The sequence below is a fragment of the Melozone crissalis genome, unplaced genomic scaffold (genome assembly GCF_028551555.1).
Source record: "Melozone crissalis strain CALT ecotype California unplaced genomic scaffold, PUWL_Pcris_2 ptg000046l_1, whole genome shotgun sequence".
NCBI classification, from domain to species: Eukaryota; Metazoa; Chordata; class Aves; order Passeriformes; family Passerellidae; genus Melozone; species Melozone crissalis.
In genome coordinates, this window is record NW_026535824.1 from 11,952,570 (window position 1) to 12,095,362 (window position 142,793).

A 142,793-nucleotide genomic window follows, 5' to 3' on the forward strand; every position below is an offset into this window, starting at 1 on the left:
CCTCAGCTGCTCTGAGTGCCAGGGGTTGGGTGAGGAAAATGGTGGGGAGGGGGTAGTGACAAAGTGTGATTGATTGTCAGCCATGAAGGGTCTTGATTTTCATATCTGTTCAAACTGCATTAGGAGGTGCTGGGGATCAATATCCACTGGGGATTGCTGATATCAATCTATAAAGAAGAAAATAAACCAGGACAAAACAGTTCTCTCTGCATTGTTTTCAATATGGTATATTCACTTTGAATAGACTTATGAAATCTGTCTAAATAACCACAGAAGAATTGAAAACTTAGATTATTCCCATGGGCTTTTCTTGCTTTGGGTCTTTTGAACAAATATTTATGATCTTTTCTCAATTCCTGAAGTGAAGAGCTCAAGGAAGAAGAGGCCCTGGAGTAGGAAAATTCATCATCAGCCTCCAAGCGGCTGAGGATCCATCAGAGCAGCAATGAACAGAAATGGGCACAGCTTTGTGGCTGCCCCAGCTTTGGCATGGGCCCTGGGCCTGGAGCAGGAGCAGCTCTTGAGGGCCCCAAGGCCGGGGCTCTTGTGCTGCCCTGGGTAGATGGGATGGCACCAGGGGCTGCAGAGCTCTCAGCACCTCAGCCCGAGGGGAGCAGGGCAGCCAGGGAGCCTCCTTTGGCCTTGGCCAAGCACCTTCCCCCATGGTGGGGCTGAGTCCTGTGGCAGCTGCAGCTGCTGCTGTGCCCTTGCCAGGGGCTGAGGCCGTGGGGCAGTGCCCAGAGCAGCCTGGCCTGAGCAGAGCTGTGGGGCCAGAGCCGGCTGGGCTGGGCTGGGGAGAGGCCCCTGGTGCTGCCCAGAGCTCAGGGCAGCTGGCAGAGCTCGCAGGGAGCTGGGCTGGGCTCAGAGAGCCTGGCCCAGAAACCATCAGTGTCCATCTCAGCCTGGATGAGCGTGCAACCTGCAGGTCCCTGACAGCCCCACAGGGCTCCTGGCCCATCAACATCTGCTCTGCTCCAGTCTGAAACAGGGCCCAGCATGGTGCTGGGATCATCAGAGAGCTGAGGTGTGTGCTGGAATTCAATGCCCTCCCCATCCCGCAGCAGCCCTGCATTTCCCTCCTGCAGCCTTGGTCTCCAGCACAGCCATGGAGGCTCTTTGGACTCTGGACTGTTCCTGCAGCCCCAAGGGCAGCTGAGCTCTGCCTTTGGCACAGGCAGGCCTGGCCAGCGCAGGCCATGTTCAGCAATTGCTTGTGTGTGCCTGGCCTTGCTGTCAGCCCCGGCAGCGGCTGCGTGGCCCCTTTGTGGCCCTGTACCGGCCCAGCCATGGTGGCCCAGCCCCTGTGCAGGCCCAGCCCAGGTCAGGAGCATTGCGGCTGGGAACAGCCCCTGTGCCGTGGTGCCCACAGCAGCCTTGGGGCTCTGTGCCCCATGGCCTCCCTGCTGGGCAGCCTCTGCCAGCTCCTGCAGAGCCCCTGGCACCTGTGGGGCTGCACAGACAGCCCTGCCCTGGGCTCTGCCAGCCTCTGGGCCAGCAGAGAGGCAGCCAGGGCTGGCCATGGCTGCGAATAGGCCCTGAGCCCCGCAGGAGGATGGAGCTGGGCCACAGCCAAACCCAGCCCAGGCCAAAGCTGTGCTCAGCAGCCAGGGCTGCCAAGGGCTGGGCACAGAGGCTGGTGCTGACAAATGTCCTGGGCCCCCTCCCTGCTCTGTCCATGCCCCCAAGGGCACAGAGCAGCCTCCTCTCTGGGCCACTTGCCTGTTTGCAATGCCTTGCACAGGCGCTGGCCCTGTCCCACAAGGCCTGGCCTGAGTTCTGCCCCTGCACACTCATCCTTTCTCTCAGGTGCTCTCGGAGAGATCCAGTTCCAGCTGGGCACCTCAGGGCACAAGTGGCACTGCCTGTTCATGGGCACACAGCTGATGTCTGCCGGGAAAGGGGCACAGGTTTAAATACTTGTTAGTTTCTAATATACAAACAAATCTTTATTATCTGGGTAATCTGAGTACTTTGAAGTTATAGCAAAGTTTTCCCATCAAAAACAGGGATTTCCTGGAAGCATATTGATGGCAGAAGGAGAAAAAATACTGATCTTCCCCTCTGCTTGTGTCCGCAATATTCATTCTATGACTTAATCTTTCTTTTCCATCAGGTGTTTCCAGCCCTCCTGGTTAAATGGCCATGTCTAAGGACATCTCTTCTTTTAAAGCAGGTGGATCTATGTACTTCCTGCTGCCCCCAGATTTACTCCTCTAGGTCCTCTCTGGTCATTGAAGTACCTCTCAACTGACTGATTTCATACTTTGAGCTGCAAGAATTTGCCCAATACTTCTGAAGTTCAAATAAATATATAATTAAACATCATCTCATTTCTGTTTATATTTATCACAGTATTGTGTTTTCTTATGTCCTTTTTTTAGAACTCTTCCTGTACAGAAATTCCTTGGGGATCGGGGGTATGTCAGATGCTTCTGGGACATCCCAGAGAGCTGAGGGAAGAGCTGTGATGGTTCTTAAACTGTTCAAATGTTCAGCTTGTGTTTGTTGGCAAGAAACCTTTCTGTGCCTCTGGATGCCACCAGTCCCTGACCACAGAGGACACAAACCTGATGAGTTGTGGTTCCCACTGCAGGGGCTGCACTTGGACCTTGGCTCTGCACAGGAGAGCTCTTCATCCCCTTTCTCTCTTTTCCTCCCTCTGGCCATGGAGGGAGCTCCTGACTTCAGTGTGTGACTCGTGTGTGCAAAGAGCAAATCTGGGCAGAACCAGGGCAGGAAGGGTATGGGGGGACCTTGGGATCTGTGGTGGGCACAGAAGGTGTTTTCCATTGATCTGAGACTGTCTGCTGTGGAAAGTGGATTCAATATCCAGCAGAGGAATGACTTTTGCATTTGATGGAGCTGTGCCTTCCCTTGGCTTTGTTGGCTGACAAGAAATGAACATCCCTCTGTGTCTTGGGCAGCTCCTTCTCCAAGGAAAGTAGGTGGGAGTTGGAGCCAAGGAGCTGAAAGCTGCAGGTGCAGCCTGGGCTGGAGGGAGCTCAGATTTGCACAAGGCTGCTCTGAGTGCCAGGGCTTGGATGGGGGAAATGGTGGGGTGGGGGTAGGGACAGAGTCTGATTGATTGTCAGCCATGAGGGGTCTTGATTTTCATATCTATTCAAACTGAATGAGGAGCTACTTGGATTCAGTGTCAATAGGAGACTGCACAGACTGATTTATGAACAGGAAAAAGTCCCAAACAGGACCTAAAAAATGTTTTCTCACTGTCTTTTTAAATATAAGGCATTCACTTAGAACACACTACTGAAATCTATCAAATTAACCACAAATATTTGAACACTTAAATCAAATCAACACTTAAATCAAACTCCAGAGGCTTGGGTTCTTAAGGTGTTCTGAATGTTAATGAGCCCTGGGACACTGAATTCCTGCACTGAAGAGCTGAAGGCTGAACAAGCCTCTGGAGCCGGAAAATTCAGCAGCAGCCTCCAAGGTGCTGAGGATATCAGCAGCCCCCACTGAGGCTATCCCTGCCCAGAGACCGTGGGGGAATGGGCAGACAAGGAGAGCGTCCCTGGGGCTGGGGCAGCACAACTCAGAGGCACCAGGGGCTCCAGCTGGGCAATGGAGTGTGGAATGTGGCTGGGAAAGCCCTGCCTGGGCTGTGCCAAGCAGGACACACAAGCCCTGCTCCCATCCACTAAAAAACAACTCTCTCAATGAGATATTTAAAAGAAATTACAATTGTTTGTGTACTCTGAGATGGACTCTCTAGAGAAATAGAACAAGAGATTCTCAGGAGCTCAAAACAACAAATCAGCCTTTACTGGCAACTTTAGAAAATCAGACAAACTTTGCCAAAATATTTATTATGACACTCTAGTGGGTTTTCATTTGTTAATTTAAGATTTTTCTAATCTTGAGATTTCTTAATTGATGTATTGATGAGTGTGGTGGGTTTTAGTTTCAGTTAATTATTTATGGATTTACTTTTATTACTTTTTAAAACTCCTCTATGTCAAACTATGCCAGGTATTTGATCAACAAAAAACACTTCTAAAAACATTGACTTGGCCCATTCAACTTCACAGTCTAAGCCTGGTTAACTTAATGTTAATCAAAATTTGCAGGAGCACAGAAACAGAAGAAGAAGACATAGAAAGAGAAAGACAAAAAAGATACAGAGAAGCACACAGACAGCTACCACCTCCTGGATTCCAGCAGTGTTCAGATGGAAATTCCAAGAGGAGGTAGGATCAAGATGTGTGCTTGCCTTGTGGTCAGCCTTAAATACCCCTTGGTCTTGCTGGACCTTTCCCCCAGGTGGGCCTTGGGCTCATTTGGTCCCTCAGGAGCTGGGCTGGGGACTGCGGAGGTGGCTGTGGAGCATTGCCTGTGCTGTGCCAGGGACTGGCAGCCACTGCTAGGCTGGGATAGAGGCTCTGGGGGGATTGGGGTTCCAGGGCAGGGCAGGGCTGGGGCTCCAGGGCAGGGCAAGGCTGGACCTGCCCCTTCCTCCCCCACACATGAAATGTTTTGAGCCAACAATCTCCTCTATTCTGTCACAACAGGGAATGTTGGAGGTGAAATCCCAATTCTGGCCATAGGCACCTGGCCGAGAAGGACAGCTCTTTTCCATAGGAAGGAAAGCACAGAATCTTGCCAAGTGTTTTGGGAACAGATGAGAGATGACCCTCATGAAACCACTGCCAGCCAGACTTGTCCTGGCAATATTCCTATGGGAACAATCCCTGGATATAAGGAAATTTGGAGGTGCGACTCCAATTCTGGCCATACCTGGAGCAGAATGTCAGATCTTTTCCATAGGAAGGAAGGCACAGAGCACCACTGTTTCAATAGTGGATGAGACCCTCAACATGCCAAGGTCAGCCTGACCTCTTGGGAGGTCAAACCAGCCAGACCTGTACTGTATTCCTTTGTTTTTATGGAGCCCTGAAGTGTCACAATGGTGCCTTGGTTCTGTGGGGCTCCACACTGCCACAATGGCTCCTTGATTACAAGAAGACCTGAAATGTCACAATGGACCCCTTGTTCGATGGGATCCCACAGTGTCACAGTGGCTCCCAGGTTTCACAATAGTCCCACTGATTCCAAGAGGCCTTGCAGTGTCACAATGGTCTCCATGGTTCCCCAGGCCCCACAATGTCACAGGACTCCTCTGTTCCATGAGCCCTGCAATGTCACAATGGACCTTTAGACCCTGGAGGTTTGCAGTGTCACAATGGTCTCATTTTGGCTCCACAGTCTCACAATGGTCCATTGATGACAGAAGGCCCTGCAATGTCACAATAGACCTTTGGCTCCTTGCAGCCCTGCAGTGTCACAAAGGCCTCTTGGTTTCACCAGGTCCCATAGTATCAAAATAGTCCTCTTGATTCTGTGGTGACCCCCAGGGTCACAATGGTCTCACTGGTTCCATGAGGCCTCACAGTGTCACAATGCTTTGCTTATTCCATGGATCCTCATAGTGTCACAATGATCTCCATGATTCCATGAGTCCCCTCAGTGTAACAATGATCTTCTTGGCTTCATGGTGCCCCACAGTATCACAATGGCCTCTGGGTTCCATGAGGCTGTGAAGTGTCAAAATGGCCTCTCCATGATTACATAAGGACTTGCAATGTCACAATGGACCTTTGGCTCCATGGGGTCTTGCTGTATCAGAATGATCCCTACATTCCATGGAGCCACACAGAGTCAGCATGATCCCCTTGGTTTCATGAGGCCCAGCAATGTCACAGTGCTCTCCATGATTCCATGAGGCCCCACAGTGTCACAATGCTCCCTTGGTCTCACAAGGCCCCACAGTGTCACAGTTGTCCCTTGGTTCCATGGGCCCTGTGCTGCTGCATTCCCCCTTCCCTTTCTCAGGCCGCCCTGCCAGCTGAGAAATGCTCCTTGGGCCTCGACGTTGGCCAACAGCCCCTGGGCTCAGCTCCTCTGAGCAGCTCATCACAAACACTGTCTGCTCCAGCCACTGCTGCTGCCCAGCCAGCTCCTGGTTTCTGTAGGAGCAGCCCTGGGAACTGTTTTTGTTCCTTCAGTGGCACAACATCCCTGTTCTCACACTGCCAAAGAAAGCTGTTGATGCCAAGTGCAGCCAGGATGAACCATTGCTGGGACTGCAGCCCCTCTCTTGGGGCCCTGCAAACAGCCCTCTAAAAGGAGCCCTTGGAGCTCTCCTGGGCCAGCGACTCCCTCTGAGTGGGGCCTCTCCCATCCGGGAACTCTCCCGTTTGCTGCACTCGGGGATCCCCAACAACGACGGAGCCTGGGCCGATCCCCCCCACTCCTCCAGGCTCAGCCCTTCACCCACAGGGGAGATGCCAAAGGATCCACAGGGAGCATTTCCTGCCCTCAGGGGAATTTCTCACAGGTGCCTTGCCCTGACTCTTTGTGTCTGTGTGCACACAGGAGTGCCTGTGCTGGGGAAATGTGGCAGAAATGCTGCTCTCTGAGGGGTTGGAGTGCCTTGGATGGCTGAGTCAGTCAGGCCTGTAGGTAAAGCTAAATCACAAGGTCTAAGCTATGTTAAATGCTGCTAAGAGTTATTCTTTTGCTAAGTCGTTATGTTTAATATAAGTTATAAGTTAAGTTGAATATTGTTAAGTGGTATTCCTCTGTTAAATTGTTAAGTCATAGTTTTTAAGTTACAATAAATACTGTTAAGTGCTGTTCTTTTGTTAAATTGTGAAGCTGAAGCTTAAGGTGTAAGTTAAGTCCTCTTAAGTTTGAACTCTGTAAGCTTTTGGGCCATATTCCTTTTTTCCTTGCCCTTGCTGTCCTTGTGTCACACACACACACACACACACACACACACAGGGACAGTTCTCAGTTCATTTCTGGTTTGATTGCCTGGATTCTGTTTGGTTTTGCTGTTGCTTTGTTTCCTTGCTGTGCCTGAAATATTCCAGTCAGGAGCAAAGTGACTCTTGCCAAGGAATTTCGTGGTGCTGTCGCCTAATATTAAATCTGGTTTTCGCTGCTCCCTTGCTGGGGATTTTTTCAGCGCTCTCAAGGCCTCGTTCGTAACAGGGTGAAGGAGCCCTGGCCCAGGCACTGGCCCTGGGGGACACTGGGACTCTGCCGGGGGGTCCCTGTCCCCCTGTCCCACCCCCAGGGCCCTGTCCCCCCGTCCCCAGGTTGCTCTCATGGAACTTCCTCTGGGGGAGGCTGCGGGGCCAGGGGTGGGGGGACCCAGGGGCACAGGGGACCCCGCGGTGCACGAGCAGGGTTGGACTGCTCTGGGGGGAGCTGTGAGGGGGGCCAGGGCAGAGTGACCTCCCCAGTGACCTCACACAACCCCTGTGATGTCACCCAGGCATTGTGATGTCACACAGCCATCTCTGTGACCTCGTACAGCCCCTGTGATGACACATCACCATCTCTGATGTCACAGCCCCTGTGATGCCACACAGCTCTTTTGCGATGTCACATATTCATCTGTGATGTAACAGTCCACTCCGGACGTTACAAGGCCCCTTGTGATGTCACAGAGTCAACTCTGGGATGTCACCCTGGAATTTCAGTCACACAGCTGCACTGTGATGACACAGAAAACACTGTGATATCAGAAAGCCAGTCTGTGATGACAGTGTCTGTTCTGTGATGTCATAGCCTGCTCTGTGATGTTACCAGCCGCCCAGTGATGTCACAACCCTCTCTCTGATGTCACAAAACCCTCTCCGTAATGTCATACTCCCACTCTGTAATGTCACAGCACACCTTTTGAACACAAAGCCCACTCCATGATGTCACACAGTCATGCCATGATGTCACATCCTGCTCTGTGATGTCACAGAATCCCTTCTGTGATGCTGTAGCTGCTCAATGACCTCGCACAACAAAATCTGTGATGTCATAGCCCAATCTGTGACCTCACACAGCCCACTCTGTGCTGTCATACAGACCCTTGCTGACATCCCAGCTGCACTGTGCCTCTGTGAGACAGCCCCAGAGGTGCTGCTGTGACACAGCCTCCTCTGGGACATGCCACAGCCCCTGCCAGTGCTGAGCCCTTGTGAGCTCTGTCTGTGCCCTGCTGGTGTCCCTGAGGGGCTCTGGCAGTGCCCCAGCCCTGCTGGGCTGTGCACAGGAGCTGCTCCTGGCCAGAGCTGTCTCTCTGCAGCGCTGCCCTTGCCAGGAGCTGCCTCTGGGCCAGGAGCCCGGCCCAGCTCAGCAGCACAGACACAGCACAGGGACTTTAATGATCCTCTGGGACTTTGATGCTCTTTGCATCAGACTCAGTCCCTCAGAGAGAGCTCAAAGAACTTCTCAGGGACTCAAAATCAGATTCAAAGTCCAAATTTTCTTTTGCTTTTAATGGGTCCTATTGAGGGACACAACTCATGTGAAAGTGTCCCCAGGTTCCAGGTAGAGCAGAACACTGGAAGCAGTGATGACAGGTGGAGACAAACAAGGCAAAGGTGTCTCCGGTGCTCAGCAAACCTGGATGTGTTTCAGGAATGCAAAGGGCCAAGGCCTGAGCCCCAGCCCCTGGCCAGGCAGATCCTGTCCCTCCCTCCTTGCTCAGGGCTCTTCCCAGGATGGGCACTGGCATGTGGGCATGTGCAATGGCAAGGGCAGGAGCATGGGGCGGCCCCTGCCAGGCTGCTGAGCAGGGACAAGGAGGCAGGGATTACCCCACTGTTTCAGGTTGCAGTGTAAGATGTAACCAAATGCATGTTTTCAATTACCATCTTCATAAACTGTTATAAACAGGTGGGGCAGTGTTCCTTATCTCTTGCATGACTCAGCCCTGATAACGCCTTCCAGGGGAGATATCTTCTGTAAATGGGTCATTGAGTGTCACTGCAGGACTGATAAAATTCCATCATCCCATTGTGGGATGCTCCACCCAGGGGGAGGAGCCAAGCATTCCTACCTGGATATAAGCTGAGGCTTAAAATACCAGGAGCAGCTTGCCTACTGAATTCCCAGAGGACAAGAGCTCCATAACCACCCCTGGACCTTCAGAGGAAGACCAGACCCTTCTACAGGATCACTGCTTCGACAGAATCATGTTCATCACTCCAACAGGGCTGCAGCCACCATTTAATGGGACTGCTGCCATCACCCTGACCAACAGGGTGTCAGGTTATATCCTGACTCTGTCAGTTTAGGCAGTGCTTCTGTATCATTGCCTTGATCTAAATTTTTCTTATTAAATTGTAATTCTGGTTTAGACCATCTCCAGGTTTGCCTTTAAACCAGTACAAAAAAAAAATGTGCTCATCCCTTGTTTTCCTCCCAAAACAGGATTTCCCACCCCCAAATCTTTGCCAGATGGAGGAGGAGGCTGCGAGGAAGAGGAAGATGCCCTGGGACACCCAGGCAGGTGAGGAGGAAGCCAGTGCCCCTTTCCCCCTCTCTCCTGCTCCATCTCCCAGCCCAGCATGGCCCCTGGCTGCAGGACAACCCTGCTGCCAACGCCATCCTGCTGGAGGGATCTCCTTCCCCTTCCCTGGGGCATTGGGGCAAATTCCATCCTCTCCTTGTCCTTCCTCCCCCAGACAAGGAACTGAGGTTGGAGACTAGGCAGGACAAATCCCCATGGCAGAACCTCAAGGAAGAGGCCATTTTGAGTGACTCCAGGGAACTGGAATCCAACAGGGAAGAAAACTCAAAGAGACCCTGCATGAAGATGGGCTCCAAACGCAGCACAGGATGCTCTTAGGAGGAAAGACCCACCCTGAGCCAGGAAGGTGGACAGAGCTTGAGCCAGAGCTCGGAGCTGGTGGTCCATGCGCAGCTTCATGATGGGGAGAAGCCCTACAAGTACTTGGAGTGTTGGAAGAGCTTCAGGCAGAGCAGCACCCTGATCTGTCACCAGATGATTAAACCAGAGAATGGACCTGTGAGCGTGGGGAATGTGGGAAGGGCTTCAGCTGCAGATCCACCCTCGTCACCCATCAACGCATCTATACTGGGTAGAGGCCCTTCAAGTGTCTCCAGTGTCGGAAGAGGTTTCAGACCAGCTCCGATCTCTACAAGCACCAGCAGATTCACTCAGAGGAGAGGCTGTTCTGCTGCCCTGACTGTGGGAAGGGCTTCAAGCACAACTCCCTCCTCATCAGGCACCAGCAGATCCACACTGGGGAGAGGCCCTACTAGTGCCCCACTTGTGGGAAGAGGTTTCAGACCAGCTCAAATCTCTGCCTGCATGAGTGCATTCACACCGAGGAGAGGCCCTTCCACTGCCCTGAGTGTGGGAAGGGCTTCAAGAAAAAATTCACCCTCATCAGGCACCGGTGCATCCATACTGGGGAGAGGCCCTATGAGTTCTCCACATCATGGGAAGAGCTCCTCCATGAGCTTGGACTTGATCAAACACCAATGGAGTCACCAGTAACAGAAGTTCTGTAAGTGCCCCAACTGCAGGAAGAGCTTCATGCCCAGCTCCAGCTTCTTTCCCCATTGGAAGTCACATGTTGGGAAGAGTTCTGGGGACCCATTTTCCCTCTGGTCCATGCTAGGAAGACACCTGTCCCTTTTCCTGCTCCTGCCAATGACATGATGTGGGGTGGAAGAACATGAGGGTCTGGCCATGGCCCTGACATTACATTCACTCTCACCTCAGGTCATCGCCAAGGGCTGGAAAGGGACTCTCTCCTGAGGAGAAGGGTGTCCTCTCCAGGAAAGGGAAATTGTGGCCAGGAAGACCCAGTGAGTTGTGTTGTAGTTTTCCCTTATCACTTCTGTTATCAGTATGGTTTCAGTTCTTGTTTGTTCCTTATCTCATTGCTGTTCCTAATAAATTGTTTATATCCCAGCCCAGGATCTTTGCCTTTTTTTGCTTTCCATGGGAGGTGGGAGGGCAGTGAGGGCAGCGCGGTTTTATACCAAGCAGGAAATTGGGGAATCCCATTCCCGAACCCTGGCCTATGGAAACCGAGCATCTCAGCTGGTCCCAGCCCTGGTGGCCATGGCAACAACCTTGGGAGCAGGTCCCTGGCTTGAGCTGTAGGGACTTCTTCCCTCGGGTGCCCAGGGACAGGAGTGGAGGGAACGGCTGCAGCTGAGTCAGGGCAGGCTCAGGTTGGATGTCAGGAAAAGGTTTTTGCCCAGAGGCTGCTGGGGCCCTGCCCAGGCTCCCCAGGGAAGGGTCCCAGCTCCAGGGCTCTCTGAGCTCCAGCAGCGTTTGGACAGCGCTGCCAGGCCCAGGCTGGCATTGTTGGGGTGTCCTGTGCAGGGCCAGCAGTTGGACTGGAGGATCCTGATGGGTCTCTCCCAGCTCAGCCAATTCTGTGGTTCTGGGATCCCATGAGCCTGGGGATGGGGCTGCCAATGGTTGCCATGGCAAAAGGATCTGGCTGCAGGCCTGAGCTTGTGTCCATGGCAACCACCCCTGGCATGGGGTCTCCATGGAGCTGCCGAGGGACTGACCATAGCAACAGGGGCTGGGGATGGTTGCCATGGAAACTGACCATAGCAACAGGAGGCTGGTGATGGTTACCTGCTAAGGATCAGATTGGATACAGGCCCTAAGAGAGGTTCCATGGGGACTTTCCAAGAGTCTCCAGGCTGTTCCAGAGCTGGAATGTCACAGGCACAGACAGGGGCTCCATGGAGACCTCCCAGGGCTTTTTGGAGATGGTAAAGAGCCCTGTGGGCAGAGGCAGTCACAGCCATTCCATGGTGACATCCCAGGGGACCTTGGGCCACAAAGGCACCGATCTGTCACAGGCACTCACGGGGGCTCCACAGTGACATCCCAGGAGTCCCCAGGGTGCCAAAGGGCCGGAATGTCCCAGACACTCACAGGGGTTCCTGTCATGGGCACAGTGGGAGCTTCAGGAAAAATCTTTATTTCTTTATTGGAAAAATTCCTGTTAATCATGAGGTGGAGAAATGACACCCAACAGCCACCATGGATCCTCAAACCCCTGCAGGGCCCCTAGACTTCTAAAATTCTTTCAAAGAGAGGAGACTGGGAGTGGCTGGATCCAATCCCAGCCCCAGAATTTGTCAAAGGCATAAAAGATTGAACAGGTGGAATTGAACCTTTAACCCAATTTGTCCCACAGAATTAATGATGGAATACCCAATAGATTTTTATAAATATTTCTCTGATTGATTCTAATCATGATTAGAAGAAAGAACTTAAGCACATTCATTTACTCCACAGTTCAGGAGCTATAACAATTATTAGAATATAGTGCTTTAGGAAGCAGTTTTGAAGTCAGCAGGGCCTTGCTGGAGTTGCTGGAGCCCATTGCAGGCAGAGCCTCCTGCTCCAGCAGGAACTGCCTTTCCTGTGCCATGAGCAGGGCAGGTCCCACTGCAGGAAAAGCCCCAGGCCAGCCCCAGCACAGGGAAGGCCTCGGGCACAAGGGCAGAGCGCTGTGCTGGGAGCTGTGCCAGGGAGAGCTTGAGGCACCAAAGGCACCTTGGCAGCAGCAGCTGCTTGCAGGCCATGGCCAGAAGCCTCCCTTGGCAGCCTGGCCTGGTGGCCACCACTGCAGAGCTGCTGCCTCAGGGCTCATTCCTGGCTGGGCTCTGAAAAGCCACTTCTGCTCCAGGAGCCTGACTGGGAAGCCATTGGCCCCAGCACCTTGGGGACAAGATATTAATGACAAAACTCTTCATGCCAGCAGAGCCAAGGCAGGGGCAGAGGAAAGGGCAGAGCCAGGCCCAGGGGACAGGGCTGCCATTGTTATGGCTGTGAGGTCACTGCCCCTGCAGCAGCCTGGCTGCCCTCAGCAGACATTCTGGCCAGAAGCACTGTGAGGGCACCCAGCACATCAGAAAACCCACACTACAGGAATTCTGTCCCTGAGGATGAGAGGGTTTCACTGGGTCAGGTTGCACAATGTTCATGCTCTTGGACAATTTCTGGGATGGAGAATGCACTTCTCTGGAAAATCAGCTGCAGTTTCGAGCCACCCTCTTACTTGTAAAATATTTCCTCCTTCTAAGATATATAAATCCACCCTCATTCAGTTTAAAGATATTGGCCCTTGTTCTGTCATTGCAAGATTTGGGAGAAAATAATTTTGATCACTATTTTTCCATTTTCTCAGACCTTGGAGAAGACACAAAAATCTCCCAGGATGGGGTTTGGAGGCCTCATCACAAAACTAGCTGGTAGAGTGTGATGGCTCTGGGCTCAGTGGTGTGGAGACTGAGGGTAGAATAGGAGTAGCCTGGGAGGGATGGAAGGGTGGTTTCAGAGAGGCTGGAGCTTTTTCTTCATAGTGGGAATGAGCCTGAAGAAGACATATTAGCACCAAGGGCAGCTGGGGAGGCCCAGACTGGCACCAGGAGAAAGGAATTTCCCTGCCAGGGCAGGGCTGTGGTGCAGCACATCCCCCTGGAGCCTGGAGCAGCCCAAGGCTTTGTGTGGGCAGGCAGAGGCAGGCAGGAGGCAGAGCTGTCAGCAGAGGAAGGGGCCAGCCAGGTGGGGCAGCCGGGGGATGCCGACAGCCTGCAGGGACAGAGGCGCAAGTTTGCTCAGTTTCAGAGACACCTTTCCCTTGCTTGTCCCCACCTGTCATCACTGCCACCTGTGTTCTCCTCTACCTGGAACCTGGGGACACTTTCTCAGTCCTGTCCCTCAGAAGGATCTATTTAAAGTATGAGAAACTTCTGTGTTTCAATTTCTTTTTGAGTCCCTGAGAAGTTCTTTGAGCACACTTTGAGGGACTGGGTCTGATGCAAATAGCAGCAAAGCCCCAGAGGGTCATTAAAGTCCCTGTGCTGTGTCTGTGCTGCTGAGCTGGGCCGGGCTCCTGGCCCAGAGGCAGCTCCTGGCAAGGGCAGCGCTGCAGAGAGACAGCTCTGGCCAGGAGCAGCTCCTGTGCACAGCCCAGCAGGGCTGGGGCACTGCCAGGGCCCCTCAGGGACACCAGCAGGGCACAGACAGAGCTCACAAGGGCTCAGCACTGGCAGGGGCTGTGGGATGGCCCAGGGGGCTGTGTCACAGCAGCACCTCTGGGGCTGTGTCATAGAGGCACAGGGCAGGTGGGATGTCGGCAAGGGGCTGTGTGACAGCAGAGAGTGGGCTGTGTGAGGTCACAGGTTGGGCTATGACATCACAGAGTTTGTTGTGTGAGGTCATTGAGCAGCTACAGCATCACAGAGGGGATTCTGTGACATCACAGAGCAGGCTGTGACATCATGGCATGACTGTGTGACATCATGGAGTGGGCTTTGTGTTCAAAAGGTGTGCTGTGACATTACAGAGTGGGAGTATGACATTACGGAGAGGGTTTTGTGACATCACTGAGGGAGTTGTGACATCACAGAGTGGGCTGTGACATCATAGAGTAGGGTGTGAGCCCATAGAGCAGACTCTGCCATCATAGAGCGTGGCTCTGTGACATCAGAGTGTGGGTTGTGACATCATCAGGTGGTTGTGTAACATAATAGAGCAGGCTGCAGCATCACAGAACAGATTCTGGCATAACAGAATGACTTTGCGACTTCACAATCTTCAGTGACATTGCAGCACTGCTGTATGGCATCACCGGGTGACATTATAGAGTTGGCACTGTGACATCTCAGATATGGCTGTTTGACATCCCAGACATGGCTGTGTGACATCCCAGGGGCTGTGTGACATCAGAGGGGCTGTGTGACATCACAGGGGCTGTGTGAGGTCACTGGGGAGGTCACTCTGGCCCGGCCCGCCTCACAGTTGCCCCCAGAGCAGTCCAACCCTGCTCGTGCACAGCAGGGTCCCCTGTCCCCCCAGGTCCCCCCGGCCCCGGCCCCGCAGCCTCCCGCAGAGGATGTTCCATGAGACCGACCTGGGGACCGGGGGGCGGAGCCCTGGGGGTGGCACAGGGGGACAGGGACCCCCTGGCAGAGTCCCAGTGTCCCCCCAGGGCCAGTGCCTGGGCCAGGGCTCCTTCACCCTGTTACGAACGAGGCCTTGAGAGCGCTGAAAAAATCCCCAGCAAGGGAGCAGCGAAAACCAGATTTAATATTAGGCGACAGCACCACGAAATTCCTTGGCAAGAGTCACTTTGCTCCTGACTGGAATATTTCAGGCACAGCAAGGAAATAAAGAAACAGCAAAACCAAACAGAATCCAGGCAATCAAACCAGAAATTAACTGAGAACTGTCCCTGTGTGTGTGTGACACAAGGACAGTGAGGGCAAGGATAAAAGAAATATGGCCGAAAAGGTTAACAGAGCTCAAACTTAACAGGACTTAACTGATACCTTAACCTTAACTGACACCTTAAACTTCACAATTTAGCAAAGAACAGAGCTTAACAATATTTAACCTAACTTATAACCTATGACTTAGCAATTTAACAGAGGAATAACACTTAACAATGTTCAACTTAACTTTTATTAAACATAACAACTTAGCACAAGAAGAATTCTTAGCAGCATTTAACTTAGCTCAAACCTTGTGACTTAACCTAACTTACAGCTATCCAAGGCACTCCAACCCCTCAGAGAGCAGCATTTCTGCCACATTTCCCCAGCACAGGCACTCCTGTGTGCACACAGACACCAAGAGTCAGGGCAAGGCACCTGTGAGAAATTCCCCTGAGGGCAGGAAATGCTCCCTGTGGATCCTTTGGCATCTCCCCTATGGGTGAAGGGTTGAGCCTGGAGGAGTGTGGGGATCGGCCCAGGCTCTGTAGTTGTTGGGGATCCCCGAGTGCAGCAAACGGGAGAGTTCCCGGATGGGAGAGGCCCCACTCAGAGGGAGTTGCTGGCCCAGGAGAGCTCCAAGGGCTCCTTTTGGAGTGCTGTTTCTAGGGCCCCAAGAGAGGGGCTTCAGTCCCAGCAATGGTTCATCATGGCCACACTTGGCACCGACAGCTTTCTTTGGAAGTGTGAGAACAGGGATGTTGTGCCACTGAGGGAACAAAAACAGTTCCCAGCGCTGCTCCTACAGAAACCAGGAGCTGGTTGGGCAGCAGCAGTGCCTGGAGCAGACAGTGTTTGTGATGAGCTGCAGAGGGGCTGAGCCCAGGGGCTGTTGGCCAAGGCCGAGGCCCAAGGAGCATTTCTCAGCTGGCAGGGCGGCCTGAGAAGGGAAGGGGGGAATGCAGCAGCACAGGGCCATGGAACCAAGGGAGCATTGTGACACTGTGGGGCTCTGTGACACCAAGGGACCATTGTGACACTGTGAAGTCTTGTGAGACCAAGGGACTGTTGTGACACTGTGGGGCCTCATGGAATTGTGGAGAGCACTGTGACATTGCTGGGCCTCATGGAACCAAGGGGACTGTACTGACACTGTGGGGCTCCATGGAGTGTAGGGATCATCATGACACTGAGAGGCCCCATCAAACCAAGGTCCATTGTGACACTGCAGTGCCTTATGGAACCATTATGACTCTCTGTGGTGTCATGGAACCAAGGAGCTATTGTAACCCTGTGACACCCCATGGAGCTAAAGGTCCATTGTGACATTGCAGGGCCTCATGGACCCATGGAAAGACCATTAAGAGACTTCACAGCCTCATGGAACCACTGAGACCATTGTGACCCTGGGGGTGCCCACAGAACTAAGAGGACCATTCTGAATACTCTGGGACCTCATGATACCAAGAGGCCTTTGTGACACTGAAGGCTGCATAGGGGTCATGGTGACATTGTGGGGCCTGCTGTCATCAGGGGTCCATTTTGACACTGTGGAGCCAAAGGAGACCATTGTGACACTGCAAACCCCCAGCGTCCAAAGGTCCATTGTGACATTGCAGGGCTCATGGAATAGGAGCCACATGACATTGTGTGTCTTGTGGAACCACAGAGATCATCGTGGCACTGCAAGGCCTCATGGAATCATTGGGACAATTATGACACTGCAGGGCCTTCTGGAACCTTGGGGCCATTGCAACACTGTGGAATCCAATTGAAAGCAGGGTCTCTTTTGACACTGCTGGACCCCATGGAATCAAAGCACCATTATGACACTGTGGGGCCCCATGGATACAAGGTACCATTGTGTCACTGTGGGGTGCCATAAAAACAAAAGAACACGGAACAGGGCTGGCTTTTTTGTCTTTCTCTGTTTCTGTGCTCCTGCAGATTTTGATTAACATTAATTTGAACAGGCTTAGAGTTTGTGAAGTTGAATGGACCAAGTCAATGCTTTGAGAAGTGTTCTCTGTTGATTGAATATTTACGTAGTTTGACATAAGAAGAATTTTAAAAAGTATTACAAAACTTTTTTGTGTAACTGACAATCTGTTGAACCACTAAGATGCTGAACATGCCTCTGTGAAACACATATGTTAAAGATGAAAAAACCCAGGAACCTCCTCTTTCTTTTCCAGTCAGCAAAGAAACAGTGGCCCCAGCCCTTGCCCCCAAAACTCTTTTTCTTTATAACACATAAAACTACAGAAAAAATTCAAATTAATGTCAAACAAAAACCTCCATACTTAAATAAACAAATGTTAAAATAACTGTAATTTCATAAAAAGTTTAAAGAGGGTAAAAAAAATAGTCCAGTATCCTCAAAAAAAGATCTCTATTCCCAGAGATAAAAATAATTTTGAACTTAATAATAAAAACTTTTACCTTTAAATGACTCATACTTAAAGCAATACCCCATAAGTCGACATGGCTCATCAACAAGCTGTAAAAAAGCTTGTAGCAATAAAAGTAACTTCACAATAACAAAGTTCTATAGACAACTGTTATCCATGAGAGAATTAAGAGCATCAAAAAAATCCATTTTTTTCTCTTGTAAAAAAATATCCATAATCTTAATAAGAAAAACTTCTCTCCCAAAGTAAACTAAAAAAGACTATTCTAGAAATAGTACCCTAACTAGAAATTTTAAGTTTAGTTTCTTTTCATTGTCAGTAAAAAAAAAAGTTGTAAAGAAAAAAGTGTTCTAAAGAGTTTAATTCTTACTACTTTTTTCTTTTTAATTTTACTTTTAAATAAAAATTTCTTTATATACTCTTAAAATTTTAGGCCTACTGTACCTTTCTCACAATCCTATCTCACAACAAAATTAATACATAAATAATTAATGGACACTAAAACCAACCACACTCATCAATGCATTACTTAAAAAATCCCAGGATTTGAAAAATCTTAAATTAACAAACCAAAACCATTACAAAGCTATAATAAACCTTTTGCCAAAGTTTCTCTGATTTTCTAAAGTACCCAGTAAAGGCTGTTTTGTTCTTCTGTGCTCCTCAGAATCTCTTGTATTGGTATTTCTCCAGTGCTCCTAACTCAGAGCACACAAACAATTGTAATTCCTTTTAAATGTCTCCTTGAGAGAGTTGTTTGGGGAATAGGAGTCAGGTCTTGTCTGTCCTGCTTGGCCCAGCCCAGGCAGGGCTTTCCCAGCCACATTCCACACTCCATTTCCCAGCTGGAGCCCCTGGTGCCTCTGAGTTGTGCTGCCCCAGCCCCAGGGACGCTCTCCTTGTCTGCCCATTCCCCCACGGTCTCTGGGCAGGGATGGCCTCAGTGGGGGCTGCTGACATCCTCAGCACCTTGGAGGCTGCTGCTGAATTTTCCTGCTCCAGAGGCTTGTTCAGCCTTGAGCTCTTCAGTGCGGGAATTCAGTGTCCCAGGTCTCATTAACATTCAGAACACCTGAACAAGCCAAGCCTCTGGGAATAATTTGATTTTAATTTCCAAATCACTTGTGGTTAAGTAGATCTCAGTAATGTATTCAAAGTCAATATATTCTATTTAAAAATACAGTGAGAAAAGATTGTTTAGATCCTGTTTAGTTTTGTTTTCCTGTTAATTTATTGTTATGTGCAATCTCCAATTGACAGTAAATCCATGGACCTCATCATGCAGTTTGAATGGATATTAAAATTAAGACCCTTCATGGCTGACAATCCATCATACTCTGTCCCTACCCCCACCCCACCATTTCCCCCATCCAAGCCCTGGCCCTCAGAGCAGCCTTGTGCAAATCTGAGTTCCCTCCAGCCCAGGCTGCACCTGCAGCTTTCAGCTCCTTGGCTCCAACTCCCACCTACTTTCCTTGGAGAAGGAGCTGCCCAAGACACAGAGGGATGTTCATTTCTTGTTAGCCAACAAGGCCAAGGGAAGGCATAGCTCTGTAAAATGCAAAAGTCATTCTTCTCCCTACCTCTGCCCTGCACCTGATCCCCACAGCCTATCCTGTTCCCTTCAGGAAAAAGTTTCCAGTCCTGGGGCAGCATCAAAGGCATGGGCATGCTGGGCTGCAGGGCACCTTATCTTCTATGACTTTTTTTTTTTTTTTAGATCGTGGAGGGGCCCTCCCCTGTCTTTGCTGGGTGTTCCTAAAACAATGATAGGGGAGTTCCAAGGGCTGTTGGTTTTGGTGATGCGGCCCTTGGCAAGCTGCTCCTCCACGAGGGCCTCCAGTGCACGTAACTTTGTGTTAGAAAGAAAGGGGCCACTGGTCATTCCACACTGGATGTTGTTGTTTCCAGGTCAAAAAGGTGATCAGTGCCCTCACCACGAATGGCTGGATGGTTGCCATCTTGCCCTCGGGACCTTCTACTATAATATTTCTCTTACTCCTTATGGAAACCACTGCCCTTCCAATCCCTGAAATCATCCCCGCCACGGGCTGTAGTTCCCAATTTGCTGCCTATTCAGAGCGGGCTATGATGGTAACATCCACCCTGGTGTCCAGCATGCTCAGGCAGTAAATCTTCTCCCCTTTGCAGAACAGGCCACACTCCACGACAGGTTTGTTGGAGGCCACAACCTACACCCACATGATGGTGGGGTTGAGGGCAACCTGTCCTGGATTGTCTTTAGGTAACGGGAATGCTTGTGCAATAGGAGTCCCTTGTGATAGATAAAAAGGAGGTTCTGTGCAACAGAGCTGTATGAAAATTTCTTCCCCTGGGCCAATGATCTGGACTTTGGAAGTGACATAAATTTGTCCAGGTCCATGAAAAGTGCCTCCCAGAATGAATATATTGGAAGGACCATCGGATGGCCCACATCTTCCCGTTGGCACGCGGTGAAGCATTCCCTGTTAGAGAAGTCTATGGACAGCTGAGTTACCAGCTGGTGCCGGGTTCCCACCTGTCCCGCTCCATGAGTTGGATCCCGCTGATGTCCCTTGGGATCCCTGCAGTGATGATGCTGCTCATGGTCGGCCTGCAGCTCCTGATGGGTGTCAGTTGTCACCATCTGTTCATATGAATGGGGGTTGTGATGGTTTGCTTACTGCTCTTGGAGTGCAAAACCAACACGGAAAGGGGATTGCAGTATCAATCAGAACAAATGCACCTTTATTGAATGACCACAGCAAATGTCTTAATGGAATTAGAGAAAGGAAAAGAATAGAAAAGAGGTGGAGAGAGAGAGAGGGAGCTACCAAACGTAGAGAGAAAAAGTCCTTGTAGTCCAACTGATGGAGTTCGCCTAGTCACATTGGGGAGATCTCAAAAGTCCTGGTAAACTCAAGGTTCTATTATAGTCCATTGCTGAGGAGGGGAACAAATCTTGAAATTGTTGAGGGGGAACAGATGCAATAAAGAATAAGTCTATTGAAATTGCTGAGGGGGAAAGAAGGTATTGAAGACAGGTACAGACAGTCTGTGTTCTCAGCAGTAGGTGAGAACCATTGTCTTCTTGGTCCAATGGCCATACCTGCAGGCAAATATCTGGCTTTGGTCAGGTCAGCTCCCCCACACACCTCCCCCATGTTGAGGGTTTCAGTCTCAGTCCTTGGGAAGGGGGAGCTTCTCCATATAGGGTTCTCATATCTCAGTCCTTGAGGGAGAGTCTTCTCCCATCTCAGTCCGTCCATCAGGGTGGTTGAAAAGCAGATGATGGCTCTTCTGTGGGAGGGGGACCACCAAAGGTTACCCCAGAAAAGTCCAACCAGGCCAAGAGGTGGGGAAATCCACAAGCTATTGTCACAGAGCAGGTGCAAGCACATGGGGTGTGTTACCCCCTGGCAGGCCCTGCTAGAAGCAGTCACTGTAGACACAGCTGCAAACAATCCCTTGGCAGGCCAGAATTCTGCTCAGGAGCCTCAGGATTATTTGGCGTTCATCCACCACCGGCAGGCCAGAATTCCAATCCAGGTCCTCAGGGTCCCAATGTCTGTCCTGGGGACGGTCGTGAGGCAAATGAGGGGAACTGCAGACCATCTCTCACACCTTCATGTGCATGCTCTGGGAAGCCAGGAGCAAGCTGCTCCAGGTGCAGTGCCCCCCCTGCCTCCCCGGCAGGGCAGGGGTCAATGAGCCAGTGGTGGCTGTCCCTAAACAGATCCACAGCTGGCTGTAGCAGAGGGGCTGGTGGCTGCCCATGCCGGGGGACGCGCTCCTCCAAGTCTGACTGGGATGTGCCTATCAAGGTGGATTCGCTTTCCCATGGGGTCTGGCCCCTTAGAGTTCTGGAAAGCATTGACCAGATTGATAGTAGTCAAGGTACATTCACATCTCACCTCAGTTCCCCCAGACACAGAGACCCAGTGAGTCCCAGGCCTGCAGATCCAGTGAGATTTCCACATCCACGGGGAAACCATGAATTTTGGCCTAACAGAAAAGCCTGCAGAGAACATCTTGCAACATAGGAAGTCTCATGACAAGTCATAAGTTCCCACACTGCAAGGGTTTCATCTTCTGACATAGAAATTTGGATGCCCATTTCTGCAGGCACCTTTTCCCAACCGCAAGCTCCCCCAGGTCACATCGGGGTTCACCCCTTGCCGTAACCAGGCGTCCCCAAAGGGGTAATAATTAGCATTGACTCCACAATTCTCAGAAGGCTGATCAATCACTTTATTATACTATGCCTTTTAAGACACCCATCGCCCTTAGAGACAGTCACCATACAGGTGGACCTAATTGGTCCTTGAATCCAAACACCATCACCAGTGGCCAATTAAGAAATCACCCTTTGGTAAACAAATCTTCATAACACATTCTACATGTTCACAACAGCAGGCGCAGCAAGTGAAGATAAGAATTATTTCTCATTAATTTCTCTGGTCTTCTCACAGCCTTCCCTAAGACAATACCTGGCTAGTTGTGCCTTGCTCCCTGTGGCCAGAGAGCTGCTGCCACATGTTTGCAGACTGCTTCCATGTCTGCCCTTCCCAGGTGCCCAGGATCCTCTGGGATGGCTCTGGCCTTTCCAAGAGCTTTGAGAGAAGTCTCACAGTGACACTGCCCAGCCTTCTCAACATCCCTGACACCAAAAGCCTTTTCCACATCCCTCAGTGCCAGCTTAGTGCCCAGGACACAGCAGAGCCCTGTCCAGGTCCTCAGGGTGGTTCAGAAGGGAGGCAGCTGTGATTTCTTCCCACAGAGTCACCACTCCAATGTCTCTCTGTGCAGTCTATGGCGGTCCTGAGCATTTTCCCTGGAGCCTCCCTGCCCTGGATGTTTCTTTCAATGCAGTCCTCAGCACAGCCAAGCAAAGAATTTAGGTGGTTTCCGAGAGGACATTCCTCTTGAGTGAAGTGGCCGGGTGCTGCTGATGGTGTTTGTACTCACTGGGGTTCATGTCCCCACACACACATGATGCACTGCTGAGATCTCCTCAGTACAGAGCAAACATGGCCTGCTGGCCTGGTTACTTGGTGTCCCTCTGTGCAGTGACAAACAACCTCCTGTAGGTAGGGAGAGGCCAGTGCTGGCAGTGGTGGTTGCAGGGGCTGGTGTGGGACAATTGCCCTGGGCCACCTTCCCAGGCTGTCCTGGAACAAGGACAAAGCCCAGGCCCTGCTCTGCTTCTGCCTCAGGTCCATGCCAGGAGCTCTGGCTGTGCCAGGACTCTGCTGTGAGCCCCCCATGCACACTCTCCCCCTGCCCCAGGCACTGGGCTTTGCTGTGCCAGGACATTCCTGGGGCACATTCCTGACAGCAGGAAATGGAGAGAGGGCAAAGCCTTCCTGCTCTGCCCTCAGGGGATGCCCTTTCCTGATGGAGCTGCTGTGCTTGAGCCCAGCTGTGTCCTAGTAGTGCCCATGGCCTGGCCCTGCCTGTGGTCACAGCAGGGACATGCAGCAGGACAGTGACCAAGCTGCCAGAGCACTCTGGCCTTGCACCCACAGCAGGGCTGGGAAAGAGAGTGTGGACTTGGGAAGAGCAGCTCTGAAAGGACCAAGTGCTGCTGCTCCCTGGCAGTGCTGCTGTGTTGGGACCCTTCCCTTTCACCCCTATAACTTCATGCAGGTCCCAGAGTTGAGATCCCAAAAAAACAAGGCACTGCAAGGTCGTTTATTTTGTTCAAACAAAGCAATAGTACAGCTCCTGGATTACAGAGCTTCTGGATCAAATTCAAGAGGCAGACAGGGAATTAGGTGAGGGATGAATAGAAACATTTAATTGAGCACATTATGGCAAGAAGAATCCATCAGCATGACCAAATACCTGAGAAGGCAGAGACTGGGCCAGTCATGAGTTCCATTCTGAAAACTAAGCAGCAGAAAACAATCACTTCTTTGCTTCTGAAAAGTACCCAGTCATCTTTGTCCTCAGGGCATCCTTGAGCTCCTGGTTCCTCAGGCTGTAGATGAGGGGGTTCAGGGCAGGAGGCACCACCGAGTACAAAACTGACAGGGCCAGATCCAGGGATGGGGAGGACATGGAGGGGGGCTTCAGGTAGGCAAATACTGCAGTGCTGATAAACAGGAAGAGCACGGCCAGGTGAGGGAGGCAGGTGGAAAAGGCTTTGTGCCGTCCCTGCTCAGAGGGGATCCTCAGTACAGCCCTGAAGATCTGCACATAGGAGAAAACAATGAACACAAAACAACCAACTAACAAAAAAGTACAAACTATGAGAAGCCCAAGTTCCCTGAGGTAGGAATTGGAGCAGGAGAGCTTGAGGATCTGAGGAATTTCACAGAAGAACTGGCCTAAGGCATTGCCATGGCACAGGGGCAGGGAAAATGTATTGACTGTGTGCATGACAGCGTAGAGAAAGCCACTGGCCCAGGCAGCTGCTGCCATGTGGGCACAAGCTCTGCTGCCCAGGAGGGTCCCGTAGTGCAGGGGTTTGCAGATGGACACGTAGCGATCATACGACATGACTGTGAGAAGGGCAAGCTCTGATCCAGAGAAGAAGAAAATCAGAAAAACCTGTGCAGCACATCCAGTGTAGGAGATGGTCCTGGTGTCCCAGAGGGAATTGTGCATGGCCTTGGGGACAGTGGTGCTTAGGAAGGCCATGTCAAGAACAGAGAGGTTGAGCAAGAAGAAGAACATGGGCGTGTGCAGGTGGTGGCCGCAGGCTATGGCGCTGATGATGAGGCCATTGCCCAGGAGGGCAGCCAGGGAGATGCCCAGCAAGAGGCAGAAGTGCAGGAGCTGCAGCTGCCGCGTGTCTGCCAATGCCAGCAGGAGGAAGTGGCTGATGGAGCTGCTGTTGGACATTTGCAGTGTCTTGGCATGGGGATCTGTAAAAAAAGTAATCATGGTATAGTTGTGTTTGAAGAGGACTTTAAAAATCCCAGCACAGACTGGGGGCACTTTCCCCCCACTCCCTGCCCAGGGCTCTGCTGCCTGGAACTGTCCCTGCCAGCAGCTGCTTCCCTGTGCCCAGGACTGGGCCCTGCCAGTACTGCCAGAGCCCAGCCCAGCCCTGGGGGCTCAGCTCTGCCCTGCAGACCCCTCCCAGCTCTGGCACTGCCCAGGGGCAGCTCTGGCTCTGCAGGCTCTGATCGCAACGTCAGAGCAACCCTGAGGAGGCTGGAAAAGCAACAAAGATGCCGCCGTCTGAGGGGCCCTGTGATGATTTCTGTCACTGCCTGGTTTATTCAGGTCTATTGGGTTTTTTTTATTTATTCTCCACCTGAACTGAGAGATGAATATCTATATGCAATTTCCCATTCAGACAAAACAGAGCAGTAGAATAAAAACCCAGGCTTTTCCCATTTATGAAACCCCTGCCAAGCTCTGCTCCCTGTATGATCTACTTGGAAGTGTTCTGCAGTTAAATGCCATGATGGGAGCAGTCCTGAACAATGCAGCATCCTCACCACACAAGGAGAACACTTCCAAGCCTTACCAGCTGCCTCCTCCCACCCAGATCTTGTCCCCCAGTGCTGGGAGCAGCTGCCAGGGCTGGCTGAGAGCTGTCCCTGGCAGGCAGCAGAGTCCCTGCCCCAGCACAGCGCCCTGGGCTGCAGGACCCTGCTCTGCAGGACAGCCCTGGGCACCCCTGCCTGCTCTGCACAAGAGACAATCACAGAATGTACTCACAGGGTCTGTAGGCACTGGGATGTTCCAGCTTCAGGAGATGGCTCCAGGTGCTGCAGCTGCATTGTCCTGCAGCCAGAGGTTCCTGTGCCAAGGGCTGGCAGTGATTCTGCCCCAGGCATTTCTCAGCACCTTCCCAGCCCTGACTGATTGAAGCTCTCTGTGCCTCTGTGCTGTGCCTGGGCTGGCTGCAGGCAGTGCCCCAGCCCTGCTGGGCTGGCAGAAGAGCTGCTCATCAAGAGAAATGTGCTTTTGAAGCTCTTCTTGGTTACCAGGAGCTGCCTCTGTGCCAGGAGCCCAACCCAGCTCAGCAGCACAGATACAGCACAGATACAGCTCATTACAGGACTGTAATGAGCCTCTGGGGATTTGTGCTCAGGCCCTGAACATCAGTCCCTGAGAGGGAGTTGAAGAAACCTCTCCAGAACTCCAAGTCAGAATCCAACTCCAAAGTTTCTTGGAGTTTTAATGGGGCCCACTGAGGGACACAACTGAGAAAGTGTCCCCAGGCCCCAAGCAGAGCAGAGAACTGGAGGCAGTGATGACAAGTGGGGACAAAGAGAAGCCAAGTCTTGGTGCCCTGGGGCACAGCAGCAGGGTCTGTGTCACCAAGGGCCAGGAGGAGACACCTTGTCCTGAGGTACTGGGGTCTCCTGGCACAGCCCCAGCCAGGCTGGGCACTGTCATCCCCTTGTCCTGCCCTCCACATCCCCCCCCTAGTCCACATCCCAGTGGCCTCAGGGATCTGCTGGAAGGAGTCCCTGGGGAGCCTTGCTCAGCAGCCCCCTGGGGGCTCCTGAATGCTCCCTGCAGGGACTGCAGGTTTTTCAAAGGACTTTGGGTTTGGCTTTTTCATTGGAGTCTCTGAGAGGTTTGTGTAATCATGGCCCCTAATTATCTGCTTTAATTAGTCCCTGGAGAGTCTTTGTCAATAACAATACTTAGTGGGGCTCATTAATGCTTCAAGGTACTTCAGTTATTTTTGGTACTTGGTGTTTCCATTTTGATAAAGACTCTATTAGATTTTTGTGCAACCATGGTCCCAATTATCTTCTTTAATGAGTCCCTGGAGAGCTTTGTACTGACACTCAGTGGGGCTCATTAGTTCCTTGAGATACGCAAGGATTTTAAGGTATTTTATGGATTTAAGAATACTTTTAGGTACTTTTAAGGATTTTCCTTTCCGCACTGAGTCTCTGAGAGGTTTTTGTGCCATCCTGGCCTCCAGTTCTCTCCTCTAAGGACTCCATGAGGATCCTGTGTTGGGTATCTTCCCCCTTTCTGTTTTGCAACAAAGATGGAACTGAAAGAATTTTGTAAGACTTTCTAAAACCATCCAAACAAATATGGGACAATTAACAATACAACAACCACCACTAAGAGAATAATAATCTGGTTTTAGTTTGACCTCATCCAAACCTTAAGTCCTTGGGATTGGAAGAGTTTATTGACCCAGTCTTTGTGTTCCACTTGAAGTTTCTTGAACCCTTCCTTCAGAACCTGAATGCTCATGTGGATTGACTCACTGTGACTGGAGAGGTTCATGCAACACATGCCCTCAGAGTCTACACACCCATGCTCATGTGCCCAGAGTAAAAACTCTATCGCTGTTCTGCAAGGTGGCATGTCTGATGGTCTCTATGTCTGAGAGCAGGCCACTCAATGTGAGGGACATAGCATTGGTTTGCTTACTTAACAGGCACCCAAGATGGTCCAATTGTCCTAAAGCTTTAGCTGCAGCCACCCAAGGTAATCCAAACTGGGGGTGCTACCATCCGATACCTGGATTAAAGCTTTCAAAGCCATCTCTTTGATATCATCCAACACTTCTGTGAGGATACCTGCTGCTTGATCATCTGATAGGCTGTGTTGTCCTTCTCCAGCTAGATGGTTGATTGTCAATTCCACCCTTGCCTCATTATTAGCACAGTCTGCTATTAGTTGATTTAGTAAACACTTCCATCCCCCTTCCCACAGGGTGTATTTTGTAGGTGACAGCAACATGGTCATAATATATTTTAAATCATAGGAAGTTAACATATGTGCTGTAAACATGGCCCTCATTAGACCATTAAAACAAGGTAAGTCCCTCCTATGGTCTTTAGCTGCCCTACACAGATCCTTGATTTCCTTGCAAGCCAATGGCTGATACCTGGGATTCTGCCCCCTTCTTTCATAACATACGGGGGCAACGAGGAGTTGTTGAGACTGTTTGCCAGTCTCCTTCCTTAACTGCTTCTTTCCGGATCCTTTCCTGGGGATCTTCTGGGGCTGAGGGGTGAGGTGGCTCTGGGGAATCCAAACTGTCTTCTGGGGATGAAGAGCAACTTGGAGCAGAAACATTTGGATTAGAAACACTGTGACTGTTGGGTTTAGTATCTTTGATCATGGGGTTATATTGTCGCCAGAGGGGGAGGCAAAGGGCACTGCCATTTTGTCAGGTGTTGGGAGGAAGGGCCTTGATTCAGGATGGCGGACTTCTGGGGTGGAGTTCTGGAGGCATGGCCCAGGGTGAAGGTGGAATGACTGACAGTGAGGCATGACCCACAGTTGTGGGGGTGGAGTCTGGAGGTTCATTCAGGGCGGAAGAGAAAGTTTTGGTAGCAGGAAGTGGAGGAGCCAAGATGGAGGGAGGATGGTGAGGCTCAGGGGCATCTGGAGAATTTTTAATGATCCGCCTCAGGATTGATTTTAACTTGTTCTTTGAAGATATTTGGTCATGATCTGTGAAAATTAACTGAAAGCATCGATATACACACCTTTCTACTTTGGACATCTGGCTGCCCATTTTTCTCTTTCTCTGCCTTACGTAGAACAGCCACTGGAACACCCTAAATCAGTTATGGGACGTCGGTGTGTATTGTAAAAAGACAGTGACAAAATGGGCAATAATTGTCCTGCGTGTCCCCAAACCCACCTGCAATCCTATGCAGGTGAAACTGTCATTTTCCCTTGTGGATCCTGGCCAAGGTCCCTCAAAGAAATGATGAATCTGCCAGCCTGGCACAATCCACAATCCTGGGGAGCACTGGCCTGTCCATCAGCTAACCCCAGCTGACATGACTGAATGTCAGGGTCCCTGTTCGGGTGCCAAATGTCGCAATGAAGGTGGCTGTGACAAACCTTTCTGGTTCCCCAACTTCAGGGCAAGTGTGGTGAAAATGAAAAGGAGCAGATGCAAGGGAAGATGAAACAGAAAAGCCTTATAAATATGATTGCCTGGCAAAAGATTTTGAAAATATGGAAACTGTCAGATTGAAATGAAAGCAAGCTTTGAGATACCAAGCCTTAGTTACTGAACAACTGGAAAACAATGGTATGGCCGGCTGAAGGTAATCCCCTTCTGATGAAACAACTCCCTCTGCTTGCAGACAGGTCCAAGGGTCAGAGCAGACCCTACTAGCTTGGCAGAAGGGGTCCAAAGAGTAGTTTTTAGGGTTTAAAATGTAACACAGTATGGTAATGTAATGATTCTTATAGGCTGTATGTAAATGCTGTAAGATTTGTATCTTGTACTAGATTAGTTACTGAAAATTAGAATATGCAGCACAGAAGATTTATTGTATTGTAACGGGAACTCCCCTCCTCTTTTGGCCATCCATTTTGGGCGCCTCTTTCAAGCTCCTCTTTTGGGCCTGCTCCGAGCTGTGGCTGGCAGCTCCAAACAAGGCCCCTGCACCCACACCCTTTGCAATAAACCACAAGTTGAAAGACCTGGCCTCAGAGATCTCTCACCTCCGTCCGTCCCAACCATCCTACCCACCAATGCTACAACAAGCAGGATCAATGGAGTTGCCCAAAAAGAACTTTAGTAACAGGGTGAAAAACAACAAACATGGAGAAGTCAAGCACAGGACGAGGGATGGGATTCAAAGACCTGAGAAAAAGGCAAAGCAACAATATATACACTTGAGGGTAGAACACTCTAGAACAATAATCCTGTAGGGGAAACAAGTAACCACTGGAGGAGAAGAACTTGGACTACTTAGCATAACAACACTAAAGGCTTATGGGGGAACTCTCAAACTTACCCTAAGTTAAATGAATGATTCCCAGGGCTTGAAACTCACGCCCGGTTCTTTGGGATAAAATCCATCTGACTCTGAGTTACAGCTGGGCTAACTTCCACACCGCTGCTTTGCTCTGGTCCCTTGGGCCCAACAGAGCCACAATGATCTGCAATGGTTCCACAAGGCTCCACAGTGTCACAATAGTCCCTTGGATCCATGGTGCTCTGTAGTGTCACAATGGCCAAATGAAGGTTTCACAAGGCTCCCAAATGTCACATTGGTCTCCATAGGAAGGAAACCACTTAGCCCCATGTTTCAGAAGCTGATGAATGGCAACCACCAGAGGCCAAGGCAAGCCTGACCTGTCTGTCCTGGCAGGTTTGCTTGGAGCAACTCATGGATATTTGAAATTATGAATGCGGAGTCCCAGTTTCAGACATTTGTGCCTGGAGAAGAGGGATGGGAGTTTTTTCCATAAAAAGAAAAGTGCAGAGCCCTTTCCAGTGTTTGGAGTATAAGTGAATGCTGTCCCTCAGGAGTCAAAGACCAGCCCGACTTGTCTGTCCTGGTAAATTTTGTCTGGGAGCAATCCTTTACTACACAAAAATTTGGAGGTGGAATCCTAATTTTGGCCATGGATGCCTGGAAAAAATGGACAGTTCTTTTCCATAAAAAGAAAAGCCCAGAGCCCCAGTGTTTCAGGGGCAGATGGGAGCAGCCTTCCACATTCCCAGGTCAGCCAGACCTGTCAGGTGACGCCTGGGAGGCCAAGGCAGCCACACCTATTTCATGTTCCCTTGGTTCCCCAGGGCCCTGCAGTGTCACAATGGTTCTCTTGCTTCCATGAGGGTTTGCAGTGCCACAGTGGTTCTCTGCTTCCATGATGCCCTCAGGTGTCATAATGGCCCCTTGGTTAGACAAGTCCTTAAGGATCTTAATGGTCTCCATGGTTCCACAAAGCTCCACAGTGTCACAATGGTCTATTGGTTCCATGAAGCCTTGCTGTGTTCAATGGCCCCCCGCAAAGTTTCCAAAACTTCCCATAGTGTCACAAAGGCCCCTTCCCTCCATGAGGCCCCACAGTGTCACAAGGGTCTCCATGATTCCATGAGGCCTTGCAATGGCACAATGCTCCCCATGGATCCACAGTGCCTCGCAGGATCACAATGGACCTTTAGCTCCACAAGGCCCTGAAATGCAGCAATGGCCTCTTGGTTCCACAAAGCCCTGCTGCTTCACACTGGCCCCTTGGGACCGTGCGGCTCAACAGAGCCACAAAGATATCCTTGATTCCACAAGGCCCCACAGTGTCACAGTGGCCCCTTGGATCCATGGTACCCTGCAGGGTCAACATGTTCCCCTTGGTCCCACAAGTTCCTACAGTGTAACAAATTCCACAAGGGCCTGCAGTGTCACCATGGCCCATTGGTTCCACAATGCTCCGCAGTGTCACAATGGTCTCCATAGGAAGGAAACAAGTGAGCCCCAGTGGTGCAGGGGCAGATGAGAGGCAGTCACCAGAGGCCAAGTCTAGCCAGACTTGACTGTACGGGCAGATTTTGTCTGGGAGTAACCCTTGCATATAGAGAATTTTAGATGCAGAATGTCAATTTTGGCCATGGGTGCCTAGACAAGAAAGACAGTTCTTTCCCATAGGAATAAAACCACAGAGCCCCAGTGCTTCATGGTCAGATGGGAAGTGGCCCTTGACATGTCAAATTCAGTGGGACCTGTCAGACAGCACCCATGAGTCCAAACCAGGCAGACATGTTCCATGTTCCCTTGACTTCATGGATCCTAACACTGTCACAATGGTGTCCTTGATTCCATGAGGTCTGGCAATGTCACAATGGCTTCTTGGTTTCATGAGCCCCAACAGAGTCACAAGGGTCCATTGGCCCCATGCAGCCCTGCTGTGAAACAATGGCTCCTTGTTTCTATTTTAAATCAATCACAATCAAACCACAGTTCAATCACTGATCCTTGCTTCCATAGGCCCCCTGAGCTGCACAATGGTCTCCTTGATTCCCTGATGCCTGGATTCCACAGTCTCACCATCATTTCCTTGGACCTCCATTGTCACAACTAACCCATGGTTCCATGAGGTTCCGTAGTGTCATCGTGGTCACTGTCAGAGGCTGGATGAGATCAATGTCCCGAGACACCTTGGGATGCTTGGAATGCGTGTGTGGGGCCAGGGCTGGGTCAGCCTTGGTTTGTGGTGGGACAGAGCCCTGCCCCCAGCCCTGGCCTGGCAGAGCTGTCAATCACACAGCAGGGGGTGATGTCAACCCAGCTCTGATTGGCCCAGCTGTCAATCAATCACACACTAGCAGCAGGTGCTACCCTGGCTCTGATTGGACAACCAACTGGCAGTCCCACCCCAGGGGTGGGCCCATGAAGGCCCAGGGGGTTAAAAGCCAGAGCACGAGGCCCAGGGTCTGGATCCTGCTTTCTCCTTGGGTTCCTCTGTTAGTGATGCTGGAACCTGAGCTGTTGGTACCTATGTGTGTGTCTTTTTACGGATCTTCTGTCTTTCTGTTCTTCTCTAGTTCTTCTCCGTCAAATCCTACTTACCTGGAAAATTTTTGGGTAACTTCACATGTTAAGGGTTAATAGATTTTAGAATAAATGTGTGGGAATCCAAGGCACAGGGAATATTTCTGTCTGCTCTGAGGGGTCCTGACCCCCAGAGAAACACTGCCTTTCACCTTCGCCCACGGAGAGGACTTCCAGGAATTTGAGAACTATTAGAATTTTCCGAAGTGTGACATAGTTTAGAGGGTAGTATGCTATGTTCCTTGGGTGAGAAATTTAGGTTTTGGGGTTTTTAGTATGGTGTAGAAAGGCAGCAAGATGGAGGAATTGGGGTGTAGTCCCTGTCATCTTCATCTACTCCATTTTCTGCAGTGTTGGTGGCACAGGGTGATTGGTCAAGGAAAGCCCAGTGCAGACGTTATGTGGACAGTCAAGGGATGAGTTATGTGTAGATAAGTAGAAATAATACACATTTTAGGAGTTGATTGGATGAGACAACTTTAAAAGACCTTGAAACCGTACATTTTAGAGCCATTTTGAGGTGTTTGTTTCAGCATTCTGAGCCTCCTGTGGACAGTAATGCAAAACTTTAGGTAAGATAACAATAAACAAGAAGCTGAAGACTGTAAAAGTCCCATGCACTTCCTTTTAGCTGGCACAGAACTGCTACAGGAGGGTTTCCCACATCGAGAGAGCCCCCAGAAAGACTCAACATAAAAAAACCATCAATACCTGGTGCCCTGACAATGTTTGAAATAAGTAGGCTTTTTTCCATAAAGTTGTTTACTGAAGGGTGTTGTCTTAATTAGCCACTCAGGTGAAATGTGTTGATTAAATGACCAATGAGGTCCACCTGAAGCAAACCAAGATGTAAAAGTCGATGTTTGAATAAATGGGTAGGTTTTAGCCCTTAGCCTTCTGATGTGAGTCTGTGTCATCTCTGACTAAGTGGTGATATTTGGGGATCAGTGGGGGCTGCTGGGGATCCTTTCTGCACTTCATGACCCAACAGGAGCTTCTCTAATATTAAACTTTGCCTGAAGCTCCCACTGTGCCCATGACAGGAACCCCTGTGAGTGTCTGGGACATCCCGGCTCTTTGGCAGCCTGGGGACTCCTGGGATGTCACTGTGGAGCCCCCGTGAGTGCCTGTGACAGATCGGTGCCTTTGCGGCCCAAGGTCCCCTGGGATGTCACCATGGAATGGCTGTGACTGCCTCTGACCACAGGGCTCTTTACCATCCCCAGAAAGCCGTGGGAGGTCTCCATGGAGCCCCTGTCTGTGCCTGTGACATTCCAGCTCTGGAACAGCCTGGAGACTCTTGGAAAGTCCCCATGGAACACCTCGGAAGGCCTGTGACAAATCTGATCCTTAGCAGGCAAATATCAGCAGGACCCTGTTGCTATGGTCCGTTTCCATGGTAACCATCACCAGCCTCCTGTTGCTATGGTCAGTTTCCATGGCAACCATCCCCAGCCCCCTGTTGCTATGGTCAGTCCCTTGGCAGCTCCATGGAGACCCCATGCCAGGGATGGTTGCCATGGACACCAGCTCAGGCCTGCAGCCACAGCCCGTTGCCATGGCAACCATTGGCAGCCCCATCCCCAGGCTCACGGGATCCCAGAACCACAGAATTGGCTGAGCTGGGAGGGACCCATCAGGATCCTCCAGTCCAACTGCTGGCCCTGCACAGGACACCCCAACAATGCCAGCCTGGGCCTGGCAGTGCTGTCAAAACACTGCTGGAGCTCAGAGAGCCCTGGAGCTGGGACCCTTCCCTGGGGAGCCTGGGCAGGGCCCCAGCAACCTCTGGGCAAAAACCTTTTCCTGACATCCAACCTGAGCCTGCCCTGACTCAGCTGCAGCCGTTCCCTCCACTCCTGTCCTTGGGCACCAGAGGGAAGAGGTTCCCACAGCCCCAGCCAGGGACCCACTCCCAAGGCTGTAGCCATGGCTCCCAGGGCTGGGACCAGCTGGGATGCTCGGTTTCCATGGGCTGGGGTTCAGGAATGGGATACCCCAATTTCCTGCTCGTGCTAAAACCACGCTGCCCTCGCTGCCCTCCCGCCTCCCATGGAAAGCACAAAAGGCAAAGACCCTAAGCTGGGATAAAAACCATTTATTGGGAACAGCAATGAGATAAGGAACAAACAGGAAAAAAAACAATATTGATAACAGAAGGGATAAGTAAAACTATTGGCAGAGAATACTAAAACATCAACAATTGGCTCTTCACGGCAATGTATTTCCTCCTGTCTGCAAAGGACACCCTTCTCCCTGGGGTGAGAAAGAGTCCCTTTCCTGCCCCTGGCAATGACCTGAGGTAGGAGTGAATGTAATGACAGGGCCATGGCCACACCCTCATGTTCTTCCATCCCACATCATGTCATTGGCAGGGGCAGGAAAAGGGACAGGTGTCTTCCTAGCATGGATCACAGGGAACATGGATCACCAGGGCTCTTTCCAATATGGGTCCTCCAATGAGGGATGAAGCTGGAGCTGGGCATGAAGCTCTTCTGCTGTTGGGGCACTGATAGAACATCCCTTACTGGTGCTTCCATTGGTGGCTGGTCAAGTCAGAGCTCTGGGTGAAACTCATCCCACACTGGGGACACTCAAAGGGCCTCTTCCCTGTGTGGATGCGCTGGTGCCTGATGAGGGTGAACTTATGCTTGAATCCCTTCCCACAGTCTGGGCAGCGGAAGGGCCTCCCCTCTGTGTGAATCCGCTCATGCAGACGGAGATTTGAGCTGGTCTGAAACCTCTTGCCACACGTGGGGCACTCGCAGGGCCTCTCCCCAGTGTGGATGTGCTGGTGGATGATTGCTCCCGTCCAGACCTCTGTAACCATGGAATAAACTTCTGGACATTAAACCTTCCAGCGGAATCCTCTCCTTTTTCTCTTCACCATCGCCAGAAGCTCTCTCTCCTGAGGTAAACGGAGTTCCTGACAAGCCTGGACTTGCTCAGTGCCCAGCTGAAACCTCCAGCAGCCAAGGTATCTCTGGGGTGATTTACACCACAGTTGCTGCCTTTGGCCCAGCAGCGAGGGTCAGACTGGCCCAGGCACCATCTAACTGATAATATTGGGATTCATATTCCAATATTTTGGCGTCCCTGGGTGGGCAAGCGACTCTGCAGCCCGAGAACGGACTCCCAACACCTCGGAGAAGCTTCTGGCAGCCGTGCATCCAGCTGGAAGGGCTTTGGTTGCATAGCCCTCAGCTAGAGACTTTGGGAATATTCCCAGAAGAAGTTTCGTGGACTGTTCGGTGCCTCTCGAAAGCCCAGCTCTTTTGTGGTGAGCAGATTTTCCAGAGGGAGGATAGGGGAGCCTCTCTCGTGCCCAGAGAGAAGTCCTGTCCGGTGAGGAGACCTTCCTGTACCCAGCCAGCTTCAGCTTCCATTTCAGGTGAGTATTTCTGCTTTCAGTGGAGCAGAAGCTCAAAAACAGACTCTGCCGTGAGTTCTGTTCCTTTTTTTGCCTTTGCATTTTTGGCTGCGCAGCCCCACAGAAGAATTCTTTGCGTTCTAGCTGTTGCTTTCTGCCGTGTGTTTCACTGTCTTTTGGAATTCGCGCCGGAGCGGCGGGAGTGCTCTGCCCTTCCCCCCCGCTCGGCAGCACAGCGTGCTCGGCTCTTTCCACGTGGCCGGGGGATCCCTTTCTCGGTGCGGGGGAGGGGGGGGCTCTCTTTCCACGTGGCCGGGGGATTCGTTTCTCGGCGCGGCGGAGGGGTGTTCTCGGTACACGCGGCGCGGGGGGGGGGCCCCGGTTTCGGCTTGCCACGTGGCGTGGGGGAGGCTGCTCTCTCAGCTCCGCGGGGGGGCTGCATTCCACGGCGGGGGAGGCTTTGTTTCTGCCTCGGCTCGGCAGGGCGTGCCCTGCTGCTGCTGCCCGGGAATTTCAAAAGCAGTACATACAGCTGCATTGTGAAGCTTTTATCTGTTCGTTATCGCTTTCTATCTGTGGTTTTTTTTCGAAATCGGTAGCTGATTTTAGCTTTGTTTTTGGTCAGGCAGGATTAAGTACTTTGCTTTTTACATCTAACATGGGTTCCAAACTCAGCATTGTACAAAAAGGAGTGTATTATAATATTGTTAGCATTTTAGACAGTGGTAATGTGAAGTTCTCTAAAGGAAAATTAAAACAGTTTATAAGATGGCTTTTCCTCCACTTCCCAAAAATTTCCCCTGAAGAAATCTACAATATTCAATTCTGGGATAAAGTTGGGAATGCATTGATAACCTTAGGACAATCTGGCAATGTACCCTCAGCTAAATTTGTGTTCTGGAGTTTACAAATTCAAACTGCATTGCTCAAACAAAGGGAAATGGAGAAAAAGCCAAATGCCAAGCCATGTACCTCTGCTCTCCCTGTTTCTCCCTCTCCTAGCTCTAAAACCCCTAAACCTCTTACCCCAAAACTTGGTATTTTAAAGAGAGCAAACTCATTGGGAAGTCGTCTCCCAGAGTCTGCTGAATTGCCTGAGTTGCCCTGTCCACAAGGCCCTGGCCAGGCTGCGTGGAACCTTTCCCAATCCCTTGTGTCCCCTCCTCTGAAACCCAAAGTTAGCTTTCCGGAGAGCAGTGATGCCCAAAATGGCCCCCAATCCCTAGGGGGTCCGCAAAATGGTGGATGCCACGTGGCACCTTCCCAAACCTGGTCTTCTTCTTCCCAAAATCCTCTTAAACATCCCAAAATTCCAGCCCCATCCCCCTCTCCTCCTGTTCCTCATGACCCCTTCCCCCCTTCCCCCCCCTTTCCTGCAGTACCCTCAGCTCCGCCCCTCTACTCCTCCCAGGGGGCGTCTGCTGACGTGATGTCACCAGGTGTCCCCGCCCCCTGCCTGCCCCCTGTCCCCGCCCCCTCCCCGAGTTCCCACAGTGGGGACACACCCACTGCCGGTCCCCAAACCTGTATCTGTGATCCCAATGCTTCTGTTTCAAGGGATACAGAGCAGGGAACAGCAGATTAAATGCATAGTCCCATGTTGTCACTGGCTCCTGTTACCTTTCAGCCTGCAGCACAAGGGGGGGCAGCCCCGACTGCTATTTGGAATTCTTTTGGACGACAATTGATTAAAGAGATCTGTAAATCTCATAAAGAATATGGTCCACACAGTCCATATTTCCGTGGCCTTTTAAATTCTGAATTGAGTAGGACTGTAGTGATTCCACATGATTTAAAACAGCTTTTTTCTTGTCTCATGACTTCCACGGAATTCAAATTATGGGAAACTGCATGGAAACAGCTGCTAAAAGATGCTCTCCCAGGCTTGCATGCTGATCCAAACACAGCCAAAGACAACAGTGGTAACCCTATCACCATTGAGCACCTCTGTGGTGAGGGCCAATGGTCTTCCCCCTCAATCCAAGCTACTGCAATTCCTGCAGAAACACTCGAGAAAGTAAAAGAAGCAGCTGAAAAAGCATTCTTTTCCCTCCAACTTGAGGGGCCTTTTGAGCCTTATAGTAAAATTAAACAGCTACCATCAGAGCCTTTTGTGAAATTTGTAGAAAGGTTAACTAGAGCCATTGAAATACAAGTTAAAAAAGAAAATGCTAGAGAAGCAATTTTAGAGGAAATGGTATTTACAAATGCAAATGCACAGTGTCAAGCGGCAATCCTGAGCTTTCCTATCGAACCTTCTCCCACCCTAAAAGATATGCTTCTAGTCTGTAACAGGAAAGTGCCTCTGATGAGTGTGGCTGAAGACTCCAGACCAAGGCTGCTGCCAAGACCACCTCAGCGTGTCGCCGTTGCTAGCCCTGCACCTTTCCCCTCAGCACAGCAGTACCCTGGGCAGCAGCGGAGACCAGCAATGGTTGAGCCCACAAAACCATGCCTGCTTTGTAATAACCTAGGGCACTGGAGTAACCAGTGCCCCCTGAAAAGGGAATTTGATGAATTTAGAAATGGCAGGGGAGGAGAACTACAAGCCCTCCCTGCGGGTCAACAACAAAAAAACTGAAAAGGGAGCGCCCGCCTGCCAGGCGCGCAGACATAAAAAAAGCAGGCCAAGGGAATAAGGGTAGCAAATCAAATCAAGCGCACGATATTAATGTTTGTGTAAGTGAAGCAGGTGCTTCAAAGACCAAGTCTGCTAGTACGCTGTTGAAAGTGAAACAAAATAACCTTTGTTATGATTTAGGTGATCCTGTGTTAACCACGTCTTCTGTCAATGAGCCTTACAGGTTGCAGCTGACAGAGTCACTTCTCCTGAAGGACAGTAACTGGCATTTTGTCTCTGTAAATCCTGAACAGAAGAGTACTTGGAACCGAATTCGTTGTAAGTACATCGTCATTGGGGACACCAAACACACACCACAAGAGATCAGAATTGCTCCAGGAATGACAACATCAGATCCTGAGCAATTTGTTCTCGGCCTGCACTGTTTCCACCCACCCCTGTTTCTTCCCAAGGGACAAATTGTTGCACAAGCTATCCCTGTGCCATCTTTACCTGAAAATATCGAAAAAAAAGGGCCCACAGTTGCCCGGGTCCAAGTTATTGGGAAAGATAAACCCAAATTATGGTGCAATGTCAGTGGGGGTGGGGAGTCTAAACGCATTGAGATGCTTGTAGATACAGGTGCAGATTGCACAGTGATTCCAGTACAAGACTGGCCAGCACATTGGCCTTTGCAAAATGTTGCCGGTCACCTTCAAGGGGTGGGAGGTCTGCAATTAGCAAGACAATCCAAAAGTATTATTCAATTTGAGGGACCAAACGGGCAATTGGCAAATATCCGTCCATTTGTGTTAGATTATTCGGAACCTTTGTTAGGGAGAGATTTAATGGCCCAGTGGGGTGTCACAATTGATATTCCAGACTCTCCACAGCATTTTTGTGCAGCAGTCATTGAACAACAGCACCCCACCCAAAAACTGAAGTGGAAAACAGACGAACCAGTTCAGGTGAAACAGTGGCCACTCAGTAAACAAAAAATAAGGGCGCTTGAGGAACTAGTGCAAGAGCAACTAAAAAAGGGCCACATTGTGGAGACCATGTCCCCATGGAACTCTCCAGTGTTTGTCATCCAAAAAGCTGACAAAAAGAGATGGCGGCTCCTCTGTGACCTCCGACAAATTAATAATGTAATTGAAGATATGGGTTCTCCCCAACCTGGTATGCCATCCCCAACAATGCTTCCCCAAGATTGGAAATTAGCTGTTATTGATATTAAAGATTGTTTTTTCCAAATCCCCTTGCACCCTGACGATGCACCGCGTTTTGCATTCTCGGTCCCTTCCATCAACATGGAAGCCCCTATGAAAAGGTACCATTGGACCGTTCTTCCTCAGGGATTAAAGGTATCTCCAGCTATCTGCCAGTGGTATGTCTCTTCCCTGCTTTCCCCAGTACGTGCAGCCGCAGAGAAGGCCATTATTTATCATTACATGGATGATATCCTTGTGTGTGCCCCCAATGATGATTTACTCACACATACGCTTGACCTAACGATCGATGCATTGATTGTTGCAGGGTTCGAGCTCCAGGAAAAGAAAATTCAAAAGATGCCACCTTGGAAGTATTTGGGCTTAGAAATTGGAAATAGGACCATTGTTCCTCAAAAACTAGAAATCAATCCAAGGATCAAGACCCTTGCGGATGTCCACAAGTTGTGTGGGTCTTTGAATTGGGTAAGACCATGGCTCGGTCTGACTAATGAAGACCTTGCCCCTCTTTTCAATTTATTGAAAGGGGGAGAGGACCCAGGTGCTCCTAGGTCTGTTACCCCAGAGGCACGGAAAGCTCTAGAAAAGGTGCAGATTGCAATGTCCACAAGACAGGCCAACCGATGCCGGCCTGACCTGCCATTCAAATTTATCATTCTAGGTAAGTTGCCACACCTCCATGGAATTATTTTCCAGTGGGAGGAAAAACAAACACCTAAGGCAAAGAACACACAAAAAAAGGACCGGGACCAGAGGGACCCTCTTTTGATCATAGAGTGGGTTTTCCTCAGTCACAAAAGGTCCAAGAGACTGACAAAGCCTCAGGAGCTGGTAGCAGAACTGATCCGGAAAGCAAGGACCCGGATCATGGAGTTAGCAGGATGTGATTTTAAGTGCATTCACATTCCAGTTGAGTTAAAATCAGGTCAAAATACTATGAAAATACTAGAACAATTGTTTCAAGAAAATGAAGCGTTGCAGTTTGCTCTGGATTCCTACTCAGGACAAATTTCGGTAGTGCGGCCCGCTCACAAATTGTTTGAACAAGACGTTCAATTTACTTTAAAATTGAGAAGTGCTCTAAGTAGGAGACCTTTAAAAAGGGCTCTGACTGTCTTTACAGATGCGTCTGGGAGGTCCCACAAGTCTGTTGTGACTTGGAAGGATCCTCAAACCCAGCAGTGGGACACAGACATTGCTGAGGTGGAAGGTTCACCTCAGGTTGCTGAATTGGCTGCTGTTGTTAGGGCTTTTGAAAGGTTCTCAGAACCATTTAATCTGATTACAGACTCTGCATATGTGGCAGGAGTAGTATCCAGGGCAGATCAAGCAATACTGCAAGATGTATCTAACATCGCACTTTTCGAATTGCTCTCAAAACTGGTAAAGTTAGTTACTCACCGAGAGCAACCATTTTATGTGATGCATGTCAGGTCACACACTGACTTGCCAGGGTTTATCGCTGAAGGCAACAGAAGGGCAGATGCTCTTGCTGCACCTGCAGTGATGGCCACTCTCCCAAATGTTTTTGAACAGGCAAAAATCAGCCATCAGCTTTTCCACCAAAATGCACCTGGCCTGGTTCGTCAGTTTAACATCACTCGAGAACAGGCCAAAGCGATTGTGGCCACATGCCCAAATTGCCAACAACATGCACTCCCTGCAGTGAGTACGGGAGCAAACCCAAGGGGACTGAACAGTTGTGAACTGTGGCAAACAGATGTAACACACATACAGTCTTTTGGACGGCAGAAATATGTTCATGTTAGTGTAGATACCTTTTCTGGAGCGGTCTATGCTTCTGCCCACCCAGGGACACCAAAATATTGGAATATGAATCCCAATATTATCAGTTAGATGGTGCCTGGGCCAGTCTGACCCTCGCTGCTGGGCCAAAGGCAGCAACTGTGGTGTAAATCACCCCAGAGATACCTTGGCTGCTGGAGGTTGCAGCTGGGCACTGAGCAAGTCCAGGCTTGTCAGGAACTCCGTTTACCTCAGGAGAGAGAGCTTCTGGCGATGGTGAAGAGAAAAAGGAGAGGATTCCGCTGGAAGGTTTAATGTCCAGAAGTTTATTCCATGGTTACAGAGGTCTGGACGGGAGCAGCTGCTCCAGCAGAATGATGAGCACATGGCCTGATCACCTTTTAAGCTCCCGGGGCAGGGGGAGGGGGGGGGACAGGTGATCACCAACCAGGTGAAAGGGGCGGGGTCTCAAGGGACGAGGGACACCTAGACATAGGTCAATGACCCCTGGGCATAGGGGCATCTTTTGAACTTGACCAATCACATGATGCCTTGCTGGAATGTTAAGCAAGGGGGCGAGGGGGAAGGGAGAGGCATATAGGCACACCTGGGAAAGGGACCCAGAAGCTTAAGACACACCGCAACAGATGATGAGGTGGGACTTGCGCTTGAAGCCCTTCCCACACTCAGGGCAGCAGAAAGGCCTCTCCCCAGTGTGAATGAGCTGGTGCCTGAGGAGATCGGAGCTGGTCCGAAAGCTCTTCTGGCACTCGGGACACTCGTAGGGCCTCTCCCCAGTGTGGATGCGTTGGTAGGTCACAAGGGTGGACCTGTAACTGAAGCCCTTCCCACATTCCCCACACTCGTACGCCCATTCCCTGTGTGGATCATCTGGTGGCTGATCAGGGTGCTGCCATGCCTGAAGCTCTTCTTACACTCTGAGCATTTGTGGGGCTTCTCCCCATCATGAAGCTGCTCACTGACCACCAGCTCTGTGCTCTGGCTGAAGCTCTGTTCACCTTCCTGACTCAGGGTGGGTCTTTCCTCCTCAGAGCACCCTGGCCTGGGTTTGGAGCCCCTCTTCCTGTGGAATCTCTGGGGATTATCCTCCCCATTAAATTCCTGTGTCATGGAGCTGCTCAAAACGGCCTCTTCCTCCAGGTTCTGCCGTGGGGATTTGTCCTCCCTGTCTCCATCATCAGCTCCTTCTCTGGGGGAGGAAGGACAAGGAGAGGATGGGATTTGCCTCCATGCCAGAGGGAAAGGGAAGGAGATCCCACCAGTGCATCCCCAGAAGGACGGCGTTGGCAGCAGGGTTGTCTTGCAGCCAGGGGCCATGCTGGGCTGGGAGATGGAGCAGGAGAGAGGGGGAAAGGGGCACTGACTTTCTCCTCACCTGCCTGGGTGTCCTGGGGCATCTTCCTCTTCCTTGCAGTCTCTCCCTCCATCTGGCTAAGTTTTAGGAATGGGAAATTCTGTTTTGGGAGGAAAACAAGAAATGAGCACCCTAAATTTTGTACCGGATTGAAGGCAAACCAGGGGGAGAGTCTAAGTCAGAATTCCAATTCAAAAATAAAATTAGGATCAAGGCAATGATACAGAAACACTGTCTTAAACTGACAGAGTCCGGATATAACCTGACACCATGTTGGTCAGGGTGGTGGCTGCAGTCACATTAAATGGTGGCTGCAGTCCTGTTGGAGTGATCAACGTGATTCTGTCCAAGAAGTGATGATGTAGAAGGGTCTGGTCTTCCTCTGAAGGTCCAGTGGTGGTTATGGAGCTCTTGTCCTCTGGCAATCCAGTAGGCAAGGTGCTGCTGGTGTTGCAAGGCTCAGCTTATATCCAGGTAGGAATGCTTGGATCCTCCCCCTGGGCAGAGCATCCGACAATGGGATGATGGAATTTTATCAGCCCTGCAGTGACACTCAATGGCCCATTCACAGAAGATATGTTCCCTGGAGGGCATTATCAGGGGTGAGTCATGGAAGAGATAAAGAACACTGGCCCACCTGTTTATAGCAGTTGATGAAGATGGTGATTGAAAACATGCATTTGGTTACATCTTGCCTTGCAACCTGAAACAGTGGGGTAATCCCTGCTCAGGTGGTGAACACCATCCCCCTCATCCAAACTGGCTCAGGTGTAAAACCCTCACCCCAAGAAGGCCACACACATATGGGAAAATGTCACACTTGCCCTGCTCCAGGGGAGGTCTCAGTCCCTGTCACTCATCTTTTCTCTTTCTTTCCATCTCTCTCTCTACCTCACATTTACGGTTCAATAAAATCCGTTTTGAATTTGGTCTCATTAGCACCTTAATTGGGGCAGAGGCATCTCTCTAACAATTTTCTTAACCATATTGCAATATTATTTTGGTGCAGTGAGTTCAGGGCACTGTTCTCTGACCCTAAGTGCCTTTGACTACAGCATGGTTCCCTTCTCTGAGGAGGTTGTGGCTCTTGCTGGAAGAACTCTTGGAAACTTGGACAAAGTTGCTCCTTCCTCCTGGGGAACTTACGGGAGAAATAATGATGAAAATGGCTTTCATGGGTTGCCAGTGTAAAGAAAATAATTTGTTGTGTTTCCTTATAAAATTATTAAAATCACTGGAGGAGAGGGAGCAAATGTTACCAGCGAGACTGACAAGGTTCATTCACCCCACAGTGAAGAACACAAGGCAGCTAATGGTCCCAGAAGAAGCCCAGCTCAAGTACATAAATTTCTGAATAAGTCCTGAATTCCCAGGCTTGGGGGCTTTACCAAATGTGACAATCATTTTTCTCTTTATCCCTATCACCTTTGTTACTGCTGCACACAGCTTTCCCTATTGAAGTGAAGGGAGAACGACCATCCTGGTAATGCATCCAACTCCAATTTTATTGATCAATCAATCACCTTAAATAACAGTGCTAACGAACTTCATGCATATTCTGTAATCCAGATTTATGATAGGCTAACAAAGAAACTTCTAACCACTCCCTTTGTTTTAGAATACCTACAATTGTTTATTAAAAACAGAACCAGAGTTCCCAAAACTTCTACATCTGTTCCCAGGATGCCAGGCCTTCCCAGAGACGGTGTTCTGCTTGTTATGGGAAGACAGTCTGAGAACTTTATTGTTTATAAAGTGATGCCTGAGAGAGTCTAATTGTTTATAGAAATCAGAAGGCTAAGAACTGCTTTACTTTTCCCTTATACTTTTCTCTCAATTGTATGTCTCATGGCCTTTTCTTTAAGTCATTCTCCGACATTTCCCTTCCTTTTAATAATCTGTATTGGGCCAAATTTCCACTTTCCTTTTTTCTAAACCTGCCAACAGCTGAGCTGGAGCTCTACAGGAAGAAATTAATATTGGAATTGCCACATCACTTCTTGGAATGTCAGTTTATTCATATTTGGGATTTGTTTGCACTTTCATCACAAGTTACTTTTGGGAAGAGCATATATTCTTCAAAGTGATTTATGCAGAGTCAATTTTGATTTCTGCCAAGTTTATTTTGTCCAGTGCCCAGAGGATGCTCAAGGGGTCTCTGTGCCTCTCACACTGGGGGATGCTTGGGAGGGGCTTGGGGTGGTTTTTCCTGTCCCTGTCACCCCAGGCCATTCCTCAGGGGGTGTCCCTGTCCCTCTCACCCCAGGCCATTCCCCAGGGAGTCTCCATCATTCTCACCCCTGTGCCAGGGGGTGCTTGGGGCAGTCTCTGTCCCTCTCAGCCCAGGGGATGCTCAGGGGTCTCTGTCCCCTCACCCTGGGGGATGCTTGGGGAGTCTCCATCCCTCTGGCCTCAGGCAATGCCTGTGCAGGGCTGGGGACCAGGGGCTCTGTGTCCCTCTCACCGCTGAGGGTGCTCGGGGCTGGGGGCGCTCTCTGATCTTCTCACACCTGGGGAGGCTGGGGGGGTCTCTGTCCCTCTCAGCCTTGGTGTGACCCCACCCAAACATCATCGGGTCAGAGGGACAGAGACACCCGCAAACCCCCAGAAAGGCAGAACCTGGGATTTGGTTTGGGGCTGAGGATTTTGGAAGGGGCTGAAATTGGGGCTGGGCTTGGAGTTGGGGCTGAAATTTGGATTAGAGCTGGGATTGGGGTTAAGGCTAGACATGGGATTAACTTTAGGGCTGGGGTTGGGATTGGGTCTGGGGATAGATGAGTTTGGGACTGGGATGAGAATAAATACAGAACTGTGAGCATGTCTAAACATGGAGTGAGACTGAGACCAGGATTGGGGTCAGGTTTGGGATTGAGCTCACTCAGAGCGGGACAGGGGGGATGTCACAGTGGGAAAGTTTGGGGGAAATCCTGGTTTGGGGAAAAACAAGGTGTGAATGCCTTGGGTTGGGGATTCCTCCCATCCACGTCCATTTCCAGAAGATACCTGATGTCCAAAAATCAAGAGTGAATCAAAAAAACCCACCAGGAGTTTCCCATTTCCAGTCTCATCCCTCTTGGGTTATGGTTGGTCTCCCATCTCAGGGTTGGTGGGGATTCCGTCGGTCCTGGGGATCCCTCCTCTCCAGTGTCCTGCTTTTGGATTCTGGGAGGTTCTGGGGTCCCAAGGTCCCCCTCTCCAGCCTCCCCTCAATCCAGCCAATTGGGGTTCCCCCTTCTTTCCCCCACCCTGTCCTGGTTTAGGGAAAATTTGGTTGAAACCCTCCAAAAGGAGTTTCCTCTAGAATGCCAATTCAGCAGCCCCACCCTCAGCCAGTCCAGGAAAATATTTCCGGGGACAAAAGTCTAAAAAAACTTTATTTTACAGGCAAAGCATTCACCAGCACAAAAATTGAACAATATTAAGCAATAAAACTTTCTGCTGTTCCAAAATAGATGACAAACTCTGAAAGTCCCTCCTTGGGTTATAGCTCTGTGCACTCAGCGTCTTATTAGTGCCTTATCAGTGGCTTATCAGTCTCTTATCAGTTTATTATCAGTCTCTTATCAGTCTGTCCAGCGCTGGAAATGCCTAGGCCCAGGCTTATCCCCGTGGGCCTCAGGGAGGAGCTGCTGGTGGTATTCTGGGTGTTCAGTCCAGAGCGGGTTTAAACAGCTCCAAAGAAAAAGAAAAATAAAAGTCCAGGGAACTTCTCTGCCTCAGAGACCTAAAAACTGATTAAAAGCAAAGGAGAGCTCTGTCCTGCTGTTAGTCCATCCAGAAGCCGTAATGTGGAGGAGTGAGTGCAGTTTCTGAAAACAAACTGCAGCTTCTTCCTCCTCCCTTCGCTCTCAGAACCGGCCTTAAAGGTGCAGAACTCATTTCTGGGCTAAACAGACCGATGGGGTACGAGCATCATCAAGTCACCCCAGGACACACCCCTCTCAGGGTCAGGGAGTCCCGTCCCCGCCTCATCTCCGGGCTGCTGGGGGTGCCCCAGCTCCGGTATCGCCCCTTCCCCTCTCCCCACCCCGGGGGTCCCCCATTCCACAGCCCCGGCTCGCACGGGGATACCCAAAACCAATGTCCCGCCCCGTCGGTACCGGGCCATCCCCACATGGAGCCCCCGAGACCCTCCTGAGGGGCGATCGCAGCTCCTCTCCCCCCGAAAAAGCTCCTCTTAGGGAGCCCGGAGATATCCGAGGCTCGAGTCCGGGATCTGCCGGCTCCGAACACTCTCCAAAACATCCTACTGGAGACCCCTGGCTGGAGTTATTTGGGAATTTAGCTACTTGAGCTGAGCTTCTTCTGGGACTTTCAGCAGCCTTGTGTTCCTCACCGTGGAGTAAATGAACTTTATCAGTCACGCTGATATCATTTGCTCCCTCTCCTCCAGTCATTCTAACAAACTTTTGAAGGAAGGACAACAAAATATTTTCTTTACTCTGGCCACTCGAACAGCCATTTTCTTCATCGTTTCTTCCATAAGTTCCCCAGGAGCAAGGAGGGACTGTGTCCAAGTTTCCAAGAGTTCTTCCAGAAAGAACCACAACCTCCTCAGAGGAGGGAACCATGCTGTTTTCAAAGGCACTTGGGGTCAGACAACACCGCCTAAACACACAGTGCAAAAATAATGTCACAGTCTGGTTATGCAAATTGTTAGAGAGATTCCTCTGCCCCAATTAAGGTGCTAACGAGACCAAATCCAAGGTGGATTTTATTGAATAGTAAATGTGAGGTAGAGAAAGAGAGGGAAAGAAAGAGAAAAGGGGGAAGAGCAAGGGAATGATAGGGACAGAGACCTCCCCTGGAGCAGGGCAAGTGTGACATTGTCCCCTGTGAGTGTGGCCTTCCCGGGGTGGGGATTTTACACCTGAGCCAGTTTGGGTAAGGGGGGTGGTGTTCACCCCCTGAGCAGGGATTACCCCACTGCTTCAGGTTGCAATGCAAGATGTAAAAGGCATGTTTTCAATTACCATCTTCATCAACTGTTATAAACAGATGGGGCAGTGTTCTTTATCTCTTCCATGACTCAGCCCTGATAATGCCCTCCAGGGGAGATATCTTCTGCTAATGGGCCATTGAGTGTCACTGCAGGACTGATAAAATTCCATCATCCCATTGTGGGATGCTCCGCCCAGGGGGAGGATCCAAGCATTCCTACCTGGATATAAGCTGAGCCTTGCAACACCAGGAGCACCTTGCCTACTGGATTGCCAGAGGACAAGAGCTCCATAACCACCACTGGACCTTCAGAGGAAGACCAGACCCTTCTGCAGGATCATTGCTCTGACAGAATCACGTTGATCACTCCAACAGGACTGCAGCCACCATTTAATGGCACTGCTGCCACCACCCTGACCAACATGGTGTCAGGTTATATCCGGACTCTGTCAGTTTAAGGCAGGGTTTCGGTATCATTGCCTTGGTCTTCACTTTCTTATTAAATTGTAATTCTGACTTAGACTCTCCCCAAGGTTTTCCTTCAAACCAGAACCAAAGACAATGTGTGCGCCCTTTGTTTTCTTCCCAGAACAGGATTTCCCATTCTCAAATCTTGATTGGATGGAGGAGGAGGCTGCGAGGAAGAGGAAGGAACCTCTGGACACCCAGGCAGGTGAGGAGGAAGTCAGTGCCCCTTTCCCCCTCTCTCCTGCTCCATCTCCCAGCCCAGCACAGCCCCCAGCTGCAGGACAACCCTGCTGCCAAAGCCGTCTTGATAGTGATGCACTGGGGGGATCTCCTTCCCCTTCGCTCTGGCATGGAGGCAAATCCCATCCTCTCCTTGTCCTTCGTCCCCCAGACAAGAAGCTGAGGATGGAGACCACAGAGGAAAAATCTCCTTGGAAGAACCTTGTGGAAGAGGCAGTTTTGAGTGACTCCACAGTGCAGAATTACAGTGGGGAGGAAAATCCACAGAGATTCCACAGGAGGACGGGCTCCAAACCCAGCCCAGGGTGCTCTGAGGAGGAAAGACCCACTCTGTGCCAGGAAGGTGGACAGAGCTTCAGCCAGAGCTCAGAGTTGGTGACCCATGGGCAGCTTCATGATGGGGAGAAGCCCCTCAAGTGCTTGGAGTGTGGGAATAGCTTCAGGCAGAGGAGCACCCTGATCTGTCACCAGATGATCCACAGTGGGGAATGGCCCTACAAGTGTGGGGAATGTGGGAAAGGGTTCAGCTGCAGCTCTGCCCTCATCATCCACTTGCGCATCCACACTGGGGAGAGGCCCTACGAGTGTCCCGAGTGTGGGAAGAGGTTTCGGACCAGCTCACATCTCGTCCAGCACCAGCAGATTCACACCGAGGAGAGGCCTTTCCTCTGCCCTGAGTGTGGGAAAGGCTTCAAGGAAAACTCCCACCTCGTCACCCACCGGCGTATTCACACTGGGGAGAGGCCCTACGAGTGTCCCCAGTGTGGGAAGAGGTTTCAGAGCAGCTCCAATCTCCTCCTGCATGAGCGGATTCACACAGATGAGAGGCCCTTCCTCTGCCCCGACTGCAGGAAGGGCTTCAAGCACAAATCCACCCTCATCATCCACCTGCGCATCCACACTGGGGAGAGGCCCTACGAGTGTCCCCAGTGTGGGAAGAGCTTCACCAGCAGCTCTCACTTGACAAGACACCAACGGAGCCACCAGTAAAGGGCGGCCAGCCAAAGCCCCAAGTGCAGGAAGAGCTTCATGCACCACTCCAGCTTCATCCCCCGTGGGAGAACCCACATTGGGAGAAACCCTGGTGATCCATGTTCCCCATGATCCATGCTGGGAAGACACCTGTCCCTTTTCCTGCCCCTGCCAGTGACATGATGTGGCATTGAAAAACATGAGGGTCTGGCCATGGCTGTGTCATTACATTCACTCCCACCTCAGAACATTTCCAGGTGAAGAAAAGGGACTCTCTCTCCCCCTGAGAAGAAGGGTGTCCTTTCCAGACAGGGGAAATTGTGGCCAGGCAGACCCAGCGAGTTGTGTTTTAGTTTTCCCTGTAAACAGTTTCATTTATCCCTTCTGTTATCAATATTGCTTCTGTTCTGTTTGTTCCTTACCTCGTTTCTGTTCCCAATAAATTGTTCTTATCCCAGCCTGGGACCTTTGCCTTTTGTGCTTTCCAGGGGAGGCGGGAGGGCAGCGAGGGCAGGGAGGTTTTAGCAGGAGCAGGAAATTGGGGAATCCCATTCCTGAACCCCGGCCCATGGAAACCGAGCATCCCAGCTGGTCCCAGCCCTGGTGGCCATGGCAACAGCCTTGGGAGCGGGTCCCTGGCTGGGGCTGTGGGAACCTCTTCCCTCGGGTGCCCAGGGACAGGAGTGGAGGGAACGGCTGCAGCTGAGTCGGGGCAGGCTCAGGTTGGATGTCAGGAAAAGGTTTTTGCCCAGAGGCTGCTGGGGCCCTGCCCAGGCTCCCCAGGGAAGGGTCCCAGCTCCAGGGCTCTCTGAGCTCCAGCAGTGTTTGGACAGCGCTGCCAGGCCCAGGCTGGCATTGTTGGGGTGTCCTGTGCAGGGCCAGCAGTTGGACTGGAGGATCCTGATGGGTCCCTCCCAGCTCAGCCAATTCTGTGGTTCTGGGATCCCGTGAGCCTGGGGATGGGGCTGCCAATGGTTGCCATGGCAACGGGCTGTGGCTGCAGGCCTGAGCTGGTGTCCATGGCAACCACCCCTGGCATGGGATCTCCATGGAGCTGCCATAGAAACTGACCATAGCAACAGGGGGCTGGGGATTGTTACCATTGAAGCTGACCATAGCAACAGGGAGGTGGGGATGGTTGCCCTGGAAACTGACTATAGCAACAGGGCCCTGGTGATGGTGTCCATGCAATGGTGATGGTTGCCCGTGGCACTGCTGCCATTCTCTGCTGGGGCACTCGGGGCTCTGGCTGAGCAGCAAAGGTCACCCTGAGCCAGGACCTTTCCTTGGCTGCAGCAAAGCCTCGGCACGCAAAGCCCTTCCTGGGGTTGTGCCCTGCGCCAGGAGGGATTGTGCCAGCGGAGCTCACCCAATATTCCTTCTCCCAGACAGCTTTAGGACACGCAACACAGAGAAGCCAGAGCCCACTCTCAGCTCTGCATAGTCCCCCAGCAGAATCCTGAGTTTGAAGCAGCCTGGGAACAGGGTTTAGTGTCAGGGGAGGGGAACTCAGAGCCCTTTTCTGCCCTGTGGGCTGGGGCTCTGCATTTCCAACGGCCCTGCAGATGCCTAAGGGGCCTTTTTGGCTCAGCTGAGAACAGTTCTGCTCAGAGCCTGTCCTAAACCTGCTTCTCCTGCAAATGTGCCCAATGAACCCCCATTTTTTGCAGCCTGGGGTCTTGTGTGGGTACAGGTGTGACAAGTGAAGGATGGAACAGCTCTGCTGGGGGGAGTTCTCTTGTTCTTGTTTTTTTGGGGTTTTTTTGTTTGTTTGGATTGGTTTTTTGTTCTTTGTTTTGATTTGTTTGTTTGCTTTTTGGATTTTGGGGTTTTTTCTCGGTTGCTTTTTTGTTCTTGGTATTTTTTTCTTGTTTAGGTGATGGTTTTGGGGTTTTTTTGGTATGGTTTAGTTTGGTTTTTTATTAGTTTTCTTTGGTTTTTTGGTTTCTTTTTTAATGAACTCCCCCTGTCAGCTTTGAGCAGAGTTCTGTGACTGTGTCTGACACTTGTCTGTGGCACTGTGCAGTGGTCATGGGGACCTTCCTTGAGGTGTGTGCCGAGGAATCCACATCAGCCCAGGCTGGGGTGGGCAGTGGCCACTCAGTTCCATGGACTGGACGCGGCTCTGGATGCTTCCCTTGGAGCGACTGCAGGGAGGGAACACTGGGGCTGTCACCGCTGGGGTGTCACACACAGGAACGCTGGGGCTGTCACCGCTGGGGTGTTACACACAGGGCAACACTGGGGCTGTCACTGCTGGGGTGTCACACACAGGGCAACGCTGGGGCTGCCTCGCTCCTGCCCTGTCCCACCCAGCTCTGCCAGCGCCTCGAGGAGGCACAAAGGCTGAGCCAAAGGGTGAGAATTGCACAAGGGGCTGGGTGAGCAGGGGCCCATTGGGATCAGCCAGTCCAGCCCCTGGCCCTGCACAGACCCCCCAACAATCGCAGCCTGAGCACCCTGGGAGCGGTGTCCAAAGGCCTCTGGAGCTCTGGCAGCCTTGGGGCTGTGCCCATTCCCTGGGGAGCCTGGACAGTTCCCGAGCCCCCTCTGGGGGAAGAAGCTTTTGCTGATCCCCAGCCCAGCCCTGCCCTGGCCCAGCTCCAGCCGTTCCCTTGGGTCCTGTCCTTGCTCACCTGGGCAGAGATCAGAGAAGCTGCCCAGAGAAGCTGTGGCTGCCCCTGGATCCCTGGCAGTGTCCAAGGCCAGGTTGGACAGAGCTTGGAGCAGCTTGGGATAATGGAAGGTGTCCCTGCCCATGGAAGGGGGTGGAATGAGATGAACTTTAAGGTCTCTTTCAAGCCAAGCCATTCTGTGATTCTGTGATTTTGGGAGAGATGCTGAGGTTCTGGCTCAGCTTTATCTCACCAATTGTCTGGACCCAGCAGCAGCCATGGGTGGGATCATCTCCTCCTTCCTCTCCCTGTGGCTGGAACCCACCCAAGGGCAGCAACTGAACAATGTCCCTCATGGGCAGTGAGTGCCAGAAAGGAACATTGCTCCCTGGGGAAATACAATGTCCTTGGACTTCAGCAGAGCATTGAAATGGGCCCCCTCAAGCACCTCAGCACCACTGCAATCTCCTCTTTTTGCACTCAACCCAGGTCTCCCAGAGCAGCTGCAGAGGAGTCGCTGTCAGGACGAGGGATGTTTATCAAAGGTTGATGTAGATCAGAACAAGCTCTGGCACCATTCCACATTTTTGTTTGTCACTGGGAAATAAATGCAGATGTCCCCATGCCACAAACTCAGTCCCCCCATGGTTCCTGTGTTCGATTTTGCCTCCTGATACTGAGACACAGGAGCTCTCCCAGGTTGACAGGGTGTCAGGAATCTCTTGCTGAGTTTGACACCCTTGGAGAGGGTGAACAAGGAGTTTCCTTGCTGCAGAACACTGTGTGGGTTTTGGAAACAGGCCAGACCTGGAGAAGGCTCCTTCTACAAGCCCTCAGCACCCGGCAATCCCACGTCTTTATTTGTGTGACTGTCTTGTCAGGGCAGAGAGAGGGGAGAGAGGAGCCTCCTTGGGGCAGGGAGAGGAGGCAGAGACACCACAAGCAGGAGTCCCAAAGGAATCTGGGCACATCTGGATCCAATGGCTGCAGTAGGTGTGCCATTCCTAAATCCAGTTTGGGAGAGCCACGGCCGTGTTGCTGTGTAAGCTCTGAGGTATCTGATGGTGGGAGAGGCTCAGGTTTGTCCTGTTTGCATCCCCGGTTCTTGCAGAGGCGCTGTCAAACAGCGCCAGGGGATGCTCCTGGCACTGACCCTGGCATGGCTCAGGGCTCAGCTTTCCTCCATCAATCCCACTTCAGAGCTTCACTCTGGTGGGGAGGTGTCAGTGGGTGAGGAGCAGCACAATCCAGAGAATTGGAGGATGGTTTTATGTTGGTAATTCTGGGAATGGGTTTCTGTGGCAGGATGCTGGATACCAGGGATTTCTGCCCTCCCTTCTCAGGAGAGTTTGGGTTTCTCCTGTCAGTGCTGTTCCATAGCTCCCACCATCCCTACTCCTTTCATTGACACTTCCCCAGCTTCCCAGTGGCCTTTCTGAGGATAAAGAAAGGAACGTCCGTGGTGGCACCCATTGGCTGCCTGGTACTCCAGCTGGTCCTGGAGCTGCAGCATGTCCAGCACAGCTGCTCTCAGTGGGGCTGGGCCTTGGTTCAGGCCCCACAGTCCCTGTCAGTGCCCACTCCCCACTGGGCTCACGCTCTGGCCGTGTGGGACTGCTGAAGGCTCAGCGGCTCTAGCTGAGCACTCCCAGCTCTGCAGCTCCTGACTCATCCCAGGGATGGGGTCCCACAGCCCCGGTCGGGGCCGTGTTGCCCACGGGGCCCTGGTTTGGGGTGGCCATGGGTACCTGCTGTTCCTCCTCCCTCAGCAGCTCCACAGCAGAAGGGTGCCCAGGCAAGGGATTCAGCTGTGCCATTCCCTCTGTCTCCGCAGCAGCTCTCCCAAAAGTCCTTTGGGCTCCCTGAAATCCTGTCTCCTGAGGTGATCCATGCCAGGGAGTCCCAGGGCCTCTGGGCCAGTCCCAGTGGGTGTTTTTGCCATTCCCAGTCGTGGTCACTTCAGCTGCTGATGTGCTCAGGCCTGAGTAGCAGCCCTCAGCCAGAGCTGGCTTACAGGACAAACCCTGGGCATTATGTGACTGACACCATCAGTTTTCGTTGGCTAAAAATAGATGACCCAGATGCTTCTGCCAGCAGTTTAACACCAAACCAGCTGCTTTGGAGACTTTCACATAATCTTGTGTAGTTACCTGCAAGAAAGGTATCATTTAAATAAATTTTCCCAACTGACATGAATAGAGGCTTGTAGGATGTTTTAGGGGAAACCCTCCAAGCTGAGGATTGGGCTCCGGCCAAGCCCTGGCCTGTTCTGCTCAGGAAAAGTGCCACGAGACCCAGGAGTTTACGTGTGTCCTAGGGTGACATTATGATGCTTGTATCCTCAGTCGTTGTTTGGTTTATGCTGGATATTATGTTCTGTTCATTCAAAACTGGCTCTGAAGAGCAAAGCTTTTGCAGGGCACGGAGGTTCAGGGAGAACACACCATGACCAACATGATCCAGTGAAGCCAAATCTATTGTCCCTAAAAAGATTCTGTTTATAATAAATCTTTACTGTCTACGTGCCTCTAGCTAAGACATGGTTGGTTAATCCTGACTGTTCACACGTCTTAATCAGAATGCTGATTGGATCACCTGATTTTTCACGCATTTTGCTGGGGTCGTCTGGCCCACCCATGACTTTCCCAAGCTTGCTGACAAACTTGCTGAGTCCTGATGATTCTTCTTCTTGTATCTCTTTCAAGGATATACTGACCCCATTTCTGAATATGTCCATAATTCATTCCTTGTGTACGTGACCATTGTCCATTAGTGCAAGCAGGCTGGATTGGACATCAGATGAATATGTCTATTGTCTAACAAAACCTCCTCAATCTGCAAAAATCTCTCAACAGTCCCTGGTTTTGTTTTTGCACAAGCCAGACTGTTTTAAAAGCATGGACAATTACTTTCTGCACACAGCATAGCAAGCAAGGCACTATAAGCAGAATTGAAAAAAGAAGACATAGCCAAGAATATGTAGAATTATTTTTTAATTACATGGCCAAGAATTCCTAATACCAAAGTATACTAAGTCCTTGAGCCAGTCTGTTATTCACCAGGATTTTAGCCACTCATCAAAAGAATTCTAAACAACTGTCAGCTTTTTCATATTCTCCTTAAGCCATGACAGTTTCTTGTGAATAGATTCAGAGTGGTCAGAGAGATTCAAGCAACACATCCCTTCAAAATCTTCACACCCATCTCCTTGTGCTAGCAACAATAAATCTATGGCAGCCCTATCCTGTAACACAGCGTGGCGTATGCTGCCTACATCAGTGGTGAGCTCATTCAGTATTGCAAATGTAATGTTAATTTGTTTTCCTGTCCAACAAGCCAATCATTTGAATTATGTAAGGGCCTTTGATGAAGCTAAAACTGGTGTAAAAAGTGATGCCAATTTAACTGAAGGCCAATTCCACAATTCTACATTATCCTTGCAGTCTGAGCCTAAAAATGCACCTACATTTTGGACGTTGGAATTTGTGCCTGGTGTCAAGCATCCGTTGAATGCCAGGGGCAAACAGTGTCAATTTCCCAAAATAGCACAGTCCTCCCAATGCTTTTTGATGAATTGCAGGCCAAGCTTTATCTCCACAAAAGAGAAATGAAAGTAGAAAAAAGTTATTGCAGAAGTTATTGTAGAAGGGACTTTTCTCTCCAATGATGTAGAAGCTTTTCCTGTAGTAACTAATGCCGCAAGTAGAGTTTGAAAACCTTTCGATTGGAAGATTTTCAAAAAGTTGAGAGTGGCAATTTCACAATTTAGTTGAAAATCCCAACTTGCACAGTCACTTCTGCAGTATATTTTTCCATCTAACACATTCATTCCAGCTGATGTGCATACCCTAATAAGACTTAGAGTGCCACCCCATCAGCAGGCGATGTTTCATAAAAGCTGGGAGGAAAAGTGTGCTCAAGAAGCAGCAAGACCTAGAGTGCAGGGTGATCCTCTGTTTGGTTTAACAGCACAACAGTAACTTGGCAAGGGGCCCTGGGCTACTGTCACTGCCCAGGCTAACAGCATTGATCAAGTCTTACAGATGAGCCAACAACTAGCATATGATGCTCTTCTTGCACTTCCAGATGGGTTACACACTAAGTCTTTTACAGAAATTCGTCAAAGAAAGAATGGAGACTGATAAATTTGTAGACAAATTGCATGAAGCTATCTATAATAATTCTGATTTAAATTCAGACACAAAGATACAATTGTATGGACTTTGGGATCATTTCTCCATTCCAAATGGCTTTCCCTTCAGTCACAAGAGGCTTCCATCTCTTCCAAAAATTGCCTGCTGAAACTCTTCTGCTCCCTTGCAAATCAGTTCACTACTCCAACATAACCCTTGAAACATGGACAGATGACTCTTCAACTAATTACAGTAGAAAAGAAGGGTATTTATTGCACCCCTGGTCACATGTGAACTAGTTTCCAAAGATGCGTGCAAGGAGTTGCAGACTCCTGCTCTCTATTTCTACAGAAAAGGTTTTACATTAGGTTTCTAAGGACCCATAATACATAATTATTACCTGCCTGCTTCTCATTTTTATCAGCTGAATATCTATTACAGCTGTGCAATTGTACTCCCTTAACTGGTTTGGTGGGATTTTGAAATGAGGGAGTGGTTGTATGGGAGGAAGAAAGCCGTCTTCCTCATGGTGAGCTCTTCTCCTATGGCCTGTTGGCAAGACTTTTTGACCTGCTGCTCATGGTCCAAGCCTCTCCTAACTGTTCAATTATTCTTAAGGCAAGTTATTTCTATGGTTTCTGCTTCTTCACAATTGCTTCCTCTATCCCTGTCACTCCTAGCTTTATGTTCCTAATATATTTGGTACTCTTTAACTAAGGTACATGATTTCTGTATTACTAACTTAACTTCTTACCTCATTTTGAAATCTTAACTAAAACATGCAATCTCCTACTATCCCAATTCTATTCCCAGCTGGCCCCTCCACTCATCTGGACTTTTCAATTATCCTAATTACATTTTCAGCTAACCCCTTGACTCACCTCAGGCACATCCCTGACTGCCTCTTTCCCAGCAGCTCAGAGCTGCATTGCACAGCGCTTGCTGCGCACCAGAGAGCACAAAGCAGGCTGGCCTGGTGGGCCTGAATATTTCTGCCAAACATTGTGCATCTCACACCTTTGCTCAGGCTCAGTGCAGAACTGCAGGATTGCAGGTGCTTCCTCCCAGAGCTGCGTGAGGCGCTGGCTCCTGCAGATGGTCCCTGCCAAGCTGTCCCTGCCTCACGCTGGCCTCGCTTCCCCTGGCACAAGTGCCGGGCCTGAAGGTGGCTGCCCTGTGCTCCAGCCTGCCGAGCAGCCCGGCTCCCTCTCACGGTGCCCAGAGTGCTGCACACACTGCTGGCCTTTGCCAGGGGTTGCAGGGCAGCCGGCAGAAGAGGAGGAATCCTCAGCCAGCCCAGCGGCCCGCGGCTGCCCTTGGCCTTTCTCTGCTCCTGGGCACACTCCAGATGGCCAATGCCTCCAGGCCGGGCTGTGCCCAGCACGGATGCGCTTCCCCTCGGCAGCAGCCAGCTGCCACCTGGGCTCTGAGAGCGGAGGATTCACCCGCTCCCAGCAAGAGGCACCCAGGGCCCGGCTGCTGCCTCTTGCAGCTCCAAGGGCCTCCTTCCAGCCTGCCTCTGCCGGGGCTCAGGCTGCTCCGGCCTCTGCCGGGGCTCCGCTGGGGCTCCAGCCCGGGCAAGGCCAGGCCCGCTCTCACCTCACAGGCGCTGACAGCTCTGCACCACAGGAGACCTTCCCGAGCACCCTCTCTGATCTTTCTGCTTTCTCACTTGAGCAAGGTTTTCCTCCAGCCAAAGAGATTATTGCATTTAGGGATACAAATCCAAGCGGCAGGAACCCAAATCCTCTCCAGTCACAGCTGAAGGCCTGCATCTGCACAAGATGTTTGGGCTGCCTCATTCTTCCTTTGTTTTTGCCTTCAAATGCCATTGCCCTTTCTGCCTCAACTAGAAGTGTCACAGATGTACCAAAATGGGCCAATGTGCTGGCCATAGACAGTGTGCTCTGGAGATGATGAACGAAGGGTCTTCCCAACTTTCAAAGCACACTGTGAAAAACAGTAATCCCTTCCTTTTAAATTTTAACAGTTTAATAGCAATAAAATTGTTATTAAGATAGTAATAAAAGTTAGAGCAATAAGAATTTTGACAATCAGAGTTAGAACAGTAAAGGACAATATAAACAAAGACATACGGACAGTCCTGGTGCCTCCTGGGCAATTATGCCCCAAAAGCACACAGGCTAACAAAGGATTAGCCCTTAAAGGCAATAGTCTTTCGCATATTCATATATCTCATACATGATGCATAAACTCTTTTCAAACAAAGGGTGTTCTCGGGTTATTGTCAAGTTCTACTTGTTAATCCTGTTGGCTCCTCAGAGTCGGGAAGGAGGTGGAAGAAAGTTGGTCTTTTCCAATAAAGACACAAGAATTCTTCTCTTGTGGCTTTAGATGTCCTGTTGCTGTTATCTCTGGGCAAAGAATTTCTTGATTATCCCATCCCTTTCTTGAGCTAGTTAAAAAAGCATCCTACATCGCGTAGTTTCTATTTTACATAACGTAATAACCTAAAACTATATTTACCACTGAAATAATTATCAATATAGCCGGACGGGACGTACGTGAGCTTGTCTGGCCTTTGCTGCTTGACCAAATAGTGGCAACTGTGGAATTTTACCCCAGAGACACTTTTGGCTAGCTGGATGCTGCAGCTGGGCACTTGGAGGCAAGTCCAGGCATGCAGGAGCTCAGGTTTACCTTTGGTGGAGAAGCTTTACGGTGAGGTGAAGGAAAGGAGTCGGTTATGATGGAGGGTTTCGATCCAGAGCTTTATTCCTGGCCCACAGGCCTCTGGATCCAGAACAAGCTCCAGGAGAACTCCCAACCGCATGGTTTGCTTGCCCTTTTACCTGGGGCAGAGGGGGAGGGAAGGAACACGGGGGACCACCAACCAGGTACAGGGCGGGGAAGTCTCAAGGGACAGAGGACACCTGGATGGCCCAATGTCCTTCCAGGAGGGGAGGGCATCTTTTGATTTCTGCCAATCACTTGACGCCCTTCTGGAATGCCAGGATTGACAGACAGCGCTCAGCAGGGGTCAGGGTGTGGAAAGGAGGGATGATTGACACACCTGGAAGGGAATTATCAGGGAGGAACCTGGGGTATCTGAGGCAAACCATGACATCACACCGCAACACAGCACACTACTTAAAAAAATACAGTACTACTAACTAAGACAACATAACACATATAGTATATTAGTTTATTAATTTTTGATTTATGTATATATATATCTATATATATATATTCATTTTAATATCTGTGAAGAGTCTATCCTGTAATATGTACATTTCACAACACCAAAGAAGCCATTTCCACCTTTAAGAGACAGCTGACAAGTCAGAAGGAAATGCTCAGCTTCTTCACAGGGTGAGAAAGAAAGGATTCTTACAGATGAGTTAAAGTTTCAGAAACTTTATTTATTTACAATCCTACTCTATAATCCTGTAGGGTGGCATTTACAGAAAAATGGACAGGCACTAAATTAACCAGCCTAACCTTCTGGAGCTAACTAAACTAACTAAACTTCTAGAACTAAGTCAGGTTTTTAATAAAGCTGCATTCAACTTTGTGGATAAAAAGGTGATGTTGCGAGCAGAAAGAAGAAGCAGAAGAGTTGCTGACAGACAAAGGGGTAGCAACCCAAATAAAATGACCCTTAGAGCATCTACCAATTAGATTAAGAAAAAGATGTGTGCTTGCCTGAGGACAAAATAGAGCTACCAGTCAAGAGATGCATGGACAAAGTGCAGCAACCAACCAAACAACGCATGACTATAGAAACCTGTAGGATAGGAAGTAATTATAAACTGTGTTTAGAAGCACAATAAATGGCTTCTCCTTGATTCACATGGGATTGTGCAGAGTCTTTTGTCTTTTCTCAACATACTCCTACTCTAAATCCCACTCAACAATCCTACTCTACAATCCTACTCTAGGATGGCTATGGAGAAAATGGTCCTGATATGATTATAGCACTGTTTGCTTCTCCATCTTCCTCTTCACTGAGATGATGAGTGGTGCCAGGGTGGATGCAGCCTCGGCTGATGTTACAAATGGATGCTGTTCACAAAAAAACCCAAAAAACAAACAAAAAAATAATACAAAAACAACAACAACAAAAAAGAAAACAAACAAAACCCAAAAAACCAAAAACAGTACAAAACCAAACAAAACAAATAAACAAAAAAAACCCCAAAAAACAAAAAGACAAAGAACAGTGAACCATTACTTTCCAACCTCAGTGCTTCACAGGCTCAATTGGGATTGCTCTGGGTCCTAAAAAGACCCAGAAAGAGAAGCAATGGGACCATCTGCTACCCAGCAGTCACGTGCAGGACCCAGCCATCAGAGGCAAACCTGGCCCAGAATCCCACTCATCCATTTATTCAGGTTTCTTTATCTTGTTGGGATTTTTGCCCTGCCAGTGCTCTAGAAATGGTGCTTTCTGTCCCTGGGTTTTCTTCCTTTCAGGAAACTCCAAAGCCTCTCATTGGTCCCTCTCTTTGAAAGACAGGCACTGTGCTAATTCCCACAGGGACAGAAAGCAGTGTCTACCTTTCCATGCCCTGCCCCTCGTGTGCTGGATGGCACCTTCCTTCCCAGCAGGGCCAGCCCAGTGGCACTGGGCCCTGCAGTTCCCTCTCTGCCACACAACCTGGCAGTAACCCTGGCGCAGTTCCCATCTGCTTGAGGGTGCCAGGCAGCAGATGGGGCTGGGACAACTCCCTCCCAGCTGTCCCTGTTTGCATGGCAGAAACCTCTAAGGGTGGGCTGGGGGGCACAAACCAGGGCCCCTCAGAGGCTCACAGTGAGCCCCCCACAGCCCCTCCTGCCACAGCCAAATCTCTGACCCCTAGGCTGGGACTGGCTTCCTTGGGTTCCTCCACCACCATTTCATGTCTCTGTACCCCGTATTGCTCTACTTCAATTCTTTTGCCTTTAGATAAAACTGAACACTCCACCAAATCACAAAAGAGGGCAACAGAAACAGTCAGAGGACAGAGCACCTCTCCTCTCAGGAAATGCAGAGGGAGCTGGAATTATTCAGTTTTGTAAAGGACAGGCCCCAGAGAGACTTTATTGCCACTTTCCAAGACTTCAGAGTGGCTCTGAAGAAAGTGGGGAACATCTCTTTTAACAGGGCCAGTTACAATAGGATGTGGGTAAATATTTTTTAACACAAATAGGATCTAATCAGAACTTGTTTACTCGGAGCATGGTGTGACCCTGGCACAGCTTGCCCCAAGAGCTTGTAGGTGCCCCATCCCTGCAACCATTTTGGCTCCAGTGGGAAAGGGCTCTGATCAACCTGATCTCTTTAAAGATGTCCCTGCTCATTGCAGGACACTTGCACCAGAGGACCTTTACAGGACCCTGCCAGCCCAGCCCATTCTAGCATTCCTCAGTCTTTTCATTTGAAGAGCACCAAGAGTGGAGGTGAGGAGGAAGGGGCTCATCTGCTGCCTTGGACTTGAGTGGAGGAGGAGCCCATCCCTCAGAGCCTGTTTCACCTGCAGCCCCTTCACATTTTACCTGCAGGAGCTCCTTGGCAGACCAGCGCCGTGCCTCGTCTCTCTGCAGGCAGCAGCTCAGGAAGTCACGCAGGCAAGATGAAAATAGGTTGGGCTGCTGCAGCTTTTGTCTTCCTCCTGTGGCTATCAGGAGTTGAGGCTGGGGAAAAAGGAGACACCAGGCTCCACCTGCTTCTTTCCCATCTGTCACTGCTCTCCCAGATCCCATTGATTAAGCTCCACTCTGCAGTGGCAGTTTCTGCCCTGGCAGAGACCCAGAGATGACTTTCCTTTATCAACCAAAAACCCAAACCCCGATGCAGCCACAGCCTCTCCAACATCCCACAGATCTTGCCTTGGCAGCTGATTTCACTGACTGACCTAGTTAGTGGGAACTACATGAGCACAAGCACATTTCCTTCCCTGACAATTCATATCAGCTTGAGAGGCTTTTTGGAAGAAGGACTTTGCTATACTAACTCTGCTGTATCCAAGGGTTAGTACATGGAAAGTATTTCTGCAGTGGTTCTTGTCCCTTAAGCACTGCTGCCATAAAACAAAACTAATCAGCTTTTTGCTTTGTTCTTGAAAACAATGGGAATTGGAGGGAAAGAAAGGAAATCCACCAGGTATTCTTCAGGTAAGGAAACAAATATTTGGAATCTCATCTTCAACACAGACACATTAAGATGCCTGCACAAATGTACTGGGATGAAACTGCCTGCTTGGACACACAGGAGCCACCTGCAGCTCTGTCTCTCAGCAGTCTGAAAATTGCAGCTTTCCTTACATGGAAAAGAAAAATTTTCATGGTCAAATCAGAAGGAGAGGTTCCATCCCTACAGTCACCCTCTACTCGTTTGGCTACTCAAGTCAATGCATGAATGGTAGGCCCATCCCAGAAAGTGCCAGGAAACAAATGGGAGGTTTTGGCAGGCTCTCCACATCACCAGGCTCTGGCTTGGTGATGTGCAGAATGTGGCTTGGGCCAGGAGAGAATCACAGTCATTGAGTGTTCCAGCAGCACTGCACAAGATGCAGAAGAGACTCTGTGGCCTTTAGACCCTCATGCCCAGGTTTCAGGCATGTTTCCCAGTGAGAAGAAACTGCACAGGGGTTAAGTTCCTCTCTAAAAACCAGTGCCTTAGCAACTTCCTTGTGTTTGGCCTTCTTTTCTTCATCTCTGCAAATGCAACACCAGTTCTGAGAGGCTTGCCTTGTGGTTTGAGGGGCATCTTCACAGACAGACAAGTGGGAACAATTTGAAACCCGAAGCAAATGTTGCCTGGGAAGAGCTGGGGAGTGTTTGCCTGTGGTGAGGCTTGAGCTGTCTGGCAATCCCTTTCCATGATGTGCAGAAACATCCAGGTGCTCCCCAAAACTCAGTCCCTCTGGGCATGCAGGCCTCTGGAAACACCTGATGATTCCAGCCTTTCTCCTGCTCAAGAACATCTAACCTAAGCTGAGCTCCAGTTTCTTCAGCAAGGCCAAGGATGCTCACTTCCATGCAGCTGACAGTGTCCACGGAGCTCAGCAGGTCTTTCTGATACTCCTCAGGCCAAGGAATTACAGTGTAGATTGGCAAGATAAGGATCGGCTGATCATTATCCAGTGTGGTTCATGTGGAACCAAGCTCTAACACGCTGACAAGTCAGAGGGAGAGAGCTCATTCTGTTTTTGCAAGATGGTATTTAGAAACATAAGACACTGACTTGGAACTATTCAAACCTCAACTTGCAGAATCCATCTCAAATAGACAAAAAGAACAATGGCAAGAGGCCTTGGAGTCTCCATAAAAATGCCCACCACTGTCATGATAACTCTGTACTCATGGCATTGAAATAGATGGTGACCAAAGAGACTTTGTTATTAGCCTCTTTAACCCAAAGGAGAATTTCAAAGCCGGAAATGGCAATGCACTCCCCTTGTGTACAAATAATTTATGCGGCTCTCTGTCCTTTCCCCGCATCACCAGAGGTGACAAAGAGGGTTTTATCCTGACTCTCAGCTGAGCTCAGCCACTGGCCATGGTGGGGAGCTGGAGCCCTCCCTGTCATTAGAACTGTGCAGGTCAGGGATGGCCCTGCTCCTGTGGTAAAGAAACACAGCACCAGTGTCAACTGCCCACGCTGGATCCCAGCCCAGGCACCTGCCTGCAAGCTCATCAACTTGTTAAAGTACCCAGAAACAGCCAAGGGTTTGGCAAACAATTTTAACTGCAGTCAGAGAAAAATACATCCTCAACTTATCCAGGCCACCCACCCAGGTGACTGAACAATGTACAGATGACTTGAAAGCCTGAAAGTTTTGAAGACCCACAGGATTTGGAAAAGATGCTACAGAATGGAAGACAAGAGCTGTGTTTAAAATATGAAAAAGCAAGCAGAACTGCTTGCGCATTGCTTTGATAGTAGGGTTTTTTCTCTTTTTCTTTTTTGTTTACTTTTCTTTTTCCTTTTTTGCTTACGTTTTCTATAAAATTGAAACTGGGAAGGTCTAACCTCTATTTTTCAGGATGTTTATCACATGTCTGCCCTCTCCACTGAAAAATTATTGTCCTTCAGAAACAGAATTCCAACATTGTTCAAAAAACAAGTGAGAATTGTCAGGCACGGCTGGAGGCCAAAATGGTAGGTTTCTGAACTGGTTAGGTTTCTGAACTGCCACTTCCCTTTCTGATACAACCAAAGCTACAGCAGATGCTGATGTGTTGCAGGGGCATTTTTAGAAGGAGACCTTGGTGGAAGTGGTGCCAGCAGATGGCAATGGGATTTCGTCCAATGGCACACAGAACATGGGACAGGTGAGAAAGACAATGGGATCAGTGAGTATTTGCACCTTACCAAGACAGGAGTTGCATTCCAGGAAGGAACTTCTCGTTCCACCATTTCAATGCCCACGATTCCCAAAGACCATATGTCCACTTTGGGGCCACATGGTTGACCTGTCACCACTTCAGGCGCCAACCACCCAGCAGCGCCGGCCACGGAGCTCCGTCTGCCCTGCTCAGGGCTGAGCTGAGCAAAGAGGCCAAAGTCAGCTGTGGAGAAAACAACAAACCATGAAAGTCAGCTCCAATTAGGAAACCAAGCAAAAGAATTCCCCACTTTCAGGCTCAGAATGTGCTGTTGAATCTCCTGGAGAACTGTCCACGCTCGATTTCCTTGGGGCTTTAGCCAAGGGAGTATGGAATTGGCCACTTCCAAAAAATCCCAGGTTTCTTAACGCTGCTCACAGCAGTGGACTTTATTCCCCTGAAGCTTTAGATTGTAGCTCCCTCTGTCTGGAAGGGACACACACAGACCAAGACCACTCTTGACTGCTTGTGGTTCCTTATACCTCTGTGCACATTCCAACTGTGCCCTCAGCTCGCAGCAGGGGTCCCTGCACTGCCACCAGCACCATTTTTGGGGAACTGGCTGTCACTCCAAGCAGCCCCACATCCCTGGAATGCTGCACCTGACCAAGAATATACTGACCCAGCTTGACAGAGCCGTCGGTTCTGAGAAGGATGTTTCTGCTCTTCACATCTTGGTGGATAACATGGTTTGAATGAAGAAAATCCAGTCCTTGCAGGCACTGAGCGAGAAAACAGAAACAGAAGGGCAAAAATGAGTGATGTGATTTCATCACACAAGAAAGGAAGCAAAGAATCTGAAAGATTCCCTCTCCAGGGGAATGGGGAGTAATGACAGAACAGTAATGGCCACTGAGAGGAAGAGCTTGCTGCTCCAACACCTGCAGAGCAGAACCTTTCTGAGGAAAGGCATGTCAGCTTTTGAAAGAGCAACAGCACCTGCTGTTGTAGGCTGTCCCCTGCCATCCAGCCAGGATGACTCCTGCTGCAGTGGACATGCTTTTGCCATTCAGAGGACAAAGGAGGGGTTTGGAAAGGAGAAATCCCTCCCTTTATTGTGAAGTGGATCACTTTTGGGTGGGAGGCTGCATGACAAAGATTTTCTTGCTGGCCTCAGCACAGGCTTGGAAGTATCACACCAGTCACTTTCCAGAAGCAAAGAGCATTTTGGCTGCACTACTATCCTTTTCAGCTGAGGACTGTGAGAAATGAGTCTTTTTCCTTTGCTGATCATTTCAAATCCTGCCACCAGCACCTTTGCTTTTACAGGCAAGGAATGCAGTGAAGACAGACTCCAGGCAAACATTTAGAGAGGCAAGGTGGAGAACAGCAAATACAAATACAAATACAAGAGACAGAGCGAGAATACAACAGCAGGAGATAAGAGTACTGGCACTGAGTACAGGGAGTGCAGGGGCACTGGCAGGCCTTTCACTTGAGATGCTTTTACTTGCCCATAGCATACCAGCAACACAGAAACAAAGCTTGGCACAGGAAATCACTCCAGCTCTGAGCCTCTGTTTCCCAGACAATGCTGCCCAAGCCCTTGGAAACACAGCTGGGATTGCTGACCTCCCGACTGATGGCTGCCATCTCATCTTCTGACAAGTAGGTCTGGCTGATGACATTGCTCAGAGTGCCTCCATCCATGTACTCCATAACCAGGGACAGTTCCTCACCCACAAGGTAGCTGAAAGGAGGAAACAAGGGTATGGAGATGAATCTACATGGCTAGGTTGCTGTTTGGAAAAGACAGGTTGGTTCTTCTTTTCAGGTCCCTTTGAGACAAAGACAAAATAAAGGAATAGACATTCCCTCTTGGCTGTGCATTGTTTGCCATCTGTGCAGTCTCAAGGAGAAAGAAAGGCACAGCTGCAAAAAAGGAGATGTCTTAGATGGGCAGCCTGCAAAATGTGCAGTTTAGTAAAAGCCCAGATAAAAAACCTGTCATGCATGGTGTTTCTGGAAAAAAGCACCTAGTCTTCCTGGCATGCATAGCAAGGGAAAACAGTGGCAACAATCCAAGGGAAATCCTTCTTAGTTTACCTGGACGTAGGAAGACACTAGAAAAAAATCAAGCTCCAAAACAAAGTGGTGGCTGTGAATATAGAGATCATTGATTTTGTAAGACACGAGGCTCATCCGGGTTTTTGAACAATTTTCAAATACCATGTGCCAGCGAAGACTCACGCAGACAAAATGCAATCTCTTCCCATCCACTGAGATGAAAAGAGCAATAATAATTAGACAATAATTACAGCTCTATTTTCTGCCAGTGACCAAAGTGGGATTTTACCTTGCATGTTTGCAATATGTGAACAAACATTCATGGGACAAAAGCACAACTCACCTGTCTAAACAGTTGACCAGGTTGGCATTCCTGTTCACCTTCATGACCATGAGTTCACTGACTTTTAGTTCATTCTTCCTCAGTCTTTGAAGACGTATTTTCTTGATGGCCACCTAAAATGACATTGAAAATCAGTAACTTGGGAGGTTGGTGGCACGAGACCACAAGGCACGTGGAGCGAGTGATTTTGCAATGACACGGCTGAGCTGTGCCAAACTGCCTTGTGATTAGGCACTGCAGTAATTAGGAACTGACATTCCAACAGCCCATTTCTCTGCTCCCTTGGGAGCCAGTTACAGGACACGTGGGGCCACTGACATTTTGCCTTGACCACTTGGGAACAGCAGTGTCTCAATTATCACCCACAAACCTCTGACCACACTCTCTGCTGCTTTGGTTGGCACTCAGAAGAAGTAATCCATGCCTTAATACTCTGTGGATACATCTTGGGATATGGGCAGGGCTTAGGGCTTTCAGGGACGCCTTGCAGATCTCTCCCTATGTGCAGTTCCCAAGTGCAGCACTGCAGGTGGCCAAGGAACTACCAGTAACTTTCAGATGGATTTGCTGGCAGCCAGAAATGAGAACTCAGGACTCTGAAGCTGTAGCCTCAAAGAGCAGTGAGGTGCTCGAAGGCACCACCTTTGTTTTAGCAATGGAGAGCGAGTGAGCGCGTCCTTCTCTGAAAGGAACCGCTGCCCTCCGTGCCTTCCTTCTGGCAGCTGAGGAGGACAAAGTTCCAAATGTGTTTTGTGGGCTGGCACCAGTCTGTGCTTCTTGTGCCTTTTCAGCACAGCTCTGCCCAAAGCTCCAGCCACAGCTCACACCAGAGGGGAAAGCCCTCGAGTGCAGCAGAGTCTGCAGAGGCTGTTGACATTTACCTCTCCTCCTGTGGCAGTGTCGAGTGCTTTACAAACATCTCCAAAAGTCCTAGAAACAAAACAGAAGCAGAGAAAGGAGAAGCCATTTAGATCTTGCAGTGAAAGTCAGCCCACACAGGAGATCTGTGCTGTAAATGCTGCAGACCTGCAGGACACTGGAAGCATGGAGATGTCTTTGACAATGCCTTCTGAGCACACTTAGAAATTCTGATCAGCACTGACAATCTAAGCCCAGTGCCTGAACACATTTGCAGCTTGTCTGACTTTACATTTGATACCTACTCCGCCAGCAAAACACCTGATGCATAGTTTTGTACAATTAACATTGCTTGGACTCACCCACTGCCAATATTTTCCAGTTCAATGTATTTTACAATAGGATTTTCCATCTTCACCATTGTCCCTGAGGGAAACAAAATGCAAGATGTTCACTTTAAAGCAGAGATCCCACCTTCTAAGAGATACAAAAGGCAGCCCCACTGTCTGGAGCTCTTAGCCCTCCCTTTGTGGACAGCTGGCTAACAACAACAGGAACAGCAACTGGAACACCAAGAAAAGAACAGCAGGCCCACAGCACAAGTGGCTGGCACAGAGACTGATTTCCAGCATCCTTTGAAGTGAGAGACCTCTAGACAGCAGGCACACAGGGAAGCACAGGGAGATACATTCAGAGGAGACTGAGATCAGAAGAGAATACCTACCTAGGTAAGTAAGTTTGTCATCTAGAAACATTAAGGAGAGCTGGAACTAACAGTGCCTTTCTTTTCTTGGGAATAAACACTGTGCGATTTATAAAAGGTTTCCTACTTGCTAAGATTAAATGCACCTGGACATCTAGAATCAATTCCTCTGAACAGAAGCCAAGTTCAGAACAGGAGGAATATTGCCAAGTGTTCCCATCTTTTCCACCTTGCAGCAGTTTGCCAGAAGAATGCCTCTGTGTTTGTAAACCAGAGCAGCTCATGCTAGAACCAATCCCCACGGGGCTTTCAGCATCAGAACCCTCACCCTTTATGAGCAGACTGAGCTCAAAGACGCCCTTTCCCGTGCCCCACGTGAAGAACCGCGCCGCTTCTCTTCACCCTGACAGCGCGGATCAGTCGCTCCCATTGCACTCGCCCTCTTGGCACCACACACGTCCCCATCTTCCCAACTCGGCATGGCAGGCATGGGCACAGAGGACAGCAGTGCTCCTCAGGTGTCCCTGTGACACAGAGAGCTACCCAGAGGAGATGCTGACCCTCCTGTGAGTCCAGGCCGTGCGAGGCAGAAGCCGGCCCAGAGAAGGGGCTGCGGCCTCAGGCAGCTCCGCGCTGCAGCAGCCGGGCAGCAGCAGGACCCTCCCAGCTAAGGAAGGCTCCAGCCTCTGCATTCCCACCAGCCCTCAGGGGCAGGGCAGTGACCACAACAAGGCTGGCAAAGCCCAAGCATGAGCACTGACAGGCACTGATGGGAAGAAGCCAGAGTGAGCCTGAGCCCCGGACAAGCTGTTGCCCCCATTCAGGACACACCAGGATGGGCTTTGAGATCAGCCACGCCAAGGCGCAGATCAGTGCCCTTTTTGTCCCAACAGGTGATGGTAGACACAGAATCCACTGGGCTCTGGTCTCAGCCCCACCAGGTCTTATCTGAGAGCACAGCACTGGCAGCTGTTACAGGCAAGAAGCAGATTCATTGGGTTGTGCTGCAGAATCACAAAGGGCTTGATGTGTTCTCCTAGAGACTGATCTCAGCAGGGGTTCTGCCAGTGGCTGAGACTCAAGCAGTCACAGCCTTCTGCTGATCCAGGAACAATCCCTGCTTCTGCCTTTGGCAGAGAGGGAAGCCCAGGCAAACTCCAGCCAGTCTAAGCTGCCCTCAGAGGCAGCAGGAACACCCAGAGCTCTCTCTTGCTGTCTCGGAGCAATGCCAGCACTTCTGTGACACTAAACTGAGCAGAACCCTTTGGTACAGCTATGCTGACACGTGCACACAACACACTGTCCCTCAGATAAGAAAGATACCAGATGTCCTCTGTTGCTCCAGGGAGTCACCTGCCATCTCCTGTTGCTGAGCAGCAGCTGGGTCAGCACGGGAGGTGAACCAAGGGCTCAGGCTCCACTTCTTCAGCTGGGGAGCAAAGGCTCCTTGGAACGGCACTGCTGCTTCTGCAGCAGCTTCAGTGTCAGAGTCGGTGTAGATCTGAGACAAGAAATGAGTTGATGTCAGGAAGGTGTGGCAGAGATTGCCCTGAAATGCAAGAGAGATTGCCATTTGAAATGCAAGCCCTCATGAAGCTGCTGTCAGCCACATGCAGAGCTCTTCAACTGGATTGCTTTGGATGTCCATTTGTGAAACCAAATGGTCAAAACCAAAGGGTGGTTTTACTTGAGTTCATAGCCAGTTTCTTGTTCTAAAGGACGACTGCAGCAACGACCGCTCCACTTCTCTCAAAGACTCCTTTCCCCCTTCTAGGTCTGCAGATACATTTGCAGCTCCTCAATCTAATGTTCTACCTCCTGCCATGAAATTCTCTTTTTCTGCACCTTCCTCGAGACGTGCTTATCCTGCAGCATCTCTGGATGGGTCAGTGCCTGGGCCTCATGCCAGCCTCGGGGCTCTTGGTTGCCCGTCATTTGCTGGAACTCTCTGCAGGCTGCCAGGTAGGATGGCGACACTTCCACCTCAAGTCAAACAGAACAAAGCAGTCAGAGACTACAGCTTGTCCCCGTCAGCCATGAGTCATTGACTGGGAAGAAAGGAAAGAAAAGGACAGGAGCAGATTATTCACAAGGGATACAGACAGCTTGTAGCTCGTATTCCAAATCTACGTGAGTGACCATGTTCACCTGCAAATACACCTCAAGAAACAAGGCCACCTGGAAGAAGTCAGCAGGAGTTCATTCAGATGACTGCTGGCTAAATGGCCAGAGGAGTAATGCCACTGTCTAGAGCATCAGCTGAGATCCAGCAGAGCAGGAAATGTCCTTGAGAGCAGCTCTGACAGAGGCCTCATCAGGATGGCACTCAGAGGCATCACCCACCCCCTGCTGCTGCTCTGCACTGGAAAGGCAAGGAGGGCAGAAACCACCCCTTGGGTGACTGCACTGCCTATTGCTATTTCACTCATTTGCTTTTCTAGATCCTTTTGCTCCTGAAGGAGGCGATTAATTTTCTCTTTGATCATTTTAATTTTTTCATCTAGCCTCTTCTTCCTTGCCTTGATCCTAGCCTCAGTTTCCTGCAGCTCTGCATCTGTTCATCAATTTTCTTTAAAGAACAATGGAAAGGACTCACTCTCATTTGTAGAGTGGCTGCCATTCCTTCATTCACCTGTTTTTGTTGATTGCCCCTCTGCATAGGGAGATTCTTCTCCTCTTGGATGTCTTCATTCCTCCTCTTCGCTGCCATGATGGCACTCTGAGCTTCAGGCAGCTCTGCTTGTGGCTCTGCCTTGTTCTGTACACACAAAAGCAGAGCAAGTGACTGAGAGCTGCCATCAAGCTCAGCTTTTCCCTCTTTTAGCCTCAAAATCACATTTATTCAGCCCCTTTTTCTGCTTCCCTACCCAGCTCTGCTTCCACTGTAACCATCCTGTCCTGGTGCTGATCTCTGCAGATTCCAAGGCTCTGTCCTTTCAGTGCCTGTGGGACTCCTGGCCTCCTCAGTCCCAGGAGCTCTGGTTTATGCCCCTCTTCCTGCCCTTCCCTCTGTCCCCTGGCCAGTCAGGCTCACCTGGCCATTCTCCTGTGGCTCTTCCACCTGCTGCCTGTGCTGCTCTTCCTGCTCTCGGGCTGGGAACAGCTCTCCCTGAGTCTGGCATGGCATCTCAGATAAGGCAGTGTGCTCCTGCTCTTTCTCTAGAAGCACTTGCACAGAAAGCAAGACAGGATGGGTTTCAGCTTCCCATACGCCCTTTGTGGGCCAACACTCAAAGGCTGCTGGGCTCACACGTTCCCAAAGCACTGTGCTGCTGCTCTCCCGGGTCGTTCTCTGCCCGAGGGGAGGCACAGATTCCAAAGTGACCCTGGCCCTACAGTCAGGGGCCATCTGGGACTGAAGCTCCAACAGCCTCTCAGCCAGCTGACAGGGAAGGGGTGGCATTTCTCAAGGGTCTGGTGAGGGCCTCCCTGTGCTTCTGCCATGTCCTGTTTGTCTTTCAGTAGTGTCTGACACCCCGCCCTCTCCCACAGCTCCATCCTGGCTCTGCAGGGGCTTCCTGGGTGAGCTCACTCCTTGTGAGAGACACTTCTGGAGTTCACCTTCTCTTCAGGCCTGCACCAGCTTTGTGACTTCCTGACATCCATATTCTTGTTAGAAAACTGGGTCATTCAGGAGATGAGGATGCGTGCAAAGATCTCTGATGGAAGTCAGAGAACCTCTATGGCCACCTCAAGTATATGGAGGAGGACCAAGGTGTTTCTTCTCCCTCTTTTGTCAACTGAGAGTTCTGACCAGCAGCAACAGAGTTTCTCATAAGGCCCCATTAACGAATGCACTTACACAGCCCTGGGGATGCCAGTGAAGGAAACCATGTGTCATGTATGGCATGTATGAGCAAAGTCACCAGACCCCAGCTACAGCATGGGATAGTTCCACTCCCTTAGGACATGCAAAAATTTAAAGGATAAAAAGAAGGCTTCAGGGCACAAGAGGCTGGAGTAGAAAAACAGGAGGGGAAAAAACAACCATCTCTGGAGGGGGAAACATCTCTGCCTGCTCAGGATCAGTCAGTGGAACTTGTCTCTACCCCTCTCCTGAAGGGATGCCTTTAGGTGAGCTTTGCATCTTCCACTGCTTTGGAGCAGAACCAGGAAGATTCAAATAGATAGATAGATAGATAGATATCACTTTTATAATCTCTCTTTACTGTACTGTGGTATTTACATTCTTTGAACACAGAGAGATATAATTCCCTCTCCTAGGTTTTTTTTAAGGGAAGGTAGTGACAAACTTAGAGAAGAAGAGAAAAGAATTATTATCTCTACTGGCTGTTCTTGTTGTTTAGTACATGTAGAATGTGTTATAGTGATTGTTTACTGAAAGTGATTTGTTAATTGGATTTTAGCGATAGTTGTTTAGCTTGACTAGCTAATTAGATAAAAGCTGTGTCATGACTTTCTGGAGACAGTCACGAGTTTTTCTTTAGTAGCTTTATAGTATAATATCTCTTTAGTATAGTTTTAATACAGTACTAGTGTAATATAACATAGCTTAAAAAAGCATTTGTTTAACATTTTAAATCATAGAGTCAAAGCACATTATTCATCACGTGAGGGTCACCCTGAATCAACACTGTCCTTTCTGTCACTACACACATCAACACTCGGTAGCAGTGCCCCGATCAGCAGCCATCCTGAACTTGCTGTCCTGTTGCTTCAGTAACCCACACTCTTGGGGAATCTGGAGCATATGGGTCCTTATGAAATGCAATCAGACCCAGAGCACTGCACTGGGAACTCCACTCTTCGTGCATCTGTGCTCGGGCAAGTTCTTCTCTTGCCCTTGGCCACAGTGATGGTGCTGAAGTGGCTGGAATCAGAAATGCAGCCCAGCCCATCCCAGCTCCTCTAATCCCTGAGCACCAGCTGGAATGCAAGGGCATTGATTTCCTGCTCAATTCCCAAACACAACACACACTGATTCCCTGGGCTGCCAAAAGACACGGGAGCCGTTACCGTGAAAGTGATGTGTTTCTGCCAGTGCTGGAAAAGGGCAGGAAAGATGGAGAAAAAGCTCCCTGGAGAAGGAGAAATTACAGGCTAGAAGGCTTCTCCTTCTAGCAAACAAACAAACAAATAAACAAACAAAATGTGAAAGTGTTACCTACTCCAGTGTCTAAAGCACTTGGATGCAGTGAAGAGATGTTTGGCAGGGAAGCAGCCCTTGTGCTGAGCATTGGCTCTATGGATCTAAGGCAGGGATCTATGGAAGTCTGCCTGAAGGTCCCTCAGGAGCCCCCATTGTGCAGGCTAAAGCTCCCTCAGCACCTCCTCACTGGCCTTGTGCTGCACCCCCTTGCCCAGCTCCCCTGTCCTTCTGTGCACACGCTGCAGCCCCTCCATGACTTTCTGCTTCCCAGGGCCCACAGCTGCACACAGCACTCCAGCTGTGGCCGCAGCGCTGCCCAGCACAGGCCACGCTCACTGCCCTGCTCCTGCTGCCCCACTGCTGCTGGCACAGCCACCGTGCCCTTGGCCTTCTTGGCCCCCTGGCCCCACGCTGCCTCATCTTCAGCTGCTCACGGCCGCCAGCCCTGCGTCCTTTTGGCCCACGCAGCTCCCCAGCCACAAAGGTGCCCATTTCACTTCAGATACAGCAGGCACCATTGCAAAATGGCCTTCCTGTTCTACCACCTCATGTTCCAAGTAGATATCATAAAATTTGATAGGAATAGGATTCTAAGTCACTCTGTTTAAATTAAAATTATCTAATTCAACTGTACAGCAAAACGGTCTTAATTATATTTTTCCTATCTGCTGTCTGCAAGCATTGTTCTCTTTTCAAAACTAGGTTTTAGTTCTTCAAACTCTGAGAAGGAAATTTAAAAATATCTATAGCTGCCTTTGTTACTTTTGTTTCAGGCATGGAAATGGATTTCTTTCAGCCTTCCTAGCTGGCCCTCTACACTCTACTGCTACTGGCCAAGCTCCCAGCTTGCTCTACAATTCCTAAACACCAGGAACATGAAATGTTCCTTTCTCACTCACCTCAGGATGTTTAGCACTGCTGAATACACGCTTCAGGTGACCTGTAGTGGGAAGGGAAAATGAACCAGCTGCTGTCAGAAAACTGCCTGGCCCTCTGAATCCAACAGAACAAGTCAACCCAAACAGGTACGATTTCCCGTTTCACAACATCCCTCCAGGAGACACATTCCATTCACACAGCCAGCAAGGGATCAGGACAATATTCTTGGCTGTTCCTACACTTCAGCCTGTTTAGCCAGTAAATGAATACAAAGATGATCAAGAAAATGCAAATTGTCCTTTAACACTCAATGCTCCTGTTCTACCAAACACATAAAACAGCTTCTGAAATCCTCTCCTTCAGGTACTCTTTTTTTTTTTTTCCAATTAGATACATGCACTAATTCTCAATAACTTGCAGGAAACAGTTGCCCAGAAAAGCTTCCCAAAATTCCCCTGAGCTGTGGCAGTTCTGTTGTGGAAGAGCACAGCAGCACCTCTAGGGTTCAGGAGCAGACACTCACTGCTTTAGAGTTTGCACTTCCTCTCAAAGGAAATAACTATTTTTGCACTCAGTAAAAGGTTATTAAGTTAGACAGTCAAATCCTTTAATGACAAAATTTAAAAAGAAATAAGCTTTCTCCGAATTCTGGGAACAACTGCAGAGTTTTTAGAAGGCCTTCCCTGAAGCTCTGCCAGTCTGCATTTTCAAAGCTGTCTTGCTTGTCCCAGCAACCTGAGTAAATGACAGACTCTGCTGCCACAGACTCCCCTGTGGAGGGAACGGATGCCCTGCAGGTTCCCCTGTAAATGTTGCTCCTGTGGCTACAGACCTTTTTAGCTGAACCTCTTGACAGGAGCTTTACCAAACCACTGGCACTCTAATGCTCTTTCTGTTTCAAAATCAGAAACTCAGCCACCAAGAAAGAGCAGGAAGACATACAAAAGCCAGGTTAGGATACACCCTTACCGAAGTAGAATGGAAAACTCTACTTACGTGCAAAGTGTGCAACGTAATATGCGGAAAAACAAACACCATAGGCAGCAAAAGCTGCTGTGGCCAGATGGTGGATCATTGTCCCAGTGCTGCGCAACTTTTCTCCAACACTAGAAAAACAAGTGTCCTGTCAGAGTGCAGCTGCCCACTGACCAATGCTCAAACCAGGAGGGTTCTCCTGATGCGAGCAAGGCCTAGGGCTGCTCTGACACTCAGGCCTTCCGTGCACCAAGATAACCTTCTGATGCCACTATGACGATGTGGCAACCATGCCCTGACATCACAAAGCAAACGCTCCATGTTGGTCTGTGAATTTATGAAAAGCAATAACCAACCTTTCCTACAGCAAACACAAAAGAGCCTGGGAAGTTCCCATCTGTCACCAAGCAGCACAAAATCCCCTCATGGGCCAAACCCTGTTGTTCAGGGGATCCAAGAGGAACTCCAGGAGTGCCCCAAGCACCTACAGCCTGTACCCCAGCTGAGCACTCAGATGGGCCTCAAGCAAAGGAAACCAGACTAAGAAAATGGCCCACAGCATAGCACATGTGAGAAATGACTCTCACTTTTACAATTTTAAAGGTTTAGTAAACCTTAACAAATGACTGAATAAGGAAAAATTGCAGCATTGGGAGTCTCTGTGACTAGCAGCCATGTGCTTATCTACAAAAAGGACGCTCTGCCTTTTATACCCTTAGCCCCTCTAAAAATTTTGTCAGTCAACTCTTTCTCTGCTGCCCATTGGTGGAGATTACTTTCTTGCATCCTGACTGGAGGTCAGGTGTTGTTACACCCTGCCTGCTGGTCACGAGCCAGCCCTCCTCAAATGCCCTGACTACCAAGGCTATTACAAGGGGGACGGGAAAGAGGACTATGGGAGGATATATTACAATACCATCACTACACATTTGAACATCCACATAACATCTACTTCTTAATTGTCAGAGCCAACCATTGCATTACTTGTCCAGAACACACAGAACCAGGAGAGAAGCCACTGTTGGCATCACAGCTGAAATGCTTCCTAACAAATCTCCCCACAAATTTACACCTTTATTGGACCTGCCCAGGGCTCCGGTGCGGGTACATCTCTGCCTTTCTTCCCCTGTGGCAGCAGTCGAACTGGCAGCATCTGCCCGCCAGCAGCAGCTGCTCCAAGCTGGGAACGCCACTGGCGGTGCTGATTTCCAGAGGCTTCTGTGTGCCAGGGGAAGCCAAGGCAGGAGCGGGTTGAACGGTGCTGGCGCTGCTGCTGCTCTGTGCCAGAGAGCCCCGGCTGGGCAGGGCACGGTGCCCACTGCGCTGCGGGCTCCTTCTCCTGCCACAGCTGGGCACACCTGGCAACAAGGCATGACAACTTGTGGGCAAGCCAAGGGGTTTCTGGGGCTGCACTGCTCTGCACACACCCAGCACACCTGCAGCACAGAATTTTAACCCTCAAACAGGTAAACCAGAGGGAAACAGGTGGAAAAGATTTCATTTCAACCTTTCTTTATGCTTCAATAGGAATGACCAAAATGAAAGTTACCAAGCAGGGCCGATCCACAATGCCAGCTCAGTGTGAGAAAAGAGGCATTACTTTATTTCAGTGCTGGGTGCGTGGGAATCACTTTCCTGAAACATGCACACCCACGTGTTAGTATCCATGGAATTAAGACATTACTTTCATTACTTTTATTCATTACTTTGCTCAAACTCACAGGCTAAACATTCTCAGAAAGTATTTGACATGTTTAAATCCCTTCCCCACAATTACTGACATTTAGAGTAGGGGACTCTTGAGGGTCTCTGGGGGTCATATGGTGAATATCCCATTCCTCAAATTCTACTTCCATGGTTAAGAGCCTTCTTCTCCTTGAATGCATTGCAGCTACCTCCTCAGTAGGCCCACTATCTTTATTCTCAAGGCTAAGACATCCACTTGCACACATTAACCACTGGTGTGAGGGAAGGTACGACTAAGCACTGCCTGGTAAAGCTTAACAAATTCACAATTTGTTGCACGTCAACACTTCCCCAACATCTCTCGTTCCTTCTCTGGGAATCAAACACAAGCATTTTGTGGTCACTGAGCCTAAGGCCGCCTCCAATCCTCCTGTCACCCAGCAGCCCTTCTGTCCTCACAAACAGCAGGCCCAGCAGTGCCTTCCCTCACTGCCTCAGTCACCAGCTGTGTCAGGAGTTCTCTGTCACACACTCCAGGAACATCCTGGACTGTTTGCTCTCCGCTGCACTCTGCTGCCAGCAGACATCCCCACCCTGTTCCATGCCCCTTGCAGAACCCTGCACCTGCTGTCCATGGGCACCTGGCAAGGGGAGGCACTCACGGCAGAGATGCACCAGCTGCACTAGGCAGGAACCAAAACCCTCTGGCGGCACAGCTGCTGGCCTGGGTCTGGCACAGCTCTGCACGCCCCACTCCTCACGGGCTCTGGGCTGGAAATGCAATTGCACTTTCTGCCTCATGGAGAAACACCGGGGCTGCAGAAACAACGGCCGGCAGGCCACATCCCAAAGGCACTGCAGCATGGAGTTGAGAAGGAAGAAGACCCTTCCCCGATTCCTAACCATACCAAAACCACCATCATTGGGACTTTTAATCTTCTGAATGTAGAGTTGATTCACTGGGTGACAAGGGAAGCTTCCAATAGAGTTGAAGTTTGGTAGAGTATTTTTTCTGAGTCCTACTCAGACTGTTGATTTGAAAATTTATTTCAAAATATTTTTTTAAAAGGCTGTCCAGTCATATGGTTTTGTTCTAATACTAAAATGGCTAGATGAAATGTACTGGCATTTTAATTACATCCAAACTGATTAGTCTGTAAAAGCTTTCCTGCAGAATAGCCACTGAACAAGAAATGAAAATCTGTAAACTGTGGACTTTGCAAATTTCTACTAAACTTATCAGACAATGAGGCATTTTTAGTTAGACCATAGAGCAAATAAATTCCTATGGATTACTTGATTTGGATAAACCTGTTAATTTCAAATTAAAACTGCCAGCACATACTAAGTGGAAATCTGAATACTCACTTCTATGAGCTCTGAATTATTAGATAGTCGTTATTTGCCATGTTAACAAAAATTATCATTCTGGCTATTTTTTTTACTTACAGCCAGCTCTTCAACACTCTTTGTAAACCCCAGAAAGAGAGTTTGTAGCAATGTGAACCATGGGTTGGTGGAGCATTGCAGAAGGCTCCTATGCCAGCACTAAATGTTCACATTTACCATGGCATCACTTCTTGCCTTTAATTCCAAGCTACAGCTCAGTTCCTGCAGTATAGATTCACACTTGTAGTCTGTATTTGCAGCTGGTTCTTACTTTCCTGTCCAGAAAAAAATCATGCTTGGATCTCAAATCAAAATAAAACAAGGAGACAGTCAGGTTCTGGATAGGTATAGCAAGAACTAAGACATTTTTTCGCAAATATGTTGTAAAGTTGTTTGTACATGCTGCAAAAACGGCAGATTAAAGACTTGCACTCTAACTTGCAAGCTGAGCTTTGCCTGTTCTTTCTGGAATGATTTCTTGAGGCCAGACACTGAACCTAATCAGTAAGAAAATCGAAACCACAGGAGTAGTTTGGAGAATATTGTAAATTATTCTGTCATGATGCTTTTTGCCTAAAAGTTCTGGCCATCATCCGATTGGAGTAATTAGAGGAGATCGAAGCCATCACACTGTGCCTGTGCACACAATTCCTTCCCAGGAGTAATCCATGAAGCAACGCTGACACATCCACACCAGCAGCTGCGGCCACACAGTCATGAAGCAGAGAATATGTATTTCTGCTACACCTGGACAGCTGAAGATGCCTCTGCTGAGCTAATTTTAGTGACTGCCCACCACAGATGAGACCTTGTGGTCAGTCTCCAACAAGTCAGGGCAGTTAATATTCTGCCTAAATGAAGTAAGTCTAGCAATACATAGGCCATGGGGCCTGAGGAAAGCCAGCAGCTGTGGGAGATTTAACTTGTTTCTGTATCTTTCTTTTTACTAATTTATTGCAGTCAATTATTTAAAGAATGGAAACTTTTGGCATACCATTGGCTGAAAGGTTGGTCAATCTTCCATTCATGACTCCTCTGAAAGCATCACCCCAGTGTTTTTATCAGTAGCTCTTCCATCATCATGGCTCACACAGCATTTCCTGCAGCTCTTGCTGGAGTCAGGGAAAGGCACCAGGAGAAGGGGGAGAAAGCTGTGTGCAGAGACTGTGTCAGCTGAAGAGACATTTGTTTCCTCTGATTTGGCTGAATGGCTGCAGGAACCTTGCTGGTACTGCTGGCGGGGTGGCCTTTTGCAGGGCTGGGCAGAGTTTGGGGCCCAGGATCCCTCCTCTTGGTGGGACACCAGGGTGAGCAGCCCCTGTCCCAGGCAGGAGCAGAGGTTCTGTGGCTCTGCCCTGGGCACAGGGACCTGCCACTGCCATGAGCTCCTGCCGTGGCTCCTCTGGGTCAGCTCCTGCTCTGCAGTGATGATGGGCGCAGATGGGGGTGGCTGCAATGGAGGGGGGCTTCCAGTGGGCTCTGCTGGTCTGCCACACTGGAGCCAGCAGAACTTCTGGAAGGAGTCTCCTCTTGTGAGCTGCTGGAGCTGGAGCTGGCACTGGCCACAGAGCCGCTGTGTTCATCCCTGACAGGAGCAGAGCGCAGCAGCCTCTGGGCCTCCTTGCTGCCCGATGGCAGCGAGGAGGCCATGGACCACAGGTTCAGTATGTGTGACTCAGCTTCCTGATAAACTGTGCTAAGAAAACCCTGCATCCCTCCTGCCAGATCTAAGACACTCCAAGAAATCTGTTGGCACATTGGGAACTCAGAATTGTTTGCATTTTGAACAATTGTCTTATGAGTGCTTTTGATTGTTTTTGTAATTTTGTGTTGATTCAGTTGATCCTTCAGAGAAGCTTTCCTAATAATATAAAACATGGGGAAGACCCTGGGGGGGCATTGCCTGGTCCATGGAGACACAAGAAACTTCCCTCAAAAAGCTGTTAGACCCCATTGGCTACTTCCCCTGTTCCTGTGTCTGTTCCTGCGTTCCTGAGCCACACCTTCCCTATTCCTGATCGGCCCCCTTATCTTTGTACTGCCCCGAGATCAGGGTCAGCCCCCAGGCCCCTCTGGAGACAAAGTGAGACCCTCTGTGTGTGGGTGCTGGGACCTGAACATCTCCCTGCACAGCTGAATAAAACATCTGTGGAGATTAAGCAAAGGTCCTTTTTGCTTCTTTACCCTGGGCTATGCTAGCAGCAATTCAGACTGCTCCAGAGGAGAAGCTGCAGTACTGGCACCAAGATTTTGGCAACTTGACCATAGGCACAGAGGGCGTGCAGGATGCTGCTCTATGAATTCCTTAACCAGCCATCTCTGGTGCTGGCATATTCCCTCCAGCTTCTGGTGCAGCCAGGGACACCTTTGGTCCAGCAGATGACATTGTTATTTGAAAAATTTGGCCCACACCTTGGGCAGGAGGCCATCCACGGGCTCTGGTCCTGCAGCCCCCTGCTCAGCTGGGGACAGTGTTTCCTGTGGGGAAGATGGAACAGCCATCACAGGGTCTTGGGGGCTGTTTTCAGCAAGGCTCTGTCCCTGCTGGACTCTAGCAATTGTTTGGGGGAGCTGATGGCACATTGTGTGTAGTCCTGTTCATCCTACTCAGAAAACATGACAGCTTCTATCATTCTTCTGCAGAGTGGGCACGATGGATTTCTCTTTGCCCACTGCAGGATGCAGCCCAGGCAGAACTGGTGGTGACAGGGCAGAGAAAAATTCACATCCTTCTTAGTGCCCTGGCAGGTGGGGCAGCTCCATTCTGTCCCCATGGCCATGTCTGTCTGTCCCAGCAGCAGGGAAGAGCTGAGGACCATGAGCTGCTCTCATTTGCAATCTTGCTTGGCCAGAGCCCAAGCTCGAGCCAGAGTGCTCCAGGCTCTGTCAGTGCCCAAACAGAAGCAGAAAGGGATGTGGTGTCACAACCCATTCCTTGGTGAAGGAGGTCCATAGCAGCCTCAAGAGGCACCTCAGACACTCAACAGTCAAGGCAGTAACATATGGACAGGACACAGATGGCAGCTCATGGCTGGGAGAGCATTCGTAGACATATCCAAGGACAAATTTCCCAGGAACTCTCCACAGCTCTGGGATCTGCCCATCAGCTCTGTCAGAAGCTGCAGCAGAACAACCGAAGTCCTAAAAAGCAGCTTCCAGACACTTTTCCTACCATCCTGCCTGAGCAGCCAGGTTGCTTGCTGCAAAACACTCCTTTTCTCCTCTTCCCCAATGCCCTGTGGACACTTGCCGCCAAAATAAAAAGCTCCTGGCCCTCTGTGTGATGTGATAATACAGTTTTTATATTTCCATGCTGGGATGAAAGAAAGCTGTGCTGTGGGTCAGGAGAGGCCAGGACCCACTTGGCCTTCCTGCAGGCTGAGGGGGTCCCAGCAGACATCCTGCTGCTTTTTTGGGGAATGTGTGAGGGGGAGTGGAGGAGGTGACAGAGAGGCCGAGATCATAGAGTGGAAACTCAGCTCCAGAGTGGCAGTGCAGACTCTCCCTGCTGAATGCCTGCTGGGGCTGGCAAAGAAGGAAAAGGCCCCAATAACAGCCCAGTGGCACTGTGTCTCGGGGACAGGTACAGGGAGGTGACAACAAACAGCAGCATGGCCCGGTCTCACAGCTCCTAGGAAGCAGTGACAGAGGGGCCTCATGTGCCAGAGATTTCAGAAAGGCTGTCGTCTCAAAAGGCCACTCTGAAACCCCTCTCTTTGCCTCTTGGGTTTGTGAATGCTTTTGACAGCCACAGCATCCTGGGGCAACGTGTTCCACGATTTCATTAAGCACTCCTTGAAAAGCACCTCCCATTGTTCACTGAGCTGCCAGCCTGGTCATTTCAGAGGGTGCTGCCTTGGTGGAGAGAAAAATCAATCGTCTGCCTTTCAGGGAGCTGAAGGAGAAGGCACTCTTCACCATCCAACACCTGGCTGGGTCCCATTCAGAGCTCCTGCTTTGTAGACTTGGTGAGGTTTGCTTGGCAGTTACCAGCGAGGTGAGAACATTGTTTGGAATTGTCCCCCATACTTCATACATAGTGTGTACAGTAGGTATGTGCTTGCTCATCTCCATGTGTGCTCAGGGTCAGCCTTCATTTCTGGTTTTAGACCTGAGATTTCTAATGTCTGTCAGCTATCTGTAGGATCTGTGGGTACATGCAGCTGTATTTACTGGCAGGTCGGGTATCTGACACTCATCTTTGAGTGTGGTGCCTTTATAATGCAATGTGCAAATGCAGAAACTGAGACACTAATGACGTTATTTGCCAGTCCCAATCTCTGCCCAAGCTGTAATTAAACACTGTAAATTATTCTGTAGACCAGAGCCTGTGTTTTCTGTTTCCTGGCTGACTGCTTCAACTGCTGGTGTTGGTTTTTTGAACAGGAGCACCTGACTCTTTTATCTTTATCAGTTGTGCCTTTATGATTTGAAAGCAGCTTTTGCTTTAATTTTCTTAAAGGGCCTAAAATCAAAGCTGTGGACATTTTAGAAGGGTTAAGTCGAACACTTAATGAAATTTTTATTTTAGGCCTGCAGTGAGCAGGTCTGAGGCCAGAAATTGGTGCCAGAGTAAGTGCCTTTCTGTGCTTGTGCTCTCCTGCTCTTCTTGTACTTATATGTTCCTCTGGACACAGTGGGATGTGTTGTCATTTCCTGGGACTTCTGTTGAAGGCAACTGGTTTTCTTTCCAAGGTGATTCTTATGTTTCCCCTCATGGCTTCCCCAGGTGACCAACCTCCGTTCCAAGGTGTCCTGCTCTGCCATTGTCACTCTGGGAGAGCTCTCTGTGACCTTGAAGAAGGACATGGACTCTGAGGTGGATGAGGTTGCTCGGCTCCTTCTCCAGATGGTGTCCAGCTCCCCAGAATTTGTTCAGAAAGCAGCCAGTCAGAGCCTGGGGATCATGGTGGAGAATGTGACTCCTGCACGAGCAATGACTGCTCTCATGGACATGGGAGTCAAGCAGGTTCTTCTTCTTTTAGTGATATTCTTCACCTTCGTGTGTGTGGGAGGGAGAAGGGATGAGACGGAGAATGGGAATGGTGGGAGGGAAGGGTCCTGTATCCTGTATCTTCTGTGGACTCAGTGACTTGATTCTCCAACCAGCCTCACTTCTTTCCTCTTGTCACCTATTTCTGCCCTCCTGCAGCCCATTAGTTCTCAGAATCACAGAAGTGTAGAATATGGGGAGTTGGATGGGCCCATCAGGACCATCGAGTCCAGCTCCTGGCCTTGCCCAGAACAGCCCAAGGGTCACACCAAGTGCCTGAGATTGTTGTCCAAATGCTCCTTCAACCCTGTCAGGCTTGGTGCTGTGACCACTGCCCTGGGGAGCCTGTTCCAGTGCCCAGCCACCCTCTGGGTGAAAAACCTTTTTTCCTGATGTCCAAACTAAAGCTCCTCTGACTCAGCTTCCTGCTGCTCCCTGGAGTTCTCCCAGTCTGTCAGATTTTCCTAGATGTGGTGATCAGTGGGGAAGGGAAAGTGCCTGCAAAGGCCAAGGATAGAGCCTTGTGCTTTTGTGGGAAGAGGGACAATTGCAATTGCAGGTGTGAGCAGTGTTTGGTATTTCACAGCTCTAACCAGAGAGGCCCTGGGAAAACCATGTCTCCTCATGATGCCATTAACTTGAGAAATGAAGAGGGTCCTTGCTGGGGCATGGAGCACATGGGGGACAATCTGCTGGGTGTGGCACAGCCTGCACTGCAGGTGCAGCTCCTGCCAAAGGACTCTTGTATGACTGTCCTGGCCTTAGAGCTCTGCTTTCTATTCAAAGTGATGTTTCATGTTAGACTTGAGATGATGAATCACTTTACAGGCGCCTTCACAGGCTGACTGCCATGGGACAGTTGGAGCAAATGCTGCCTTAAATGTTGGTGCTGGGCCTGCTAGTTCCCAAGAGACACTCTCTAGAGCAGGACAGCCTGGCTAAACTGCCTGCCACCCTTTCCTCAGCTTTGCAATAGGGTAAAACATTCAGATGGATCCATTGCCAAGCCTCACAGAAGAAACAGGCTGCATTGCTAGATATTCTGCAACTTCACGGCCCACAACGTGTTTTCCCTGCATTTGTTGTTTTCCAAAGTTCTGCAGATTTGGGGATAAATGGCTGGAAAGAGCCTCAGTCCGGCTGCAGCTCTGTGTAGTGAGTGACCTCTGATGGGTCAGCATCAATTGTTCTTAATTTCTAAATTATTCATGTGTCATCTATTTTATTAATCTTTGTCAGAGTAAATACCGTGAAAGAAACTGAGTATCAGACAGTGCAGGGAGACTGAATTCTCCCTCTTCCGTGCAGGCAGGCCTTGTGTGCAATGCTACCTTTGTGTTTCCCTGAGGCCAGAACCTTGTGCAGGTGCCTGAAGGTGCAGGGAGAGCCCAGGCTCCTTCCCCCAGCAAGGGCAGGGAGCAGGCTCTGGCCAAGGCCGGCGCTGCTGCTGCTCCTTGTCCCTGTGCCCAGGGTTTGCTCTCTCCTCCCCAGCAGCCGCCCCGCCCCGGTGCGCGAGTGTGCAGCCCAACTCCTCCTGTCCCTGATGGAGAGAATTGGAGTCACCCAGCTCGCAGGCACAGCCAGGGCTGAGAGGCTGCCACACGTGGCAGGGAAGCTTGCTCAGGACTGCCACAAGGACACAAGGTAATGATCTTCATTTCACCTCCCAAAACGGAAAACCGCTTTGTGTCTGGCTGTAAAGGTGAAACCACACAAGAGTGGAAACTAAAGGGAATATGAAGTTACCTCATCGTGTGAATAAAGGTCATAGAATAATGGAATATGCTGAGTTGGAAGGGACCCATCAGGGTCATCAAGTCCATCTCCTGGCCATGTGCAGTGACTCCAAGAGTCACTCCATGTGCTTGAGAGCATTGTCCAAACTCTTCTTGAGCTCTGTCAGCCTTGGCACTGTGACCACTGCTCTGGGCTGCCTGGGCAAATGGCTGTACTGGGAAACCTGAGGTTGGCCAGAAAAAAGGAGCATAGCCACCTTTTTCCTGTGGCTTGAAGGATTCTTTACTGAGATCAAAAGAGCTCAGATCAGCCAGTCCAACAGTTTTGTTTAGCCTCAGGTGCACAAGACAAAGCCCAAGTGTTGGCTAATGCTCATCACTGAAGGATCCCAAACATCCATTTCTCATTAGCTTCAGACTATCCTAGAAATATTTCAGGGGTCTTTAACCAACATATTCAGTCTTTCTAAACCTGTTCTGCAGATTTCTACAATGCTGTTATCTGCGGCTCAGTGAACTCCACATTTCTTCTTGAAGAAAACAGAGGTTTCCTAGTGGCAAAATCAACCCAAACCACCAAAATCCCCTTCCTTTGGTGATTCAATTCCCATGAATAGCTGCCAAGAACACCAGAACAACTAGCTGTCCCTGTGCATACCCATAGTATAGAATAATCAATAGGATGCATGAGGTGTTTTGTCCTGGCTTCCCTGCCAGTTAAAGAAAGGCAAATTATTGTGCAATGGCAGCAAGACACTGCTAATAGTCTCTGACAACAAAGCAGATGTGTTTTGCTTGTTCCCTGGGATCCTTTGATGCCACAGAAGCACAGCCCCAGTTTCAGAGTGAAATGCTATTTTTCTGTTGCCCCATATTCTCCTTTTGCCTCTTGTGTTCAGCTGACAGCACTGTGCAGTGTCAAGTGAGGTAAATCTCCCTCTTTGCTGAGTAGGTAATGCCTTCTCGTGCAGGGATTGCACCTGATGAGTTTAAGGGATCAGCCTCTTCTGTTAACACTCTTCCTTTGTTTGTTCACTTTTCTTTTGTTTCCTTCCTTCCTGCCTTCCTTCCTTAGGCATTATGGACAGGAGATGGTGAAGATGTTGCTCAATCATCAACAATTTAAAATGCTTTTGGAACAATCTCTTTTCCCCCCGTGACCTGGAAGATATTCTGAAAAGAACTCAGAAGAAAGGAAGTGCTTGGCAGGAGAAATGTCTCCTTTGTGCAAGTATTGCCTCTGCTAGTATGAAATCAAAGATACCAAATCTGTCTTTAGCTCATTCCTGTTCTGCCGAATCATTTTGCTCCTGGGAATGAGCTGTTAATCCTCAGCCTGTTCATCTGCAGACCACAAAGGAACTGATATTATTAGGGAAAAGTGGGGTTTTGAATATTTTCAATATTGGTCACAAAGAGGAAAGGGAAAGAGGAGAAAATGGATTTACATTTAAGTGTAAGCCCCCACCATGCTCTCCCTACTCTGCCCCCTGTAAAGCAATTAAGTGAGAATTGTGCTTCTGAAGATACAAGAGTCTTTGCAAAGGACACTGGAAGTAGTAGTGCCAAGAAAATTCCCAAATTTACAAAAGATGTCCAAGTCAATCCTAGTTACTACAATGTTACAGCGCCTGAGTGGGTCGCTGCTGGTGAGAGAGAGACGATGAATCTTGTTTCTTGATCAGAAGGCTGTATTTATTGATATATGATATAAAATACATTATGACTATACTAAATAGAATAAAAAGAGAAGTTTGCAGATGCTGCTAAGCTAAGAATAGAAAGAAAGAATCCAAAACAAAGTTGTGCCCAGGGACTCGGTCCCCTGGCTTGCTCTTGTGATTGGCCCTCAATTATAAACATACAAACATGAGCCAATCAAGGTGTCCCTGTTACATTCCACAGCAGCTGATAACAATTGTTTACATTCTTCTTCTGGGGCCCTCAGCTTCCCAGAAAATGCAGAAATCTGAAAGAAAGGATTTCTGTGAAAAAATGTCTGCGACACTACAATGACTGACTGTCTGTCTTTTGGGAATACTGCCCTGCTGTCCAGTCCTGTGGGGCTGGAAGAAGCTTGGTGAATTCAGCAGCATCGAGTGAAAAATCCTTTGTTTGTTTGGGGCAGGATTTTATATTTTGTTATCGACATTACAGAAGGGAGCCTGCCTTTGTGCAGGAGCAAGGAGAGTGAGTGTTGAACCAAATCAACTTCTAACACAATGGGCCAACCCCCAAAAGAGTCCAATTTTTTCCGTTGATTCCTTTACAAACACTTGTTGCCTACCTATTTGCATTATTCCCATTTATGCTCAAGACTAAGAAATTTGGGATTTTAGACTGCTGCTCAGTCTGGCAGCACCCATAACCTGCCTTGGGCTATGGAATACAAAGACTTGGCATCACTGAATCTCTGGTCTGTTTCCATCTGTAAGTTAGGAAATGTTTCCCTAAGCCTTGGTAGCAGTGATCCTGGTTCTAACTTGTGTTTTCAACAGGGAATTTCCTGTTTTATATTCTAAGGATTGATGGGGTTTCTCTGTGTCTTTGTAGGGGATGGAACACCAGAAGGCTGAAGGCCCATCTGTCAAGGAGCCGGTGAAGGAGAGGAACAATGGCTCAGAGGAGCCCCAGGCCACATTGTCTGCTAGCAAATGGTACTGAGCACTTTTGTCAGATGTGACAAAGCACATGGCAAGCTTTACATGTCTCTTCCTCAGGAAAAACTTTCTGGCAGAGATGACCAATGCCACAGATTGTTTCCTTTCCCTACAAATGCTCTAGGATAAAAAATGTCTACTTGTGCATTGTGCTGAACACAACTTCTCTGGAGGGGTTTCCACAAAAATGGAGAGACAAAAAGACACTCATTGGCTGCAGCTCAGACGATCCAGTGCAGTGGCAAGGGCAGGGTTGTGGAGGCTGGGAGAGGGCCAAGTTTCTGCTGCCTGACTTGGGACAAGTAAATTCAAACAGTGTTGTAATCATATTGCTGTGTATCATATTTCCAGAGTCTCATACCTTCTGGGGGGTTTTCTCACAGCAGTGTTGTTGTTGCTCCTCAGCCAGGGCTCCTCTGCAGCCCTCCCTGAATGCCTCACCCCCTTTTATCCCAGTTACCTCCACAGGCTACAGCTGCTGCCCAATTAAGGGCATCACAGCTGCAGACCATTTACAATAACTAGAATCAGGGCAGGGTCACTTATACAATACAGAGATCTTTTACTGCCATACATATATTTACTCAGGTTCCTATAAAATAGGGCTTTTTTTTAATCGGAGTGGAGTCGTTTTCAGATGGATGTTTTGATGAGAAATCTCAGTCTGGAAGCAAGATGCCATTCCATAAAGATGCAGTTCTCATCTGTGAGGTTTGGCCTGGCTGAATCATGGTTTTCTTTCCCTCAAACAGCACCAAGTTTGAGTAGTAAGTAGCAAGGCAATTCCTGAACAACTTCAGTCAACGGGTGTCTGAATGTGGACATTTTGCCTTGATATTCCTGTCCTTCATGTAATTTGCTTGATGGACAGCATGTTTGGTTTATTTCCCTCTGTGCTGCAATCAGCATTTAAGACAGGAATTTGCTCCTTGCTGTCTCTTCATGGCAGTTGCAGAGCTGCTTGTACCTGTTCTCCTCTGACAGCAGAGGGGATTTATTTAGCTCTGTCCTGCTCAGCAGTGGCAGGAAAGTGACCACATGCCTCAGTAGCATAGCTACCATCTTCCTGTGCTCATGGAAGAGGCAGGTTGATCAGGAGAATTGTTCCCAGTGGGGTGTGCATCTAGTCTCTCTGTTCCCAGTGAAGCTGTGCATCTAGTCTCCAGGGAAGCAAATGAAATGTGAGCGTAGTTCTGGGATGTCTGGCTTTTGTTTTTATCTCTGTTACTGATCTTCTGAATCCTTCAAATATGGCCCTGTTTATCTGTTCAGATGCATCTGAGCTACTTTTCCAGATTGTCAGGCCTGGTTGTAGAGACACTTCTCCAGAGTGATGAGTTCCCTTATTCTAAGAAACACACATCCCATATGAGGAGGCATTTAAACTTGGCAGTTGTGTCTCTCTTTCTCCACAAAGCAATGTGACCTGTGTGCCCTGGCAGCCATCTGAAGATAGATCAGATGCACCTCATCCTTGGTTTTCCTGAGTGAGCACTGGGGAGAATGTCACTTGCAGATTGTCTGCCATAACGATTAACATGAAGTCCACATTGTTCTTCAGAGCCTCGTGATTTTCCAGCTTGAAATCACAGGATTAGGAAAGCTGCTCAAGATGTTTTGCTCACAATTATTTGAAGGTATTGTCTGTGGCTGCAGCTCTCTCCATAGAGAGCAGCAGGCACAACTTTGCCAGGCGTTGTCCTGGGGAAGGATTTTAGAAGATCAGAGAAAAGAGTGAGAAACAATTCTTATCTTCACTTGCTGCACCCGTTGTTGTGAACATGTGGAATGTGATATGGAGATTTGTTTACCAAAGGGTAATTTCTTAATTGGCCACTGGTGATGGTGTTTGGATTCAATTGACCAATCTGGTCTGTCTCTATCAGACTGTCTCTAAGGGCAATGAGTTTCAGCACAGCATAGCATAGCATAGCATAGTATAATAAAGTGATTGATTAGCCTTCTGGAATCACGGAGTCAATGCTAATTATTTCCACTATAGGGATGCCATGCTACGATAATTATCACCACCAGGTCCTCATTTGGTTTTATTTTCCAGGGTGAAATCTCCCTCTGATGGACACCTCCTACACTGTGCAAAAGCCCAGGTCACGTCACCTCCAGCTGTGGAAGAAACGGAGCTGCTCCAGAAGCTTTACCATCTCCTGGAAGCCAAGGGGTTTCAGACAAGGATGGAAGGAGTGGAACTCCTCCTAGACCTGTGCAAAACCAGCCCCCAGCTCATCTCCACTAACATTGCCCAAGTATGTAGGGTATCTTCACTGCTCCTTTCCTTTAGCTCCTTTCCTAAGCCTGTAGCAGCAAAATTAATTCAGTGTGTCTTGGCACTCCGTCCTGGCTGTCTGGGACACTCTGGTCCCTCTTACCCAGAAAAAATTTAATTCAGGTCCAGGCTTCAGGACAAGTTATTTCAGTCCAGCTGTATTTGTCTGGCAGGTGCCTATTGATGCTGTTCATCAGATGATGGCAGAATTTTCTGCTGGTGTAACTGCTGCTCTCTCCTACTCCCAGCTGGGTGAAGTGAAGGGAATCCAGCCCCTGAAAGCATGGCAATTGTTCTCTAGTCCAAAAATGGGTTTGCATAGGGAAGAGAAGTATCAGGCTGGGTTGGTTTAAACCCAGTTGCTTTTTTTAAGAACACTTCTATATACTCCATCTTGTCTTACACAGGCACAGCTCTGGCTACTCATTTCCATCCTTGTTCCTATTCCTCTTGGTAAAGACAGTGCTCTCCCTTCTTGGGGGTCTGTTTTTCTCTTTGGAAAAGGAAGAAAACAGCTAAGGACTCATCTCTGCCTTCTCCTCCCAGTAGCTGCTTTTTCCCTTTTTCCAGGAAAAGGTGCCTGATAATGAGGCGTTCAAGGGACTGAACCTGCTCTAATGAGAGCTGTACAGCACATGACATTTCAGAAGTCCACTTGTTACTTAGAGAAATGGTCTGGATCCTGGAAGAGTTGATCATAGCCCTGCACTTCTCCAGACACTGCCTCTGAGACAAACAAAAGAAAACTTAGATCTCCTCCAGCCATGGTAAAATCATAACTGCCCTCAGTACTTGAGGCAACTGTATAGAAAACCGGGCATTGTAAACATCTGCTTCCATTCAAAGCAAAGGTACTCTTTAGCATTAATAAATTGAATTGATTTAATGATTTATAGATGGAGAGAAATACCATAGGAACTATTCTGTCCCCAGCCAAACCTCTTAAAGACAGAAGAAAATCTTTCAACCAGCATGAGGTTGTGCCACCATTCCAGTGAGTTGCCCACAGGAAAACAGTGAAATTGTGCAAGCGAGTGCTGACCTGACAGAAAGGATCACTTTCATCTTTGACATTGTTGACTGCTACAGCCACTCTTCAAACAAGGACATTTGAATGCAGCTTTCACGTTGCTGGTTCTCTTCACAGATTTTTGACTATTTTGTCCTGAGAATATCTGACAGCCACAAGAAAGTGAAGCAGAGGGCGCTGGATGTGCTGGCTGAAATCACAGGAGCCCTGAAAGATGCCCTGAACCCGGTGATCATTGGAGGGAATGGTGGAGGGAATAACAAAGAACCTGAACTCAAAGGATGCCAGGGTTCGTGGGGCAGCTGTGGAAGCACTAGAAGAATCCATTGCTCATTTGGGTAAGGCTGAGCCCTGGCAGGGACTCTCCTCAGCTTCGTCTCTGTCTCTCCTGCACAAGAGAGTGCTGAGTGCCTCGATAGCTGCTCTTGTCTGTGGAACACTGCAGCTGACACCCACCAGAGGCTGTGCAGGTGCAGTCCTTATGCACCATCCCCAACAGGCTGGAATGGGATCAGCATTTCCCAACAGTCCCAGGAGCCCTTGGCTCTGTGCTACTTGTCTGAAGAGCAAGTCCTGGGCTACAGCTCTGCTACAGTTCAGAGGCAAAGGGGGTTTGGAGTTTGCTTGGGCCCCATCTGACTTCCCAAATGAACAGCTTTGCTGTTGGCATGAAGGGACACTGACCCACCAGAGCTTCTGCAGAGCAGCCACCTGGGAGGCTCTACATTAGAGGCATTAGCTGCCTATTTTCCACTTTTCTTCTTTTCTTCTATTTTCAAAGGGGAACTTGTGATTCACCAAGTTCATTTCTTTAGAACAAAGAGGTATACACCCAGCTGTCAAGGATGCCTTGTTCCACCTGTTGTTTTGCATGGGGCAAGGTGGCCACAGCAATTAACTGCATAGGCAAGGGCTGGTCCAAATTCCTTTGCCACACACATTTATGTCAGCTCTGAAAATTCCGTACTGGTGGAATATGCCTGAACAAAGGAGTGTTGAAGAGGCAGGTCTTCAAGAGGAGTTTCCACTTTCTCCTCCCCAGCTGCTTTGTGATCTCAGGAACTGCCTGACTCCGTGCCTTTCTGTGACCCAAGTATGGGGCTCTTCCTTTTTGCTATGGGGTGCAAAACCTTTCCACTGCTTCCATGTGACTGAACTCTTGAGGTCCCTGATGTGAAATGTTTTAACACAGCTCCTGCTACAGCAGACAAGTTTGGATTTACAAATGTGAATGGAGAGCTTATCTTTTGGAATTTAAAACCCTGCCAAGTATGCTGGAAGGAAAGAAGAATAGGATTCAAACATCTGCAGAAATGTGCTTGATTTTATAAAATGGGGTTGGCCCTGCCCTTTCTCCTATGACCTGAGGAAAGTGAGCAGAAACGTGTGTTTCCCTTGTAGATAAAAGTGTCACTGCTGAAAGAGTTCAGCTACCAATGGAATCACCTGAGTGGCCAAGCCCTGCTGGATGTCACCGAGCGTATCACAGGTATGGCCTCCCCTTCTGAGCCAAGAGCTCTTCCCAGGGAGCATTTACAGGGAATGCCTGTGAGCAGACAGCAGAGCAGCTCCTCCAAATCAGGAGGTGCTGAGCTTGTCCCTGCTGCCCCATAGCCAAGGCAGGTGGGTTGGGCAGGTTTTCCCTGGCTGCTGCAGAGTTGGGCAGCATCTGAGATGGGGGCAGTGCTCGGCCGGGGGCTGAGCTCTCACTGGGACATCTCAGAACCACCTCCAGCAAAGGGAGGGCTAAAAATGCCCCAGCTGGCTCCTCTCTGGGAAGCTCAGGGACATCTGTGACCTTTGAGGGGAAATGGTGGCCAATGCTGTTTCAGGGTATCAGTTTGTTTTGTCCTCACAGAACTCTTGTTTTTCTCTTGGAAAGTTTTGAGGCTGAACTGTGCAGGGCCTGGGGGTCACAGCTTAGGTCAGAACTCAACAGAGGTATCAGAGGCACAGGTTTAGTGCAAGGCAGCCTCTGGGGCACAGGGACAGAAGCAGAGTGCTGAGGCTCCCTGCCTGTGCTGTCAGAGTGGCCTTGGACTGAGCCTTTCAGGGTGTGCAAACAGTGTCTGCCTGTGTCAGCGCTGTCCAAAATGCTACAAATGCAGCTGATAATTGATTCCTCAGAGGAGCTTGCTGTGTCAGCAATAGCCAAGGAATGGAAAAAGGATAATCTCAATATATAGCAGAGAGGATGATTGATAGCCTTGCTTTAACTGGGGCTAAATCCACTGCTAATTATGCCAACATCTTTGAATGCAAGGTTTAATACACTTTGTGTCTTCATTAGGAATCTGAAAAGGGCATGTTCAGCGATTGGGAATGTCAAAGGCCCTTTAAAGAGCATTTGAATAAAGTAGATCTCCAGCAATAGGGAGTTTAGTTTAGCACTTCTTTTGATCTCTTTTTCAAATAAAGGAATTACCCATAAATTAGGACTACTTTAGAAAAAGCAGATGTTCTCTCTGAGATTTAGCAGGACCGGACAGCTGTTCCTCACATTCAGTAGTCACTGATGTCTTTAATTGCATTTAAATTCAAATGAATTCCCATTTTAAAATGGGTACCATACCCCTTCCTGCTTAGCAGAATTGGTTTTGGGTACTTGCAGGAGCTCTTTCAATGTTGATGACTGCTGATGGATTAACAGCATAGAGAAAATGAAGTCTCTTCCGCCACAGAATATTAAATTGCTGCTAAATAACATTTTGTCTGATCAGAAAATAAGAATGGTCTCCAGAGCATTTCAGGTTTTCATCTCTTAGCCAAATCTGACTGTTGCAAGGAGCCTGTTGCTAGTAAACATTTGTCCGTGTTTGATACAGTTCAGTTCAGAAAATGGGCAGAGAGATTTCAGGGGAAATCTCTGAAAGTGAGAAAACACTCGTGTTTTGGTTAAATTTCAGTCCCCTGTGTAGCATTTTTCTTTCTCTATGCCCCTATTTCAGTGGACATATAAGAAAAAATGCCATCAACATTGGGAGAGGAAGTGGCATTAAAATGTGGAGATGCCCAAATGCCAAGGCAATGGGATCTGGGTAATTCTCTAGAGATGCCCTGAGGTTTGAAACAGCTCTTTGTTGGAAGCCCCAAAAGCATTCTGCCAAAGACCACCAGCTGGTCACTGATGTTTCTCATCCAGCTGTCAGGCAGCAGCCATCTCTGGTGGGCTGGAGTTTTGAGGTGTGTTTTAACCCTGCCCTTTGCTGTGTGCCAAGGGAAGAGCCAGATTAGGCATCTGGCACTTGACATCAAAGTTACAAAAATGGAATCATCCCTTTTATTAGAAATCTCTCCATTTCCTCTCTATGGTACATTTCCAAATCTTCAGAGTGGGTTTAGACAACTTCTTAATGGAAATCAAAGGCAATTGGACATTTCATTCATTGTTCATACAGAGATTGTGACATAATTTAGTAAAGGTAGGAAGTCTGCCACAGGGACAAGGCTCTGGTTGGAGCAATTAGTGCTGAGGGGTTGGTGGTTCTGTTTCCAGGATGCTCAGCTGCTTTGCCCATTTCTGGACCAAGGGGCTCTGGGTGCTATTTTGCTGCTCTTGGCCAGAGAGGCTGGCAAGAAGCAGAAGCAGAGGTGGATCCTTGTTTGCAGTGAGGCTGGTGGGTAAGGAGCTGTGTCTCTGTCCTGGCAGTGCTTGTGCAGGGGGTTCATGCTAGGAGCCCTGAAGTCGTCCAGCGCGACGCCCTGCCCGTGCTCTGGTCCTGCCTGGAGAACAAGGCGCTGCCTGTGCGGAGCGCCAACGTCCGCACCGTGGCCACCAAGCTCGCCTCTGCCCTCTGCAAGGTGATGGGCACCCAGCTGAAGAAATGTGCTGCCAGCAAGCCTCCACATGTGCGGGAAAACCTCTCCAGAATGTTGGGCTGGTGAAGGCGAGATGTTCTCCAGAAGGCTGAGGAAGCGCTGAGTTGGATGCCTCTGGGTTTGCCTTTTGAGCTGTGCCAAAAATGACAAAATCCTAAGGAAGGGTGTGGATCTGCCCCTGCTCTCTCCATTGCCCTTCCTAGTCATGGCATGGGGGGCCTGAAGCAGCTCCAGATGGAGCACAAGATGAAGGCAATCATGGCTCAGCCTCACACAGAGGTGAGGGGGGAGCTGGGCCAATCTCTGCTGGCAGGAAGGGTCTTGTGGCAGCCCAGAGAGGCTGTGCACAGTGCCAGGGAACAGCTGTGCCCTGCACGTGCCCCTGCAATGAGCTGTGCTGCTGCCAGTGCCCCTGGAGCTGTAGGGCTGCTGAGCTGTGGGGCAGGCAGAGGAGCAGGAGGGTGCGTGTGCAGCTGAGCCGCTCCTGGAGAGCACAGGGCTCTGGGCTCCCTGCTGTCCCAGGGCAGCCCAGAGGCCAGGCTGTGCCTGTGCCAGCTCTGGGCAAGTGGCTCAGGGTTTGCCCCGGCCTGCCTCAGTGTCTGCCAGCAGGAGCATGTTTCCCTGTGCAGCTGTTTAGACATTTCCAGGAAATTTGTCCCAGGAAATATGGAGCTTCAGCTGCTTTAGGTTTGCATGGTGGCCTCCGTTAAACTTTGTGTCTCCATTTTGCAGATCTGACTGGTTACAGTCTTACCGAGAAGTTTTCTCTGGACACTTCCGATGTTCCCTCACCCACAAAGTCCTCACCTCCCGTCCAGAAGAGCTCTCTTTCCTCCAAGCTCAGGAAGAAGCTGCTGCCTGTGTGAAGAGTGTTTGAAGAATAGAATTGATGCGTTAGGCTGAATAGTTACAGCTGTACATATGTTCTGATCTTTAGATGTAGATTGAATTACTGTGTTTTGATTGTATCTTTAAAATTTGATGACATACTTTTAATTGTATATATTTTATTTTGATGATGAAAAAAAAGTAAAAAATAAATAACATTTAAATAAACCAAGAGGAGAATGTGAGACCAGGACCTGCTAGCCTAGAGATTATGGGAGTGCAGCTCACTCAGTGTGCCAGTGTCTCACCACATCCTTTCCTCATTGGGCCTCTCCTCTTCCTCTTTGGCCATGGTTTCTTTGTGTCATTTGTGCTGCTGTTTTCAACTTGTCATTGGAACAGGGCCATACATTGACCTGTTTGGGGGACAATGGATCCAAAAGATCCTATCTAGTCAAAGGTTTTCTACCTAGGTGTGTTCTGTGCTCACCAAAGGCCTGAGCAAAGAAACCAAGAGAAGTGTGCCCAAATCCCAAAGCTTTGCTCCTTTGCAATCTCCCACAGATCTGGCTCACAGGTGTCTTCAATCACAATTTCATAGGTAAGAAGAGGTCATGTATTTCACTGGGAAAAGATGCACCGCTTTGGCAAAGTCACCTATATGTATATTTACCCAGGACAGCAGTGCAGCTGTGTTGTTTGCCCCTTGTTTGCAGAAGGATGAGTGCACTGCGAGGCCAATAACAAGTGACAAGGTCTCCTCAAATCTGCACTGCAGCCTGGGTGCCATTCAGCCCCAAGCTAGGGGATCATTTGCTCCCATGGACCAGTGCTTGCCAGTGGAATGAATTCCTGCACAGCTGGAAGAAGCAATTCTGGATTCAGCTCCAGCTCTTGGTGGGCTGCATGATCATTGACAGTGCTGCCCTTCCAGAAATTATTCTGCAGTTTCCTTTCATAGTCATTTGAAACTTTGAAACTTCACATTTTAATTTGCTTTGCTTTAGGGTAAAACACTTCTGGGCCCAGTGCAAGCTGTAACCTTCTGACAGCAAAGTCCTCATGATTGCCAGCTTCTGATGTTACACAATGTCACCTGGCTGCCTGTATTTGCTTTGCTCTGGGTCTAGTCCCGGCCTAGTAAAGCCCAGGTAGGGTGGCACGTTGCAGGGAAAACTGGTCCATGTGCTTATGGTGTTGCCATCAGCAGCAGAGTGAATGTGCCCTTTGGGGATTCCTCTGAAGACAAAATTAGGGACCTGCTCCATGCCACAATATTCTCTTAGATCTTTCTAAAATATCCTAGAAAAGGCAGTGAAACTTCACATCTCCTTGTGCAGCCACTGTTTGAATAGGGGCATTTTTGTCCCTCCTCAAATCATTGCTCTTAAACACCAGAAGCATGAACATCCGCCAACAGGAATGATGCATGGTCCTGCTGCTGCTGCTGCTTCAGAGGACTGGGCAGTGCAGACCTGGGTATTACCAACATGAGCACTTAATCAGCATTTCATGCTCCTTCAAGCTGTCCAGATCTCAGGGCTTTTTTGTTTCAAAGCAGCCACTGCACCATCTCTAGGGAAGAACAGGAAATGGGAAACAGCGACTGCCAGCCTTGCAGGGGTATGGGGGAAAACCTGAGGTTTCTGCATCAAAAGATGAATGGGAAGAGTGTAATTGCCAAAGCAAACACTTCATTAGGATAGCAGGACCAGTTCTTTACTGCATGCTTGCATTGAGATCATTTGGGATCTCCTTTTTGTGTCTCATGCAGAAAAGGAGCTCTTAATAATACCACACTACTTAAACCAGATTGGCATGTAGCTCTGTAGTGGTTCACAATGAAGCAGACTGCCTGCTGTGCCACTGCCAGGCCTGGTTTAGACCTGCTCTGGACTGAAAACCCAGACAAACACCATCAGCACACACCTGTGGCCCACCGAGCTCTGGGACGCTGCATTCCAGCACCAGAGGGACTCTGGAGAGACCAAGTGAATCAACTACAACCCACAAAAAGGACTTTCTGAATTTGCCATCTCTTCAGCACTGTCAGAGGTTTTATTTAATATTATTCATTTTACATGCTTGTGAATACTTTACTTGTTTAATAAACTGGTTTTTTTTTTTACTTTTCTCGAGGGAAGTCTTTTCCTGAACTAGTAGGGGTAGGGGCTGCTTGAACTTGCTTTCTAGATGGATTCCTTTTGGAGATTTCCTCCCAAAATTTGCCCTAAACCAGCACAAACTGTCACAATGAAAATTGCACCAGTGGCACAATTTTTCCTGGTGGCAAATCTTGTGACAGAAGCTTGACCTTATTCTCCATGAGAGATTTTTGGGAAGAGCAGACAGGAGAAGATTCCTGGAAAACTGAAACAGCTTTCCAGAAGTGAAATGAAAATGAAAGAAACAATCCAAGATGTTTTCCTCTATTTATTTCTATGCTCCCCTTTTCCATGTTGCATCCCAGTAATTCCAGATGCACCTCACCTCTAAGATCAGTGACTTAGGGATTTTTAGGTGCTCTAAAATACCATAAGCCACACACACTCATTCTCATTCTCATTCTCATTCTCATTCTCATTCTCATTCTCACTCTCACTCTCACTCTCACTCTTCTCTCTCCCTTTCCCGCTGTCGGGCACCCTTCTCTCGGTGTCCGTTTCCCAGCGTCCCTCTCCTCTCCCCGCCTCCCTCTCCCCTGCCGGGCTGGGCCGTGCCCCCGGCCCGCCCCCGGCCCTGGGCGGGGCTGCCCCGTCGCGGTCTCGCTTCCGCTCGGCTCTGGCCGTACTGGCGGTGGCGCTGCTGGGCGGGCATCAGTGCCTGGTGCGGGGGCGGCATCGCCGCCCTTCGGCTCCGCCTGGCCCGAGCCCGGCCCCGGACCCGACGCAGGCTCCACTCCCGACTGCGGCCCCAGCTCCTCCCGGGGCCCGCAGAGGACACACGCGGCGCGGCCGCTCCCGCCGCCTCCGCTGCGGCTTCCCCGGCCCGAGCTCTGCCGCTCGGCAGCGCGGCCTCCAGCCCCAAGCCGCCGGGGCCCGGGGCGGGTGGGGATGCCGGGCCCGGGGCGGGTGAGGGGCGCTCGGGGGCCGTTGCTGGCCCCGGGCCGAGCGCTGACAGCCGCGTCCCGCCCGCAGGTGAGGCGCAGGAGGCCCTGCAGGAGCGGCACCGGCTGGGATCGCTGCTGGGGCGCGGCGGCTTCGGCAGCGTCTTCGCAGCCACGCGGCTCTCGGACGGTGCCCCGGTGAGCGGCGGGGCCGGCGGCGGGCGCGGGAGGAGGGGGCGGAGGAGGAGGGAGGAGGAGGAGAAGGTCGGGGCGCGGCGGGACGGGCGGCCAGCTCAGCCCGCTGCTCTCCGTCGCTCGCAGGTGGCCATCAAACGCGTGCCGCGGGATCGCATCCGGCACTGGGGCGAGCTGGTGAGTGAGAGGTGTTATGAACAAAAATTCAGTTGATTTTTTTCTGTGAGAAAAAGGTTACCACTACTGCTGGGCTGCTGCCTGTGTTATGGTAATTACGGGTTGTTGTGGTTAATAGCTGTCTTTGTATCGGTAAAAGCCCTGGCTGGGGCGAGTTAATAGCTCTTCTCTCAGCAGTAAAGGGTGCAGTACCTCCCGAACAGTGAGGAGAAAAGACTTTGGAGGGGAGGGATATGCAAAATAATTCTAAGGACCAGCATGCTGTGTGGGACCCCTACTCCAAACGTGCAGGAAGAACCCCAAAAACAACGAGCCACCTAAGAGTTGAGAGACTGGAGTGATGTCTGGACGTGGAGAGCCGAGTGCTGAGCCTGCAGAGATGTGGAACACCTTCGGAGTCCCTCTCGCCCTGACCTTTGGAGTCGTCCCCGGCATGGAGACTGAGCGGACGGGGCCGGGAAAAGTAACAACGAAGGGATCATCACGCCCTAAACGCTCCCACGAGGACCTTATCCCCAGCTCTACTCCTAGTGGACAAAGCAGCGCATATCCTCCTCTTGTGGGTCGCCCTGGGAGAGAGAACGGGAGACTGCAGCCCCGCCGAGCTGCCCAATCCTGAGCTGATCACTTTTAATGAAGGTATTAAGAAGGAGAAGAAGTCTCCTGGCCTTGTTTATTTCAAGAGGGGCCAGCAGCAACAGCCGGGCCGTGCCGGGCGGCGAGGAGCCGGGGTCCGGCAGGGTGGGAGCCGCCGGGAGCCCTGCGGGGAGAGCGGGCGTGGGCTGAGCGGGGTGTGCAGAGCATCCCGGGCTGGCTGAGGGCTCCCAGAGCCCCGGCACGGCCTCGGCCCTACTGACGGCACCGCGCTCCTCCCGCAGCCCGATGGCACCAGAGCCCCGCTGGAGATCGTGCTGCTGGCCAAGGTGTCCCGTGGCTGTGGCGGTGTCATTCAGCTCCTGGAGTGGCTTGAGCTCCCCGACAGCTTCCTGCTGGTGCTGGAGCGTCCGGAGCGGTGCCAGGAACTCTCGGGTTTCCTGGCGGAGCGGGGGTTCCTGCCCGAGGAGGAGGCGCGGGGGCTGTTCCGCCAGGTGCTGGAGGCCGTGCGGCACTGCACCAGCTGCGGGGTCCTGCACCGGGACATCAAGCCCGAGAACATTCTGCTCGACCTGGCCAGCGGGCAGCTGAAACTGATCGACTTTGGCTGTGGCGCCTTCCTCCAAGACACAGCCTACACCCAGTTTGCAGGTTAGCCCTCGCAGGGGATGCTCCTGGGCATCTCGTGGCCCAGCCTGGGTGCAGCACTGGGGCTTCCCCCTATTGCAGCTGGGACGGGATTGATGCTGGAGCCGAGTTGTTCCGGGTGGGGTGTGAGGGCGGCCAGCTCCCAGCCCTGCTGACAGCCTTCAGCACCCACTGTGGCCTGGGCTGGGGCTGGAGGTGGGGCAGCCAGCCCGACACAAACCCCCATGGGGGTAGCAGAGATGGGAGTCTGACCCCATGCCCCAGATGGTTTGGTATGCAGGCGAGGAAGGGCTGGACTGCTCCGCTCTCCTTGTTTGCCTTGGCTTATTAACATTTTTGGGGGCCATGGAGGTGGGGAGGAGAGTGGGTTTTCTCCACTACTGGGTGGGTTTTTCCTCTGTGTGTCATGGTTGGGCCTTCCTAGGGTCTCTTCTGCCCGCTTCCAGGACCAGTGGCTTCTTTTCCAGCCCCGAGTTTGTGCACAAGTCCCAGGTGCTGGCGAGAGGGCAGCTCTCACTCCATGTGCCTCTGGGGCAGCCCCCACATGCCCAGGGATGCTGGGGCCAGGCTCTGGGAGCAGCAGCATCCCCCTGCTGATCTCTGTCTGTGTTCCACAGGAACCCTGTCCTACAGCCCACCAGAGTGGATCCAGCACCAACGCTACCACGGCGAGGCAGCCACGATCTGGTCCCTGGGCCTCCTGCTGTGTCATCTGGTCATGGGGAAGCACCCAGTGATTTTAGTGCACTGCAGGCTTGTGAGCGTTTCTCTTAGGACTTTATTTTCACTCCAAGGGATTCCTAGTTGGGTGAGCAGCACTCAGCTGGGAGGAAATGAACTCAGGTTAACAAACCTGTTCCCCTGCACACAGACTATCAGAATAACCTGAAAGTGCTCTACAGTCAGAAAATGGCACCTGGATTCAGCAGGAAGAATAGCAGATATATTCCCTCAAAGCCAGAACGGGTCTTGGATGCACCAGAGATGTTCAACGACTACTGTAAGTAGGCTGCAGGGTTGAGTGCTGGGCATCCAGAACATTCTGCATTGGATTGCTGTTCCTAGGACAGTGTGACTGGGCTGTCTGTATTATTTTGTGTACCCAGGCTAGCACAGACCACTTCTGGAGTGTCCCTGTGTGGCCTTACAGGCACAGTGGTCTAGGGCACTGTGTTGGTGCCTTGGAGCAGGGTACCTGGCCCCAGCAGCTGGGCACAGTGACACTCAGAAGGCTGCCCCTCATCTGTATGTGTGTGTGTGCACATGTGCACCCGCACCTGCTGCATCAGCACAGGTGAAGGGCAGGGCTCTCTAGCCAAGCATGGCGTGACCTGCATTGCTCTTTCAAATTGTAGATCTGAATCTCGTAGACTGGAGCTCCCAGAACTTCCTGGCAGTGGCTCTGGACGACACTGTTTATCTGTGGAATCACGCTACTAGGGAGATTATCCCCCTGCTGCAGATGGAGCATCCAGATGTTTACATTTCCTCTGCGTCATTGATTAAAGATGGAGACTACCTTGCTGTTGGCACAAGTAGTGCTGAGGTTCAGGTGAATGCAGGGCTAAAACTAGAGGTGTTTTCTAGGGATTGACAGAACTGTGGGGCCTGGGGACAAAACCTTGGCTGGCAGGGGAAGGATGCCATGCACCTGACTTGTCTTCCCTGGTGTGGGGTGGAACTGCCCAGTGTGCAAGGCAGGGTTTGGTTTGGGGGTTTTCTGATAAGCAGCATTACCTTCTGTGCTATAGTCATGAGATACACATTTTCTCTGTTCCCTTACTGAGAAAGCTGAATGCCAGAGCCTGTGCAGTGAGGTTCCTAGGGCATAGAAAGAGGATTGGGTTTCTTCTGAAGAACTTTTTGCTTTGCCTCTCCAGCTATTGTTGCATGTTGTTGTATATCATATTTCTAGGGTCTCATACCTGCTGGGTGGTTTTCTCACAGCAGCTCTTCACAGCACTGGCGCTGTTGCTTCTCAGTCAGGACTCCTCTCCAGCTCTTCCTGAATGCCCCACCCCCTTTTATCCCAGCTACCTCCACGGGCTACAGCTGCTACCCAATCAAGGACATTGCAGCTGCAGCCCAGTTACAATAACTAGAATCAGGGCAGGGTCACTTATACAATACAGAGATCTTTTACTGCAATACATATATTTACTAAGGCCCCTATAAGCTATGGGACATTGAGCAGCAGAAACGTCTCCGAACCATGACCAGCCATTGTGGCTGTGTGGGAACCCTCAGCTGGAACAGCTACATCCTCTCCAGGTAAAGCAGTGGGTCAAGGGCAGTTTCCAGTTGCTGCAAACTCCTATCCCTCAATCTACGTGTGGCATGGGTTAGGGATGGCAGAGAGAAATTTGTCTTGGCTTGGGATTCTTACTCAGCCTTATCGGTTGGGGCTGTGAGGAGAAGGCCTCTTTCCTGTATTGCAATTTGTGCTGAAGCTGTAAAGAGCTTGTGTGGGTGTTTCACTCACACCAACAGACCTGTGTTGCTGGTAACACTGGTTGAAACCCAGTGGCAGCTATAGCAGTCTTGCAACAACAAAAATGGATTTGGGTGAAAATGTGCAGCCTGACCCTGCAAGCCTTCTCTTCTCTCTGCAGTGATGCACGGACTGGGCACATCCATCACCACGATGTCCAAGTGGCTGAGCATCACGTGGCCACTCTTGCTGGCCACACACACAAGGTGTGTGGACTCAAATGGTCTCTGGATGGCCGCTACCTGGCCAGTGGTGGCAATGACAGTCTGGCGAACGTCTGGCCATGCACCCAATGTGGGGATGGAGACTTTGCTCCTCTACAGACCTTCACTCAGCACCAGGGTGCTGTCAAGGTGAGCACAGAGCTGCCACGGGCAGGTATGTGTGTGCAAGGCAGGCATGCAGCACTGGCTGGGTGCAGGTTGCCTCTTGTATGTTTTAAAATGAACTCTCCTCTCTCAGGCGTGGCGTGGTGCCCATGGCAGATGAATGTTCTAGCCACTGGAGGTGGCACTAATGACAGACATATCCGCATCTGGAACGTGTGTTCTGGCGCCTGCCTCAGTGCTGTTGATACCCGTTCCCAGGTGAGAGATGAACATCAGCTTGGAGACAAACACCTTCTGGCAGCACACCTACACAGAGCTGCTGGCTCCTCAGGCCCAGAGGCACGGGGAAGGAGGGGGACCATGCTCGCCTCCGAGTGGTGAGCATCAGCACATGCACCTTGTCTCACCTGTGTTACTGCCTCTTTGCAGGTGACTTCTATCCTATGGTCCACAACCTACAAGGAGCTCATTTCAGGCCATGGCTTTGCACAGAATCAGTTGATTATATGGAAGTATCCAAGGATGAACAAGGTTGCAGAGCTGCCAGGTAGGTGGACAGGGCCTGGGGGTGGGGGGGTGCTGTTAGAGGTTGAAGACAGCTGCACTCCTTGGTTTGAGCCTGCAGCATCACTGATACAGGACAGTATCCGGGGCCATGCTGCTAGGAGTAAAGCATGCCCAGGGGGCTGTGGAAGAGATACCATTGATCCAAGTGTATGCTTGGGGTCTGAAATCACGCTGCCACAGCCACTGGGGAGACAGCTATGCAAGCTGGCAGGGCTCATGGGAGCATACAGGAGTAAATGTGCATGTGCTGATCAGCTCAGCCCTGATTGCACATTCCTTCTCCTCCTCAGCTCATACTGATAGAATCTTGAACCTGCCCATGAGCCCTGATGGTACAGCAGTGGCCTCAGCAGCTGCTGATGAAACAGTGCAGGTCTGGAGCTGTTTTGAGATGGATCCCATAAAGAAGAAGGAGAAACAGAAGGCAAACAGTGCCAAAAGCAGTATTCCTCACCATAGCATCCACTGAGAGCACGGGATTGTTGTGGGGAGGGGGATATTTGGTTTACATGCTGTACAGTATTTTAAATGTTAATGAACTGCTTAACTTGACTTTTTCTTAATGGAGTCTGATGGAAGAAAACGCCATGGCTCTTAAACCCAAGTCCTTCTCCCTGAGGCTGGGGATCTGGGCAAGGAGTGGAGACCTAGGTCTTAAAGGCAAGTTTGCAGGCCCCTGAGCTTAGCACAGCCTAGCAGAAGGATGCTGTGCAAGGGCTGTACTTCTGTTTCTGTCCCATCTAAGATAGATATGTCACCTGCCCCATCTAGATGCTGACTACAAGCACAGCAGCTCCACCACAGGCTCAACTGAAAGCACAGCATGGCTGTGGCCTCAGTTTGTGTTGTCCTGGCATTTCTCACAAGCCCAGGGACACCTTCCTATGGCTCTGCAGGCAGATCTCAGTTTGTCTTGTTAGCTACAGGCAGCCATCACTGCCTGCCTATGGTGCTGGAGTAGAATAGCTGTTGGAAAAAAAAGGAGGGAGAGAAATACAGAGCAACAGCTGTAATCACCCCAAAGGCTGGAAAGGGGCTGGCTCTGGCATAAAGCCTGATGCAAAACAAAAGGTTGGCTTACACTGCCACGCCCAGCCTGGATGTCATGCAAGAGCCATGCAAAGCACCACCAACCCTGTGCTCAGCCTTCAGTCATGTATTCTTCCAACAACTCTGATCTCCCTTCCCCTCCTGCTGAAAGGAGGCCCTGGTGCCTCACCGAGGCTTCATGCAGGGGAGCCAGCACCAGGGCTCAGCTGACATTTATTGGAGCTTGACTCCCCTACACTTGGAAAAATGCCTTTTTTCCAGGCTGAACTGTGCTGGAGCAAGTTGCAGGAAATATATTTGAGCCCTCACCTGACCAACAACCAGCTGAGCCATGCTGCTTTGCACGATGGAGCCGCAGTGTCTGAGGTTGTGGGGCTGCACCAGACCCATCACACCTGTCCTTCAGCTGCACCAGCGTGGCCAGGGCCTGCTGGGGACGCTGCACAGCTGATAAGCACCTTGGCCTGTACAAAGCAGCTCCACCAAGCCTGTGCCTCCCATCAGCCCTCAGTGATTAGCTGAGGGTGGATTATTAACTGTTTTCACCTTTCCCTCAGCACAGTACCACACTGTGCCTAGCACCAGCTCTGCCTCCTGAGCCTTACAGCAGCTGGAACCTTCCAAGGTTCCGACTTGTGCTCTGCCAAGGCCAGTGAGTGTGTAACCACACCCACCAGAGCACCCCCCCCACACACACACATAAAGCTGGTATGGGGGGCACAGTCTCAAAAAACAGCCACTGAGCCAGCACCTTCCCAGCAGTGCTGCTGGTGCATCCCCATTTGGCCACTTGGGAAAGATCAGGAGGTCCAAGGATGGAGCTCTCCCTCAGACACAAATCCTCAGGCCACAGCTGTCTCTAAAGGGGAAGCAGGCAGGAACCCAGATGCAAGGCTGGGCTCTCACACAGAGCTGTGCTGTTGTTGTAGGAGCCCTGTCCCACACCCCTGCACTTGGTGCTGGGAGTTAGCACAGACTTGCTTTGTGGGGCCACAGCTGATTAGGCCTTCCCTGGTCCCTGACCTGGAAGGAAAGCTTTATATGCCAAAAAGTTCCTGTCATTTTTGCAGTCCCATGTAAGAGCAGCTCAGCTTTCTCACAGACTCTTTCTTTCTCCTTAGCACATGCCCCACACCCAGATGCTGTGCATTACACAGCCCTTAGAGGACCTCTGAGCATTACCAGAGGGTAATGATACTGCAGGGTCTTTGACCCCATGCTGGTCTCTTACAGTCCTGGAGTGAGGAGGAGCAGAGGAAGGAAGTGGGCACTGATCCAGCAGGCCCAGTAAACACAGCCCTGTAAGGTGTGAATTCAGTTCACAGCATGACAGTGTATTAATTACCCAGTGCCATGGCCAGCCCAAAGAAGAGCACAGCTAACAGTGTTATGAATAAGAAGCTTGACTAGGCCAATATTCAAGCAGCAATCAATTTATTATTTAATATGGTAAAGTATGAGCAATGCAGTGCTGGGTACGGTGGGGGAAGTTTTCCCTCCAACTGCACACCAATAATTGAGGGTTACGGGTATTTATAGGGGTACCCATCAGTTTTTTTCAACAGTTTCTATTTCCAGTTTTTACTCATCAGCAATTTTTATTCCAAATTATTAGATCACAAATCTATACACTATTGTGATTTTAATTTCTCAGGATGTATCTCAAAGGAGTATCCCCAGATGGTGATGGTCCAGTTTCCGAAAGAAGAAAGACGACTCCCATCTGGTGGGGTCCCGCTCCCCAGATGTGTGTCCACCTTTTAATTGCAGAGACTCTAAATCTCATAACAGTGATGTCCAGCTTCCCTTTGGTCAAAACCATAAACCCTTGAGGTGATGTTCATCTTCCTTTCTCAAGCTGTTTTTCTCTGCTTCAATAAGGTGTGAGATAAACATATTTCCTTTACATATATTCCAAAGCTACAGTTTCAAGGATACAAGTAATATTCTAAAATTATACTTCAAAAGGTTATTATTGCAGAACTTTATGGATTAAATGCAAGGAAAATGCAACATCTTCAACACCTTAATTCCAATGCTCCTAAATCAACAAGCGTTAATTGCAAACAAAAGATAGGTTCAAAGGCCTTTTTCCATGCTTTGTTTTTCTTCAGTTATTACTAGAATTCACAGCTCTCCCATTGTCGGGGTCCACACATTTTGCATTCACAAATACACACATCGCCTGTTTGTGCCTGACACAAAACACAGCTTTGCATCTCACAGCCAAGAAAATGCAATCCTTGCTCTTCTGACACAGCTCTCTCTGTTCATGATGTGGGACAGTGAGTGCTGATGATGTGCAGGAGCTGATGCAAGGGACAGGGACGAGGATGCAGCAGGCACAGTGCCAAGCTGACAGAGGGATGATCTCTGCCAGTGGCGCTGAAAGAGAAGAGTTTCAATGAAGCACAGAAAATGGCTCTTTGTTTCACCTCTTTTTTCAGTGCTGCTAAGAATGTAGCCTGGAGCAAGCTGGGAACACCAGAGCCTGGAGCCCTTTCCAGGCAGGGCTGCATCAGACACAAACCAGCAGGGGACTGAGGAGCCCCTGGGGTGGCAGTGAGCAACCTCGGGCTCTGCTCACTGCTGCTGGCATTTTCTATTGAACCATCTCCAAGGACTTCTGTTGTGCTCTGTATTTCTAATGGTTTCCCCCCTTGGTTTTTTTTGGTTGTCTCCTGCACCTTTTTTCCTCCAAATTTTCCTACCCTGTCAGCAGCAGCCCCTGTCCAGAACTGGCTCTAAAATATCAGCAAAGTAGCTGGCAACAACAATGGGTGGAATCCTGTGGCTCAGGAATTCGTATGCCAGAGCCTGCCTGTGCCTCATGCTTTGTCAGGACCTCCTTCTCTGTGCAAAACAAGGGACTGGTGGAGTCTTTTGGCCACAGAGCTCCTGAGAAGCAAAGGTTGGGCTAGGTTTCTCAGGAGTGTATCCGTTAAGTTCATTGCCAGCAAACAGAAAGTAAGGCCAGGGTAGCAGAGCAGCTGGGAGCTGGTCACTCCCTGCAAAGGGCTGGTTATGATGTGGGAACACCACATTCCAGGAGGGGCGAGCAGGGTCAATGTGCTCAAGGTGCTGCCAATGAGGTTTGGGTTCACTTAGAGAGTAGTCAGGGCTGGTGAGCACTGCAAGATCCAGCTGCAGTCCCCATCCATGTCCCTTTCAGTGCTGGCTTTAGGGTGTCTGCAGCCTGGATCCAGAGCGCCCTGGGGGGCTCCTGAGGCTGCCTTTGCACTCAGGGTGAGGATGCCCAGGAGCCCCTGAGGCCGGCAGTGGGGACCAGGGCTGGGCTTGTGGCCTGGCAGGTGTGGCTCTGGGGGCTGTGACATGCCAGGGCATGGGTCACTGTCACTGCCCTCCGCAGCCCTGGCTAGCTCTGTGATGCTCCAGGGACAACAGCAGGAGTGGGGATCTGGCTAGGTTGGGGTTTTGCCTGAGCCAGAACCTCTAGGCCAAATGCTGAGACGTAGAGACCCCTGGAGGACTGAGTGAAGGAAGCAGAGGAGGCTCTTCTGCGGTGTAAAGTGCAGCAAATTCATCAGGAGAGGCAGGGGGAAGGTTCTACAAGTCAGAATTCCCAAAGGGAACAGATGTTCAAAGAAGCCCCAGCACCCTTGTGCGCGGGTTTTTAAAATCTTTCAAAACAGGGGGTGGACACCATATAGTAACCAATAAGCGACTCTTGGGGTGTAGTTTTGAGGGCTACAACAAAGCAGAACAAGGGGAAGAGAGAGCGTTGGGATAGGGATTGGATCTTAGGGTGAGGGACAGGGAACTTTCTGGAACAAAGGGTAGGGTTTGGGCTGAGGGATGGGGCAAAGGGGCCGGGTTGTCTTGACAGACAGGGAAAAATCTGGTGAGGAGGGAGGGAATTCCTTGAGGGACACTTGGGTAGGAAGGCATAACAGAGGGGAGAGACTAACTGTAATAACTCGGGGAACACTTGAACATACCACTACATAACAGAACATTTGGCTCAATAAACTAACACACTGCAACACAGAAATTCATTGTTTCGGCAGCTGAGAGGTGGCACTATTAGAACCCGCAGCAGCTGGTGAAAGCCATCTCTGTCCTTCAGGTTCTTGCTGTGTGGGAAGGTGCTGCGAGTTGTGGTGGCTGCACTCCCCCTTTGCTGGGAGGATGATCTGTACCAGGGCAGAGCAGAAAGCTGCCGTGGTGAGCAGAACATGCTCAGAGCATTACAGTTCAGAGAATGGCACTGCCCTTGAAGGGCAAAAAGCTTGAAAGCATAGAATTCTGTGCAGAACCGTTGCACAAATTTTCTCTTCTAGAACATGCCCATTTTTGTATACTGTAGATAAATACTCCAGGTTTTATAGAATACATGGGGTTTTTTCTTAAGGTTTTTGGGAGACCTCTCAAGTTTATTTCTGTTTGTATTTTACATCCAGCATGCATACAGGTTTTTTTTTATTATTATTATTTTTCTTTAGTAAATACTTAGGGAACAAATACCTAAGCATTTTTAATCCTTTGGGATATTGTGACTAATATTCTTAGAAAGAAAACCTTGTTGAACAAGTGTGAAAACACAGAGAGAAGGAAAACAATATAAAAGTCTTTTAGAACAGGGCGTGTAATAAGGACTGCAGAACTGAGTAATTCCTCCAAGGGCAGAATTAGCAAGATATATTACCAAGAGTAACCGCCAAGATACTTCCTTAAGCCAAAGGAAATGTGACCTGCAGCCATACAAAGTACAGCCAAAGCAAATGAAAACCTTTGGAAAAGAGGGAATTTTTCCAGTGACATCAGTCTGTGATAAATAGGTACGATTTGTGCTGATAAATATTGAAACAGTAATCAATATTGATACAGCAATTAATATTTGAGAATAATAAAATAGTTTAAAGTTGTAGTGCCAAAGAAGAGAGGGAGAGGAGGGGCTCCACCCGCCCTTCCCAGCAGATGTTCTCAAGGACCACAGGAAAGAAGCTGAAGATACAGTTTCTAAAAATGACCAAGAACCTGGTTGGATCCCAGAAAATGCTAATTATAAGGGATTTATTGCCTTGATATGTAGATGCAGTGATACGTTAGTCTTGGCTTACATTGTACTGGCTTGGTGCGCATGTGTAACCCAAAGGTGAATTAAAGGACAACGAAGAAGACTACTGAGCCTTCATCAGTGACGACCCCCAAAGACTTGTGCGACCACCAAACCGAGTGGTGGCACATGCGTGGTAAAGGTGGTAATGAAGGCGGAGATAGAGATATGACGAACCAAAAATGGGAGGAGATGGCATTGACACATAGCATATAAGGGGTGATTTTCACTTGGCAAGCTTGTACGTGAAGTGGCAAGGGTCATTGAACCCTGCACTCCGTACCCCGCGGTTGTTTTTGCTTATGTGCTATTATTTGAACCAAATTATCCCTTATTTTAATCAAATTATATTGTATCCAATTTTATATTTTTTTTATTTTAACTATTCAAAAAAAATTGCGACTACTTTTAATATTGTTTGAGGTTTTTTATGATGGGATAATTGGGCAAACATAACAGCTTCACAGTTACAGCTGTACATATGTTCTGATCTTTAGATCAGATCTTTAGAACTACATCTTTAGATGTAGTTTTGAATTAATGTGTTTTGATTCTGTCTTTAAGTTTTGATGACATATTTTTAATTCTATTTTTTTTTTTGATGATGAAAAAAAGTAAATAAATAAACAAAATTGAAAAAACCAAAAGGAGAATGTGAGACCAGGACCTGCTAGTCTAGAGATTATGGGAGTACAGCTCACTCGATGTGCCAGCGTCTCACCACATCCTTTCCGCATTGGGCCTCTCCTCCTCCTCTTTGGCCATGTTTTCTTTGTGTCATTTGTGCTGCTCTTTGTTACTTGGCATTACAACAGAGTCACCTGTTGACCTGTTTGGGGGACAATGGATCCAAAAGATCCTGTATAGTCAAAGGTTTTCTACCTAGGTATGTTCTCTGCTCACCAAAGGCCTGAGCAAAGAAACCAAGAGAAGTGTGCCCAAATCCCAAAGCTTTGCTCCTTTGCAATCTCCCACAGATCTGGCTCACAAGTGTCTTCAATCACAATTCCATAGGTAAGAAGAGGTAATGTATTTCACTGGGAAATGATGCACTGCTTTGGAAAAGCCACCTGTATGTATATTACTGGGGACAGCAGTGCAGCTGTGTTGTTTGCCCCTTGTTTGCAGAAGGATGAGTGCACTGGGCGGCCAATAACAAGTGACAAGGGTTCCTCCAATCTGCACTGCAGCCTGGGTGCCATTCAGCCCCGAGCTAGGGGATCATTTGTTCCCATGGACCAGTGCTTGCCAGTGGAATGAATTCCTGCACAGCTGGAAGAAGCAATTCTGGATTCAGCTCCAGCTCTTGGTGGGCTGCATGATCATTGACAAGGCTGCATTTCCAGAAATTATTCTGCAGTTTCCTTTCATAGTCATTTGAAGCTTTGAAACTTCACATTTTAATTTGCTTTGCTTTAGGGTAAAACACTTCTGGGCCCAGTGCAAGCTGTAACCTTTTGACAGCAAAGTCCTCATGGTTGCCAGCTTCTGTTGTCACACAATGTCACCTGGCTGCATGTGCTTGCTTAGCTCTGGGTCTAGTCCCAGCCTAGTAAAGCCCAGGCAGGGTGGCACGTTGCAGGGAAAACTGGTCCATGAGCTTATGGTGTTGCCATCAGCAGCAGAGTGAATGTGCCCTTTGGGGATTCCTCTGGGGACAAATTTAGTGACCTACTCCATGCCACAATATTACCTTAGATCTTTCTGCAATATTCTAGAAAAGGCTGTGAAACATCACATCTCCTTGCGCAGCCACTGTTTGAATAGGGGCATTTTTGTCCCCCCTCAAAGTCATTGCTCTTGCACACCTGAAACATGAACATCCACCAACAGGAATGACGCATGGTCCTGCTGCTACTGCTGCAGAGCACTGGGCAGTGCAGACCTGGGTATTACCAATATGAGCACTTAATTAGCATTTCATGCTCCTTCAAGCTGTCCAGATCTCAGGGCTTTTTGTTTCAAAGCAGCCTCTGCACCATCTCCAGGGAAGAACAGGAAATGGGAATCATCGACTGCCAGCCTTGCAGGGGTGTGGGGGAAAACCTGAAGTGTCTGCATCAAAAGATGAATGGGAAGAGTGTAATTGCCAAAGGAAACGCTTTGTTAGGACAGCAGGAGCAGTTGTTTACTGCATGCTTGCATGAAGATAATTTGGGATCTCCTTTTTGTGTCTCATGCAGAAAAGGAGCTCTTAATAATACCATGCTACTTAAACCAGATTGGGATGTATCTCTGTAGTGGTTCACAATGAAGCAGACTGCCTGCTTTGTCACTGCCAGCCCTGGTGAGCCTGCGAGGGACTGTAGTGTATCCCATGCCTGTTTTGCCTCCAAGCAAAGCTTGGTTTTCCTTATTAGTGTGGAGTAAATACAAGAGTAATAAAATGGACAATTAAACTGGCCACTTTGGAGGATATGCTCATGCTTTCGCATGTCAGTCCTGTACCTCATGCTCCCCAGGCTTGTTATTCATCAAGAAATATTTTAACAAAAAACCTCAGCTCTCATGTTACACCTGAATAAAACTGCATCAAATCATCAAGAATTCTGCTGTCAGGAACAAGACAAGAGCCTTCCAACACTCACTTGCAGCTGTCCTGGATTTCTGCAGCCCTTTGTGAAAAGCTGCTGCAGACAGAGTGTTTGGAGTTGGTTTGGGCCTTTATGAAAGATCTGTGGAGCAGTGTGCAGGGCTTTCCTGGCAGGAAACTGTTTGTCCAAGCCCAGGGACACGGTGCCGGCAGGAGCGGAGCGGCCCCGCTCCCAGCCCGAGAGTCTGTGAGCTGAGCCACGCCGGGGAGAAAAGGCAGCGAGGGGCTCCAGCCCAGCTGCTTCACTGCCCTGCCCGCTCCATGGAGCTCTGCCATGGGAGAAAGCCGACGCCGGACGAGCCCCCGAGCTTCCATCAGCTGCTGGAACTGCTCCGTGACAGCTCCTGTTCTTCCCAAGAGAGACCCCGGCACCTTCTTGTAACTAACGCGTGTCATGGGGGGATTCTGTTTGTTAATAAACTGTTGGGGTTTTTCACTTTCATCTATTAGTAATAATTTCCTATTGCTGGAAAGGGATTGTTGGAACACTTTAGAGGAAACAATTTATTGCACAATATCCTGTTTGAAGTTGTCTCAAACTGTGAGAGACAGATGGCTTCACACAGGAGCATCTCCAAGGCTGCTGAGGGGAAGGCACAGAGGAAGACAAACCCAGTATTTCTGAGGGAACTCCTTGACAGCAACCCAACCCGAGTTGTCAAACAGCAGACCTGATGTTTCGAGACATGGGCCACAGGGGAAACCTTTCAGTGTGTTTGGTCCAGGCTGGGTTATGCTCAGGGCAAAGGTGTGTCAGTGTGTTGGATAATACTCTTTTCTTGACCTAGAGATGGGGCAACTGAGAGGTGTTTTAAAAACTTTTCTTCCATTTTCAGTCTCATGAGACGGGTGAGACAATACAGATGTTATTATTCATGCCATCACAGTTAAGAAGCCAACTATTTCCTAATTACAGTATTTCTTGGTCTATCAGCTTTTTGCCATGCCATGTTGTAGATGCCTTAAAGCCAATTATTTAAAACTACCTCTTGTGTGTCCCACTACAATGCATCTTTCATAGCTCTGTTTTTCCAAAGTCTTATTTGCAAGGCCATCTTTTGAAACTTGTTTCCAGCTCCATTTCTCTCTCAACAATATCTGTCCTATTCCATGGCATTTTTAAGTTAGTGTTTCCTGTCTCAAGGGTTATATACAGATGCATACTGTGTGGGCCTTCTATTAGGCCCTAAAAGCTTTCTACAAATCCATTTCCTACATCAGTGCACTTGGCTCCTTCTCTCCTCATTGTGCCTGGCAAGCACAGGAGCCCAGAGCTCCTGCAGAACCCATCACAGCACTCAGTGGGAGCAAACTTGTGTCCAGTCCTCACCTGGAGCTGTGGTGCCCAGCATTCCACCACACTGGAATGAGGAACTGTTCCTGCTCTTTCAGAAGGAGCTAAGGAGGTTTGGCCTTCAGATCAATTGTCTGCAGGCTCCTGCAGTGCCTGGTGCTGCTCCCTTGCCAGAGGCACCCCAGGCCAGGGGGGCACATCTGGGCTGCTGTGTCTGGCTCTGGGGCTCCCTGTTCTGGGCAGTGGAGGAGGAGCTGCAGAGGCTCTGCAGGACTGACAGGATGGGCTTTGGGGCTGGCAGGAGAAGCTGAGGGACCTGGGCTGCTGAAGCTTCTGAAGAGGAGGCCCAGGGCTCATCCTGCAACTGCTCCAAGGGTGGCTTCAGAGAATCCCAGAATCAGCAAGGGTGGAACAGGCCATGGAGATCATCAAGTCCAACCTGAGCCCTGACACCACCTTGTCTCCCCTGAGCCTCCTCTTCTCCAGGATAAACAACCTCAGCTCCCTCAGCCTCTCCTCAAAGCTCTTGTGCTCCAGACCCATCCCCAACCTTGTTGCCCTTCTCTGGACACGCTCCAGCCCCTCCATGTCCTTCCTAAATTGTGGGCCCCAGAATTGCAAACAGCACTCGAGGTGCTGCCCAAGCAGTGCTGAGCACAGGGGAAGAATCCCTGCCCTGCTCCTGCTGGCCACACCATTCCTGATCCAGGCCAGGAGCCTTTGACCTTCTTGGCCACCCGGGCACACTGCTGGCTCATGTCCAGCCTGCTGTCCATCAGTCCCTGCAGGTCCCTTTCTTCCTGGCTGCTGTCCAGCCCCTCTGAGACCTTGCTGAGGGAGGGAGGCAGGGAGGGAACGGGTCCAGATCCAATCCTTCCTGAAATGTGGTGTTTGCTGGCACTGCCAGTTCCCAATTCTTTATATTTCCCTATTCTGGTACAGCCCAAGTGCAGCAATTTGCTGGCAAAGAAAGTCAAAACCAAGCAAATACCTGGTACCTACAGCAACCCGATCTCGGGTTTGCTGACACCGCCACTACCCAGATCGGGAATGTTTCAGATGCCTGCACAGCCTAATTCCAGCAGTTTGCTGGCACAGAAAATTAGCATCTGGAAATTTCTCAGTTCCAGCAAAAGTAAATGCAGCAATTTTCTGGCAAAGAAAGCCAGAACTCAGCAGCTTCCCAGCACTGCCACCAGCACCGCCCAGACCTGGTGTTTGCTGCCACTGCCAGTGCTCAGATCTGGATATTTCCCTGTTCTGGCAGAGCCAAGTCCAGCAATTTTCTGGTAATGAAAGCCACAATCTGGCAACTTCTTGATACTGTCATTCGCAATGCCAAGATCCAGTGTTTGTTGGCACCATCACTGCCCAGATGCGGGAATTTCCTGCTGCCTGCACAGCCAAAGTTTAGTACTGTCTGCAAAGAAAGCCAAAACCTTGCAAATACCTGGTACCTACAGCAACCCAATCTTGTATTTGCTGACTGCGCAAGTGCGCAGATCCAGAATTTTTCAGGTTCCTGCATAGCATAATTCCAGCAATTTTCTGGCACTGAAAGTTCACATTTGGAAATTTCGTTGTGCTGGCACATTCGCCACCCAGACCTGGTGTGCGCTGGCACTGCCAGTGCCAACATCTGGCAATTTCCAGCTTCTGGCAGCACCCAAGTCCAGAATTTGCTGGCAAAGAAAGCTAAAACCTGCCAATTTCCCGTCGCCAGCACTGCCCAATCTGGAGTTTCCTGGCAGCAGGATCCCAAGAAAGAAGGAAGGAAAGAAGGAAAGAAAAGAGGAAGGAGTCCAGATCCAGTCCTTCCTGGAGCACGGAGCCTGAAATGGCTCCAGGTCACGTGGCCTGCCAAGGAGCCAGTGCTGCCAGTGTGACCTGGGCTTTGCTCTTCACGCAGGTTTGCAGTGCGCACCCTGAAGTCCCTGCTCTGCCTTCTCTGCTGCGAGGATGTGGTGCTGGCAATGGAGCGCAGGTGTGCCTGGGACACGCTTCTCTCTCTTGACACTCACCACTTTGCCGTGGCTCTGCTTGCCAGGTGAGACCCCCTTATCCCCACTGCCTCTGACATTGTTGCTCTGTGCCCAGGTGCCCCACAAAGTCTTTGTGGTGGCCATGGGCCACAGAGCCTTGTCACTAAAGGAACGGCCAAGCAGACTGGAAAAGGCTGGCAGAGGAGGGTGCCCATGGGCAACCGACTCCCAGATGGCCCACGTCCCCTTGCTGGAAGGGTGCTGGGAAAAGATGAGAACTGGATGAGTCACGCCTGGGAGAGGTTTGCCTCACTAGCTCAGGGTCTTGTTTCCTTTTTCCCCTCTTCAGAGAAATTTACCGCTTAGCCATCCACTTTTGTTCCGCGGTTGCATTCTACTTGCTTGCCATGCTCGGTGAAGAGATGCCATACTGGCATTTCCCTGCCCTGGCATTCCTTGTGGAGGTGAGCCTCAAGGCCAGCGCTGCCTAGCTGAGCGGCCTCCCAGCCCTCTGGCCTCTGGCAGCCACAGCTGCCAGGACAGTGCCCGTGCCCTGTGCTGCTGCCTGGGCCCGGCCCTGTGCAGCTCCGGGCTCCTGCCGGCCGGCTCCCCTGTCACTGCCCTGTGCCTTTCAGGTCCTCGAGTGCCTGGACTTGAGCAAATGCAGTGACAGTGCTCTGGAGATCCTGGCACAGAACCTGCAGAGCGAGCACATGGCCAGGCATTTCTTGGCACTCCGAGGCCTCTCAGTGCTGGGCAAGAATCCCTTGATGGTGAGAAGGGGGCAGTGGCTGAAGCCGTGCAGGCAGCGTGGGGCTGGGCAACGCAGTCGCTTGGCCTTGCCTGGGCTTCGGCCACTGGGGCAGCTGCTCCCAGCTCTCCTGCCTCCCGCTTCAGCTGCCCCAGTGCTTCGGGACAGACCTTTGGCCTCTGGGCCCTGCGGCAGCAGGGCGGCCTTTCACAAAGTGGTGTTCCACACAGGCTGAAAAACTGCGGAGCCTGACTGGAAGTCTTGTGGAGCTCCTGGAGGAAAATGACAGCGACATGATCAGGATGAGCATTCTTTTACTGAGATATTTGCTCCTGGATAATGGTGCCCCAATAGCCACCCCCATCGCCCTGCAGCTGGCTGAGGCGCTCTCCTGCCACTCTTTGACAGCGTAAGGCTCTGTGCCCACAGCCACAGCCACTGGCTGCTGTGCGGACCCTTGGTGCCCTGTGCAGATGCACACCTGTGCCCTGGGGGGCCTGAAGCAGCTGATGCTCAGGTCTTTTGCCCTTTCCTTTCATCCAGGATGATATCCAGGTGCAGCTGAGCTCCATGGCTGTCTTTCAAGAGATGCTGGACTTAACAGAAGAGGGAAGAAAGGCCCTCAAGTCCCACGTGCGCCAGAGCCTGCTCCCTCTCTACTTCCACTGCCATGATGAGAATCAGATTGTTGCTGAGGTGAGCACTTGTGGCCACCTGCTGTCCCCCAGGCAGGGGCTTGGGCTGCCTCCTGCCCTGGCACCTTGCGGGCTGCAGTCTCCTGCAGGCTGTGGCACTGGGATGCTCCTGTGCCCTGGACTGTGGGGCCATCTCTGCGTCTCTGCTGCTCTCCAGGCCTCCCGGGAAACGCTGCATTCCTCAGCCAGATTCCTGAAGAGGAGGGATGTGGGATCTCAGCCTCTCAGAACTGGGGTGAATGGTGAAGGGATAAGTTAATTGGAGTGTGAGATACAGAGTTTAAGATTTCTGTACAGGGGGGTCTAGAGAAGTAAGATGGAGGAATTGGGGCGTGCCCCTCTCCTTCTTCTTCTTCCTCTAGGCCTCCATCTTCTGTGGTGATGTTGGCACTCCGGGATTGGACCTTACTAGGGGAACACTGGTTAATAAGGGTAGAGGGTATTGGAGAAAAATGATAAATATTGTATACGTAACTCCAAGTATAAAGATAGGTGGCCGCCCCAGGGGCTCTCAGTGTGTGCCCATGGCTGACTGCTGAGCAGAACTCTGTCAAGCCAAGAGAAAATCTTTTAGATAAGCAATTAATAAACACCGAGACCGAGAAAAAATCTGAAGTTTCCTCTCGTCCTTTCGAACCCGGGGGCCCAAGGCCATCTTTGGGCTTTTTCCAGACCATCTAAACAGCCCCAAAATCCGACAGAGGGAAATCGAACAAATGCTACACCTGGATCAGAGCTTTGGCGAGTGCCTGGTAAGAGCAGCCGAGAACCCCCAGCCTCAGCATGGCCAAGGTCCCTGAGGGCGGTGCTCAGTGTGCGGGGCTGGCAGCTGTGCCCGCTGCTGCAGCCCAAGGCCGCGCGGGCTCTGCTCCAGGCTCCCATGGGCCCGAGCCGGGTGGCCTCGGAGCCCAGGCCCGGCAGGGCTGCGGGCCGGCACCGCAGCTCCCCGGGCAGCAGCCGGCCCTCCGCCCCCTCCCCTCGGGAGCCCTTGGCCAGCGGCTGCTGGCCGCGCCTCAGGGCTGTGCGGGCAGGGGAGGCCGGCGCTGGGCGCAGGCAGCGCCCTGTCCAGGAGCTGAGCACCAACCCTTCCCTCCTGCCGCTCTCTGCAGCTGGCAGAGGACAGGAGCCGAGCGGCCGAGCACCTGCGCTGGGTCCTGCCCTACCTGCAGAGCCCACAGGAGCCCCTGTGAGAGGCGGCCGTCAGGTTCATGGGTGAGTCGCGAGCCCGGGCTGCCCCTTCCCGCCCCGGCCCACCGCAGCTTGGCCCCGGCCCCGTCTGCTGCCCCGGCAGCGCCAGCCCGACCCGGCGCCGTGGAGCCCCACCTGGCCTGGGCGTTGCTGCTGCCGCCCTCTGGCAGCCGTGCCCTGGGGCGGCAGCGTGCGGCAAGGGCCCGGGCTGAGCCCTACCCGGCCAGCAGCCCGTGGGGCCACAGCGCCGGCAGTGCCGCTGGCAGGGAGCAGTGCCGCTGGGGCCGTGACAGGCTCTGTGTTCACAGGCATGGCCGCGCGGCACCTTAGGGGGCAGCAGCAAGAGCTGCAGCTGATCTGCACTGGTGAGTGAGTGAGGGCAGCGGGCTGACTGCGGGGGCTGGAGGGGGCAGCTGCAAGCCCTGCTCCGGCTGCGGAGGGATCTGCACCCGTGGGCAGAGCACACAGAGATTTCAGGGCCACGTGTGCCATTCGTGGCCAGCAGCTTCGGGCTGGTCCCGTTGGTCCCTGCTCCCTGCAGGCCATGGCAAGAGCCGACCGGGATGGCCCTGGCAGGGGGATCTCCTCGGCTCTCTGCACATGCGGGATCTGACCTTGCCTCTGTTCCTCTCTCTTGCAGCCCTTGAAGAAATGGCCTATGACAGCAGTCCTGCAATCAGAGATGCTGCAGTTGAATCTTGTTTAGTTCTCCGGGCCGTACAGAGAGTTTCCTACTCCCCATGGCGTAAGCTGCGAGATCAATTCCGCAGTGCATGGAGGAAACGGCCTCGTCTGTGCGGCACTGCTTTGCTGTTCTGCTGGAGCTCCGCAGAGAGATGATCTGCAAGACTGTCTGCTGGAGCCATTTGAGCCAGCAGGGATTTTCTTTTTGTTCTTTGAGATTTTTCTGTTTGTATTTTCCTTTTTGTTGAGTATAGAATATCTTAGAGTAGAATAGAATAGAATATCTTACAATACACAGAGTCCCAGGATCTTTCTTTTCCTGCACAGGGTCAGTAGGGCATAGAAGAAGAGGGGGAAAAGGGTGCTTGTGCTCAGCCAGCTGCCCAGGTGTGCAGTGTTTCAGGGAAAATAGCCAGAAGCCCCTTCGGCCTTTGGTGGTTCTGCTGAAGCCTTTGTGCTGGCCACAGAGCAGCTGGGCAGGGGCCGGAGCTGCAGGGATCCCTGCCAGAGCGGTGCCTGGAGATGGCCTCAAGCCCTGTGCCGGGCAGGAAGGGCCATCCGTGTCCTCCTGGCCGCGTGCTGCTGGCTGCATTGCTGAGGGCTCCCAGGTGCCTCTGGATGGGGCTGCTCTGGAGCTGCTGTGGGACTGCGACGCTGCTGCCGGCAAGCTTGGCCAGGCTGGGGGAGACCCTGAGGGGCTGAGGCACTGCTAAACCCTGAGCAATTGGCTGTCAGAAGCCATAAGCAGCCCCCTGGCAGCCGCCTTGATCCTGACAGCCGGCTGCTCTGGCGCTTCCAGGTCGGTGGCCTGTTGGAGGGACTCCCTGGAATCAGGCGTGGAACCCTGGTCCTGGCCTTTCAGGGCTGTGAGGCCAGCTGTTGTGGGGCTGGGCGTGTGCCCTCCCTGTGCTCCAGACTGGAGGCCCCTGCCCCTGAGCCTTAGGCATTGAGCTCCACTGCCTGATATCCAAGTCTTGTTCCTGTTGCTGTGGGGGAGGCCGAGCTCAGTCGCTTTAGGCCCCATTGAGCCAGAAGAGCAGCAGCTTTGAGCCCAAAGGGGCCACAGAAAGGCCCTCTTGGACCACGGACATTCCTGTCCTTCCCAGGCCAGGGACACATGAGAGTGCAGCGGGCACCTTCAGGGTGCCACACTGGCTTTGCACTGGGCCACCTCCCTGTGCTGCGCACGGCTGGCTCTTTGCTTTGCTGCTCTCGGCCTTGTGTCGTCGTACTCCTTTGGCTGCCTGCAGCCCTATCAGGAGGCTGAAAGGCCCCGTCTCCAACATCTCAAGGGGGAAATGGAGCTCTCCCAGCCCTCAGCCCACGCTGTAAGCAGAGCAGAGCCTTTTCCCCAGCCCCGATGGCTTTCTGCCTGCTTCTGGCCCCTGGCCACCATGACCCTCTGCACTCGCTCTGAGTCACCTACAGCATGGCTGGTGCCTCTTGATTTGCTGACCCTGGCATGTGAGGCTCACTGAGGGAAAGGTGGCTGTCCCAATGCTGAGGGCACGCGTGGCTCACTCAGCAGACTTGAGGCTTCCCCAGTAGTTTGCAGGTGCCTTATGTGTCATGTTACAGTGCTTGTGCTCCTGCCTCTTCCTGTCCCTCTTCTCACCCTCACCCAACCTGCACCCTCTGACCTACCTTCAAAAAACCCTGTTGCATCAGACACGGTGTCAAGAGCCCTCCTTCCACTGCCGGTCGAGTGCACAATACAACCTCCGGCCTGAGAGCAGGGTGGCCTGGGAGATCTGGTCTCTCAGACCATGAGGAAACGGCTCTCGACAGCACCTGCCCATGGACCTTCCCCGCACCAAATAAAATCATCTCCAAGCTTAGCTAGTAAGCCAGTAAGGTATAAACCATTAATTGCCTGGAAATCTGGCACTAGTCTCTAAGTTCCATTAGGTTTCTTTATTGCTGATGTAGCAGTATTAAATTTTGGCTGCCATTCTTCCAATAGTCCTGATGTCAGGGATTTAATTGATTGTTGGCTCTATTCCTTTCCTAGCTTCTAATCTTCAAGGGTATTGCTTTCTGACTACTGCCTTAACTCTTGTCTGTAGCTCCATTTTCATAGGGTCTGCTCGTTTGGATTTTCCTGGGCTATCAGTATCCCATTATCTTGGGTATACCTGATTCAATACTTCCTCTAACTAGTTCTTCTTGTTTGTTGGTCTGGTGTCAGTTGTCAGTCCTACTGCTAAAACCACTCATTTGTGTTCAGGTACCTTCCATTGAAGTTTTCTTTTTCTAAACGGAACTGTTGCTTCTAAATTTTCAAGAAAATCCCTGCATAGGACAGATTTGGGTGAGTTTGGTAAATAAAGAAACTGATGTATTCCCATTTTCTTCTTGATTTTACATTGAAGTGGTTTCAGGAAGAATGCATTTTCTGGCTGGCCAGTGGCTCCTAGTGCTTGAAGATAGTTTTCACTTTTGGGTATCAGTGCTTGATTCAAGAGTGAAAATGTGTCTCCAAAATTAGTTAAAAATTCAACTTCTTTATTATTCGTTAGCTGTATTTTAACCGGTAACCTGCTAGGGTAAGAACTGCCAGTCTCGGTCATTTCTTGTCATCTAGAGTGGCTGCAAGAGTTTAGTGTACTTTGTCTGCTAACTCTGGGCACTGGCCTTATTTCCAGTGTCCTGATTTCTTACAAGATGCACATTGATTTGGCCCCAGCTTGCTCTGTGGCAGCTTTGAACCTCCTCTGCCTCTGCTCTTTTCGTCCCTGCCTCTGCTTCATCCACGCCCACGTCCGGCCACTCCCTGGTGCTGATCCAGAGCTGCCACCATGGCTGCAGGGAGCTCTTTTTTATTTTCTCTCTCTTGATTATCATCCACTTTCTATGCTTTTCTCATTCATGCCTTTAAGTCTCTCTTGACAGGCTCTTTCAGCTTCTGAAATTTCTGCCTGACATCTGGGCTAGATTGCCCTGACATCAGGGAAACCCACTGCTGTTTCCCATATCCGACCAGGGATGCAGGGCTGTGCCTTTACGTGCAGCTGATCAGAGCCTGTCCACAAAGTCAGTGGGTGACTTGTGCTGTCCCTGTGTAACGTTATCTCTTACTGACCAAGTTATTGGTTTTGGAATGGCATTTTTTAATTCCAATGTGACTATGTCCTGGTATCTGGTTAACATTGCACAGCTGCCTGCATTGTTCACGTCCCACAAAGGGCTTGCAGTAGGACGCAGCTGGTCCATTCTACCTTGCAAGGCTCCACTAGCAATTTGTCCCTGCACACGTGCTCTGGCCACCTTGATCACCAACTCTCTTGCTGGTTTGGTTAGCTCTGTCAATATGAAATCACTATCACCTCAGTCTGGCTCTTGACTCTTGACTATGAACTCCAATCTTTTTGCTGCTTTGCTAGCGTTTTCTCTATCCATTTCAACTTTTTGCCACCAACTCTTGAGGTCACTAGTAGAAAAGCAGATGTTCACCCACAGGGCTTCTCCTGGGGGACTCAAGACTTGCCTTAAGGGGGTGACTGAAGGCCAAGCTTTCTTGGTTTTATTCCTTGGGTTGGTTGTCACTGGGGGTCCCTGAAATTGTCCCCTCACCTGGATTATTCATCTCATCCTCACGGCCATTTGGCTTTCATTCAGGGGCCGGAGTGGTTGCCTGAGGTGGAGTGTACCCGTGCTGGCCTGGGCTAACTCAGCTCTAAGTCTTGGACACCTAGAACACAATCTTCCTGGTGAATTTCAGCCAATTTCAAACATCTCTGCCTTATGCTGAGTGCTAAATGACATCTCTTTCTTTTCTGCCTCTTATCTCTTTCCAAAGTTAGGACTAAAGGTCCCATGGGGCCAAATCAAAGCCACATTCTTTCTGACACTTGGCTTTATTCTTCAGGGTAAAAACCATGTCTGCATATATCACTGGATCTCATTTTTCTCCTTGTCTTAAAAATAACATCAAATGTAACAATGGATCATAACGTTCCATTAGGGGGTCACTTTTCACCACTTTCTAATTGATATAAGCCTACCATTGGGTAAGAGTATTTCATCAGATTACCTTACATGAAAAATTACCCTCTGCGACTCCTCCCAAATCTTTCTCATCTGCTAAATTACATTCTAGTGGACTCTTTTTAATATCATCTTTACTTCTTGTGTTATTCATTCTTCATGCTATCTAAATTTCCAAACTTAGCCGGATGTATTAGTACTTCATGTTTCCTTCTCTTTATCCCCTGTAGACTACACTTAACATAAACAGGCTGTCTCTGACTCACCCAGCACGAATATTGTTTTTTATAGTCCTAACAAGCAGTGAAAACAAAAGGATTCCACATTCCACACAATCAACAAGGAATTGGGGTATGATCGGACATAAAACGAGTTTCTTAAAACACTGCCTAAAGTCATACTCAGGAGTATCATGTAAACCTAGAGGTCACAACCCTTGACCTTGGATGTAGTGTCTAAAAGCTTGGGTGACTGCTCCAAGTTGTTCAAACACTTCTCAAACTCAGACGGGATTGATGCTGTGCCCATTTCCCTGGGGTGTTCCGGTTCGTGTTTATTTATCAGTTATGGTAGAATGGTTTCTTTTCATGTACCCCATATTTTCCCCAAGTTGGTATACCCCTAGGTTTTTCCCTCCCTCAAAGCTGTCCCTCATGCCATTCCCCGCTCTTTGTTCCAGCTCCTTCCCTGCCTCTCAAGATAATCCAGCTCTTTATTCCTGAACCTTCCCTGTCACTTTTGCCTTGGACCTAACCCTGACTCCACAACCCTTTGGAATTCCCTATTGCTGGAAGCCCCTCTGGCCCATGTGACCTACCCTTTCCTCTCATCTGTCCTAATAAGTGCCAAGCAACTGATGGAATCCCCTCGCTCCTCCCCTGCAGATTCCTTTTTGCTCAATCCATTGTATCCGCCCCCCTGAGTTGTACCCCGATAAGATCTCATGCACAGAAGTGCTGGTGGCTCTATGCTGCTGAATCCTTCCCTTGGGATAAACCTTTGCCTGTGGAACCTCACAATTGAGGAGCCTCCTCCTTCTTTTTGGCTGCTCCGTGCTGCAGTTAGTAGATCCTGAACCACTGAGCAGTGGCTCACCAGGGTCAGCCGCAGGCAGGACCCACGCCTTGGCCGTTCCACACTCCTGGCGCAGCGCCGCAGTTTTCCCAAGAGCCAGCCCGGGCTCCGCTGTGCTGCATCAATGGGGAACCCGTCCCAGTGCCTGACCGTGCTGCAGCGTGCCACCCAGGGCCCTTGCACACACTGCCTTCTGCCCTGGGCCCGCCCCCAGCCCAGCCAAAGTGGCCCAGGCTGGAAGGAATGCCTGGCCCCAGGTGTCTAAGACAGCCCGCACAGGATCTTTGGGAAGGGCTCAGACCACCAGCAAACCCTGCCCGGCTCTGCGGGCACAGTCCTATCCCCATATCTTTCCCTGAGAGCATTTGAAGTACTAAATGAGAATCATTTGAAGGGAGGACATTTACATTTTCCATTTCAGAGAAGGCTTCTGCCTTCCTTAGCAGGCACCTCTCTCTTCAAACCAAGACAATTGTTTATCATCTTGCAGATGCGCAGTTGCTGGGGAGCCCCGTTTTACACCAGGGACCCGGAGAACCATTCCCAGCAATTGGGAAAATCCTAGGTGGTCCATCCACCCACAGATGAGGTCTCCAAATGTGCCCGAAATTGGGTCCAGCTCTTAGAGGCCTAAAAGAGCAAGTCCAAGTGACTTGATGATATTTTTAGCCCAGAAAGCCCTTCAGCTGATGGCACACTTCACAATCAGCAGGGGACACAGCTAAGCCAAAGCCCAAGCCTCTGCTGGGAGCCTTTCTCCTCAAATACCCTTCAAACAAACCTCCATGCAAGTCACTTGGAAAGTTTCTTCAAATGATCCATTTCTGGCACATGACTACACAGGGTTAAGTGAAAGATTCTAAAGCAGCTGCTGTGGAGTCAAAGAGCTAGCACTAAGGGTCTTTGTCATCTCTTTGTAGCTAAATGCCACTTTGGGGGATTTGAGGGAGTTTGGAACGAGCTAGAGAGCAGACCTCCGAGTTTTTTAGATGATGCCATTGCTTTTTCTTCTCTTCTACATAGACAGGAAAGGTGAGTTTGGCTCACATCTGCACTGCATGGCTCACAAGGCCCGCAAGACTTGTAGTTACAAGAGCTTTGAAGGATTTCTTGGCCAAGAAGACACTGCCAACAATAATCTTTATGTTTTGCCACCAATCCTTCAATATTTCGTCTTAGGGACTCATGCTACAGTGTAAGCTTCCTTAGCCAATTATGACACACAAACTCAAAGCACTGCATCCTAAGCTCCTTGTTTACCATTGTAACTACTTTGATTTTTTCTAGATCTTCAGCACTAAAACTCTAAACTTTCCTCCACTTCAACGTTCCTCCCCGTGTCTCTGCTATAATAAACTAGAAATCCACATTCTCACTTCTAGCACCTAGCTTTGGAAACCCTTTCCAAGGTCTCCCTTCAAATCCTGTGTTTAATTCAAAGCTTTGCTGACAAGACCAAAGGTCTGAGATTTCCCTGCGTTTGGATTTCCAACAACACTGATGCTGTTAGTTCCAGAGTGCCCGGGATCCCTCTTGCAAGTCAACTCTGGTAGGAACAAGACGGCTGGCAGGGGGCTGCTTGTGGCCTCTGAGAGCCCATTGCTTAGGGCTTGCCAGCGCCCCAGCCCCTCAGGGGCTGCCCAAGCCCCGCCAAGCTGCCCGGCAGCAGCGCTGCAGCCCCACAGCAGCTCCAGAGCAGCCCTATCCAGAGGCACCTGGGAGCCCTCAGCAAGGCAGCCAGCAGCACACGGGCAGGAGGACACGGATGCGCTTTCTGCCCGGCACAGGGCTTGTGGCCATCTCCAGGCACTGCTCTCACAGGGATCCCCGCAGCCCTGGCCCCTGCCCACCCGCTCTGTCACCAGCACAAAGGCTTCAGCAGAACCACCACAGGCCAAGGGGCTTCTGGCCATTTTCCCTGCAACACTGCACGCCTGGGCAGCTTGCTGAGCCATGGCACCCTACTCCCCCTCTTCCCCAATGCACTGCAGACCCTGGGCAGCAAAAGAAAGCTCCTGGGAGTCTGTGTATTATAACATACTCTATATTTATACACTAAAGAAAAAACAAATAGAAGAAAAGAAACAGAACAATCTTTCAGAAATGGAAAATTCCCGCTGGCTCAGGTGGCCTCAGCAGACAGAGCCTCTGGGATCAGCTCTCTGCAGAGCTCCAGCAGCGCAGCCAGCCGAGCCCCGACAGACGAGGCCGTGTCCTCCATGCCCTGCGGAGCTGATCTTGCAGCCTCTGGAAGACGGAATATCGCTCACTCTGCAGTGCCTGGAGGACATACAATGTTTCAAGTGCCAGATCTGACACGGCACTGCTGATGTCCTCTGTCAGGTGTTCCAGGGCTGAAAGAGAAGGGAACAGAGCCATGGTCAGATGGCGGATCTGCGGGGAGCCGAGGAGAGCCCCTTGCCAGGGCCATCGCAGCCGGCTCTAGCCATGGCCAGGAGGGAGCAGGGACCAACGGGACCAGCCCAATGCTGCTGGCCAGGAATCGCCAAGGTGGCCCTGAAATCTCTGTGTGCTCTCCCCACGCCGCCCCTCGTCCGCACAGGGAGCAGAGCCCTCTGCAGCCGGGCCAGGGCTTGCAGCTCCCCCGGCAGTCCCCGCTGCCAGCCCGCTGCCCTCACCGTGGCAGATGAGCCACAGCTCTTCCTTCTTCCCCCTCAGGTGCCGCGCGGCCATGCCTGTGAACACAGAGCCTGTCACGGCCCCAGCGGCACAGCTCCCTGCACGCGGCGCTGCCGGCACTGTGGCCACATGGGCTGCTGGCCCGGCAGGGCTCAGCCCGGGCCCTTGCCGCACGCTGCCGCCCCAGGGCACGGCTGCCAGAGGGCGGCAGCAGCAATGCCCGGGCCAGGCGGGGCTTCACGGCGCCAGGCCCCGCTGGCACTGCCGGGGCAGCAGGCGGGGCCGGGGCCGAGCTGCGCCGGCCGGGCCGGGGAGGGAGCCCGGGCTCGGGACTCACCCGCGAACCTGACGGCCGCCGCTCGCAGGGGCTCCTGTGGGCTCTGCAGGTAGGGCAGGACCCGGCGCAGGTGCTCGGCCGCTCGGCTCCTGTCCTCTGCCAGCTGCAGAGAGCGGCAGGAGGGAAGGGTTGGCGCGGGCTCAGCCCCTGGGCCAGGCGCTGCCTGCACTCCGCCCTGGCCTCCCCTGCCCGCTCAGCCCTGAGGCGCGGCCAGCAGCCGCTGGCGCCGGGCTCCTGAGGGGAGAGGCAGAGGGCCGGCTGCTGCCGGGGAGCCGCGGTGCCGGCCCGCAGCCCCGCAGCCCCGCCGGGCCGGGGCTCCATCGGCCCCCGGTTCAGGCCCAAGGGAGCCTGGAGCAGAGCCTTCACGGCTTCTGGGTGCAGCACTGGGCAGGGGCACAGCTGCCAGCCCCACACACTGAGCACCGCGCTCAGGGGGCTTCTCCGGGCTGAGGCTGGGACTTGCAGGCCCTCCTTACCAGGCACTCGCTGAACTTCCACAGATTCTGCCTCTTCACCAGTCTCTCAAGATTCCTCCTCTTCAGGAACTCGGCCACACAAAGCAGAGTTTCCTGAGAAGCCTGGAGAAGAGCAGAAACGCAGAGATGGAGAGATGGCCCCACAGCCCAGGGTGCAAGGCCCGCGTCCCCTGTGCCAAGGCCTGGAGGAGGCTGCAGCCCGGCAGGTACCAGGGCAGGAGGCAGACGAGCCCCCTGCCAGGGGGACAGCAGCAGCCCACGAGCCCTCACCTGTGCCACAAGCCGCTTCTCATCGTGGCAGTGAAAGAAGAGGGGCAGCAGGCTCTGGTGCAGGGGTGTCTTCAGGGCCTTTTTTTCCTTTTCCCCTTCTGGAAGAGTCACCAGTGTTCGGAAGAGCAGTATGGAGAGCAGCTGCACCTGCCAATTGTTCTGTATGGAAGGAAGAAAAAAAGACCTCAGCATTGCGGCTGCATGGGGCTCAGCTTGGCGCAGGCCTGCAAATCCACAGGGCACAAAGTGTCCGGGCGGCACCCAGTGGCCGTGGCTGGGAGCAGTGAGCCTTACGTGGTCAAAGAGTGGCAGGAGCGCCTCAAGCAGCTGCAGTGTGATGGGGCCGGGCATCAGCATGTCTTTGTCCAAGATGATAAAGCTGAGTAGCATGACTGTCATGAAAACTATCTCTCCATCTGCATCCCACAGGAAGTCCACAAGACTTTCAGTCAGGCTCCACATTTTTTTGGTCTGTGCGGAACACAAGTTTGAGAAACGCCATCCTGCTGCCGCAGGGCCCAGAGGCCAAAGGCCTGTCCTGGAGCACTGGGGCAGCCGAACTGGGAGGCAGGAGGGGTGGGAACAGCTGCCCCAGCACCCAAAGCCCAGCCAAGCCCAAGCGACCACATTCCCCAGCTCAGCCTCAGCCACTGCCCCCTTCTCACCATTGAGGGCTCCTCAATGAGCTCAAGAAGGGCCCTGAGCGCCAGGCGACGCCTCTCCCTGCACTCGCTCTGCAGCTGCCTTGACAAAATTTGCAGGACTCTGTTAGCACCACGTTCACTCAAGTCCAGGAACTCGAGGACCTGAAAGGTACAGGGCAGTGACAGGGACCCGGCCGGCAGGAGCCCGGAGACGCACGGGGCCGGGCCCAGGCAGCAGCACAGGGCACGGGCACCGTGCCAGGCAGCTGCGGCTCCGAGAGGGCAGAGAGCTGGGAGGCAGCTCAGCCAGGCAGCGCTGGCTGTCAGGCTCACCTCTGCAAGGAACGCCATGGCGGGCAGCTCCCAGCGTGGCTCCTGTGTGCTGAGCAGCCGGAGCAGGTAGCGAGCGATCCGGGAACACAAGGGGATGGAGACACAGCACATCTCCCTGGCAGGAGGAAAAGGAACCAAGACTGTGGGCCAGGGGGACAAACCTTTGCCAGGACTGACACACAGAGGTCTGGTCTTTCCCCAGCATCCTGCAAGGGGCCCTGGGCGATTTGGGAGGCAGCTCCTGGTGGGCGCCCTCCTCTCCCAGCCTTTCCCAGTCTGCTTGGCCATCCCTCGGTGACAAGGCCTTCTGGGCCACGGCCTCGGGGACTGTGTGGAGCTCCCTGGACACAGAGCACAAATGTCAGAGGCAGCAGTGGGGAGAAGGGGGTCTCACCTGGCCAGCAGAGCCACGGCATAGTGGTGGGTGTCAGCGCACAGCAGCGTGTCCCAGCCACAATTGCGTTCCATTGCCACCACCACATCCTCGTGCTGCATTCGGCAGAGCAGGGACTTCAGGGTGCGCACTGCAAACCTGCGTGCACAGCAAAGCCCAGGTCACGCTGGGAGCACTGGCTGCTGCCCAGGGACGTAGCAGGGAAAGGAGGATTGGGATGGAGCACCTGTTGGGGCTGGTGGCAAGGCCGTATTCCTCCTGGCATCCCTTCCAGAATGCATCGACCTCCTCTGGCGTATCCAGAGTGCTGGAAAACACTTGGGAGAGCAGATGTAGAAAGAGGCGGGGCAAATACACCGTCACCATATGTGGGACGCAGGGCATCTGGAGGATCTTCCACATAACCACGGTTGCCTGCAAAAGACAAAGCCCCCCGAGACAGGGCTCAGTGCCGAGGTGTCCGTGTGGCAGGGCCCGAGCAGGGCAGGGAGAGGCTCAGACAGACGCAGGGGGAGCACGGGGCCTGGTGGGCCTGAAGCTGCCCCTGGGCCGGGTTTCCACCCGGTGCCTAAGGCAGGGAGATGCAGTGGGGGAAGGAGGACGGAGAGCTGCTGGAGAGGCAGCCTTGGGGCCAGCAAAGGCCAGTTACAGAAACTCACAGCCAGGACAAAGACACCCGTTTTGTCCCCATCCGAGGTGCACATGCTGTGCTCTGGCCAGCTGCCCAGCACATCCAGGAGTATCAGCAGCGCTGGCTCTGCAGTCCTGGGCGAGCACATGATGCTCTTCCACATGGTCAAAGCAGCTCTGTGGGGTTAGAGCTCTGTCTCATACACAGCACCGTGGCCTGGGCAGCAGTGGGGACCTGAGCTGGCTGCCAGCTCTGCCTGTGCCCATTGCCACTCGCCAGCAGCACCCAGGCAGCCCAGGCCACTGGGGACAGGCCCCTGAGGGGCAGCGAGGGAGCACGGCAGCAGGCTCGGGGGCTGACGTGCCGGGGCTGGCCAAGGGAGCAGCCAGAAGGCCCTGGAACTCTCTGTTGGTCACACACCTGGGCCAGGCTTTACAGGCTGATGGGCTGGCGAGCCCTGAGCCCTCTGGGCATTTTGGCCCCATACCTGTCACAGGACGGGGCCACACGCAGGAGCGTCATGACTACGTCAGCAGGCTGTGCTTCGGTGAGATCCAGCAGGGTCCTGTTCAGCCTGTGCTCAGCAAACTGATTGGCCAGGGGCCACTGGTGGATGTACCTGACCAGGGCAGGAACCTGGAGAAGGCACGGGGAGACTTGGAAAGCTGCCAGAGGGAGCAATGTCACCAGCTTCCCCACAGAAGTGCCTCCCTTCCCACCACACTGCCATGGCCTCAAAGAGTTCCAGTGACCAGCAGGCGTGGCTTGGGAGACCAAGCACCCAATTTCCTGGGAGCATGAAACCCTTGCCACAGGCTGCTTACTTGCTTTGGACTGGAGAAGCCCTCCTCTACGAGCATATCCAGCAGGGCAGCACTGGTCTTGGTTTTGAAGATGTGCGAATATGCTCTGAGCCCAGTACCCATGGTGCTGGTCTCTTCCGCCCGAATTTTCTTGATGAATTTACAAACCAGCTGTAGGAGAAGGGCAAGAAGCCAGGGATGTTGCAGGGAATGCTCCAAGCGCGGTGCCAGCAGGCCCAGCCCAGGTGGGGATGGCTGCAGGTACCTGGGCTATGCTGCGGAAGAGGCCACGGGCGGGGTCCTGCTCCTGTGTGCGCTGCAGGGCTGCACCTGGAAAAGAGCGAGCGCAGCCAGAGCTGAGGGGCTGCGGGAGAGGCCGGAGAAGACAGCCCAGCCCTGTGCTCCCCAGGCAGGGACAGCCCTGGGACGCCCCAGGGGATGGAGCATGGCCCCTGCAGGGTGTCTGCCCGGCCCCTCTTCTGTCCTGTCCGTGGGTATGGGATGGGAGAAACTGGGATGGGATAAAATGGGATGAGATGGAATGGTGCCAAGTTGGCTGCAGGCACCAACCCTGTGGCCCAGCTCTGCCACTCACCCTCCTGCGGCAGCTCAGACGGCACCACCGCTTTGGTTTCATGTGCACGGGCAGCTCCAGGGCTTTCTTCCTCCTCTTCCCCCCAGGCCACCTTGGGCGCTTTCAGGGGTCTCTGCTCCATGAAAATGACTGGATTTGTGAGGGCACCTGCAGAAGAGAAGCCTTGGGAAGGCCACAGGTCACCAAGTCCTGTGGTCTGGCCTCGAGCTCAGCTGCAGGAATAACGCCTTGGAAAGGCTCCGGGTCAGACAGGACCGAGTGTGCTGTGCGGGGGCTCCTCACGGCATAGTGGTGGGTGTCAGCGCACAGCAGCGTGTCCCAGCCACAATTGCGTTCCATTGCCACCACCACATCCTCGTGCTGCATTCGGCAGAGCAGGGACTTCAGGGTGCGCACTGCAAACCTGCGTGCACAGCAAAGCCCAGGTCACGCTGGGAGCACTGGCTGCTGCCCAGGGACGTAGCAGGGAAAGGAGGATTGGGATGGAGCACCTGTTGGGGCTGGTGGCAAGGCCGTATTCCTCCTGGCATCCCTTCCAGAATGCATCGACCTCCTCTGGCGTATCCAGAGTGCTGGAAAACACTTGGGAGAGCAGATGTAGAAAGAGGCGGGGCAAATACACCGTCACCATATGTGGGACGCAGGGCATCTGGAGGATCTTCCACATAACCACGGTTGCCTGCAAAAGACAAAGCCCCCCGAGACAGGGCTCAGTGCCGAGGTGTCCGTGTGGCAGGGCCCGAGCAGGGCAGGGAGAGGCTCAGACAGACGCAGGGGGAGCACGGGGCCTGGTGGGCCTGAAGCTGCCCCTGGGCCGGGTTTCCACCCGGTGCCTAAGGCAGGGAGATGCAGTGGGGGAAGGAGGACGGAGAGCTGCTGGAGAGGCAGCCTTGGGGCCAGCAAAGGCCAGTTACAGAAACTCACAGCCAGGACAAAGACACCCGTTTTGTCCCCATCCGAGGTGCACATGCTGTGCTCTGGCCAGCTGCCCAGCACATCCAGGAGTATCAGCAGCGCTGGCTCTGCAGTCCTGGGCGAGCACATGATGCTCTTCCACATGGTCAAAGCAGCTCTGTGGGGTTAGAGCTCTGTCTCATACACAGCACCGTGGCCTGGGCAGCAGTGGGGACCTGAGCTGGCTGCCAGCTCTGCCTGTGCCCATTGCCACTCGCCAGCAGCACCCAGGCAGCCCAGGCCACTGGGGACAGGCCCCTGAGGGGCAGCGAGGGAGCACGGCAGCAGGCTCGGGGGCTGACGTGCCGGGGCTGGCCAAGGGAGCAGCCAGAAGGCCCTGGAACTCTCTGTTGGTCACACACCTGGGCCAGGCTTTACAGGCTGATGGGCTGGCGAGCCCTGAGCCCTCTGGGCATTTTGGCCCCATACCTGTCACAGGACGGGGCCACACGCAGGAGCGTCATGACTACGTCAGCAGGCTGTGCTTCGGTGAGATCCAGCAGGGTCCTGTTCAGCCTGTGCTCAGCAAACTGATTGGCCAGGGGCCACTGGTGGATGTACCTGACCAGGGCAGGAACCTGGAGAAGGCACGGGGAGACTTGGAAAGCTGCCAGAGGGAGCAATGTCACCAGCTTCCCCACAGAAGTGCCTCCCTTCCCACCACACTGCCATGGCCTCAAAGAGTTCCAGTGACCAGCAGGCGTGGCTTGGGAGACCAAGCAATTTCCTGGGAGCATGAAACCCTTGCCACAGGCTGCTTACTTGCTTTGGACTGGAGAAGCCCTCCTCTACGAGCATATCCAGCAGGGCAGCACTGGTCTTGGTTTTGAAGATGTGCGAATATGCTCTGAGCCCAGTACCCATGGTGCTGGTCTCTTCCGCCCGAATTTTCTTGATGAATTTGCAAACCAGCTGTAGGAGAAGGGCAAGAAGCCAGGGATGTTGCAGGGAATGCTCCAAGCGCGGTGCCAGCAGGCCCAGCCCAGGTGGGGATGGCTGCAGGTACCTGGGCTGTGCTGCGGAAGAGGCCACGGACGGGATCCTGCTCCTGTGTGCGCTGCAGGGCTGCACCTGGAAAAGAGCGAGCGCAGCCAGAGCTGAGGGGCTGCGGGAGAGGCCGGAGAAGACGGCCCAGCCCTGCGCTCCCCAGGCAGGGACAGCCCTGGGACGCCCCAGGGGATGGAGCATGGCCCCTGCAGGGTGTCTGCCCGGCCCCTCTCCCGTCCTGTCCGTGGGTATGGGATGGGAGAAACTGGGATGGGATAAAATGGGATGAGATGGAATGGTGCCAAGTTGGCTGCAGGCACCAACCCTGTGGCCCAGCTCTGCCACTCACCCTCCTGCGGCAGCTCAGACGGCACCACCGCTTTGGTTTCATGTGCACGGGCAGCTCCAGGGCTTTCTTCCTCCTCTTCCCCCCAGGCCACCTTGGGCACTTTCAGGGGTCTCTGCTCCATGAAAATGACTGGATTTGTGAGGGCACCTGCAGAAGAGAAGCCTTGGGAAGGCCACAGGTCACCAAGTCCTGTGGTCTGGCCTCGAGCTCAGCTGCAGGAATAATGCCTTGGAAAGGCTCCGGGTCAGACAGGACCGAGTGTGCTGTGCGGGGGCTCCTCACGGCACCGCTCTGTCCCGTTCTGCCCTGTTGTGCGTTCCCAGCAGCTGGGCAAGCTTCTATTTCCCACGTGTCACAAAGGGCCCTTGGTCACCGGGTTCCGTTCCATGGCACCGAGACCGTGCTGCAGCGTGCCACCCAGGGCCCTTGCACACACTGCCTTCTGCCCTGGGCCCGCCCCCAGCCCAGCCAAAGTGGCCCAGGCTGGAAGGAATGCCTGGCCCCCCCAGGTGTCTAAGACAGCCCGCACAGGATCTTTGGGAAGGGCTCAGACCACCAGCAAACGCTGCCCGGCTCTGCGGGCACAGTCCTATCCCCATATCTTTCCCTGAGAGCATTTGAATTACTAAATGAGAATCATTTGAAGGGAGGACATTTACATTTTCCATTTCAGAGAAGGCTTCTGCCTTCCTTAGCAGGCACCTCTCTCTTCAAACCAAGACAATTGTTTATCATCTTGCAGATGCGCAGTTGCTGGGGAGCCCCGTTTTACACCAGGGACCCGGAGAACCATTCCCAGCAATTGGGAAAATCCTAGGTGGTCCATCCACCCACAGATGAGGTCTCCAAATGTGCCCGAAATTGGGTCCAGCTCTTAGAGGCCTAAAAGAGCAAGTCCAAGTTACTTGATGATATTTTTAGCCCAGAAAGCCCTTCAGCTGATGGCACACTTCACAATCAGCAGGGGACACAGCTAAGCCAAAGCCCAAGCCTCTGCTGGGAGCCTTTCTCCTCAAATACCCTTCAAACAAACCTCCATGCAAGTCACTTGGAAAGTTTCTTCAAATGATCCATTTCTGGCACATGACTACACAGGGTTAAGTGAAAGATTCTAAAGCAGCTGCTGTGGAGTCAAAGAGCTAGCACTAAGGGTCTTTGTCATCTCTTTGTAGCTAAATGCCACTTTGGGGGATTTGAGGGAGTTTGGAACGAGCTAGAGAGCAGACCTCCGAGTTTTTTAGATGATGCCATTGCTTTTTCTTCTCTTCTACATAGACAGGAAAGGTGAGTTTGGCTCACATCTGCACTGCATGGCTCACAAGGCCCGCAAGACTTGTAGTTACAAGAGCTTTGAAGGATTTCTTGGCCAAGAAGACACTGCCAACAATAATCTTTATGTTTTGCCACCAATCCTTCAATATTTCGTCTTAGGGACTCATGCTACAGTGTAAGCTTCCTTAGCCAATTATGACACACAAACTCAAAGCACTGCATCCTAAGCTCCTTTTTTACCATTGTAACTACTTTGATTTTTTCTAGATCTTCAGCACTAAAACTCTAAACTTTCCTCCACTTCAACGTTCCTCCCCGTGTCTCTGCTATAATAAACTAGAAATCCACATTCTCGCTTCTAGCACCTAGCTTTGGAAACCCTTTCCAAGGTCTCCCTTCAAATCCTGTGTTTAATTCAAAGCTTTGCTGACAAGACCAAAGGTCTGAGATTTCCCTGCGTTTGGATTTCCAACAACACTGATGCTGTTAGTTCCAGAGTGCCCGGGATCCCTCTTGCAAGTCAACTCTGGTAGGAACAAGACAGCTGGCAGGGGGCTGCTTGTGGCCTCTGACAGCCCATTGCTTAGGGCTTGCCAGCGCCCCAGCCCCTCAGGGGCTGCCCAAGCCCCGCCAAGCTGCCCGGCAGCAGCGCTGCAGCCCCACAGCAGCTCCAGAGCAGCCCTATCCAGAGGCACCTGGGAGCCCTCAGCAAGGCAGCCAGCAGCACACGGGCAGGAGGACACGGATGCGCTTTCTGCCCAGCACAGGGCTTGTGGCCATCTCCAGGCACTGCTCTCACAGGGATCCCCGCAGCCCCGGCCCCTGCCCAGCTGCTCTGTGGGCAGCACAAAGGCTTCAGCAGAACCACCACAGGCCAAGGGGCTTCTGGCCATTTTCCCTGCAACACTGCACGCCTGGGCAGCTTGCTGAGCCATGGCACCCTACTCCCCCTCTTCCCCAATGCCCTGCAGACCCTGGGCAGCAAAAGAAAGCTCCTGGGAGTCTGTGTATTATAACATACTCTATATTTATACACTAAAGAAAAAACAAATAGAAGAAAAGAAACAGAACAATCTTTCAGAAATGGAAAATTCCCGCTGGCTCAGGTGGCCTCAGCAGACAGAGCCTCTGGGATCAGCTCTCTGCAGAGCTCCAGCAGCGCAGCCAGCCGAGCCCCGACAGACAAGGCCGTGTCCTCCATGCCCTGCGGAGCTGATCTTGCAGCCTCTGGAAGACGGAATATCGCTCACTCTGCAGTGCCTGGAGGACATACAATGTTTCAAGTGCCAGATCTGACACGGCACTGCTGATGTCCTCTGTCAGGTGTTCCAGGGCTGAAAGAGAAGGGAACAGAGCCATGGTCAGATGGCGGATCTGCAGGGAGCCGAGGAGAGCCCCCTGCCAGGGCCATCGCAGCCGGCTCTAGCCATGGCCAGGAGGGAGCAGGGACCAACGGGACCAGCCCAATGCTGCTGGCCAGGAATCGCCAAGGTGGCCCTGAAATCTCTGTGTGCTCTCCCCACGCCGCCCCTCGTCCGCACAGGGAGCAGAGCCCTCTGCAGCCGGGCCAGGGCTTGCAGCTCCCCCGGCAGTCCCCGCTGCCAGCCCGCTGCCCTCACCGTGGCAGATGAGCCACAGCTCTTCCTTCTTCCCCCTCAGGTGCCGCGCGGCCATGCCTGTGAACACAGAGCCTGTCACGGCCCCAGCGGCACAGCTCCCTGCACGCGGCGCTGCCGGCACTGTGGCCACACGGGCTGCTGGCCCGGCAGGGCTCAGCCCGGGCCCTTGCCGCACGCTGCCGCCCCAGGGCACGGCTGCCAGAGGGCGGCAGCAGCAATGCCCGGGCCAGGCGGGGCTTCACGGCGCCAGGCCCCGCTGGCACTGCCGGGGCAGCAGGCGGGGCCGGGGCCGAGCTGCGCCGGCCGGGCCGGGGAGGGAGCCCGGGCTCGGGACTCACCCGCGAACCTGACGGCCGCCGCTCGCAGGGGCTCCTGTGGGCTCTGCAGGTAGGGCAGGACCCAGCGCAGGTGCTCGGCCGCTCGGCTCCTGTCCTCTGCCAGCTGCAGAGAGCGGCAGGAGGGAAGGGTTGGCGCGGGCTCAGCCCCTGGGCCAGGCGCTGCCTGCACCCCGCCCTGGCCTCCCCTGCCCGCACAGCCCTGAGGCGCGGCCAGCAGCCGCTGGCGCCGGGCTCCTGAGGGGAGAGGCAGAGGGCCGGCTGCTGCCGGGGAGCCGCGGTGCCGGCCCGCAGCCCCGCAGCCCCGCCGGGCCGGGGCTCCATCGGCCCCCGGTTCAGGCCCAAGGGAGCCTGGAGCAGAGCCTTCACGGCTTCTGGGTGCAGCACTGGGCAGGGGCACAGCTGCCAGCCCCACACACTGAGCACCGCGCTCAGGGGGCTTCTCCGGGCTGAGGCTGGGGCTTGCAGGCCCTCCTTACCAGGCACTCGCTGAACTTCCACAGATTCTGCCTCTTCACCAGTCTCTCAAGATTCCTCCTCTTCAGGAACTCGGCCACACAAAGCAGAGTTTCCTGAGAAGCCTGGAGAAGAGCAGAAACGCAGAGATGGAGAGATGGCCCCACAGCCCAGGGTGCAAGGCCCGCGTCCCCTGTGCCAAGGCCTGGAGGAGGCTGCAGCCCGGCAGGTACCAGGGCAGGAGGCAGACGAGCCCCCTGCCAGGGGGACAGCAGCAGCCCACGAGCCCTCACCTGTGCCACAAGCCGCTTCTCATCGTGGCAGTGAAAGAAGAGGGGCAGCAGGCTCTGGTGCAGGGGTGTCTTCAGGGCCTTTTTTTCCTTTTCCCCTTCTGGAAGAGTCACCAGTGTTCGGAAGAGCAGTATGGAGAGCAGCTGCACCTGCCAATTGTTCTGTATGGAAGGAAGAAAAAAAGACCTCAGCATTGCGGCTGCATGGGGCTCAGCTTGGCGCAGGCCTGCAAATCCACAGGGCACAAAGTGTCCGGGCGGCACCCAGTGGCCGTGGCTGGGAGCAGTGAGCCTTACGTGGTCAAAGAGTGGCAGGAGCGCCTCAAGCAGCTGCAGTGTGATGGGGCCGGGCATCAGCATGTCTTTGTCCAAGATGATAAAGCTGAGTAGCATGACTGTCATGAAAACTATCTCTCCATCTGCATCCCACAGGAAGTCCACAAGACTTTCAGTCAGGCTCCACATTTTTTTGGTCTGTGCAGAACACAAGTTTGAGAAACGCCATCCTGCTGCCGCAGGGCCCAGAGGCCAAAGGCCTGTCCTGGAGCACTGGGGCAGCTGAACTGGGAGGCAGGAGGGGTGGGAACAGCTGCCCCAGCACCCAAAGCCCAGCCAAGCCCAAGCGACCACATTCCCCAGCTCAGCCTCAGCCACTGCCCCCTTCTCACCATTGAGGGCTCCTCAATGAGCTCAAGAAGGGCCCTGAGCGCCAGGCGACGCCTCTCCCTGCACTCGCTCTGCAGCTGCCTTGACAAAATTTGCAGGACTCTGTTAGCACCACGTTCACTCAAGTCCAGGAACTCGAGGACCTGAAAGGTACAGGGCAGTGACAGGGACCCGGCCGGCAGGAGCCCGGAGACGCACGGGGCCGGGCCCAGGCAGCAGCACAGGGCACGGGCACCGTGCCAGGCAGCTGCGGCTCCGAGAGGGCAGAGAGCTGGGAGGCAGCTCAGCCAGGCAGCGCTGGCTGTCAGGCTCACCTCTGCAAGGAACGCCATGGCGGGCAGCTCCCAGCGTGGCTCCTGTGTGCTGAGCAGCCGGAGCAGGTAGCGAGCGATCCGGGAACACAAGGGGATGGAGACACAGCACATCTCCCTGGCAGGAGGAAAAGGAACCAAGACTGTGGGCCAGGGGGACAAACCTTTGCCAGGACTGACACACAGAGGTCTGGTCTTTCCCCAGCATCCTGCAAGGGGCCCTGGGCGATTTGGGAGGCAGCTCCTGGTGGGCGCCCTCCTCTCCCAGCCTTTCCCAGTCTGCTTGGCCATCCCTCGGTGACAAGGCCTTCTGGGCCACGGCCTCGGGGACTGTGTGGAGCTCCCTGGACACAGAGCACAAATGTCAGAGGCAGCAGTGGGGAGAAGGGGGTCTCACCTGGCCAGCAGAGCCACGGCATAGTGGTGGGTGTCAGCGCACAGCAGCGTGTCCCAGCCACAATTGCGTTCCATTGCCACCACCACATCCTCGTGCTGCATTCGGCAGAGCAGGGACTTCAGGGTGCGCACTGCAAACCTGCGTGCACAGCAAAGCCCAGGTCACGCTGGGAGCACTGGCTGCTGCCCAGGGACGTAGCAGGGAAAGGAGGATTGGGATGGAGCACCTGTTGGGGCTGGTGGCAAGGCCGTATTCCTCCTGGCATCCCTTCCAGAATGCATCGACCTCCTCTGGCGTATCCAGAGTGCTGGAAAACACTTGGGAGAGCAGATGTAGAAAGAGGCGGGGCAAATACACCGTCACCATATGTGGGACGCAGGGCATCTGGAGGATCTTCCACATAACCACGGTTGCCTGCAAAAGACAAAGCCCCCCGAGACAGGGCTCAGTGCCGAGGTGTCCGTGTGGCAGGGCCTGAGCAGGGCAGGGAGAGGCTCAGACAGACGCAGGGGGAGCACGGGGCCTGGTGGGCCTGAAGCTGCCCCTGGGCCGGGTTTCCACCCGGTGCCTAAGGCAGGGAGATGCAGTGGGGGAAGGAGGACGGAGAGCTGCTGGAGAGGCAGCCTTGGGGCCAGCAAAGGCCAGTTACAGAAACTCACAGCCAGGACAAAGACACCCGTTTTGTCCCCATCCGAGGTGCACATGCTGTGCTCTGGCCAGCTGCCCAGCACATCCAGGAGTATCAGCAGCGCTGGCTCTGCAGTCCTGGGCGAGCACATGATGCTCTTCCACATGGTCAAAGCAGCTCTGTGGGGTTAGAGCTCTGTCTCATCCACAGCACCGTGGCCTGGGCAGCAGTGGGGACCTGAGCTGGCTGCCGGCTCTGCCTGTGCCCATTGCCACTCGCCAGCAGCACCCAGGCAGCCCAGGCCACTGGGGACAGGCCCCTGAGGGGCAGCGAGGGAGCACGGCAGCAGGCTCGGGGGCTGACGTGCCGGGGCTGGCCAAGGGAGCAGCCAGAAGGCCCTGGAACTCTCTGTTGGTCACACACCTGGGCCAGGCTTTACAGGCTGATGGGCTGGCGAGCCCTGAGCCCTCTGGGCATTTTGGCCCCATACCTGTCACAGGACGGGGCCACACGCAGGAGCGTCATGACTACGTCAGCAGGCTGTGCTTCGGTGAGATCCAGCAGGGTCCTGTTCAGCCTGTGCTCAGCAAACTGATTGGCCAGGAGCCACTGGTGGATGTACCTGACCAGGGCAGGAACCTGGAGAAGGCACGGGGAGACTTGGAAAGCTGCCAGAGGGAGCAATGTCACCAGCTTCCCCACAGAAGTGCCTCCCTTCCCACCACACTGCCATGGCCTCAAAGAGTTCCAGTGACCAGCAGGCGTGGCTTAGGAGACCAAGCAATTTCCTGGGAGCATGAAACCCTTGCCACAGGCTGCTTACTTGCTTTGGACTGGAGAAGCCCTCCTCTACGAGCATATCCAGCAGGGCAGCACTGGTCTTGGTTTTGAAGATGTGCGAATATGCTCTGAGCCCAGTACCCATGGTGCTGGTCTCTTCCGCCCGAATTTTCTTGATGAATTTGCAAACCAGCTGTAGGAGAAGAGCAAGAAGCCAGGGATGTTGCAGGGAATGCTCCAAGCGCGGTGCCAGCAGGCCCAGCCCAGGTGGGGATGGCTGCAGGCACCTGGGCTGTGCTGCGGAAGAGGCCACGGACAGGATCCTGCTCCTGTGTGCGCTGCAGGGCTGCACCTGGAAAAGAGCGAGCGCAGCCAGAGCTGAGGGGCTGCGGGAGAGGCCGGAGAACACGGCCCAGCCCTGCGCTCCCCAGGCAGGGACAGCCCCGGGACGCCCCAGGGGATGGAGCATGGCCCCTGCAGGGTGTCTGCCCGGCCCCTCTTCCGTCCTGTCCGTGGGTATGGGATGGGAGAAACTGGGATGGGATAAAATGGGATGAGATGGAATGGTGCCAAGTTGGCTGCAGGCACCAACCCTGTGGCCCAGCTCTGCCACTCACCCTCCTGCGGCAGCTCAGACGGCACCACCGCTTTGGTTTCATGTGCACGGGCAGCTCCAGGGCTTTCTTCCTCCTCTTCCCCCCAGGCCACCTTGGGCACTTTCAGGGGTCTCTGCTCCATGAAAATGACTGGATTTGTGAGGGCACCTGCAGAAGAGAAGCCTTGGGAAGGCCACAGGTCACCAAGTCCTGTGGTCTGGCCTCGAGCTCAGCTGCAGGAATAACGCCTTGGAAAGGCTCCGGGTCAGACAGGACCGAGTGTGCTGTGCGGGGGCTCCTCACGGCACCGCTCTGTCCCGTTCTGCCCTGTTGTGCGTTCCCAGCAGCTGGGCAAGCTTCTATTTCCCACGTGTCACAAAGGGCCCTTGGTCACCGGGTTCCGTTCCATGGCACCGAGACCGTGCTGCAGCGTGCCACCCAGGGCCCTTGCACACACTGCCTTCTGCCCTGGGCCCGCCCCCAGCCCAGCCAAAGTGGCCCAGGCTGGAAGGAATGCCTGGCCCCCCCAGGTGTCTAAGACAGCCCGCACAGGATCTTTGGGAAGGGCTCAGACCACCAGCAAACGCTGCCCAGCTCTGCGGGCACAGTCCTATCCCCATATCTTTCCCTGAGAGCATTTGAATTACTAAATGAGAATCATTTGAAGGGAGGACATTTACATTTTCCATTTCAGAGATGGCTTCTGCCTTCCTTAGCAGGCACCTCTCTCTTCAAACCAAGACAATTGTTTATCATCTTGCAGATGCGCAGTTGCTGGGGAGCCCCGTTTTACACCAGGGACCCGGAGAACCATTCCCAGCAATTGGGAAAATCCTAGGTGGTCCATCCACCCACAGATGAGGTCTCCAAATGTGCCCGAAATTGGGTCCAGCTCTTAGAGGCCTAAAAGAGCAAGTCCAAGTGACTTGATGATATTTTTAGCCCAGAAAGCCCTTCAGCTGATGGCACACTTCACAATCAGCAGGGGACACAGCTAAGCCAAAGCCCAAGCCTCTGCTGGGAGCCTTTCTCCTCAAATACCCTTCAAACAAACCTCCATGCAAGTCACTTGGAAAGTTTCTTCAAATGATCCATTTCTGGCACATGACTACACAGGGTTAAGTGAAAGATTCTAAAGCGGCTGCTGTGGAGTCAAAGAGCTAGCACTAAGGGTCTTTGTCATCTCTTTGTAGCTAAATGCCACTTTGGGGGATTTGAGGGAGTTTGGAACGAGCTAGAGAGCAGACCTCCGAGTTTTTTAGATGATGCCATTGCTTTTTCTTCTCTTCTACATAGACAGGAAAGGTGAGTTTGGCTCACATCTGCACTGCATGGCTCACAAGGCCCGCAAGACTTGTAGTTACAAGAGCTTTGAAGGATTTCTTGGCCAAGAAGACACGGCCAACATGGATATTTGTGTTTTGTACCCAATCTCCAATATCTCATCTTATGGAATCGTGCTCTCGGGGCCTCTAGCTGGTCAGTGTGACCCCGAGATTTGTTAGAAAATCTCTTTTCCCAGTCCGGCGGTTGAAGAAGGAGTCAGAGCTCTTCATTTCTCAGTCTCCAGGTTGTTTTTTGTATCTTATCTATAAAATTCTTTCTCCTGTCTTTTGAGGTCCGCACAGCCAGACAGTCTAAGGCACTCTGCCTCCCGTGGGGCAGTGTTATCTTTTTATACTAAAAACAACTACGTGTACAATATTTGCCATTACTTTCCCATACATATCATCTACGTTAGACAGTGAGCTTCTACTCTAAACCAATCTAAAAGTGCCAACATCACAGCAGCAGATGGAGGCCAAGAAGAAGAAGGAGAAAGGCTGGACATGCCCAGATTCCTAATCTTCCCCCCTGAAGCCCCATTCTAAAATGCCCCAAAATCTATTTTTCCACTCGGTGATAAATTCACTGTCATTCTGCTTAAACCTTTGTGGCTTGTCATTCTTCCTACAAGGTTGGTAATTGTTTTTTCCAAGGGCTAAATCAAAGGCACACGGGTCTTGGGCTCTGTGCCAAGGCCTCTGAGCCCTCTGACAGGGTCTCGAGTCCTGCAGGGCAGCCAGAGGAATTTCCTGGGTTCCCACATCCTGCTACAGTGTAAGCCTCCTTAGCCAATCATGCTATGACACTGTCCTGGTTTAGGGCAAATTTGTTAGAAAATCTGCAAAGGAGGGCCCCTCCAGAAAGCAAAACCCACACGGCCCCTCCCCCCAACCGGTTCGGGAAAAAATTCCTCGGAGAGAGGTGGAAAGAACCTGTTTATTTGACTGGCACAGCACCCCCCGCACACAAAATGAACAATACCAGCTGACACCGCTCTGAGAAAGATGACAAAATCAGAAAGTCTCTTTCGGGGGTGGTTGCTCTGTTCTCAGTCCCTCCGGCGCTGGGCCAGCTGCTGCAGCCAAACCTTCGGTGTTCCCGGGTCCCAGTCCGGAGCAGGTTCGAGATGGTCACAGGAACAGGAGAGGAGAAACAGTCCGGGAAGGAATTTGGACTGTTTAGCTAAACTACCTAATAAGCAGAAGCAAAAGCGAGAGCAGAAGCAAGAGCAGAAAAGCAAGCAAGCAAAAGCAGCGAGCTGCGAGCTAGAAGTGAAAACAGCCCTAAGTACTGCCTTGTCTGTGTCCTGATAAGGGAAACCCAAACAAAA

The 142,793-nt window shown here is 51.4% G+C and overlaps 1 protein-coding gene across 1 annotated transcript; it reads left to right on the forward strand.

The window, feature by feature from the left end:
- Window positions 1–19,872: 19,872 nt before the first annotated feature.
- Window positions 19,873–100,312, forward strand: LOC128943492 (serine/threonine-protein kinase pim-3-like; the record flags this gene model as incomplete). Its single annotated transcript, XM_054286422.1, has 6 exons — window positions 19,873–20,058; window positions 98,116–98,196; window positions 98,320–98,370; window positions 98,702–98,712; window positions 99,263–99,615; window positions 100,230–100,312. Coding segments are annotated over exons 1-6 (765 nt in total), but the record flags the coding sequence as incomplete, so codon positions are not given.
- Window positions 100,313–142,793: the final 42,481 nt, after the last annotated feature.